The sequence below is a fragment of the Pithys albifrons genome, chromosome 11 (assembly GCF_047495875.1).
Source record: "Pithys albifrons albifrons isolate INPA30051 chromosome 11, PitAlb_v1, whole genome shotgun sequence".
NCBI lineage: Eukaryota > Metazoa > Chordata > Aves > Passeriformes > Thamnophilidae > Pithys > Pithys albifrons.
The window spans coordinates 9,424,112-9,546,007 of record NC_092468.1 but is presented as its reverse complement, the minus strand read 5'-3'; the positions used below and the strand labels follow the sequence as shown (position 1 = coordinate 9,546,007).

Genomic DNA, 121,896 nt, shown 5'->3' with positions numbered 1-121,896 from the left:
GTTTTTTTTTCCTGAAAATTTGCCTTGAGTGTTTTGAATCAGCTGGCTTTTTGAGGCTCTGTCTTCTGACACAATATGTACACACGTGTTCATCTCTAAGAGCAGATTGTTGTGATGTGACAGGAAAAGTTTCTGAAACTTAGCTGTTTGTCTAACAGCATTGCTGCAGCTTTCACTGTTGGTTGCAACTGCTGCAGCATGATTTTTTTTCTAACATTAGCCCTGATCATAAAATTTGTTCCAACCAAATCTCCTGTCCCACTACTGAAAGCCTGTTTAAACTCTCCACTTGACCATGAAGCAGTGGTTTCACAGCTAGAAAATCGGACTGTAATCTAAAAGTCTGCCTGTTCTTGATGTGAGAGCCTCCCCTGTTGTAGCAGTCCCAGTGGAGGACAAAGGTATTCATGTTGCTGGAGGGTACTGCCCCAGTCAGTGCTCGACATGACCAAGTCAGGGTGTGAAAGAAGTCAGTGGTACAGTTCTTACAGCCACTGCTGCCATAAGAGAAGCTGCAGTGCTGGTGAATTACAGGCCATCAGTTTGCTCATGTCCTTTGCAGTTACGTTATGCAAGATCACTGTTAAAGACGCCTTAGACATGTGAGTTTGCACTTGAACTGAGACTTGACTTAGTCTGTTAAGAACTTCAGTATTATTCCAACAATCTTGAAGTGGGTCAGGTACTAAAAGGGAAGCCAGTGCTGGTTGGACAGCATTAATTTTGGTTATTATGTGCATTGTCTGGTTAGACCTGTTTTTGAAATGTGCCACTACATGATGTGCTTATTACAGCAACCTCATCATCTCTCCTGCCAGTCCTCAGCACGCTGCCTGTAAACAGTTCACTCTGACTCTGTCGGTGCTAGAGGCAGATCTTGTGCAACCAGTGGTGGTGGAGCCTGTTGTTGGGTTGGCTGATGGGATGAAAAGAGATACAAGGCTGTAAGAAAGAGCCTGGGTTAAGCTGTGCCCACCAGCAAGGGGTTTGTGTGTCAGTCAGGTCAGTAATAGAAAAAATAGTGTTGAGATAACACCTGAACACCTCTTTTTCTTCCTGCTTGAAAAATATTTGAAAGTAATTTAATCTGATTTAATTTTGAAGCTGTTTAAACTGTTTAGACTGTCATCTTTTAACATTTACTCTGTTTGTGGTGGCATTTAAATGCAACAGAAATTAAATTTAAACAGCCCAGCCACATGTTCCAAGCAACAATTTTCCATGAAGGAGCAAGCAAATAACATTTTGCTGTTTGTTTTCCTTCTTGTATTGCTGCCCCACACCCTTTCACTGCACCCCCAGGCCTCTCAGCCACCCCTAATGTCTCCAACATGCCAAAAAAGACCCCAAACCTAAAAAAAAAACCAAACAAAACAAAAAAAAAAAAAAAAAAACAAAAAAAACCCCAACCATGTTATTTCCATAGAAGGAAGAAATGAGTTTAAAAAAAACCAAAACCAATAAAAAACTCCAAATTTACAAATGCACCTGAAATGCAGATAGCTTTATTATGGTGAATTATACCTCTGCCTAATCCTCTGAAGCAGTAACAGAGGAGAATAAAAACAAGCTTTTTCTTCATTCAGGACTTATAGGAAATAAAGGAAGAAGTTTCTGAAGGGATAGAAATTATGTGAAACACTATGCCTTGAAATTATTAAAAATATGTACACACATTCTTCTTTGGGTTGCAGGAATTGTGATTAAAGGAATGATTTGTTTACTATATCTTCCAAAACAGTAACATGAGGAAGTGAGGGAACTGTCTTATACATGTGGTTACTGTGTCATATATCAGCCACACAAATCTGAAAGCAACCATCATATGCAAAGTGATGCAGGCACTTACAGAAAAAAAAAGCAAAAAAAACAGAGTGGGTACCCCTTCCTTCTCTCCCCCCCGGATTCTGGGCTTTACAGACGGGGATCTGACTGTTTTCCCTACCATATAAGCAAAGCTATTCTGTTTCTTTTCTTTTGACCTGAGAGTGAGTTCAAGGCCTGCAATGCTTACTTTGTGTCTGCAGTTTTAGGTGCTCTGCAGACCAGGATGTGGTCATTTTATTTCCTGCTGTGATAGAAATACTTTTTTTTGATGCTTTTGTATTTCAGTAGGCAAATATTACTTATGGTTGCAGGGGCGAGGAACTAGGTAAGGAAGACATGAGAATATGTATGTATGATTCCTTGGAAAGGATGGTTACCTTAAAAAAAAGTCCTGGTTCTTGGCTTTTGATGAAGGACAATTAAGACCTATCAAGCAAAAAGTCACCATTTGAAATAAAGAAATCATATTTTCTTAGGTATATTGAGCACATTTTCTGGAAATTAAAAAAGAACTATGTTCTTTTAAAGATTTTTAAAGCTTTTAAGGGTCTAATTATAAAAATGTGAATTTAGATTTATTCTAATGTAATGTGCACTTAACATTCTAAAATTTCTGATGTCCTTCACAGAATTAAGATTATACATTTTTACAAGATTAAGATTTTAAATTAAGGTGTAAATCAGATTATAAAACCAGTGTTTAAATAATTAAAGATTTGCTGTAATCTTCAAGATACACATGTCAATGCTTCTTGTGCTGACAGAAAGACAGTGACATGTCATTCTGGTGGAGATATTCTGTGTGTCCTTTTATTTAGGGATATCATCAGTATCTAAAGTAGAAGACTGATAGGACCTCAGAAAAAAATTAAAAACACTAAGATGGGTTGAAGGCTGCTGCAGTGCACTGATACAAACTTTCCAACAAGGGCGACCACTCCTGTGCACAAGAACCGTTACCTGATGGCTGGACTACCAGGAGAACATGAGATTTATGGGAGATAGCTGGGATGACCCAGTTAAGCCTCTTCCTATGCTAATCTGTCCTCCACTTGCCCATCTTCCTTCTGGCTTTAACATTATAAGCACTTAACAAACATCTAAATTAGTTCTCTGAGTAAGCTCAAAGGCTAATTTTCAGTGAAACCTTATTTTGTACATTATGTATGGAAAGAGAAAATTTACACTTAAAAATAATAGTCTCCACCTTGGACAGTCACAGAACAGACCTCAGACATGAAGGGAGGAGCCACGGAGGAGTTTGTGGATAGCAGATATGACCCATGGGATCATAAATATGCACAAAAAGAAAGCTCAGACTGCAAATTCAGAAATGAAGTTAGAACTATCATTGTACTTGTGCTAGTGTGTGGTAGCTATAAGCCCACACATAAAATAAAGCTATTTGACATGACAATTGAGATGACTTGGTAGGAGCATAATTTTATTTTTTTATTGAGTGTTTGTGCTGAACTGAACAGTGGCTGAGGATGAGTCAGCATTCTTTCACTTTCAGGTAAAAAAATGTGCATTAATAGCAACTTAGATGAAGAGAAGGCAATAGGCTGGTGGTCCAGGGCTGTTTTAAGCATAAGGCCTGTATCAGGAAGTATAGAAGCAGTAATTAGAGAAGTTAATCTAGAGCAATCTGCAGTAATGGGTAAGGTAAAAGTTGTTCTTTTTCTTCTTTATTGAAAGAAGAAATGCCAGTTCCTCAAACATGGTTTGTGGGGAAGGTTTGGGGTTTTGAAAACAGCACTAATTTGTTGAAAAGTACTCTTGTAACATTTTCAAAATGGAAACTCTGTGTTTCAGTACAGATTGGCTTTTACTTTAGTTTTGCAAACTCTTTTTAGAAGAGTCAAAGTTAAACCTTTTCAAATTACTTGATATTAACTGTCATGGAATTGGAAAACCCCTCCATATTAGCATAAGAGGTTGTCCTCACTTGGCAAAGGAAGTACTTCGAAGGAGAAATGAGATTGAATTTCTATTTAAACAATGTGTAAGCCATATTCTTCATAGTAACAACTGGCAATCTTTCTCATCTCATCTTTGTTTCATCTGCATTTGGACTATACTGTAATTTTGAAAAGGACTAGTTCCTATTGCACAGTCATGTTGCAATTGTTGTTTATTGTGTTGCTGTTATATAAACCTACTCTAGGCGTATGTACTTAATTCCGATCAGAAGATTAAAAAATGTTGTTTGTGAACACACATCATCCCAATGGGAATTGTTTGTAAAAAAAGAGACTAAACTGATGACATTACTGTTACAGAAGGCAAACCAGCTCAGAGAACGTATTTTGCTTCTGTGTCCTGAGGGCATGTGCAGAGTGCAGGCACCTGTAGGAAAACGGCAATGATGGAGGTACATGGAGCTGGATGCAAAATGTACATCACAAGATGCCCTGGTATTCAGAGTCTGGTTTAAGAGTCACCGGAAAGAAATTCTCTTCCTGACTAAGCCACACACTTCCTCTGGGGAATCTTTAGCAAGACATGTTTTGACCCAGATTTCAATTTCAAAATCCACTAACTTTTCAGTCAGTTCCCTGGTGTCTGGGACCTGTATATTTTTCTGTCTGACCAGCCTTACTTTCAGAGATGCCACACCGCAAACTTACAGAATGTAACCTTTTCTAAACATTCTTCCCTTCCACAGCAACTGCCCTTTGCTGAACGTCCTATATTTAGGTCTGGGCACATGTAAGTGTTGCCTCAGGTGGCACCGTCATTTCTCAGGCATGCACTGTGACAGACACAGGGCATCAATACACGCTCCTGCCCTGCATCCCGGCCCCTGTGAGCAGGAGCATCAACACCTACGCCTGCATCACCTGCGACCCAACTGAGCTGACACGCTTCACAGGGGCAGCACTGGCAGCCGGGGGACTTCCAAGGGCAGGGAAGAGGAAGGCATTGCCGTTCCGTCTCCAGCAGTGCCCAGCCCGGTGCCTGCCCAGCCGGGGCCGTGCCCCGTGCCCAAACCTGCACTTTAAACCTGATGAAACATCCGCCACAAAGCCCAACAAGCAGGGATTGGTCGGGCATTGGAATAGGTTGCCCAGGGAGGCGGTGGAGTGGCCATCCATGGAGGTGTTTTAAGAGGCGTCTGGACCTGGCCCTGGGTCATCTGGTTTAATGGCTTTAGCCGTGGTGCAGAGTGGTGGGTCGGGCTGGATGCTCCGAAGGTCTCTCCCAGTCCCGATGATCCTGTGCCCCGGCCAGGCAGGGACCCGCTGCCTTAGTGTGTCCCCGCCCCGTGTCCGTGTGCTATGGACCCGCTGTCCGGGTCTGTCCCAGCCCCGTGTCCCCGTGCTATGGACCCGCTATCCGGGTCTGTCCCAGCCCCGTGTCCCCGTGCTATGGACCCGCTATCCGGGTCTGTCCCAGCCCCGTGTCCCCGTGCTATGGACCCGCTGTCCGGGTCTGTCCCAGCCCCGTGTCCCCGTGCTATGGACCCACTATCCGGGTCTGTCCCAGCCCCGTGTCCCCGTGCTATGGACCCGCTATCCGGGTCTGTCCCAGCCCCGTGTCCCCGTGCTATGGACCCGCTATCCGGGTCTGTCCCAGCCCCGTGTCCCCGTGCTATGGACCCGCTATCCGGGTCTGTCCCAGCCCCGTGTCCCCGTGCTATGGACCCACTGTCCGGGTCTGTCCCAGCCCCGTGTCCCCGTGCTATGGACCCGCTGTCCGGGTCTGTCCCAGCCCCGTGTCCCCGTGCTATGGACCCGCTGTCCGGGTCTGTCCCAGCCCCGTGTCCCCGTGCTATGGACCCTCTGTCCGGGTCTGTCCCAGCCCCGTGTCCCCGTGCTATGGACCCGCTGTCCGGGTCTGTCCCAGCCCCGTGTCCCCGTGCTATGGACCCTCTGTCCGGGTCTGCCCCCCGCCGGCCTCGGACTCGCCGTCCCGGGTCACCCCTCCTGGCCCCGCTCCCCGGACCCGCCCCCGCCGCGCGCCGCCGCTCCCCGCCAATCAGCGGCGCCCTCCCCTCGCGCGCGCCTTCCCCGCGCTCCCCGCCCCGCCCACAGCCCGCCGGAGCGGGGGGGCGGACACGTCTCGCGAGAGCTGAGGAAGCGTCGCGAGAGCGGCGAGGAGGCCTCCCCCCGCCCCCGCCCCGCCGCGGCCGGATCCGATCCGAGAGCGCCGGGCGGTGGGAGGGAGGGACGCACGGGAAGGGAAGGAGAGGAAGGGAAGGAAGAGAAGGGAAGGAAGGGAAGCGGGGGGGCGCCCGACCCTGCGCAGTGAGCGATGTTTGTCCGCCATCGCGGCGGAGGCTGAAGGAAGCGCCGCCACCGGAGCGAGCGGCCCGCGCCGCCGCCTCCGCTGCCGCCCCCGCCCGGCCCGGCCCGGCCCCCGCGCCCGCCGCGCACCCCCGGGGGCCGCACCCGCAGCGAAGGTCGCCGGCGGCCTCCCCCCCCTCCCCGGGCCCGCCGCCCCCCGCGCTTCCCCAGGGCCCGAAGATGTCGAACCTGAGCAAGGGGACGGGCAGCCGGAAGGACACCAAGATGCGGATCCGAGCCTTCCCCGTGAGTACCGGGCCCGGGCGGCCTCCGCAGGCCCCGCCGCCCCGCCGTGCGCTGTCAGCGCCCCGGGCACCCCGGCAGAGCCGCGGGACTGCCCCTCGGGGAGCTGCTCGGGGGGCAGGCGGGGGAGCTGCGCCCCGCGGGTGTCGTCCCGCTCCCTCATCAGCCAAACAAATCAATTACGAAAATGCACGCACGGCTTTGGGGAGGGGGCGGTGGGTGCTGGTTTCTTTGTTTTCAAGGAAAAGGCCTCAAAGAAGGAGCCGAAGGTTATACCGCCTACATCAACAAAATTAGTTAGCCCCGGAAGGGGGAGGGAGGCGGGGAGGGGGAGTATTTATTTGTGTCTTCTGCAGAGTTTCCTTTTGGAGAATTTATTTCGCTCTCCACTCCGTAAAAGAGGCCATAAGTCTTATGATTATACGATTTAGGTGGCACAGTGCCAGCTGGTTCGGAAGGTGTTACTATAAACATGTAGGCATAGGTAACTTCGGTGCAGGTTCGGCAGAGCCGTGAGCGTCCCTTCCCTTTGAGTTCCAGAGGGGAAGGAGCCAGATTATTAATTCAAAGTGCCGTAATGCTGGCTGTGTTTTGACAGTTGGGTCAATTAAAGCTTACAACAGAGTAACAACTACAGCACGAGTAATGGCGTTGCAGAACAAGAGAAACAGAAAAGCCTCAGTCTGCCAGAGGATGGCCAGGAAGTGTGTCTGTGTTCAGTAGAGTGGATGTTAAAAAGAAGATACTTAGTGGCGTCTCTGGCCTTTAAGGTTTAGTGTTAACTTCTCAATGCTACGTCTGATCCCAGTAGGCGGTGGGGTAGAACTAATGTGCCTTGCCTTTATAAAGAAACTGGACATACCTGTTTATCTCATTTCACTGGCAAGGAATATATCAATATATTTGCTTCATCAAAACTCTTGCTGATGAAATTAGAGATTTCTTTATATTCTCAGGAGTCAACTTCGTCATAGCAATCTCAGTGACACTGTTCTACTCTTTACTTTTAATCACTGACAGCTGCATTTAGTGGGAAAAGTAAAAAGAAAAAGGTGGGCTAAAATCAGGAATTTTAGCTGATAACAGGGGGTTTATCTCCAAATTTCATTTATTTCTTTAAACAGCGTTTTTCAAGAATGTCAGTTTTGTTAAGACATGTTGGAAAGAAAAAGACTTGCTGCAGTGTGGCCAGGGTTTTACTAAGAAGTAGCAGGAAAACCTGTACAGAAGTAAACCATGGCAAAGCCAATGTGCATGTATTGTAACAAACTGCACCAAAAGACAGGAGTCTTTTAATTTGATAAATAGATCCAGGTATTGTAGCTGCGAGTCAGCCAACAAAGGCAGACTTAACAACGGGATAAATTTAGGTTTGTGTTTTTCACCACTTTTATATATAATCATATGAAATGGTTGGGGGGGTGGTTAAGAGTGCTCTAATGCAGCCCTGTTCTTGCATAAAGTTAAACATTGCTGTCAGGTTTTTTCTTCTGAAACTTTTTACTGGCATTGTCTTTCTTTTCAGTTGCTTAAATAATATTTAGGTTAAAACTTTCTTTTAACAAAGTGTTTTTTCCCTAAAATAATTCAGTAAGTAACTAGTCATCAAGACCTACAACTGTTGGGTGTTGCAGGTGTTCCTTCCAGTAGAATTTCTGTTCTAAGACGTTTTGTTGACAATTCTGTTGATCGAGTTTGTAGAAAAGAAGCATGTACTTTGCTGAGAGATTTGGAGGGGTTTACCTGTCATAATTGCAGAAATCAGTGGCCATATTTCATGTAAAGATCTTAATGCAGATTTTGTGTGGGCCAAAGTGGTTGTAAAGCTTTGGTCCTGCTAATTGTGCCAGTGACTGCAGGGGGGTTGTTTGTGTCAGCGAGGTGCATTTTTGTGGGGGGTAGAGTCTATATTTAGAAAATGTATTAATCATACAGCAGCTTCTTCACTCTTTTATCCCAAATTTGGTGGTTCTGCTCTTTGGTTCTGGGTTAAGAGTGCTTCAGAGGTGACTTTGTAGGCTGCCTCAATTTGTCTTCTTATTGATCATCTTTCCTCAGGAGATCTACCTGTTTCAGATTAGTTTGCTGCTTGCACAGAGGTAGCTGTTTGCTATTACATTGAGCCAGAAGAACCCAAATCAAAGAGGTGATGTTCTGGGGCATAGCAGGATTAGGGTAACTTCCTCCATGTAGGTTCTTTTTCTTTAGTGTTTTTTATTTTAATAGTGTCTATCATACTTCTGTATTGTTGTATTTTACATAGCTAAAGGAGAAATAGTAATCTGCAAAACATTGGAAAACCACTAGTGTTTTACCTAGAGATCCTAATACTTTGAAATTAGTTTTATTCTAGATTTCTTCTTTATTATTTCTTGTCAAAGTGTCCATTAATATTTGCTGGCTCCTGGTCTGTGCTGTGATGGTGCTTTTTCTTACCTCAAGGGCAGTGACTTGGTGTACACTGTTCTGCTGAAGTGGGTTGGACAGTAAGCAAAAGTAGTTGAGGAAGACAGTTTTCTGTACATTTAACCAATTTTTCTGTTCATAATCGAAAAATTACATTTCTTTTCCTAATTCATAAACTATCTTACTTAAAAGAACTTTCTTAAATTCCCTTTTTCATCGTGACTTAAAGACAGTGATAATTTTTGCATCAGAAGTCATCCAAATGAGGATGCATTCTATGAGACTTCAGGCTTGAGCATATTTCAGGCCTGGAGAGTAGAATAGAAATCCATTTTTATGAAAGTTTGCTGTGTATTCAGTGGAGTAAACTCACAAGATGAGGCATGTTAAGTGTCCTTATGTACCACCATAGGAGACTTTGGGTGTGCCACTTTCAATAAGCACTTCTGGTGCTTTTAACACCTTCATAAAATGTGCCTGTTCCATATTTAAGGTCTACCCAGAGAGCATTCAGGGTGGTGTTAAGGCAAGAGATGGAACAGTGTAAGACAACTTTTGACTGACTGTGGGTTCCTTTCTCTTCAGCAACCTTCAAAACTTGTTGTTCCAAATTTGTACACACTGAAACAGATATTAATACAGGTGCTAAAAATAACAAAATTTCTGAAATGTCGAGTAATTGTCTGAGATGTGAGTTGACTGTAGTTAGTAAGTTGGGGTTTTCTAATTATTTAGAAGAATGCAATAGTCTATTGAATACATGGTGTGTACATTATACAAAAATGCAGGTTTAATACTGTTACAAAACATGAGTTAATTGCACCTGTTTTGGAGAAGTATTGGGGGTTGTTTTCTTCCCTGGTTTAGTTTAAAGAACTCCCAGGGTCTCAAACTGGCTCTTGCTGCTTAACTTTCCATGAGCCCATTACTGCTGCCTAGAGGAATACTTTCAAAGCTCTCAGACAAACTTGCAGCAAATCTAATTTTAAGGTGACGTAGTTGTTCTGTGAAGAATGTTGAAAAGAATGCTGGATTGCAGTTAAAACTTCTGGAGAGATGTGATTTCTATAAGGCAGATCCAGCAGGTATAAATTATGTTTCCTTCAAGTGTATTTGAGCTGTTTTGCTGTGACTGGTTCGCTAGTGGAAAATTGTAGCCTTAAATGTGTTTTAATGGAAAAGTTGTAGAAAGTAAAAAATTGCACATTTCTTACAGAAATAAACAATATGTGAGGATTCAGAAAACATTTGGGGAATTAGTTTTCAAAATTGCAACAAGTAACCTTAAGCTGTGTTGAATGAACTTCTTTTCAACAGCTCGTCCTCTTAGTGCAGGTGTCACCATAAAATTGATTGGACAGATCTTCCTGAAAACCAGCACGACCCAGTGTAGGTTATTTGGTTTGATCCTTACAGTTGCAGGGGGTTTTCCTGCTGCTTTCAATAATTTTGTTCTCCTGCAGAGCTGTCTTTCTTCTCTAGGGCAGTGCTACAAAGTAGTGTTTTGCCAGTTCTCGGAACTATTTTGGTAGCTCAGTGTTACAGAGTTACATTTTGAATTCTGGACAGCATTTAAAGGGTTTCTTCACATAAACTTGAGATAGACCAAGTCTTTTAAAAAATACATATATAAGCATCACTGCCTAATTGTATTTGAAATACTTGTGCCCAAGAAAATTCTCATTTTGCCCAATCTTGTGTAGAAAGGCAGACAGCCCTTCCTTTCTGTCAGCCCCATTTATCAGTTTGCTTTGCTTCTTCTTCAAAGAAAGTTACGTGAACTTTGATGTAAATAACTCCAGCACTTTCATGAGGAAGGGTTACGACTCATATTTTCATTGCCAGTATTTCTTTCTCCTTGGATCCAACAGCCACTTGTTCTAGGCTTTGTGTAGGCAGAAGGCTTTTTTTTTTTCTCAGGGAGCACCGACTGCTTCTCTGGTTTGTTTTGAGTCTTGGGGAATTGATGATGCGAGTTGAGTTGTTAAATTTATGCTTCAACCTGTAACATGTAGATCCATCAGTTCCAGAAGTTGATGTAAATTTTGTCCATCTTGAGCATCTTAGAACAGATAGACCATAAAAAACCCCATTGTGGTTAAATTTTAAGTGTTGGAGTTATGTAAGCAGTTCTTGTATTTCTGCTTTGGCTTTTATCTCCCAGAGCCTGCACGTTGTGCTGGTGAGGGAATGCAGAGCCACAGAAGGTGGGACAGGGGTGGAACTGGGGGATGAGTTACTGCAAGATCACTTAGTTAACTCCATGTTTATATGGTTGGCTTGTCAGTCTTGATGGCTTTATATTCTCAAACATATTTCTAAGAGCATCTTAGCTATTAACTCATGTAGATAGCCATGTTAATATCCACAACTAAAATTTTAGTAGGCTTAAACCCTACAATTAACATAAACTGAAAACCAGAAACACTGTTTATCTTACTCAAAAGAAGAAAGTGTTGTTTTGGTGCAAATTAAGAAAAATGGACAGTTAATCTTATTAAGTCCTTCCAGTTTTCACAATTTTTTTTTATTTAATGAAATTTGGTGAGCAGCCTGAATGTCCTAATAAATTTACAGCTTTTAAGAGGTGATAACACTAATTCCAAGGTAGTCCCTGAGTAGGTGCATTTTTGTTTGGTTGGGTTTTTTGTAACACACTGTGCATATTATCTTCTAGTTTTTCTCTAACCTACTCTCATGAGCGTTCCTGAGTTCTGTAGATATTCAGGTTTCAGTTTCAATTTTTGTTGTTTGTCTTTGTCAGGTGGGTCTTAAGTTCTGAGCAATCCCCATTCCTGTGGGTCTGGAGTTTTGAGCAGGTGCCTCTGCGTGGCCCTGTACAGAGTCCTGCCTCTGGATCTTGCCTTTATTTGGAATTTCCTTGATTTTTGTGCAGGAGTATAAAGTCAGTGCCACCAACATTCTGTTAAGATTTTGATACTGGCCAGTTCAGTCTGAGCATTTTCAAGTGGCTTCGTTAGGCCTGTTCATCCCTTCACTCTTGTATTGTGTAGTAATGCATTATTAAAAGGGAATTACTGTTTTTGTCTGGTAATATTGGGTAAAATAACTTTGTGACAGCTGCTATAAAACTGATGAGTTTTTGAAATTCTACTTGAATAGTTATTATAAGAAGAAATAGTATGTAATATAAAAATAGTCTTTTTTCTCTACAAGTTCTTAAAATTTTTCTTTTAATCTGTTCTGGGCAGGTATATACAGCATAAGTGACCCATTTGTTACAATTTCAAACAGGTACTGCAAAACCTTTGCCTTTGATCTGGAGGGCAGGTGGTCCTGGTGCAGGTGCTTTTAAATTTTTATCCCCATGACTGACATGGAGTGTCAGAATGTCCCTCTGTATGTGGTGAAAACATTTTGTGATAGACTGGGACAGATTTTTCTTAAGATAGTTTGATTGAGTCCATTCATAAAACTCAGAGTGATTGTGTTACAGTCTAAAATAGGTTCTTGACCTTGTGCATGATCACTGGATCTTATCTTTGGTTTCTAATAGCTGTACAAGTGGAAAAACAGCTCTAGAGAAGTAAGTTCATATTTTTCATTCTGACTCAGGTTTTGTATAAACAGAGTAGGTAAGTGTTGTACTAGAAAACTACAGCATGGCCAAATGTGCTTTTAATCACAGGGTTGTTTTATTTTTCTGAAGGCCAGTTAAAGGCAGTAGAATTTTTAAATCACTTTTCTCTTTTGTGAAGATTCAGGTACTGGTATCTCAGCATAAATAAATACTGTTAGAGAACTTAATAGAAGAACCTCACTCATATTGACATTTTTAACATTTTAGGGAAGGAAAAAATGCATTTAATATCTGAGTACAGCAAAGAGGACAAAACTGTAATAAACACATTTGGATGGTATTTGCAGTGGAGTGGCCTAAATTCTTTAATTAGCTGTGCATAAAATTAGTGTTTGAGGGCTGAAACTGCCTTGCTTGTAGTTTAAATAAGGTATAATACTGTGCAGAATGTATGCAGACAACTTGCTTTATTTATTTATGATTACAGATGAGATGCATTTGTGGAAATGCCAATTTTTGTTTAATGCTAATGATAATAAACATGAATGAAGACAGTAATTTTAATTATACATGTGAAGGATATAAAATTGGACAAATTTATGTAACAAAAAATTCATAACCTTAATTTCTTAGACCACGTGTAGTCTGAGTATAGTTTGTGTGTGTGTGTTTCTTACATTTTGTATGTGAAGAATCTTTATTGAAATAAGTACTTTTTACTTTCACACTTCTCTTGTTTTTCAAGTGTTTGTAGCATCTGAATGGACCTATTTTGGGGGGGTTTATGTTGTATATGTGAATTTAATTTCCTGTGTGGATCTGAAATTTTTTTTTCTATTGCAATCATTTTGATGTTAGTGAGTCTTCCAGGCACTGCTGGTCTGTGCCTCCAGTCGTGGTGTTTGCACCACGTAGTGCAGAAATCCCCTAGAGAGAGGTTATTGTCAGAACACAGGGGTATTGATTATCTGTAAATCTGTAAGTGATTTATTAAGTGTATCTTCCTTCCTCTCCCTGAACTAAGCTGAAGGAGAAAAAATTATCCTCTGTTGGCCTCTGTCTACCATAAAATTTTATTTTTCTGTGCCTGTGCAAGTTCTTGAATTGTTACACTGTTGTTAGTACAGAGCAGGAGTTGTCAGGACCCACCCCCCGAGCCTCTGAGGGCCCTTCAGCCCCACCATCCCCCTTTCTTCCTTCATCCCCCCCAAGTCTTTCATTGTATTCCTTGTTTTGAAATGACTACAGGAAATATGTTTACAGTCTGTATAAGCTGGTGTGTATTTCACTGATTTCCTCTTTTAAATAGTGTTGATTTTTGAACAGTTGAAATATACTGAGCTACTTACAGGTTAATTGAAAAACCCAGAGGTAATTCTTGTGGGATTTACACCGAGTGTTGGGTAAGCAAGGAGTGGGCCATTTGTGGTTCAGGGAAGCTTTTGGAATTCGGGTCATCAAAGCTGGAAAGTTAATGAACTAATGGATTCTTTCATTGGAGAGATGATACCCCTGAGGAGAGTCAGTGCCTTCTGCAGGAGGTGGAGTGGATGTGCAGAGCAGCACTGCCCTTTGCTCTGGCAGTTTTAACTGGGATTAACACATGCAGCATCTCTGTTATTCTTTAAGATTATTATAATATTAATATTGTACAAATCATCAATGCAAACGATTTGCCGAAAAAAAAAAACTCATGAATTTTTCCTTTATTAAATTAAGAGTGTTTAATTTTCTTTGTAACGCTTATTGAGTGATGGTCTTAAAACTGACAGACATATGATCATGTACTGAATCAAAGTTTTAATCTATTTTGACCTGGCTAAAAAACACCCACCAAACCAAACCAAAATCCCCAAACCCCAAGAACAAAAAAGAAGTATATTCATTTGTTTAGAGCTAGGAATGATACGGATGGTAGTCTGGGGTGTAGTGATGCTGTTGCTGCCAGCAGTGACCTGTTGCCAGTTCCAGCAGTTTCAAGACAACCTGCTGCACCTCATCTGGAATGCTGCAATCCCACACTGTTGCAGAAGGAAATTAAGAGTCAGAGACCGAATCCCATTGAAATTTGAGATCTCCAGCAATTTTCAATCTTTGCTAGTAAATATTCTAAGTTTATAGATAAGCAAGCAACTTCCCTTTCAGCTTTCAGTCTTGAGTAAATTGTAAGTAGCTCCAGTGGAAGAGGAGTGAACCACTTCCCTGCTGCAGCGTAAGAGCCAGCACATGGTTTGTTATCCTGCTAAGCTGCTTTGAGGAAATTTGCAGTTGAACAGACTTTGTGGGACTTTGCTTGTAGTCACAGAGTTCGAAAAGCACGTCCTTGGCTGTTACAAGCCTTTATTACAGTGGAATACTAAATTACTTGAATGAATTTCTTAGGATTTGACAATCTTTGTAAAAGGGGAAAGGTATTCCCAGTAATTTATAAAATTTTGTGGCACCATTTCCACTGTCTGTCATTCACCTGTGATAAAAGCCTGTTTGACAAACAGCTGAGCTCTAGAAGTGCAGAACTACCTGTCACTCCCCACACCTTCGAGACCTCTGGGATCCTACAGACATATGAGAGGGGTAATTCACTCACAGAAATTAATGTTTTCTTTGTTCCATGTTCTGCTTTTCTAATTAGGTTCAAATATTTTCTCTTAATACCAACTTTGTTTAGGATAGAAACAAAGCAAATGTGTTACTTTCATGAACATGTTTCCTGCTGTTAAACCAGCCTTTTTTTTTCCCTCCACCACTTTAATTTGAGAAAAGTTATTTCAGGATTACTGCTTCTACAGTGAATCAAGAGGACTCTGAACTTCTTGTTAGTCTTAAAATATTGATAATAATTTTTATTCTTTTGGGCAGGGGAGATGGAGTTGGTAGATTTTTGGTGTCAAATCCCCATTATGTTCCACTGATTCAAAATGGGTTTTTCTTGAGTTAAGCAATCCTGACCTGATACTCTCTTTTTTCCCCCACATGTTATTTGTACCATAAGTGGTCAATACATCTACTGAAATAAACCACTTACTTCATGTCTGAAAATGCCTCTGTTAATTAGCAAAGCTAGACATGAAAAGATGAGACTTTATGAACTGTAAACTTAGACTTAGACCTCAGGTTCCAAATAAGTGAGGGAAGTTTCAGCAATATAGACAGTTCTTCTTTACTATTGTTAGGTTGAAGTGTTCTCAGGAGATAAGTAGTTTCATTATAGGTGCTTTATAATCCTCCTCCATTTTCAGGTGCTGTAGTAAGGAACACTGTAGAAATGTCATTGAATGCCTTTAAAAGAACCTTGGTTAATAATACAGGCAGTGTTGCTATTTTGGCTGTATAAGCACTTCTGTGGCACTGACAACTGTCTTTTGAACTAGAACTTCCTATATTGAGCCTCTTACCTGTTCAGTTCTTCTAGAAGCTTGAAAAAAACTAATTGTTGTCTTTTAAACATAACTTTTTTTAAAAAACAAATTTCAGGTGAGCTGGTGTCAGGTGAGCAGAAGTTTGAATCATGACGGGGGGAGGTCTGATCATTTACACCTGATCTCTTTTGATATTTGGAAAGGCATTTAGATTTGTCTGCAGGTGCTGGGGTAAAGAGGTAATTTAAAAAATTGTATTTCTATATTCTAATTGAATATTCTGCTATGCTCTTTGGGCAAAGCACGCAACTAGAATAAAGTCTCTAGTGTAATTAGTAGCAACATAAAGGTTTTTGAAAAGAAGTTAATTTTGGCGTGTTTTCTTTGCTTTTCCTCAGTATCCAACCCTGTTGGAGGACAACATCTGTCAGCCCTCGCTGGCTGAAGCATATGTGTATTTCAAGAGATTTGGGCTTTGTGGAAAATTAGTACTAAGAGAGATGAGTGTATAAGAGACAGTTAAGCTTTGTTTAAGTGATGGTCGATGCAGTATTTACAGGCTGAATATTCTATGTTGTTACTCAACCAGCTGATACCGTTTTTATACAGGACCTTAAAGACTGTCTGTGAATGCATATCTGTGAATAGTAGATTATAAATGAGACTGATGAGCTAGTACTCATTTTTCATTGACTCATTCAGACAAGTAATATTCTGCTTTTGTCTGTATTAATGAGAGTTCTTTTTCTCTGTATCAGTGGGAGTGACTGAAGGTGCATTTTGTAAGTTGAGCGTCGTAAATTGCAAATTTAATTTGTAAGTTGCATTTTGGGGAGTGTGACTTTGTAGTTGCTCTTTAGTAGTCACAAACACTTGGTATGACTTAGTGTTGCAGAAATTTGCAAAGAGGAAAGTTGTTTATGTTGTTTATATTCACAAAATCACCACTGCATAACTTTGTCTTTCAGTTTATATTTATTTGTTTGCCTTTTCTCAGTGTCTGTTTTATGATTCTAAAGACATGAAATAAAAACTGTAGATTTTTGCCTTGTGTTTATCTGTAAGTGATGGCTGCTGAAATTTACGTAGTTCATAGTTGTAGTTCAGATGAAGCAAGTGTTTGGGAGGAGTTGTTTTTCTCATTTTTTCCCCTTCAGCATATTGTATTGTACATATTTGCAAGACTGAAGTTGAGGAGGGGTATTTGGGAAAAGCAAAAAAACTGTATTAATAAACAGAAGGTGAAATCTAAAGCAAGAGAGGTACGTTGGCAGTTCAAGATTAGTTCAGGATCATTCTTCTGAATTGATTCCTAAAATAGGGAAGATAAATCAATATCTGATCCTTAAATTTGTTCACCTGCCTAAACATGTCCAAACTGTTGCTGCAGTATGACATTTTCTATCAAAGACTTGTCTTAAACTTTTTGTGTAGACTGTTAAATTGCTTTGTGTAGTGAAGCTCCTGTTAGGCCTACCTGTAATGCCGGCAAATGTTTCCTTCTGAGAGGAGGAACAAATCCTTTTTATCTGGGTTTTAGGTTTACTTGAAAAGGATGTTCTTGGAACATATTACAGTTTGCTATAAAGCAGAAAACTGACCAGCCAATCCCATTCCTCTTCAGGCTCCCACCCAAAGCAACACTTGTTTTGTGGTGAGACCCGAATACTCTGAGACAATGCCTTGGAAGTAGCCAAGTCTGTCAGTCCTTGTGCAGGAGGTACAACTCCTGCTTTTAAGGAACAATCACTTTTTAGTGTGCTTAACCATCTGCCCAGTGCTGGCCTAGTAGCTTTTCAGGGCTGCAGAGCCCATTCAAGCAAAGTGGAGAACAAAAATGTTTTACCTGGAATCTCGCAGCTTTTGGATGTTTCATTAGCAAAGATTCCTTTTTGATTAAGTTGCATGTTCTGCTTGCCTTTGCTGAGTAAAGCCTGGGAAGGAGAGATGGATGTTACAGTTCCTGCATTTCTGTTTGTTACTAGTAGAGCATTGTCATGGGGCCCTCCCTGTGGAGGCATCAACCTTTTTGGTGGTGAGAGTAGATTTGATTCTTCCCATGGCCTTTATGGGATTACTCCCTGCACTGGTTCCTCAGCTCATCTTCTGAGCCTGGAAGGGAACACAGTGCCGTGTGTATTCCTTGGCGGAGGAATGTGGAGAAGTTTAGTGTAAGGTTTGCCTACCCAAACAAGGGTGAGACTTGAATATCAAGGGATGAGTGAAGAAGAAAACACAGATATTAAAAATGGTGTCAATATTTAATCCTGCAAATGAAAGCTGGCAAATGTCATAAGCAAACTATAGGCATAGATCCCCCCACCACACACACCATCTAAGGGGGTCTAATAGTGTAAGAGGCATTTTGTGACACTCTTTTGGGAGATGTAGATATTGCTGTGTTGTCATCTTGGATTGTTGCTGAGGGTCACCTGGGAGCAAAAGCCTGCTTAGCAGGACCAGTTTTGGTAGCACATTTCTCTGACTTCCCTGTGGCTCTTTGGACAGATGTCCAAAGTGAAGTAACAGGACAGATTCAGGGGAACAGCAAGGAGACATTATGCCCCTTACTTTCTTCATGCTCTGTCTCTCAGCTTCCAGTCATGTTTTGGTGTGTGACAGCCAACCTGTTCAGATAACCCTATGGAGGAACTTAGTGTGTGGTGTTTTCAGTTGTTCAGAGGTGAGTTGTTTTTATTTGTGGGAGAGTGTGTGTAGCCAATTAGAGTGAAAGACTGTGAGCCAACATCTTCTACATATGCTCCTTGTTACACAGTGATGAAAACTCCAGAACTCAGAAAAGTGTGAATATTGAGCTCTTCTTTTGTCATTAATAGGAATACATTTTATCTGCACTGTGGTTGAAGAATAGGTAGTTCCACATCTTCTTATGCCATTTTTCAGAGATATTCTTGGAGCAAATGCTAGACAATATATCTCTGTCACTGTAAATTCTTGTCTTTTAAATTAACAATATTCAAAGGGTTTATAAAAATTCAAGTAGTGATTAGATTCTTAGGCAGGAAATGTGCTGCTCTTGCCCTTTTCTGGGTAACCTCAGCCAGATTTCATCCAGATGAAGGATACAGGCTAAGGATGCTGAGTTATTGTATAACAGACCATTTAATACAATTTTGATGAATGCCTGGTCTGCAATGGAATTGTCACCGTCGGTGTTCAGTGTCCTTTGCCTCTGGGACTGGACTGTGGGTCAGGACCCTTATGGTGGTGGCTTTAGGTGGGAGCAGTCAGACCCTGCTCATTTTGTCTGCTGAGGGATAGGAAACGGGATAGGCAGAGTGAGAATAGGCTGCAATGATGAGGTGCAAATGTTTACTCCCAGCACTGCTAACTATTAATTGTTGGTATCTACGCATTGCCGTCAAGGCAGAGACCATAAACACCTGCATTCTGTAATTTCTATTGGTTCTGTTCCAGTGCTCTGTGGTATTAGAACTGTCATGGAAAGGATTGAGGCAGATGGTTGTAGTTTTTGAAAACTTTGAGAAACATTGTTCTCTAAAGTAATCACTTTCAGATGGGCGCGTTTCACCTGGTAATGTGTCGAACTGTGATAAACAGTGCAGCTACTTTGTAGAAAAATTGAGTGGTAGTGTTTGTGACTTTTTGAAAGTAAAAAAAAGTCTGTTGACACTCTAAAACTTCTGAGAATTAACAATGGCCTGTCTGGTCTGATATCTTTGTGGGAACTCTGTGGAACCTGGCTAGAAATTTCTTCTGCAGGAAGAATAGGAAGTTCTGTGTGGTCACTGGTCTTGAGAGTACCTGGGTCCTGTGTCTTCTGTTTCTGTTCTGTGGATACATCTACTGAGATTCTGTGGGACATGTATTTACCTCTTCATCACTTCTTAACCACATCTTGCTCGGACTAAATAGCAACTCCAGTGAAAGTAAGTTGGTGTAAACCTTCTAGAATTCAGCAGGCTCTTAAGAGTTTACTCCTCTAACTTCTTGCAGTTCACAGCACTTCAGGCATAGTTGTGTAAGAGGAGCAAGTTCTGTAGTGTTAAGGGCAAAACGATCAACTGACAAAAATATGAAATCAAGTTTTGTCTAAAGGGAACTTTTGTAAAAGTTAAAATGTGTTGAATGGAAATTTCACCCCAAAGCATTTATTTCTATGCAAAGTAATACAGATGTCCAGCAGTAGATCTGTTGGATGTTCATGAATCTGTGAGTTTGTTATTCTTTGGCTGTATTTGGTGTAAGGAACAAATGCCTGGTTCCACTGGGGACCACAAATAGTTTGTGGCTCACCTTTGTTATCCTGCAATGCATTTCCTTTGGAAGGCTGGTACTGGCAGTTTCATAAGGTCACATTTACTCAGGGAGTTCTGGTTTTCCGGCTTCCTCAGCGTACACCTGTTATGCGTGTCATCACATCCCAGGTCAGTGAGGCTGAAAGGCACGTCAGGACGGAGTCTTGTCCAGCCCCACTGCTCAGATGGGGTCACCCAGAGGTGGTTGTATCCAAATGGCTTTTGCGTATCTCAAAGGATGGAGACTCTCTGTGCCACTGCTTGGTCACCCTCACAATATAAAAGTTTTCCCAGTGTTCAGGGGCAATCTCCTGTGTTTCAGTTTGTGCCTGTTGTAGCTGGTCCTGTCACAGGGCACCACTGCAAAGGGGCTGGTTCCCTCTTCAGTACACCCTCCTTTTGGGTTTTGTCTGCATTGATTTGACCCCTGCAGGGTTTCTCCAGGCTGACTTCCTCAGCTTTTCCTCATATAAGAGGATTGATAGTGGCTCTTCACTGGACTCTCTCCAGTATGTTCATGTCCCTCTTGTACTGTGGAGCCCAGAGCTGGACACTACCCTACATGTGGCTCTCCAGTGCTACACAGAGCCCTTAACTTGCTGGCAACACTCCTCCAAATGCAGCCCATGATGCCATTAATCTTCTTTGCCTCAGGGGCCAATTGGTTCATCTTCAGTTTGATGTCTGTCAAGAGCTCCATGTTCTTTTCTGCCAAATCTGCTTTCCAGACATTTGGCCCCAGCAGGTATTAATGCATGTGGTTGTTCCTCCTCCCTAGGGACAGGAGTTGCACTTCTTTTGAACTGTGTGACTAGAAGGAGGGTGATAATATTTTGTCTGAAGTTATATGTCAGTCAGAAAACTGCAGAAGTGAGCTGTTTGTCGCTTGTAATTGATGCCGGGAGGAGGTGCCTATGGTGTCACCTTCTGGTGGGGAGACACTGAGAGGTCTCCTCAGGACTGTCACCAGCTTTACCTGTTTTTCAGGTGATAATGGCAATAGATTGCTGACAGTGATTGTTATTTCGTCTTGGTGATTTTTAATGGGATAGTCAAACATTGTTAAAGGAAGGGGCTTGAGTGTTTCTGATCCTGCACTGTGGCCACAGTACTGTGGAATAAAGGACCTTTTGAGTCCTTTGCAGATTTTTTTTTTGTGTGTGAAATTATTGCACTTTCATGTACACTGACAATTTTAGTCTAATTTCCTCAAGATGTACTTGTGCTACCCTCTTGAGTTCAGATGTTTGTGTTCAAGTTGCATCTTTGAATCATTAGCATTTGGGCAGTGGTTTGTGGAAGTTTTCCAACCAGCGGCTTCTTATAAACAGCTCTCTCCTGCCAATAACAGACTTGGTCTCTCTCCCATTCCCCAAGAAAGGTAATGTTCAGATAAGCAGGAGTGCATTAACACATTTTCTCTATTTGGACACTGGCTTCTTACTATCTTGGTGAATCTGGATGTAGACACTACTGAAATTACTGGGATTTTGCTTCTAAAAGCCTTTCCAAACACATGTGGTTTGGGGTTTTTTTAAAGCACCAGCAGAAGCAGCACTCTGGGTTCTGCTTAGATCTACAGGCATGTAGGACACAAGCAAGACAACTATTAAAACTGTGGAGTTCACTTTTAAAATATAACCATTAAAAGAAATCTGGGAATGAACATGGAAGAACATCTGGGTTCTGATACTGTATTCATATTTGTGGAAGTCTGTCACTCACAGACTTTGGTAGGAATCTAGAGAGTTGCATAAATCTTCACTGTTGAGTCAGACTAGGGGATTAGGATCACAGTTCTCTAATAGTGTTTTCAGAGATGCTTTTTTACAGAATTTTGGAAAATGCCAGAATGTCCTGGTAGCATCACAAACTTATGTATTGGTTAGTTGTTCAGGGTTTAAACCTTCATACAAGCCTGACTTAAGGAAGGGGGAATGAAAAGAGATGAACGTCTGAATGAAATAATCCAAGGGTAGACTTAGTCATTGCAATTCTTACAGGCTGTTGAGAATACAGGAAAACCTCTTCTGTTCAAATGCTACATCACTTTTCAGCAGTGGAGAGGAAATAATAATACCTTTTTGCTCAAACTTTATTGCAGTGACTTACTGCCAAATAGAATGGAATTATTTAAGTATTGGGAGTCTTTGCTTTGTTAGGAAACACTGCTGCAAAGAAGTCAGCTGTGCTAGATTTTTTTGGAAGACAGTGCTCTTCTAACTTGGTACACTATAACTTGAGCAAACCTGGTCCCATAAAACCTCACAGATGTTAATCTAAGTCATTAGCAGGATAGGAAGCGTCACTGAAAAGCAGAGCCTTTCATGTGTAATCCTAAAGGTAATAAAAATATTTCTGTATATTTATTCCATGGAGGTGTGTACTCCTTAGAAGTCCATAATAGGTAATTTTATTGCTCTTTCAGAGCAGCTTGTGGTGTGTCAGTTGTTAAGTGGCAGAAAGCTCCATGTTCATGATTGTATTCAGTAAGTTTGGAGCAATAACAGTACAGTCACTCCTTCATTTTTATAGCATTTGAATTAAAAGTAGAAGAACTAAACGGTTCACTTTTAGCTTTTTTCCTGATCCAAGTGATCAGATGTCTGCTTTATCCATAGGGTACAGAGATGTTCACTGTGACCAGCCCAGAAGCAGAAGGGCTGTAACAGCTCTGCAAACAAGCACCCTCTGAGCTGCCTGGTTTATACAGATCACACCTTTTTTAAAAATACAGCATGCAATTAAACTGCAGTTGAAATAAAAAGGTCATGTTGGCGTGGAGATTTTTGATTAGCAAGAGGAGAAAAGGGCACTGGGAAGTGTTGGTTTGAGTCTATGCTTTGTTTGAAAACAAAACCTCATTTTATCTGAAAGGAAAACTGAAAAGCTTTTACTTGGATTGCTGTCTGCAAATCTAAGTAGTTGCCTTCATTATCAGTACTTGTAAAATTGCTGGTTCAGGAAGGCTTTAGAAAATAATTTCCCTGAAGAGGCACCACTGTAGCAAATGCAAATTAAAAACAAAATTACTGACCTTTCAATATTACACATAGCAGAATAAGCAAAAAGTGTGGAGGGACACGTGACGTTCCATCCGCCATTCCTCTGTGACTTTGAGCCTTTACTTATGGGACATGGGGAGCTCAGGATATTTCAATATGTAACACCATATCTCAAGTTTTTGGTACAGAGAGTTTAGTAGTCTAGTGGATCTGGTATCAGAGGAGTGGAAAAAGTAGCGATAGGATTATTTTTATCATAAAAATCTATTTATGCAACACTCCAAAATTCAAGCAGGATGGAAGATTGTCTGTGGTGTGTCTAATTTGGATTTTGTTCAGCAGCCCATTCCCTCCCAAGGCAGGGAGTGGCTTCTCTTTATTATGAGCTGTACTTTTATTTATAATGCCTAGAAAAGTTGATATGATATTTTGAAAATATATGTAAAACCATATTTATAATGAAAAAATTCTGCTAATATGTGTTTGGTTAAAAATGCAGTCAAATCTAGTTTTTCATATTTTTCCTCTATTCACTTAATGGTTTTTGAGTGGAAGGAGAAGGAGCAGTAGACTACAGCTGGTCATGATTTTCCCCCTGTAATGTCATACCATAATTCTTTACTCTTTTACTATTTTAGCTCTTAGTTTCAAGTCTATTTTGACATTATTGGTATGCTGGTATCTGGGATATTGGTAGATTGGTGTCTGGGGTATTTTCTTTTTCCAGAGTAATTCTAGGAATAGCAGCATTTTCCCCTTCACTCTTCAGCCTTTTTGTTTAGATGTAAAATGCTAACTCAGTTCCTGTTTAACTAAACCTAACTTAACTTTAAACTTTGCTTTTTGGTTCAGTTCAGAAGTGAGGTTTATTTTTCAGTTGCATGATTAAGTTTGGCTGAATCACAAACTTCAAGCAATATTGACATCTTGTATTTTTTTGCTACACTTCCTTGCAATCCCAGATAGTGCTTTACCTATTTGTCATTCTTTGAAGCACATTATTATCTTTTACTGTACAGGTTGTTTGGGGTCTGGTGAAGCAGATAAGTGTTGCAGTACAATTCAGGAGGTGCCAGGTAACATGTTAATATGGGATGGGAGTGAACCATCTATCCCTTAGCACTGTGGAGGAGAGTTAGGGAAGAGACTCATGTCCATGATTACATTCCTTTCCACCTACAAAGGCTCTGGAGTTGAGTTCTGTGGATTTGCAGCTCTGAAGGGCAAGAGCATCAGACTTTTACAAATTACAATTTTCATAACTATTTCTTGGAATCCAAGCTAGTTTCATAAATACTGTTTTAATAGAAGTTTGAGAAACCTTGTGATAATGGAAGCAACAAAATGTGGCACAGCAATTACTGTTTATTATCTCTACTCTTTTTTGATTCTAAATAACTTACTATTTTATTTTTACAGATGACTATGGATGAGAAATATGTGAACAGCATTTGGGATCTTCTGAAAAATGCAATCCAAGAGATCCAGCGTAAGAACAACAGCGGCCTCAGTTTTGAGGAGCTGTACAGGAATGCATATACAATGGTGTTACATAAACATGGTGAAAAACTCTACACTGGGCTAAGAGAAGTGGTCACTGAGCATCTAATAAACAAGGTTTGTCATTTTATGAATTAAAAGGACTGTCTAACAGGAGAGAATTCTGAACAGTTATTTAAATGACAAAAAAAATCTATTATGTTGCCTTATGTTGCAATTGTGTAGCTTCTCTCAAAAATAGTAGCACAAACACCCAGCGCAAATGACTTCATGTTCCAGGTACTGTTTGTTGGAATTTGCTGATAGAGGGCAGACCATAGAAAGTATTTGAAAATGTGTAACAGGAAACAACTTCTGTTGAAGAATAACTGTTGAGAGCTGGCAGGTTTTTTTAAAGTTTTGTGGCCTTTTTGGTGGCATTTTATGACTTTCTCAGGATAAATTTTGGGTTGTTTTTGAGTCATTTTTTTCCTCTGTAGAACAAAATAAATACCAGTGTAAGAACCTGTTTGTTATGGACTAATGAACTAATTCACAAGTTAATGAGACAGTTGTGCTTGGATTATGCTCTTTAAAAAGGCAGTGGGCACTGGCCAAACACGTCAGCTCAGCAACAACAGAAGTCCTGAGCAGTTTGCATTCTGTCATTTCAGCCTTTGCAAAACCATGTGATTCAGTCAAAATGACATGCAGAAGCTTCTTGTTGCTGAAGATGTGTCTTCTAAGAAAAGGACTCTTGGTCTCATGTTAAACTGTGGAATCACCTTTTAGGACTTGGAGAGAAAAGTAGAATTGATTATTAAATATGTAATTGAAAGAAGTGAAAACTCACTTTTTATGAGTTTGATTAATATTTAGTGGTAATAGGATTCCATGTCTGGAGAGGTGCCTGCCTTACATAGCTGCCCGTCTTTGAAGAGAGACACGAGTCCACTCTGATCCCATGTACTGGCTGTGGATCCTGATGGGGCATCAGAGTTTTGTCCTGTTTTTACCTCTGAAAAGGAAAGTCATACCCTGTCACATGTCTTGGATGATGATTACTTATGACTAAATTGCAGAGAATGGATAGGAGGTTTAGGTCTAAATAATGCAGAATTCTTGTGGAGATTTTTGTGCATCCCAACAGGAGTTACTTGTTGTGGGTGAGAAATGTGTTATTTTGTTTCTAAAATCTTAGTTTTCAAAGGTGTGGTCTGGACAAGTGTAGTCTAAAACTGCTTTGAATGTGAGGCTTTTTTGCTGTTTGCACAAGAGGACGCATCCTGTATGAAGTGGCTTGATAATTTATGGCTCTTTTCTATAATTGTAGCACATCTGTGACTCTCAAACTCTTCTGTTTTCATAATCTGTACTATTCATACAAAATGTGGCAAATAGTTGAGACTTTCTGTGCCCTGTATATGCCTGTGTTTACTTAATAATAATCATGGGCACTAAACTTACTCCTGAGCTTTAGTTTATGCTGGTTTAATTTGAGGGAAGCCTCTTTGTTTCTAGGTATTCTGCCACTCCTTATCTTGGTTCCTGGCTATTTTGCATATTAAAAATTACCTATTTGCAACATAAATTATTCTGAAGTGCTGATTGTGGCAAACTGGCAGAAGATCCTGAGTTTGTGCTTTCCCTGCACTGGCTGAGAGCACTGCACAGAGAGCAGTGCAGAGAATTGCCTTTCTGACACTTAATACTATGGAATCTGATGCTTTAAAAAAGTCTTTTCCAATGACCTAGTATTTTGATCTTTAATGTGATTAACCAAATTATGTCCATGTATGTGAGTAACATAAAAATAGATGACCAAAATTTTTTTAAATAAAAGTCTAACTTCTGAGCTTTAGTAGTAAATTGCTGTAAAGGTGAAAAGGCTAAATTATTCTGATGATGCTATCCTATAAATTAAATAATCCAAGAAAAATATTTGAAAAAGGAAAATGTGACTTCTGCCAAAAATTTCTGGGATGATTGGGATATCCTCATGTCCTGTAATATTTCCTGCTCTTAACATTTCTGGTGCTGCTGTGACAGAACACCTTGTGACATGATGTTCTTTGCTGATACAGCTGGTGGAGTCCAGTAGTGATGGTGCTTCCTATTTGGAATAGTAATACAGACAATCATGGAAGAAAACCTTTGGTAAGGAGGGCACAGAGCTGGTCACTGCTGGCACTGTTTGTGCAGAAGGAATTCCGTGGGGTGCCTGGTGCAGAAGGTGTGGGCTGAAGGAACCATGTCTGCTCTGGCACTCAGGAAGTTGTGTCTGGGATCCTTTACAAGCTTTAAAATTTGCTATTGTGGTGTTAAAGAGAGGAGAGAGAGAAGAGAGGCATCTCCTAGAGGGAATTTGAAATTATTTCCATAACATCAATGAAATAGGGAGGAATGACATGAGAAGTCACGTAGGAGGCAAATTACCCATTGAGCATTAGGGTGTACTGTAAGTCTGACTGACAATGTATGAAGCGTTACCTGCCTTTATATTTTCTTAAACATGGTTTCAGATGATCTTGTGCAAGTCTGCTATTATGTGGAGGGGAAAAGGATGTGAGGGAATTGCCAGAAAGTAAATAACTGTTCAGAATCATGAGTATTCTACAGTGTTATTTTTTTTTTCTTTCAGCAGTAGAATAGAGCTGCAGGGATGAACAGACATTTCTGGTAAAGTGATAGTTCATCTGTTAACTTACTTTGGACTCTTAAGATTTTAGAATACTTGGATTTTTGTAGAAGGTAAAGATCTCCATAATAGAAGTTCTGAGAGCTTGAGGCCTTAGTTCAGAAGGTGCTCTTCTTTACTGCTGCTCCCCACAGAAGGTTCTGGCTTCCTTATAGTAGTGGAAATTACATAATTGAACTATTTGTGCTGCTGCATCAGGCCATGCACTGTAAGAGAGAAAATACTAGGCCATAAGTCTGCTTTGTGTACTCTTAATAAAGAGTTATTTAAAGGTATGGAAAGCTTGTGCCAACTATTCTGAAAAGATTAGGGGGAGGGTTCTGTGTTTCCTGAAGAGCAGTATCCAGTATAAAATGCAGTTCAGCCTGAGGTTATACACCAGATTTCATCCTTGCAACTATAAGAACAATTTAATTAGATTATGAACCTGGTAATTTATTTTCAAGCAAGTCTTCATGTGGACAGTCCTATTTAAGCTGCCTTCTCTTGCCAACTTACTATATAACTGCAGATATTGTCCCAGAAATCATTACAAACTCAGCTAATTCAAAGTAACATTCTGCTGATAAAATCTTTGAGACTGAGATTTTGTAAGACTTTGGAAGAGTAGCAGCTGTTTCTCTGAAGGCCTTACTGCTCTTGAAGAAGAGTGTGGATATTCAGGAGTTTTTACTTCAAATCATTTATTCCACTAAAATGAATTGACTCTGCATCTTTGCATGGCTAAGACATTATGTGCATTATAGTAATTTCCTTGTAATATTGTTGTATTCATGACCTGTACAAGGAATGCATTGAACACTTATTAACCAGACAGCTGTTGTAAAAGCAATAATTTGGTTGGCTTTTGTAGCAACTAAAAGAACCACTTCCCAAACCTCTCTGCAGCTTAAAATAAACCTAGAAGAATATCATTGAGAAGAGAGACTCTTAAAGTAGTTTTGTTGTACAGCACCCATTCCTGAATTTAAAACACATTTCCAGAAAGCCACATGACATTCTGTATGGAGCAGTGGTGCCACTGTTGGGTGTGTATTTTGACTAAAAACTCCATAGATTGGATGTTAACAGAGCACACATTTGAGAGACCAAAGGGTAAATGATGATCATGATCAGAAAGAACGAGGCAGCTAAGCAGTTAAAATAAGCTTTTAACTGCTTGTTTTTTCTGAAAGTCAGGAGAGGCCTTGCTCAGGTCTGCAGAGAAGGTATCTAAAGATCTCAGAAAACTTTGAACAACCTACACATACCCATATTGCCTAAATGGAGCAACAAAGGGAATATTGTTGGGATAAGCTCCCAGATCTTGAGAAGAGGCCATTATGTTTGTATGATGTACCATGCTCTGTCTTTGGTTTGCTCATCTAAGTGTTTGGAGTATATATAGTATGGCAGACAGGATTCTTTGTTATGCTGGTTTGGCCTAATAACTTCATAAAACCTTAATAACAGAATCAAGTCTCTCAGGTGGTTGCATTTGTCATTGGCTCAGCTTGTGGCTGCTTGTTGTGTGCCTTTTATTTTCCTCCTTAAATTCTCTGTACTGGAATTTACACTCGCCCAAGTGTAAGTGCAGGTAAATGTGAGAATAATTCTGTTGGGTTCCAGCGAGGGTACAGTGTATTCTGCATGTTACCTCAAAAGTCAGTTCCCACATTTTGTTAACTCTGGAATAATGTTTTTACATTCCTACAGGTTTTCCCTTTACCTGAGTTTAAAGCTTGAGCACTGTAGTATGTATCTTCTGCATAAAATGAAAATATGGAAGTTGGTTTTTATTAGTAGCAGTGGTAGCAAAGAGGCAGAAATTCTGAAGTTGAGACAAAGGAATCAGCTGTCGAATAACTTTGTATAAACAAAGGTGACTTCCTTTTTTCTCATTATTGATGAGTATGGACTATCAGTGTATGAATCTGCTCTTTACAAAGCGAGCAGTTGTTTCCTTTCAGAACTGTTGTTTGCTGTAACTTTATGCTCTCTCAGCTTGTCTCTCTAAGTGTCGTCATGGCCAATTTTCCACCTGTACTTGTTCTTGTTTGTAACATTGACTGCTACTACCCAATATTCTGAAATTACTTGTGACAGTAAAGTTAAAATTAATTGAAATACTATCACATAGGAAATAAAACCTCTGAGGAGCTGTAAAAAAATACTTTTAACATCTGAGATTTCAAGAATTCCTTTGAAATTTAAAATCCATGTTTATTTTGTTGCTCTTGATTTCAGCCTGACTTTTCTTGCGTGGAGTCTTATTTTTCCCCGGAAGGGTGGAAGTACAAGGTAGGGATGGTCAGGACCCAGAAAAAGCAAGAACTTGTTCTCAGTACTCAAGTTCATAGAGGAGCAAGAAATTTTGTGCTGAAGCCAAGTATAGGATTAAATGCTGCAGGAGAAACTGACTTGAGTTTATGGCAATGTATTATTTTTTTGCTTCAGGTGCGAGAAGATGTGTTAAACTCCTTGAATAACAACTTTCTACAAACACTAAACCAAGCATGGAATGATCATCAAACGGCAATGGTGATGATTAGAGACATTCTGATGTATATGGTGGGTATTCTGCTATTTCACACATTTAGCTGTAAACTGTCTTTTGACACATCCAAACAAATAAACTGGAGGTAAAAAGCAGGGCGTGCTTACCAATCTTTTTCCTCAGTTCTCTTTCCCTTGTTTTGAATTTCCTGTGTGCATACAAGTGTATTTCAGGTGTTTGACAAACTGTAATTGGATTCTTCTTTGAGGTTATCTCATTATCACTTGAAAAATTAATCTGAAAAATGGTTGAACTTTGTGGTTCTTAAAAACTGAGCTAGTCAGACCCATTCTGGCAGTTTGTAGGTGTGACTTGCACGATGTGGGTCACGTGGAGGTCTTTTCTGATGGTGGGAAGCACAATGGGATAAAGTCTCCTCAAACTTCCAATGTAGTTGTTCTTTAAGCTTAAGGATTTGAAGAGGATAACTTTGCTTGGTACAGTGTGTGTCCTTGGATGTTAAATTCTAACTGAATCCTTTGCTGTTCATACAGAGCTTGGGTACAAAATGAAGTGGTGTACTCAGATGAGAATGTGATCTTCTGTTGCAAGCGTGCAATTTCTTACCTATAGCCAACAGAAAAGGCTTTATTTTGAAGAGATTGGAAATGATATTTTTGTCTCTGGATTGTGTGTTATGCTTTAGGTAGTTGGTATGTATGTAAATTCCCATAATGGTGGGCATACTCTAGGATGCAGGGGAGTATTTTTGCTGAGCTTCTACCCAAAAGCTTTGACTTGAGAAAGAAGAAAAAGATGTGTTGAGATGCTGTGGGTTTTTCTGTGTAAAATAATTTTTTGCCAAAATACCCTACGAAAGATAGTACGTCATGCAGCATTAGACCATGAAGGACAGACCATGATGTCATTTTTTTTGTTCAAAATTAACTAAAATTGTGCTCTATCTGCCAAACAACTGAAGTTAAGATCTTATCTTGTAGCTGTTAAAGATCTCACCCTGTGACATTGACCATGTTTGTATTAGCTGTCAAGTCCCCTTTGGTTAATAAGCTGCTAAAATTGAAAGAATTTGGAGTAATTAATAACTTGATTTTTTAATGGATTTACTGACCTTCATGTCATGGGGGGATTGGTTTTGTTTCATTTCAGTTGGGAAAAGACTGAAAAATAGAGGGCTGGATAAATGGATAGTGACACTTAATGATTTGTGTATCTTATCTTGCTGTGAAAGGAAGATTGAGAGATTATTTTTAAGATGTGCTGTCTTTACTATGAAAAATCCTGGAACCTCCAGTCTGTTTGTGAAGGACAAATACAAATCAACTGCTGCAAGCTGCAAATAGGCAAATTCAAGAATAGTTAGTGATGAGATTAATACCCAAAGCTAGTGGTGAATTTTCTGAAGTGTTAGAAGAGGGAATCTAGAGCTTTCTATGGGAGTAGCTGATGTGTTTTATCCAAATATTATATAAAATTTCAGTACAGGAGGTCCTGGATGCTCCAAGGCAATGGATAATGCAATGTTATCTCCTGCTCTTAAAATCAATAAATTTCTGATCCTTCAAATAGTGGCAGAGAAAATTCACTGATCAGCTTCTCCTGTTTCAGTGTGTTGACCAGTATGTTAAAGACAAAAAAGTTCCCTCTTTGAGGAGAGGATACATTCAACAGTTACCACTTCTGGGGGTGGAGGAGAGATGTTTCCTAAGTATTTTTTGCACTCAGGAGAGCAATGCCTTGCCTTTGGTTTGAAGCTTGTGAGTGCTGTTCAAACATCCAGCCAGCCTTCTCTTTTCCTCCAAAATTTCAGGGGATGGAAATTTGCTGCATTCCTACAGGTGCAAATTGAGCTTTGTGGGTTATCTTTTAGAGTCAGAACAGAATAATAAACAAGTAAACATGAATACCTCTGGACTATAAAGCCTTCCATGTTTGACATTCTTAATGATTTCAAGTGCTTATTCAGTTGGGCCTTCTGCTTGATTAATTATTTGCCTTCCATAGATTTTTTTCCATTGTACCAAAGTAAGACCCAAAGAAACAGAAAAAACACGTCTACAATAAAATATATTTATAGTATAATAAGAAAAATATAATTTTCTTTCAAAATGCTTATACAAACTTTAGCAGCACTGATGTCTGTTAAACCTCTGTAATGTAACATGAGGTTTATAATTATAAATTCAATTTTTATTAGATGAAACTATGTAATGGAAGAAGCTGATTCAATGGGTAGAGTCCATCCTTTTCTTTGACTTGGAGGGACATAAGACAAATTGTGAATAGAATATACATGCTTTGATTACAAATTACAGTATAAGCTATGGTTTAAAATAGAACTACTTTCAAAGATATGCAGTTCTGTCTTTGTCAGTGGGATGTCATCTTGAGTCAAATATAATTCTCTTCAGTTGAAAGAGACTTAAGAGCAGGAAACTTCCAGTCTTGAGAATGTGTTCATTCAAAAAATCTGAAAGTTTGGAAATTAGTTTTGTGGCTGCTGGTGCCACAAAATTGTAAAGTGATGGAACATCTCTGAAAGATGAAACCTGACTGCTCTTCAAAGAAACAATTTTCAAGAACTTCATAAAATAAGGAATGATTTTTTCTTTCATGATGTTGTGTCTGAACGACATGTAGGATTATAGTGATATGCTTTTGTCAGAAGTTGTTTATATGTTTTTTTCAAGCACAGCAGTATAACTGGCATGAAAAATACTTTAGATAAAGAAACCAACACTGTATAACCTCAGTCACCAGGCATTGTTAATTGATATGCTTGTGTCCTACAAGGAGGAGTGTATGCAATTACCATACATTTGTAAATAAAGCATAACCCAATCCTTCTCTTATTTTGTAGGCTACCTCAGTTACCCATCAGTTTCAGGAAATGTACTTATTGACCAACAGGCCACAGTGTGACATCAGTAAAAGTAAAACATTTAACATCCTCTTGAATTCTGGTCTTACTGTCTTAAATTCTTACTTCAGCCTAGTGACTGTACGTCTTTAACTAAACTATATCTGCTTTAATGGCATGTTTGTTTTCCATCTTTGTTTCACCCATTGACTCTCATGTGATTTAAGTCAAAACAAACATCTCTCCAACCCACTTTAATCTCCTTCCCCTAATTAATTGTGCTACTTTCAAAATAAAAATCAATTCAAATAGATCTTTTCCAGAAAGGCACGTGTCTTGTACAGTGAGGTTTCTGCATTATGATACCTGACTGGAATCGTTGCTGTTTGAGGTTTATGGCAGGATTTCATTGTACCTGCAGAACCTCTTCACAAGACACTCAATTATCTTGTCTCTTGTATTGTGATTACTCTCTGGAGAAAGTATGTTGGTTTCAGGTCTGTTGCAGGTGTTTTGTAACCTTTTACACAATAAAGATTTGTCTTGACTTTTTTGAAGCATTTCAGTTTCCATGACTGAATTTCAAGTTCCACAGTTTCACTGTATTTTGTAGGATATATCACTAGCTCTCTTCCTTTTGCTCTGCATGTTTAGGCTGCAGAAATCAGTGCCAGAGTGGATTTAATACCCTCCATAACTTCCTGGCACTGTCTGCAGTGAGCAGTGAGACACTGAAGCAGTGATGTCATATTCTAAGTAGCATCTTTGCTAAGTCAGGTTGTGTACTGAGACGTGTTGAAGTAGTGGAGTGATGCACTACACTTGGGCATGCCTGAAATTCAGCAGAGCACATAAACCTGTCTACAAGAAGTTTATTTAACTGCTGTGTGTAATGGTAGCAGTGGATGCGCAGTTGTTTGGTCTTCAAGCAATGCTGAGTGTGAGAATTCTTAGAATGTGTAATGGAAACTGAGTTAAACTGGATTCTGTGATGTCTCTTCTTTATTACTTGTACTTGCTAAATTTAAAGTGATTTCAGGTATGTGAGTGCAGCTGTCACAGCCCTGGCTGTGTTACAGTCATGGGTAGTGCCAGTTACACACTGTCAGAAGTGAACAATCACTGCTGCAGGTAGAGCTGTGCATTTTCCACAGGGCACATTTCTCATCTGTGCCGTGCACAAAGATGGTGTCTTTTTTCTTTAGGCCAGCACTAACAGATTGGATATGGGAGTTTTGACCTCAGTGCATGTGACTTGTTGTCCATGCCTTGCACACAAGGTGATAGGGAGAAGTGGTGTTTTTATTTCCAGACTAGGATTAAAAACACTTCATATATATAAATATAAATATATATAAATATATATATGCATACAGGAGGGTGTCTGAAGGCTGAATCATCTGTGAAGAGATGGGCAAGTTGAGGCTGGTGATGTTTTACAGTAACTTTCGTTAGATCAGAATTACTCTGGAGTGTAAGGTTTGTAGTTTATCAATAATTGCTGTCTGAAACTCCACCCTTGTCTTCTGGAAGTTCCTCGTAAGCACCTGCTCCTTCTCCCTATGGGAAGTGATTGCTGTTCAGTGGTGTGTAGGCTTGTCAATCAAACCTGTCCCCAACTGGGGCTTCCTGTGATTACTTCTTTTAGGTTGGTAGAACTTCCATTAACAGTAAATCTCATCTGTAACCAAAGGTGAGCAAATCAGCAGTATCAGAAACATTAATGCTGCCGCTCTGATTTGGATATTGTAGAGTGGTCTGGCTTAATACAGAGGCTGATACACTGCGAGGAGTTTCTAGTGCAGTTACTATTTTGCGATGGCACTGTTAGCACTGCCACAACAGAAACTATGCAGATGAGTCATGGCCATGGCTTTAATCCTTTTAGATACCCTGCTGCCTGTGCTTTGGAAGCCTGAATGTTTTTTGGAAATTATGAATGTATTCTCTTCTCCTCAAGTTACGTGGTATATTAGATGTTACTTTTTAATTTGCTCTTTCATCTCTTTAAAAATGTATTTTAAGCTTGTCTTACTTGAGAATCCCATTTACTTCTCTTCTTGATGCAAGTGTGTAAATAAATAAGGAAGTGAAATAAACAACCCTGTTTCTAAATAACAAAAAATGAAGTAACATATTCCAAAGGCCTAGACCACCATGTATCACTAAACTGACTTCATGAGACCACTTAGTAAACATTTTGCTTTGAGGTGGAATTGAACTTGCTTCACGAACCAGGGCGTAGCATATCTTGGTTTTTCATTTAAATGAAGTGCTGCCTGTCTGAAGGAACAGGGAGGGAAATCATTCCTTAATAGCACAACCCAGTGTTTTGCTTTCCTCTGGTCACCAAGTGGAAATCTGGCATATAATTAGTATATCAATATCTTTGCCACGTAAATTCAGCTGCTAAATTTTGTACTGTCTTTTCCTTCTGATTTTTTGTAATTGTGGAATTTATATAAACTTGCGATTTTGTCTCTTTTTTTTACATAGTCTGAAGCATAACATTTGTTATTTTAGTGGTTTTATTTTCTAGGTGTTTGAGTAGCTTTACTCTTCAATTCTGAATGTGATAAAGCACTTAAGATAGTTGACAGAACTTGTGGAGCTGCTGATCTTTATACTCGATTTCAAACATTGACCTTCATCCTTTATAGAATTGGATTTTTTTTATTATTATTCTTATTTTCTTATAGCTGTGTATATTCTTAGAAACCCTTATCCCAATCAGATTCAGGAGTGGGTACAAAATTCTTTTGCTTTTTCTAGTATCGTTGTCATGATGCTTAAATGGTAGCGAAGCAGGTTTTTTAGTAATTACCTGAGCTATGATTTTAGAAAAATGAATTATCCCCTGACACAAATGAAGAAAAATATCATCTCAGGAAAAGCTCACAGTTTTTCTAAATTTTGTTTTAAAGGTCCTCACCTAGTACAGCACTAGTGGCTATTAAGCAAATACATGCATTTTCTGTCTGCGAGTAACTTTATTAATAGCCTTCCTTTTCTAGAGAGTTGATATTTTGGGAGAGAGGAACAGGAAAGGGCATACAAATTTTTGGAGTGTTTCTATGGGTAGCAATAAGTAATCAGAGGGTCTGCTCAGTAGTGTCTCAGTCTGTATGATGGATTTTGGGCTAGGCAGTCTTGGAATGCTGATCTGAGGATCACCATCAGGTTTTGAAGGTAGGTGGATAACAAAGTGGGTAGTTGAGGAGCTTGATCCTTCCTATAGACTGAGATTATGTAGGCAGATAGAATTTAAACCCATATTGAAACATTAAAAATGTTCTTTGCCTGTTCTTTTCTTTTTTTGGTGTCTATGTATGTGTGCAATTATAATGACACAGAACACTTGCTCAAGTTGAATGAGAGGGAATTTTTTTTCAGAGGGTGAAGGGGGAGGAGTGTTAACAGAAGTACAAGTTTGCACTACCAATCCATAAAGATTTTGATTACAACTCTTCTCGTTTTGGCTTTGCTTTTTCTTCTGTTCATCTAATGGTGCTATTTCAGGAAGTGTCACTGAATATTGCATTTTTTCTGCCTAAAAGGAATGCTAGGAAGATACATGGGGAGGCGAGAAAGAATCTTAGGAAAATTAAATAAGATCAGAAAGGGGTAGATGGAATGGGTTTGGGTGGGTAAATAAAGCCTCTTTCAGACTGTGCCATGAATTTTGTCAGTAGTTGGAGGTTCCTTTGCACCCAGCCTAAAAAGTGGCAAGGCAGTGTGTTTGTTCTGTCACACTTTAGTCACAAGTGCTTTGCTTACCCTCCTGAGCAGCAGACTTCCAGTGTAGATGATGTTTTGGAAAATCGGTCTGATTTTGAATTTTGAGGGTATTCATAATCTTTTTCTATGAAGAAAAGTTCTGTGCAGAGATAATCAATCTTCTATTTTTGAATAGCACAGATGTGCTGAATGTACAATTCTCTTGCTGTGTATGCCTTCATTGTAGGACCGTGTGTATGTGCAACAAAATAACGTGGAGAATGTCTACAATTTGGGCTTGATTATTTTTCGAGATCAAGTTGTTCGCTACGGCTGTATTAGGGATCACCTGCGGCAAACTCTGCTGGATATGATTGCAAGAGAAAGGAAAGGAGAAGTTGTGGACAGGTAAGATGTTTGTAAGTGATTGTCTTTAGTTATAAATATTGAGTGACTAAAGAACATACACAAACAATTCATTACTGAGGCCACAAAGATAAAATTTCTCCATAATCTGAAATAATGTATTTCTTGCACATTAAGTTTTAACGTAGTGGTAAATGGAGAAGCTTGTTAATGTATTTTAATATTGTGATTTTTGTTAGAACTTTTGTGAAATGTCTCCAATACCACATTGTGTGAGAGCATTTGGTTATAAAGCAGTTTGGACAATTCTCTGCCTCTTGCTATCCTGTATTTTCTCTGTATTGAGAAGTTGTTTAATTTTTATGCCTGTTTCTTTATTTAGCTTCCTCTTTTCAATCCATTTCCTCGTGTTTTGATCCATTTCTTTCTTGGTAGTGGAGTTGCATCTCTAAGCTTTTAATTTTGTTTCATGCTTCCCTGGCCAGTTCAGATGTGGAGTTTTGTGTCACACGCTGCAGATACTGCAGGAACTGCAGATATGCAAGTTTTCTTGTGCTTCTCCAGTTTCAGAACAGCTGTTGGGTGTGGGGATATGTAAAATCTTTGCTACTTTGGCTGCAGTTCTGTGACTGAGATTGCCCAACATGCAATTTATGAAGGGAAAAATAAATACTCCCTGGCTACAGCTGTGTATTGTCCCCTACTGCCAGAAAGTGGATTTTTTTCCTGGATGCAGTTCTTTTGTTTTCGACAACTTGCTGATACATTTTTATTGTAGTGGGGTTTATTTTGTGTTTGGTTGGTGTTTGGGGTTTCTTCTTGTTATTTTGGGGATTTTTTGGTTGTTTTTTTTTAAAGCCAACCAACAAAAACACAAACTTTGCACAGCAAATTCCTTGTGCACAATTATTTTGAATTGCTCTATTCTGACCTACATGTGCAGTTTTCTTCGAAGTAGTATTTTGATGTATTTTCTTCTATATTGAAATATATTCTTCATAGTCTTGCAAGCTAGTAGAAATTGGGACCTGCTTCTCTATCACTGCATTTAAAGTGTTTAATAAACATTGTCAGTTCTTTAGTTTTGAGCAAAACCAAATGAGCTTATTCTTGAAAATGTAATGTATCAAACAGATTTAGAATGGACTTTCTAATACTGTATTTTATTTAAGTTTATACTGTGTTATGAGTTGTTACTCTGCTGTGTACTCTGTCTTACAAGCATGTAGATTTCTCAAGTTGTTAACAACTTACTTTTTGGCAGAGGCGCAATAAGAAATGCTTGCCAGATGTTAATGATTCTAGGTCTTGAAGGAAGGTCAGTCTATGAAGAAGACTTTGAGGCTCCATTTTTGGAGATGTCTGCAGAATTTTTTCAGGTACAGGAGTGTTTTAATATCGTATTTGAAATGTTATTGTAACTCCCTGGAATTGTGAGATTTGGGGGTACTTTAAGTATTTGTTGATTATTTGATGAGTATGTCCATATCCATCAAATGAAATAAGAAAAAGAATTGCTAACTTTTGAGGCAAAAAGTAACACAGATTTTACATAATTAGCATAATTTGAATGTAGTTTTGAGCTGTGGGTGCCAATAACATGTAAAGTAATCATCATGCTAGTCTTGTGCCTGCTGCTTTAGGCTATTCCATGTAACTGAGTCTACCCCTGCATGGCCCCCACAGTCTTTTAGAAATACCAGTGGCATGAGAGGTTCAAATTGTTTCAGGTTGGGAAACCTGTTAAACTGCATTTGAGAAACTTTTGTTTCCTTCATAGTCTACATTTGTGAGCTTTTTTGGTAATAAAATGAACTGAGTTAAGGAATTAAGCATAACCAAGTGACTATCCAGTTGTTGGTCAGCCACCAAATAACACATTTTAAATATTCTCTGAGAGTTTTTTGTGAGATATTTCAAGGAGGAAAGCCAGTTGAATGCTCATTGGGTGTAATCATGTTCATCTCTTGGTGGAAATTGATAGAAATTTTAAAAGTGTGTTAAAAGATAACTGGATAAGAATAATTTGTCAGTCTCCCAGTTGTCATGCAGGATCAATCCACTGTCATTTGCTCTCCTATCCAAACCTCTTTGATAAACTGAAGCATAAGTTGTTCAACCATTTAAATGTTATTGTGTACTTGTTTTCGTAGGTGCTACATAAGATTAAGAAAAATAATTACTGTATTTTAAATTCTGTTTCTTATTTAAAAAATAAAAAAATAAAACATCTTTTCTCCAAAAGACTGTGCTGACCAATATGGGTAAGAACAGTTTGTCATAAAATAATGTGCTCAGCACTGTCACTAACAAGAATAATGACAAATGACATGAACTGGTATTTGAAAGGATTTTTTGCCTCTTCTCTCTCCCCATCCTTCTGTTTTCTTTGGATCTGTGGCTAAAACTCTGGTTGGTAACTGGAAAGTAGGTTGACTTAGTATGAAAAATAGTTTGTTTTTATTGCATGTACCCCCTTATGTAACACATTTAGCATAATAGAACCTTAATTTTGTGTTAAGTGTGTATGTAAATCTTGGGTGTATAACGTGTTGGACATGCTGTGTTTGATTTGAACTTTCTTATAAATGCTGATCTGACATAATTAGTGCATTTTCTTTGTCCCCTTTAAAAAAGTCTAAAGTATTAATTTGTGTTAATCACAGATGGAAAGTCAAAAATTTTTAGCTGAAAACAGTGCTTCTGTGTATATAAAGAAAGTAGAAGCTAGAATTAATGAAGAAATAGAACGGGTGATGCATTGTCTGGATAAATCAACAGAAGAACCTATTGTGAAAGTTGTTGAGAGAGAGCTTATTTCCAAGCATATGAAAACTATAGTGGAAATGGAGAACTCTGGGCTAGTTCATATGCTGAAAAATGGGAAGACAGAAGGTAAGACTGTGCCACGTGTGAGACAGAAATGTTTGATTCTGCTTGTTGTTTTTAAATGAGATAAGTCAAGCTTAATGTTTGTGTTCCTGTTTAATTGTGAAAGCACTTTAGTAGCTCCATTCTGCAAACATCTGAGAATGTTACTTCAGTGTCTTTTAGAGAGCTCTTAAAACAGAGCCTAGACACTAATTTCTATTTAGTACCAGATAACAGGTACTTTTTTTGGTAAACCAAGTATCTCATAAGAAAAGTACAAATCTATTGTTTGTTACCAGTTTTTCATGGGCCATTTTATTAATTTCATTCCTCTAGTACATATCTGTCAAAATGCATCCAGGTTTTTGGCCCACAGGCAGTTATTTAAAAAGTACTTGTGTAAAAGACAAACAGAAGCATTGCAGGACCAATTCTTCAAGAGAGAACATTGTTGCAGAAAGGAGTTTGTTGTTTTTAAAGGATAAGAAGCAGCTTATTTAACTGGTTGAAAAAGAAGGGCTTGGCTTGATTTGGTTTTCCCTAATAGAGGTTAATGTGGGACAGAGTGACTGAATGAAAGCTACTATGGAAAGAAATAGAACCTAAGTTTCTAAAGCAGTATAATGAAGAGAGGGATTGTAGTATCTATATTTAGAAATTGGTGCTCACGCTAAAGCCATGAGTGTGGGGAACAGACTTGCTGCTTACATTAATGGCCTTTGTTCATTAAAGCACCTTCACAATTACTGGGTGATAGAGCAGCAAAGTGAGCACATCTCCTGGCTGTAAGAAAAGAGTTACTGTGTTAAAAAGAAAAGTGATGATTCTATACTTAACATTTTTCTTTTATATCCAGTTTACATGGCCTACAGGCTCAGGGAGCAACAATATTGAAGGGATTCATAAGATAAAGGAATTCATTGAACTTTTATAGGCCTTGGTTTGATTTAGTTAAATATGAGAGTGAAAATACTTGCTGCATTATGAAGATAAGATTATGCATAAATGTACAAGGATGGATTGCTCTTTTGGAAAGCCATGTTTAGCCTAAGGCACTTCTCATTATTGTAGGTGAAACCTTTATTGTTATCTTTTGCTCCGAGATGAATGAGTTACAGACACATAAAACACAGAGGTGTCCTGCATAATCTCTCATTTTTGATTCCAGACCTTGCTTGCATGTACAAGTTGTTCAGCCGAGTGCCAAATGGTCTGAAGACGATGTGTGAGTGCATGAGCTCATACCTGAGAGAGCAAGGCAAAGCACTAGTTTCTGAAGAGGGAGAAGGAAAGAATCCAGTTGACTATATTCAGGTAGTTAAAATATTTAACTTTCTTTTTTTTTTCATCTTTCCCACCTTCCCCACAGTAGCAGTTCACCACAAACACAATTTATAAGGTAAACCTTAGTATCAATTCAGAAGAGTATGTTATTAATGAGCTAAATCTACATTTTTTTAAAAAATGTACATTCTCTGAGTTTTCAGACATGTTTAGAACTCTTGCTGAAGTTGCTTGGAAAATACATGCTCAGTTTTTGTGCTTTTGGTTGCTGTTTATATTAACCAACAGGCTAATTATCTAACTGCGAGGATCTTCTTGGATTACCCTAAATGATGTGTCTCTGGAATGAATTGTGTATCTCCCGGAAAATAGCTTTATAGTGTCCATTTTGATTAATTTTAAGTAACATTAGCTCTCAGTGTTCACATGGCAATATTTCATGGCAAACTTAGCTGTGATTGAGAGGGGACTGTGTTAATCAGTCATAACAAATTACTTGCTTTATTCTCAGTCTCCCTGAGAAACAGAACACTTCTGCATGTTAAAAGATGTGAGTGTTCTTTCTTGTTTTCCATCTCTCACTAAGTGATGTGTACCATTAATTTATCAAGATCACAAAATATGCTTCTAGGAGTATTTGTCATCATTTCTCTTCCATTGTCTCCAAGAAGATGGTTTGAAATCTGCATGTAAAATCTTAAGAGTTCATTGAACTTTAAGGATATGTTTCTGTAGCTGAAGAAGTTTTATATTTAATTTTAAAGTGTATATTCATTAAACATTGTTTGAGGGCTTTTAAATGTCTAGTTGAAGTCCTTCTTTATGAGAAACATTTAATGTTGTATGTCTGTTAATCTCTACTGTTTTGTTTGAAAACAATAACTGTGCTAGAACTGGTTACTATTTGAAGAAGCCATTTGAGTATAAAAACATTTTTGATTGGATTAATAATTTTCTGAAAATCTTGAAGCAAACTTCTTACCAGGCTTGAACACAATCACCTCTTCAAGGACTGTTAAAAAGCAGAGAGAATGCACTTCAAAATTTTATTTGGATGAATGATTAAGGGCTCATGATTTAAAAAAGAGAGGAGGGTCAAATGGTGTAGAAATAAGTACTGGATTACTTTGAAGTAATTTTCACTCCTGATGGACCTAAAGAGGTACCATAAAAAATTTAACACAGAAAGATGTATAAACTTAATTATAAAGATGCTATCAAGGTTTCCTGCTATAAAGGCGAACAGCATAAGGAAGCTGAGAAGGACTTGCAGCCATGTCCCATGTGCTTTGGCAGGGCTCAGCCTTAGAATGTGCTCCAGCCATCTCAGGAAGGTGTCCTAGGGAAGGGTTTGATATTCGATTGCCAATAAACCCCCAAACAGGTTTATCCACCACTTCCACTGAGATTATAGAGGAAGAGAGAAATACCTGTGAATTGAGAAACCACCTTGCTCTTCTCATCTCAGCCACATTCATCTGAATCAAGGGCAATAGCAATAAGAAGACAGACATGGAAGCTGCATTATACCATCAAGAAAAAAAGTTCCTCATAGCTCAGCACTGTTTCTGCATCATGACATCACTAAACACGGAGCAAAATGGGCGAGATGATTGCAAAAGCATTGCCAGGGGATTAGATTTCAAACTTCATATAATAGTTTGAAGGGATGTTGAAATGCTGTTGTAATTTAAAGTACTAACAGTTTCTCCTGTTTAACACCAGGTTGTTCAGATGGTGTGCTCCTGGAGAGGAGACATAAGCCAACCTTGGTAAACAGAGAGATAGTGGGATTTACTTTGAATTTAAAATTTCTAATATGCATTAATTAGCCTCTCTAAAGACCATTCCTTTAAGTGAGATGGTGAGTTCCTAAGAAATGTTACTACTACTTTGACTAATTCTTGAATGGCTTCTTTAAGTAACCGCATATGAATAATTTCTTAAGAAACCAAGGACTTTAAGCATCGTTTAACCTGGACAGTTTTTGTGGGCAGTTGTTACCCATTGCAAATCTAAATCTCAGGTGAAGTTTTCTTCCCCTGCCAAATGCTCTTATGTCTAAACCCTGGCTGTGTCATATATACTTAGGAAGGTGCTCAGGTGATTATAAGATGTTTCTCCCTTCTACACTCCTTTGCTTTAACTGGGTGAAAATGGTGCAAATCCCAAAAATTATGTTGAGTATCCGATGATCTAGCACAGAGGAAGGTGTTCAGTTCATGCCCATGTACTTCACACTGCAATGACTGGAGATCTGTTGCTTATGTCAAACCTTCATATGCTCATGTGACTCTTAAAGGTCAGCAAGAAACATGTGACTAAATAATGCAGAATATGTTGCTGAATTAAATTACAGGAGGGAAAAAAACCCTGACAAGTTTAGGCCTGTTCTTGCAGTGTATTTTCTCCTCAGACTTGTTCAGTAGCTCTAGAGATGCAGTTGATGGGTGCTTACCCTTGACTTTCCCATATACTGTATTTGTGGTACTGACTTGTTGATGTTGTTTGAAAGTGACAAGGCTTAACCAGTGCAAAAAATACCTCCTTTAAGTTGTAAACTTAAAAATACGGTAAATCAACCTGTTTAACAAGGGTGTTTAAAAAACTTTCTTAATCTAAGAAGTGTATTATAAAAAACTGAACCAGTATTTGACATCAATATTTTAGTGAGTTTATCTGAAAATTGCTCCTGTAAGAGATTTATGGCAGCAACAGAAATTTAAAAATGGAAATGAAATTTCAGATCCTTTCTAACAGTGTCAGACACAGAGCATTGCAGAAGCTCGTGACTGTAGATCTGGTTTTCTCTATCTGTTTGGTACTGTTTTCCAGTTTACAACATCATAGCAGTGAAAATGGTTTTTCTTTTTTATTTGTTTTTTTTTAAGGGTTTACTGGACTTGAAGAGTAGGTTTGATCGCTTTCTTCAAGAATCTTTCAATAATGATCGACTCTTCAAACAGACTATTGCGGGTGACTTTGAGTACTTCCTCAACCTCAACTCCAGGTCTCCAGAGTACCTCTCATTATTTATTGATGATAAGCTGAAAAAGGGAGTCAAGGGAGTAAGTATAAATGAACTTACAATACCATGCCCTTTGCTGTGTAAACTTGAATGAAATTAAACTAAGCTACATTTCTGTGAATTATTTTTATATTAAGAGAAATGGCAATACTACCTTAAATAAAGGATATGTAACATAATCTGAGCTCATAACACTATAGATTTAAACTTACAGAAAAATCAGACACAAGGAGATCTGTGTGGCTTGTGACCTACCTCTGAAGCAGCATACATTAATTACTTCTGGCAGATGCTCCCTCAAAAACCAGTTTGGTTGTAGTAGATTCTGCAGCTCCCTTCTTTTGAAACCTTAAATATCACTTCCTTAAATATATTGATAGTTCAGCAGCTATTCTCATCTAGTAATTTCTTTTGAAAATTAACTCACTTGATATGGGGAAATGATTTGTCTTTGCTTCTTTTTACTGTTTATACATATAGAGGACTATTACCATACATGTCTTTTCTGTTTTAAGTACAACTGTGTCCTTCAATCTTAGCTTCTTTCCTGAAATTTTTCGAGTTACAGAAGCCAGAACTGGACAGGATCGTTCAACTGAGGCGTCAGTGCCTCTGAATAAAACTGAACATTCATGCAATTTATGCTTTGGGAATCAAGTAGTAAATTCTATTTATTTATAAAATAAATAATTGTTTTATTTGTTCTCATAGTAGATAGGCTTTACAAAACAAGTTTTAACAGTTAAAAGCTTTCATTCCAAACCAACTCCTAATACTTAATTTCCTCCAGTGCTTTTTAAAACTTACCCAGGAACTTCTACTATGTGTTTATTTAGGCATTTTATCTGTTTATTTTTTCCCTTCTTCCTTAACATTGCCGTTCCCTTTATTTTAAGTCTGTTTCTTACTCCACTTTAGTAGTTTGTGCTGTTGATTGCATGTTGGACCAGTTTTGTTGGCTTCTGTATAGGCTACTGTTAGACCATCTGCTGCTGTGAATTACTTTAAGTGTTCAGGTTGTGTAAGACACTTGTGCTGGAAAATTAAAACTAGCAAATGATTTGTTTTACAGCTAACAGAGCAAGAAGTAGAAACTATATTGGATAAGGCAATGGTTTTATTCAGGTTTATGCAAGAGAAAGATGTTTTTGAACGCTATTACAAGCAGCACTTGGCAAGAAGACTTCTCACAAACAAGAGTGTTTCAGATGACTCTGAGAAAAATATGATATCCAAATTAAAGGTAAGAGAGTCCCTGCATACTTTTAAGGAATGTGGTTTTGTTCTTTATTTATTTTTATATTTTTATTTATATTTTCTTTTTATATTTTTATTATGGTTTCATCTGTTTTTACATAAGAGATTTATAGATAATGTTAATCTTGATTGCAGTTAGATAAGAATTGATTTTTAAAGCCCCAACAGAAAATACAAAAGGCTGTTCTGAATAATTTTGTGGAAATAAAAGGAAGTAATGGAGAGGACCTGTGATGAGAGTGCAGTCTAGAAAACAAAGTAATTTTTTTTTCAAAATATAAGACTTTCCAAAGAAGAGAACAGCAGTGACTGAATTTGAAGATAAGACTGCGTTTTATCCTAGATTTTTTGTTATTCACAGCAGTATTTTGCTGCTGCTTGTGTTGTTGGTTTTTAGTTGCCTCCATCAACAGACTGTTGTTAATGCTCAATTCCTCTTTAATTAAGTAGTTTGAGATAAATTGAAAAAACAAATCTTCTTATCAGTGTCTGAAAACACATTTTCCTTAGTTGGTTAAATATGCTGATTAAATAGGCCAAGAGATGGAGAGGAAGGTAAAGCCTCAAGCTGAAAAGTCCTTGAGGCAAGTTCTAATGCGGCTTCTTCTTAAGTGGTATGTTAAATGGCTCGAGAACTTCTGAACCGGAGGGATTTGATCCTAAAATCAAGCTTATGGTCATTTCTGACCTTTGTATTCTATCAGTGAGCAAAGGCTGTTTGCATCAGACTTCTCCAAATTGTCAGTAATAACTCCTTCCCAATTACCTCTCCACCACTGTTCTCCTGGTGATTTAGAAGGCACAGGGCATACCTTTGCAAGATGAGGCAGTGGACTTGAACTGCCCTCTTCTGTTATGGAATTGCAGAGTGATCAGGATGCTTTAGTATATATATGTATATCACAGTATGTGTTAGAAATGGACTCCCACTGCTACATGTGAAACTGAAATGCATGTGCTGGTGCACATGTGTCTGTGTGCATGTCCCAGGTTCTCAAAAGGCCTGGTAATCTCACTGGATGATCTCCAACCACCCTTTAAAATGAAACACTCCTAGAACAACCAGAGTGTTCTTGAGATACAAATAAAGAAATAAAGTTCATTTGCCTTTACAGTATAATGCTTAAAAGCAAGTGAAAGTGTGTCTTGATTTGATAAACTTTCACAGGTATTTTTAATATGAGATAGCGAAAATGAAATAAAAAACACAATAACAGAGAAAAGAGAAGGAAAGCAAGTTTTGATCTGGGTAGGGTTAGATCCTTATATAAGATACGAAACTTTTCTAAAAGATCTGAATGTAATGCAAATGGAAATGTCAGTAACCAAATGTACAGAAATAATTTTTGAGATTTATAAATTAGCTCTTAGTCTTGCAGTTTATGTATTGGAAGCTTTGTTTTCACCGTGCTGATACAAGAAGTTATTTTGTGTATTTTCAGACTGAATGTGGGTGTCAGTTCACATCTAAACTGGAAGGAATGTTCAGGGACATGAGCATCTCAAATACAACGATGGATGAGTTCAGGCAACATCTTCAGGCGACAGGGGTAAGAGTGTGGGGGTCTGTGTGCTTGTCCTTTTCCTTCAGTGCAACCCTGAACCCTGGACTTCTCTTTAGGCTTGTGGTTTTTTGTTTTTTACTACATGCACGTGCAGAGGATTTTTGTCAGCTTGTGCAAATTATGTTTCTTTCACTGTGTTTTTTATCTTATAAATTGCGTTAGCATTTCCAGAAATGTTCAGGCTGGTTCAAAGCTTGATCCACAGGTCGAGTAGTTCTAATTTCATTCCATAAAAGCCCTTTCTAACACCTGCTGCATGTTTCGAAGGCACTTGGGCAGCGGGTGTGCTGCTCCGACGCGGTCGCCAGGGGGCGCATGGCAGCCGCCTCCATCCAGCTGGGCCTGCCCAGCTGTGCTCACCCTCTAGGGCCCAGCTGTGCCTACCTGTGCCCAGCTGTGCTCACCCTCCAGGGGCCAGCTGTGCCCAGCTGTGCTCACCCTCCAGGGCCCAGCTGTGCCTACCTGTGCCCAGCTGTGCTCACCCTCCAGGGGCCAACTGTGCCTACCTGTGCCCAGCTGTGCTCACCCTCCAGGGGCCAGCTGTGCCTACCTGTGCCCAGCTGTGCTCACCCTCCAGGGGCCAGCTGTGCCTACCTGTGCCCAGCTGTGCTCACCCTCCAGGGGCCAGCTGTGCCTACCTGTGCCCAGCTGTGCCTACCTTTGCCCAGCTGTGCTCACCTCCAGGGGCCAGCTGCCCACTCCCATGTGTGTTTCCCAACACCATACCACCAGCTAAGCCTTCCCATTCTCATTCCTCCAGGCTAATCGTCATTCTGACCTGTGTTTTTTTTCTAAAGCAAGAAAACTACTACATGGTGCAGGTGTTTGCAAAGCACACCATCTCATGTGTAAGTTTTCTGACACAGTGAATGCCTTTACTAAAAGCAAAACTACTATTTTATTCAAATGGCAAGTATGCACTTAGTTCTTCATTCAGAAAAAATTGTACCTTGTAAAAGTTGGCCTCTGGAAGATTTCAATGGAGAGATCACTTCCTTTGAGACACCAGTTTGCTTACTCTAAAATACTTTTTTTATATACTGATACCCAGTACAGCTTAGTAATATATTATAAACAGTAGTTCCCTGTCTTCAGGTAAGTAGGTCTGTACATCAGGCATGTTTGAATCAGTTTCACAAGTGAATGCCAAGAGTGTGTTTGTGGCTTTACTCTGTCCAATATCCCCAATTGTGCAAAGTGATAAAATTTCTGCCTTCTTGAAGCACTCAGTGGAAATCTTCCTCATCAGCACACTGTGAGTCATCATGAGTGAGGGAACAGCATGTTCTCAAAGTGGCTTCAGAAAAGGTTGTAGAGGATATGGATAGATATAAAAGTGTTTGTGGCCAGGCAGTCTTACTACTTTTTTTTTTCTTTCTTTTGAGGCTTTTCATGTTTTCCTTCTAGAACACTGGAAATAGAAATTTCAAGAAAAATTTGTTTAGAGCATTCACATTAGGCAGCATGCCAGACTTGGGCAGGGGCTGAGGGTTTTGTTACAGATTTCTGTACTTTACATGACAGTCTTGGATTAAGTGAGCTAATAAATGATATCTCTTATCTTCTTTTTAGTGATATACAGCCAATAAGATGAATTTAAAATGTTAACAGATGTCCTGCTAGTCCTTACTTGAAATTTCATCTTTTTCTTGGCAAGAGACCAGGAGTTCATGTGATGGTTGTTGCCTTTTGGTCAGCCTAATCATGGCCTTTTAATGAAATTTCCAGAATACTCATTTATGAAGAAGCATATATATTTCTTTTAATGTCAATAGTATTTGAGAGGAAATGCAAACAGGAAGATTTGTGGGAGGGTTATGTTGCTGTTAACTTGCTGGTGATACTGTGTTTTATATGCAATAGTCCATTCTACTCCTTTTCAAACAATCTGTGTACCTTGAATGTGTGTGGTGCCTCCTTGAGGAGTCAGGCAGCTGCTCTTCTCTAAATAATCTTACCTGCAGAGTTCCCTGCTGGATCCTATTTCCTGAGATACAGGCAATGCCAAGGTCTGCATAGATGGTTTGCTACGAGTAAGTGGAAAGCTCAGCATTAGGGAAGGTCCAAGCTAACAGATTATGAGGAATTTCTACAACTGTGATCCTGAAACATTTGTTGGAGTCCTGTAAAGATTAGATCAGTTCAAGGCACTTTCCACTAGTTAAAACCATTTTTATGCTGAAAACAAATCTTGTAAAATAAAGTGCTTCCTAAACTTTTTCAATGCTCTGTATAATGTATGATATGAGGCACTTAAATTAGTGCTATATTCTGGTCTGGCTAAAACTAAAAAAATTTGGGAAATAGTTGCCATTTCAGCCGAGATGTTTCAGTTCCAGATAAGTGTATTTTTTGTATCCTGTCTGCACTGACGGCCTTTCCCTATGCTTTGGCTGGAGGAAAACTGTTGAAGCTCCTTTCTTTTTTTTTTTTCCCTTTTTTACACAATTGGCAGACTAAATAGTTTTGTGGCTAAGTGGCTGTTTGAACTTCTCATGTGATCCTCATGACACTGATGATACGAAATCAGAAGCATGGCACTAATATCGGCTGGAGACAAATCTTAATCTGGATCTTTAAATAATTCTGCAAATTGCTCCTTTTAAACCTTAATGAAATTCAGTCCAAGGGATTTCTGTAACCGTAGCCTTTCATTGACTTGTCTGGGTTTTTCAGAAGTTTCCTGGGCACAAGGTGCTTGATGCACACAGGCCTTATACATGCACAATCCAAAAACTCTTCTGTAGTGTGCATGGAAATGTTATTCTGCTGTTGAATAGTTTCTGAGTTCAGGTTTTGACCTTCTAAAATATAATGTGCTTTTATTTCTGGATATTGTGTGCTATGGTTTTTCTTATCCTTAATGTCTGTGTTCTTTGAAGGTATTGGTTATACCTCCTAGAGCTGAAAACAGTCAGTTTAAAGTTTATAAATGCTCAGCTTAGTTGAGATACCTAGTGAGGATTATGCCTCACTGGTAGCAGGATCTTTATCACCTGCTAACACCTCTGCTTTATAGATCAGCACTTCAGTTGTGGAATGTTTGCTCACCAGTGCTGAATATTTACAGTAAGGGCTGTCAGTAGGGAAAGAGGATAAGGTGGTGTGTGTAAAAGGGAGTAACTGTTTTCATTGCAGTCCACAGGTGAGCTCCCTGTGATTTAACATCAGATACTCAGTACTTGATCTGTACTTCCACAGAGTAAATTTAGAAAGAGTTATTTGGAAACTGACATTTCATGCAACTTGGCTTTATTGCATGCCATCAAAAAAACATCCTTAGAAAGATTTGTTACACATATCATGAGTTCTGTTTATGATCAGATGTTTTGTTGTCACTTAAGGATTTATTTTGTTAAAATCTGTGCACTCTTAAGTTCCAGAAAGGAATAATGTGTAGGATTTTTGCTGTACCATCTCCTCTGATAGTGATGAATTAATTTATTTGTTGGGGTTTATAAAAATGTATGTCTTGTTCTTTTGTAGTCTGAAATTTCTGCACTGGTATAGAAAAAAATTGAGGAAACATGGTCCTGTTTTAAAATAGTGTATGTTTTCTTCCCATTATCCTTAGGTCTCATTAGGTGGTGTTGATCTTACAGTGCGTGTCCTCACAACAGGTTACTGGCCTACCCAGTCAGCCACACCAAAGTGCAACATCCCTCCAGCTCCCAGACATGCTTTTGAAATATTTAGAAGGTATGTGTTAAAACCTCTGCCTAAAAATCTGTTTTAAGAAGAAACCTTCCAAAGTTTACAGATATGTTGTTCTGCTCTTCTTCAGTTCATCTGAAAACTGGAGAATACAAGTCACATTATGATGCTTGAGTTTTTGGGAGATTTTAAGTAGAATTCTAACGAGACTAAATGTTTTGAAAAAACATAAAACCTCCTTAAGAGTGTCCTTAAAGGTTATGAAAAGTCTATGTAATTTTTCTAAGCTTTCAGTACAAAATGTGAACTACATACTGTTTTCTGTTCAATTCAATTGCATTGCAGATTTTATTTAGCCAAACATAGTGGGCGACAGCTGACACTCCAGCATCACATGGGTTCTGCAGATCTCAATGCCACTTTCTATGGGCCTGTTAAAAAGGTAAGGTATCCAAATTACGTAAATACTGTATCTTTTTTTACAAGTAAGCAAATGCACATTTTTAGTAACTTCAGAATTTTGTAAAATAAAAGCTTACCCACTGGCAATATAAGAAAAAGGTGCCTTCTGTCAGCCTTATATCTGATTCTTCCTTTGTAGCAGTTTTGGTTTGACTTTTTTGGCCCCGCTCTGAATCTAATTTGAATGCATCACTCAGCATCATCTTTTACCTGGTAGGAAAGTAGTAAATTTGATCTTGAAGGGACCTCAATAGTTTGAGTGTTTGAGGGTTTTTTGACTGTCAGTCAGCCAAAAGTGAAAGGAAACTTATTTCTCTTTAGAGTTATTTTTGTTAAGCCAAGTTTAGCCTGCTTTTCATATGTGGAGTGCTCGCAATGTAGGCAACATTTTTTCAAAAACAAGAACGTGGGCAGAGTATATGGAAGTACAATCCTTAGTGATGCTCAGTAGATGACTGAGGGCTCTAGATGGCCTGGCTTGGAGTGATGGCTGGACCACAGGATTTACGGAGGTGCCTCCAACCTCAATTCCCCTCATGTTCTAAAACAGCTGCTGGAGGAACATTCTATTTATGCCCCCAGGCATATGCTGCTCTATTTCTTGTGTAGCCTGATCTCCTAGATAAATTTTTCATCATGTAACTTTAATCTTACTAAGGTAAAATATTTTTCAGTGGAGAATAATAGTAGTTTTGGAATTTTAAAATAGGAAGATGGCTCAGAAGTTGGCGTGGGAGGTGCCCAAGTAACTGGCTCAAATACACGGAAGCACATATTACAAGTCTCCACTTTCCAGATGACGATATTAATGCTCTTTAACAACAGAGAAAAATACACATTTGAGGTAAGTGTTGTGGTTTTCTTACCTGATTTTAAATGACTGTTTTAGGCACTTTATTATCCTCTCAAATACACTGTTGAGGATCAGGTGCCTCTCACTCTGATCATGGATCAGGCCAATAAACACAGGAAGCAGCTCATTATCAGTGCACCTATTTGGGAGGAGAAGTTTTCAGAAATGTTTGAGGGTTGAAAGTGTGGTTATTTTTAGGCCATCGAGCTTTGGAAAAGCTGAAGTCAGAATGCAGCAGGTGGCTCCATTTCCTCATTTTATCTTTGAGAAACTGGATTTAGAGGCCAAAGGGTGGAGAAGGGTTTGTATCCTTCTTCTTGAATACTGAAGTGCTAAAACTGGCAGGGTGGAGTGAGCTGTAGGATGAATCAAAGAACTTGCAGCCGGTCTCTGAGCTGGTCAGCCAGAAAGGACAATGAAGAAGGTCTGGATGGATTCTTAACACAGAGACCAGAGGGGTGTTGCTGGGAAAGGCCAAAGTGTCACCTAATCAAGGATGGTGAAGGCGACTTTAGGAGTGGAGGAGGGTCCTGTGCTACAAGATTTGAGTGTTGTATTGGTAATGGCAATTAATAGTTTCACTTTAGATATTATCTTCCCTTTGAGAGAACACTGGCAGCCTTGAAAACCAGTATGGGTGAAGTTTGAAACAGTGGATTTCCAGATGCTTTTGACTGTGTAATGCATAGTAATCATTTGCCTTTTTTTCAGATTTTGGTCTCAGCTTATTTGGCATACTTACTTCTAGCCTCTTAATAAAGAAAGTTTCTTTGAAATGGTCTCGGGATTCAGGAAGGCAGAATTTGATAAGAGGCTCTTAATAAACTGCTCATAATTTAAAACTCTATTATTTTAGAGGACAAAGTCCTCTGTTCTTTTGTGAAATCTATTCCAGGAGCATTACAGCTTTGAGTACTTTCTCTGCAGAGTATTTGAAGGAGTGAAAACAAGGAGGGGAATTTTAACAGCTCATTTTTTTTTCCTTGAAGCTGGTTTTGAAATTGAGCTGGAGGTTGCCTTATTCTACCAAATTGTAGGCTTTAATGAGTAGTAGAGCCTCACCCATATGAATAATACTTGGTATGAGCAGTGAAAAATACAATTTTTAATACATGTTCTAAATTATAGTTTATTTTTCTAAGACCAGATGATAGAGGAATATGTCTACCTGCTTTTAAGGTGTGTATGTTTCGTTTATTGCTGGTTTGGGAGTTCTTACTTTGTCTCACTGTAACTAAAACATTAAGGAGGCACATTTGTTTTGCTTGGTTTCTTTGGTGAAGTGTGTGGGAGTTGTCTTGAACTCCAGCCAGGAAAGCTTATGAAAACTTAGGAGGAGAATGAATTTTATCTTTGTTCATTGATTATTGAATATCATGATTAACTGCTGAGTGCTGGGCAACCATTACTTCTCTGTTGTGTCAAATTAGTGCTCTTATTGTAATGTAGCTTGAGATCTGCCTTGTGGTGTGTGCTTGTGTAAGCCCAAAACTATCTGATATACAAGTGTGTCTGCAGATTCACAGATGAATATATTAATTTGAAGTTTCCTTCACAGTTGAACACACTTAGATGGTTTATTTTGCATTCACTGTGATTATTAATTGCAAACTTAATCCTAACAGCCATTAAGGCATGTGATTGAGAGAAAAACAGGAAAATGATGATGCAAAAATTATGCATAAAATGCTGTGGAAATTTAAAAGATTATTGCCTAGAAAACTTCCTTCACAAAAATTGTATGATTTTATTATATTCCTGTACAGCAACATTTTATTTGTATGTGCAAAATAGCTGGTGGGTCTAAGTTAATGCAACTGAGACAGAAAAAGAAGGATCTTCATGCAAGCCTTAAAAATGTTAATTTTTTCAAAGAATTCAATTTTTTCTAATCAAATCTCATATAATACTCAATATATTTTTCTATTAGTTTAAGTTACAGCTCAGTATTTTAAAAGGTGAAATGCATATAAAAAATAAGGTTGATAAAAAAATAAGCAAGATACACAAACATGGCTGTAGTAGAAGTTAAGTTCTTGAATAATTCCACAGAAATGAGAGATTGGAACTTGAAACTGGATTATCTGTTTCCTCTTTTGCTGGTGTCTGCTTTGGAAGATATACAAGTTGAAGTCTGTAAATATAGCTAAAAATGCATTATGTAATTTTGTTGAAATAATAAAAAGTTTTTCCTTCTGATTTCCTTCTGCACGTTTTCCTTCTAATAATCTTTTCTCTTGTGCAGAATTGGACAGAGACGGTTCCATATCCAGAGTGATCTCTTTTGTAACCTTCAGATAGAGCTCACTTTGTAATATTCTTAGCTGGTTGTGTAATCAGTGCTACTCTAGTGCACAAATCTAATATGGTCTTTAAAATAAGCCATTTTTGGAGATGGGGAAGAGGCATACATTTTTCACTGTTACATCACATGTCTATTTAAAAATATGTTTAGAAAAATGTTATGCTACAGACTGAAGGAAAGAGAGAGCACAGCAACATCTGTTATCCCCATTTACATTCATAGCTACATTTTTTTTTATCCAGCTTCAACTTTTTGGCTCCTTTTGAGGCAGCATATTACAGTGCAGTTCTTCATGGTTCTTACTTTAATGCTGGCTTATAAATTCCTAAACTCCAATGGTTTGCAGACATCAGTGGCTGAGTTGAAGTGCTGTAGCATGAAGTGCAACAGAAATACACTGTGATCAGTTAACATCGAAATCCCTCAAAGTCCCTATTGCCCTTTGTTTCACTTTCACCAAAAGCAGAGTATAAATATTCCCTTGAGGAAGTGATTTTAGTGTTGAAAGGATTAGTTTTAATTGTTGGTCAAAAATCAAAGTTTAGGAACCTGCATGTCACAGGCATTACATCATATATAAGCTGGGTTTGGTTTGTGGCCTTAAGACTTCACCTTTATCTAAGTCCTAATATTGGTTTGTTAAATTGTATGCTGATTCATCTATTTCAGTAAGACTTGTTGTTGTGACCATGTAAAGGATTATAGCTTTGGGGTCTTTTTAATACTACTTTGTGCTGAATCTGAAAAAAGAGGGTGAAGGTGACAACTGTGTTTTAAATAAAACTACAAAGGAAGAAATAGTAACTTTCTGTAAGCAGCTTGGGAAGAGGCATTTTTATACTAGCAAATAGTTAAAGTATATGGATATACATAACTTATTCTAGTGGTATAAATATTTCTGAATGTGTTATGCTAAGTGTACTCTTAAAAACATTTCATTATTTCTTAATCGTCCATAAAACAAAAATTCTGAATTTTTTTAATTTTGGACTTAGTCATTTTATTTTATTTACCTCATTCCAGTTAACTTGAGCTCACGTCAAAACCAGTTTCATGTAAAGTCAACACTGTACATGTAGTGTGGGGTTTAGTTGAAAAGTAATGCCTGTTGTGTCTGAGCCTGGGCATCACAGAGAGCTGGCAGTGGGATGTTGTCTATGAGGTGCACTGTAATTCATGACAGAGTCCTAGTCAAGGCCAGTACATCCAAATTACTTTTATTGCATGTTGTCCGTAGTGTATGACAACAGAAAAGTGGCTTTTTTTTCTAGGTTGATTTTAAAAACAACTTGAGTATGCTCCAGGAGTAACATTATTTGATAGAACTTGGCTTGACTTTTCTGGTCACTGTTTAGAGAACTTTTAACAAGTTCTTTATAGTTCTTTACCAATCTTTGCATTTTGATCACTTGGACTTGTTACTGCTGCTTCTAACCTGAGGTCATCACACTTGGACTTGTGTGCCATGAGAAGTGAGAGTTTTGGGGACAGTGTAAGAGCTTGATACTGCTCTTGAAACCAAAACTGGGGAAGCTGAGAAAGGGCCAATTCTTGTGGATGGGTACCTGTCTGGGAGGTTTGTTTTTCCTCTTTACTAGTTTAATCTTTAGCTGCTGGGAGTCCCTCAACAGTCTGAATGGAAATGTGAAATCAGAGGTGTCTGCAGGTTCCTCGGGCTAGAAAAAGAAAGAAAAGAGAGAGAATTTAAAATGAACTTCTGAATGGGAGCTCAGGTCTGAGGAAGCAGTGGAGTTGGCCTTCTCCCAGAACATGTTATGGCATCGTTCTGCATCCAGTGTGATTTATTTGCTGACTTTTGATCACCATGACTCACCTAGTACACAGCTCTTGGCTAACTCTTCAGAACACAGACAGAGGTGCACCACGTTATGTACATGTTTTTACAAACAGTCTTCCTCAAATTTCATGTTTGCTGCATTGTGATGGGGCATTTTTTGTGTAAGTCCTGGGCAAGGGCATCTGGGTTGTAACTAATCTGTTTGAGGCTGTTCAGAAGGGAGGTATAATGAATCCATAGTGTTTCCCTGCGATGGTGAAACTAGACATTGTTTGCTTCCATTTTGTTAAGATTTTATTTTCAACAGTGTGGCTGAATGCAAAAGCATTTATGCAGCTCTTGGTCAGGGATTCTCATGAACATCGTGGATGTTTTCCATCACTAGTTAGTTAGAAGGTTTGGTTTCACCCTGTTCAGCAAACCTTGGAAATAGTTAACAAATCCTTTCAGCCTTCTCAAAATTCATAGGGAAATGAGTCACTTGGTTATTCATTCTTCTTTTTTCAGCTCATGGCAACTCTTCATTTGACAGAATTGACTGTCTATGCATTGACACAGGTGGATCATTTTCCACAGTACACACTGAGACTTTGCTGCTGAATGAGTTCTAACCTTTTAAGCCTCACAGCTATCACAGTATTATTTTGCACGCTTGAAGGGGGACCTTTAAGCAATCCCTGGTGTTGTTTGCAAAACATGATACTTCTGTCATAGCCACAAGCTAACTAAGGTATTTTTCTTTAGGAAATTCAACAAGAAACTGATATCCCTGAAAGAGAACTGGTTAGAGCCCTACAGTCCCTTGCATGTGGCAAACCAACACAGCGTGTTCTCACAAAAGAGCCTAAATCAAAAGAAATAGAAAATGGTCATATATTTACAGTGAATGATCAGTTCACATCTAAACTACACAGAGTCAAGATTCAGACAGGTAAGTGAGCTTTATATTCTACTCCCCTGCAGTGCCAAAACTGCCTTAAAATTTCAAATTACCTTTTGCAGGAGTGGTGTCCATAGAAGGAAAAGGAACAGAGAAATACAGCGGGGTTTCTATTGATGATTAGTTACATCAAAATGAAAATTCAAATACCAATTAAAGTATGGAAGTCTGTTAAGCCTTTTACTTTATAGAATTTGTTATTATCTCTTAAAGAAAATTTTGAAAGAAAAACAAAAAATAACAAAAATATGCTACTGATTGATTCAGAAGTAGGAAAATTGCCTCATAAGTTGCTGTACTGCTGTGAAAGTGAGGGATGTTTTTTAGCCCATGATACAACAGCCATTTTCAAGTGCCAGGTAGCTATAATGGTTTTGGGCAGTGATTTGGGTTTAAAAAATGAGAGAAGCTGATTGGTATGATACCACTTCACTATCTTATGGAAGTGCTGGTTTGTCTTGATACCTTTAATCTAGGAAGATGCCTGGAAATAATGTCCAAGTCGCAATATTGCTTTGGATTCACTTCATAAAGCGTTCTTGAGGAACAGTTCCTAGTTCTGGTCCATGTGTGAATATTTTCTGACTTTGCAGGTCTCAGAACATAAAATATACAGCAGTATTGTTGGCGGTGTTTTAAGTGCAACATTGGCAACTCACATGGGGTTTGTTGCACATAATTGAACTTGTTGGGCTTCTGTAGCACGTAAACCCCAGTAGTGCCTACATACCTGACACTGCCCATGTCCCTCTGTGTGAGTGGTGTCCTGATGCCTTCACACACAGGCAGAACAGGGCACTGGCAACACATTTATCATCTCTGGAGGCTCTTCCTGGTGAGCAGGACTGCAGCAGCCAAATTAAAGTAAATTGTGTGACAACTCTTTGAGCTTCGGTGGAATTCTGCTTTTCAGTGGAATTCTGCTTTTCCATGTCCACTCCACAAATGTCTGTAGATGGGGAATATGATTTGGGGTTCAAGATGGTTTTAGAGCAAACTAAGTATTTGTAGGTTTATCCTTCTGACATTAGACAGAAAACTTCTTACATGTATCTCTTTAAAACTGATAAATACTTGGGGCTTTTGAGTAAAGGAGGGTAGGGGGGAAATGGTGTAGCAGTGCAGGAGGAGAGCTTGGTTGTAATGATGCTTGAGTGAAAGGGAAAAAAAAACTAGACTTAAGGGCAGAAATAAAACATAGAAGAGAACAGAATACAAATAACACAGTTGAGTTGGGGAGGGTAGACTGTTTCTTCTGACTGATGAACTTTTAAAGTGTTTAGTTTGTGAAGTAAAGTCTCAATCCTTTTTCTACTTGCAGTAATTGCTATATGAAATGCAGCATAGGGGTGTGGGGGGTTGGTGGTGCCTGTAAGCACATTTGAGTACTGTTCAAATTTTAACATAGTAGTAATTAAATAACAGATTGTTATCTTGTCAGTTGCTATCAAAATATGCCAGAAAGTGTTAATATGTTCTTGTGGCTGCTTTTCATAAAAAAAAATTCCACTTTGAGAATGTCAAAACTCAGGAAAATATAACTTGATGTCTAGATGAAATAAATAGTGAAGCTAACACACAAGGAAATAAATCTTAATTTTGCTAACATAATATACATTCTCTTTCTTTAAGTTGCTGCCAAACAAGGAGAATCTGATCCAGAAAGGAAAGAAACAAGGCAGAAAGTAGATGATGACAGAAAACATGAGATAGAAGCTGCTATAGTTCGGATAATGAAATCTAGAAAGAAGATGCAGCACAATGTGCTAGTAGCAGAGGTATGATTGTACATAGTCTGGATATGGACTCAGGAATTCTTTTTGCTTTTCCTGTTAACTCAGTAAAATTACTAACATGATTCTGAAAGGCTTTTGAGAGATGCTGTATTTAACCCATGCTTTTTTTTTTCATCCCTGTCTATATGAAGATGTCTAAATCCTTACTCTTCACTGTAGGATGTACTCCTGGGTGTAGCTAATTTTCCTTCCTCCTTTTAGTGCTATTATGAGTTTAAATCCCTTGAAAAGCAATTGACAACAAAAAACACTGTGCTTAACATGTGCTTAATATTATTATTTTCTCCTTTGATCTTGTTACTGCCTATTGGGTCCAGATTTGAGAGGTTTGAGCTCTTAGCAGGGAGAGAAATAATCCTTCTGCCCATAACTCCTAAGTTCAGGCAGCTGCAGGGCAGTACTAATTTTTACTACCTTCAGGATTTTCAGGTTGTGACCATGCCTCTGTAGAGCTTTGAATCCTGCCCAAAGATGAGCAAGCAACTTGGGGGACTGTCAGAAGTCTGCAGACTGCCTCTTATGCTTCATAGATGTAACCATCTCTGTCTTTATATATTTTTCTGATTATTATTGTGATCTGTTAGGATACTTAAAAATCTTACTTGCCCTGTGATCTCATATTATTGGGTTTTATTTTATGTTTTAGGTAACTCAGCAGCTGAAGGCCCGATTCTTACCAAGTCCAGTTGTTATTAAAAAACGTATTGAAGGACTTATTGAGAGAGAATATTTGGCACGAACGCCTGAGGATCGCAAAGTATACACTTACGTAGCATAAAATGCGTTCAGAAAATTTGATTTATTCTTGGACTATTCGCATGAACTGGGAAGTTCTTTTAAATCATTAATATTAAGACAACCATCTCTTCTATTAAATTACAATACATGTTCTAGACCATTCAGATCAAGCCTTTTACTCCTTTTGAGAGTTTTCAACATGAATTGATTGAGCTTCAGGCTTTTCAACGTTATCCCTGTAGAGATCATCCTTACAATTCTTCGGGAAAATGTGAATGTGCCGCGTTTGTTTTCAATACTGTATGAAAACAGAGAAATAAAAACAAATTTAGAAAATACAGCTCATTTAAAAAAATAAAATTGTTGGAATTTCATTTCCCCAGATCTTCAGTGTTGATGTAAATGTGTTTCTGTAGTGTTGCTTAGCACTTCGCGCATTGTATAAGTTGGGTTCAAAAGAAACCACAAGTGGTAAGGCAGAATTCCCACTTATATTGCTCTGCTTCAAATGTTTCTTTAACTAGACATGTTTAATTTAAATACTTGGTAATTTTTTGAAGACCCGAGAAGACAACTTGAGCATGTTTCACTCTTCCAGCTGCACTCACTGTTCCAACAACACGAACCAGGACCTTCTGGGGACTCAGAAAAGACCATAATAATTTTGGCTTTCCCTTCTGTAATTTGAGTTCTTCTAAATTAAACTCTATATTGATTAGGTTTGTTCTGGTTTCTTTATAGGAAAAAAGGAAAAGATTTTAGTGTGTATAAACTGTATAATAATTTTTGCTGTTGTACTCACTGCTGATGGTGGATTGTACAGGGCGATGTTTTTATTTCACTAAATGTAGACAAAATAAATTTAAAATAAATGGATTTAGTGTACACAAACAACTAATTGAAGTGTGTTAGAGTACAGGGTTGACAATCTTTTGGAACTAAATACTGTCCCCTGGGGAAATGTACTGGGATTATATTTTGTTAATAAACATCATAGATGGATCTTTAGCCCCAGGGCTTCCCATCATAAGTGCATATTTCAGGAGATTAAAGTGAAGCCAGCGTGCACTATTTGTTTTTAAAAACGCCATTTAAACATGCAATAAAAATTGTTACTGTAATGAAATTTTCAGTTCTTACCCTTGAACTTTTTTCTTCTTGACAGTATGCTGCAAAAACAGATTAAAAATAGCAGTTTATTGGCATCATTTTTCTCATAGTTAGAAATTTTCAAGTGTACATTGTACTGCAGTTTTTATTAAACCATATTTCTGACATTCCAATGCACATATTACATCGTTTTCCAGCTGTGGCTATTTTTCTGATTTAATTCAAAACAATATTTTTTGTCTTGGTTCACATTACTTTCATGCATAGATCCTGAAAAATATCGTTGGGATGGCTTTCTAATAAGTAGAGCTGGAATTGAAACAAAAAGAAAAACTTCATTGTAGAGCATTGTGGTTCTGCCAGAGCACTTCTTGATGAGCTCTATTAAACAAGTGTGTGGTGCTGGTGCAATGTACTGATGCGACTGGAGAGTTTCATGTGTCACAGTTTCACTTCTCTGCACCTGTGAAAACAGAAGCGTTGCACTAACTATGCTGAATGATTGAAGTATTTTTATTCACATGTATTGTAATCAAATTGTGTAGTACCTCACAGATGGCATTTATATATATATATGTATGTATATATATAGTAATAGAGCCTTTCATGATGAATAGTTTTGGGGATAAGCTTGCACAGAGATGGGGTTCCCATTTTTCCAAAAGTAGCAAAAACTGGAACTACTTGTGACCTCTGTCCAAAACTGGCCAGAACCTTTATAGCTCAAGTGAGTTCCTTAGTTCTGCTTTGTTCTTCATGGTGGTTGGAGGTGAGGTGGGTGCTGAACCTTAACAGCCCCTTCCCAGTGCCCTTGTGGTTTGGAGGGAGGGTTTGACAGCCTAGAACTGGACTGGCAATGGTATGTGCAGCTGGTAACAGGCACTGTCTTGTTTATGTGTCTGTTAACATTCATTTTGATTTCTTGGATAGTACATGAAGTGACCGTCGTGCTCAATCCGAAGTGTGAGTTACTTGATTCCTCTGTCTTCTGGAATGTGTTGTAAAAAGTTCATAAAATGCAGAACTTTATATCCATCCAACTGAAATCTGGATAAAAGGACAGGAGAATAATTCACCTAACTGTCCTTCATAGTGTAGGAAAGTGTCCATAAACCGTACCCACAAACCGTTGCATATTCCATATCTTTCAGCTGCCTTTATCTGTGTTTTAACGGCCTGGCATTGCAGAAATGAATGTAAGTGTAATAATGTAAAGATGCTGGTTTAAGTTAATGGTCTAACTTTAACCAGCAGCTGTGACAAACAGTGAACAGTGACACCCACATTATGTTCTGTAGGTGCGGGGGTCTCCCCAGGTGAGCTGTGGTTCATGTTCTGTGTACCAGGACACGACTGGACCTCTTGCCCCAGGACAGTTCTTTTAAGAATGTGTTTGGGAATAGCATGGATGGGGCAGGAAAAGCAGCTTCGTTTCCTATGTATTATGGCATGTTTAAGGGTGAGGTAAATGAGGACTGAAAGTTACATGCAAGGGGTCAGGTGAGGAACCAATACACTGTCAGAGCTGTAATTTAATCTGAAAATCATGACTTTTCAGTCTAGTTGTGGGGCACCTTCTTAAGTTATAATGTCAAATTTTATTTCTTTAATGGGTTCCTTACAAGCTGAAAAAAACTTTTGAGTCTTCCAAAGGCTACAGAAGGTATGTGGATTACTTGGCAGTGATAAATATATTTGTTACTTTTATTATTTATTACCTACTTACTTATTTCCCCTTCTATCTACTGTAACCACCTCTTTGGATAACTGTTGCAGAGTTGGGTACCTGAGCTTTAGCATGTAGTAGGAGTCTTGTGCATTCTGAACTTGGAGTGGATTTCAAGAAACAAACAGAAAAATGTCTATCAACATTGTCTAGGCTGAAATCCTGGGCCTTGAGCTCTGTTGTTCCAGCAGTTGGTCTGCAATTACATGATATGACAGGACTTGGGCTCACTAGTTACTGCCTTCATAAGAAAACATGTACTGTGGAAATTGGGGAGGGATTTAGCCCTCCCAAAATTAGAAAACAGGGTATCTCCTGTGCATGTTTCATGTTCTTTGAGTGATGCATTTTAATGATGAACTATGATTTTCCAGTTGATAGCGGCTCTTAATGTCAAGTGCTGCACTGGGCAGAATCACAGTGAAACTGCAGCTGGTTCCCCAGGTCTATCAGTAAACAGCAGCTGGTTGGTGCCCTTGTGATACTCACTGGGCAGGGGTGGCACCAATACACTAAAGAGTTACCCTCTGGATTCTTTAGCACTGAGCTTTTGTAAGATTCCCTCGTGTGTGGATTCACCACAGGTGCTTCTCTCCTGCTGCCTGCACAACACTCTTTCCTGAGAACAGTGCTATAACAACAGCATGTTGACCAATACCAGTGCTGTTGTTTGATTTGTGTTCCAGCCTTAACTGGGAAACAAGCCTTTTGAGAACTGCAGGAATTCATCCCAAGCCACAGGCTGCATGATTAGTGCTGGGTGCTCCACAGAGAGAGATCCCAGTTGCTTGTTCCCTTGGAGGAATTGCTACTCATTGTGCTCTTGGATGAAGCTGGGAATTGTATTCCTCCAGGGAAGCAGATTTCACAAAGCAAGTACAGATTCTGGTTCTAGGAAGCCTTGATTCAAATTAAGCTGTTAGTCTTTTCTGAGCTGAAACCCAAGTAAGGGTTTAATGTCTGAAACTGCACCACTCTGCACTTGTCTGGTAGTTGTGATAATATCAGTATGGAATGATATTTTGCACTCAATCTGCCCAGTTAATAATGGAATAAACTGAAGAGCAAAGGAAAAATGAGCTTTTAGCAGGGAATTGGTGAATAATAGATGGAAAAGAGTGAAAATGCTATTCCAAAGTTTGGAAGATAGGATCCAGGTTCTCAAACCACTCTGCTTCTGCACTTACAAGCATCTTTAGCTTCTTTGGCATCTTTTGCACTTCAGCAGTAGCAGGCATGCTCTGAAAATCCATGGATGTGGTCTCCTATCCCCAGGACAATTATGCTTTCTGTCCAGATAGGCTCCTAGGATCATGTTTAGTCTGGTGGGATTTTTACTGTCTTGTTTTTAATCTTAGTTATTTATTTATTCTCCTTAGGTTAGTATCTGGAGTCCCACTTGCGACCACGTTGTATTTATCCTGTGACCATACTGTGTTTATCCTGTATGTGGAAAGCCACAACGTTAGTCCTTGCTTTAAGGAACTTAGATGTAAGTATGATAATGTGAATGTCTGTGTTTTTACAACCTTTGAAATTGAGCCAAGTTTTTCAAGGACAGCCCAGCTTTTTTTAGGGAAGTACACTCACAAGCTGGTGCATGGCAGCATACTACTTCCTTATTCCCCAATAAGGCAGTGAGGTTCAGGCAGGTACTTCTGCTTCTTCAGACTTCTCAAACACAATCTGACCTGTTTCTCCCACAGGTTTTGCCTGCAAAGAAAATCTTCCCCAGGTGGTGTGACTGTAACTAACACAGCAGTATCTCCCTGGGTCTCCAGGCAGCCTGACAGTCTGCCTGCTTTCAGCACCTGTTTGTCCTAAAGCAAGAAGCATATTGCTGTTCAGGAGAGATGAGCCTGTTTCACTTCCTTGAGTCCTCGAACTGCTGACCTGGATTAGCTGTGGACAAGACAAGAAAGTTGTCTGGAGAGGTGATAGTATGGGAGCCACATGCTCCTGCTTGCCTGAGTAGAAGCTGCGAGGGAAGGAAGGGGGATTCACCAGTAGATGTAACTTCCACCCCCTGTTTATGAATAGCCTTTTAGCAGTCCTGTTCTTGGCAGGAAAAAAATCACAATGGGAAGTCCTGAAGACCTTAAAGTAATGCCACATTAGAGTCTAGTGGTACCTTCAGTTCTGTGCAGCTTTTCCTGTGCAGTTTGCTAGAACATGCCCCAAATCCCAGTAACACCTGAGTTTCTTAGATCTTAAGGGCCACTTCTGCTAGTACTTCTTCGATTTTTGGATCTTGCTTCTTTTGAAATTCTGTTAAAGATGAGGCTAATAATCTCCTGCAACTTGTCTGGCACAGCATTTGCTATCAACTTAATTATGCAAATCTGCAATTCCAACATAATGTGAGATCCAGGCCAAGACTGGGGGTTTTTTAACTAGAATTTGGGATATTTTATTCTGTATCTCAGGAAGGTTGTCTTCAGGAAAGGGAGTAATTAGGAGCCTTCACACTGTGTAAGTCAGACTTGTTTCTTAACCTGGAGCTTGGCCTCGCTGGTGAGTTCACCATCTCCTGGGGACTTGCTCTTATTAGCACTCGGCAGGGTGCAGTTTCACTCAGTGACTGCTGCTGGCCTTCCAAGAATTTTGCTTTGAGTTGTCTTCAACAATGCTAAGTGTAAGTTGATTAAACAAACACTTCACTGTGCCCTCCAAGTCTCTGTTTTGTTTAGATCTGCCTGTTTTCTTTTTTTTGAAAGTTTTTTAATTGAAGTATAACTTATATAAAAATTGCTAGGTTAAATCTTTCAGAAATGAGTCCCTGAAGCAAGGAACTTAAATTCACATATAGACAAGCTTTGTCCCACACTGACCTGGACCTCATCTATGCATATAAGTGTCTGAAGGGAGGGAGGGTGCCAAGAGGATGAACCAGGCTCTACTTGGTGATGATGCCAAGCACTCGGATAAGAGACAATGGGCAGAAACTGATGTGCAGGAAGTTCCACCTGAACATGAGGAAGAACTTCTTTACTGTGCAGTGACCATGCACTGAGACAGGTTGCCCAGAGAGGGTGTGGAGTCTCCCTCAGCGGAGATACTCAAGAAGCATATGGAGGTAATCCTGTGCTGTGTGCTCTGGGATGACCCTGCTTGAGCAGGGAGGCTGGACCAGGTGGCCCACTGTGGTCTCTTTCAAACTGAACCATGCGATGATCTTTGTTATTGAATGCTCAGTTCTGATACAAGCTCCAACTGGCTCATTATGTTTAGTGGATCTTTGGGTGCATGGAGTGCTTTGGGTTTTTTAAAAATATTTTAGACAAACTGAAAACAGAGGAAGAATGGATCTATGTGCAAGTGCCATGTATTTGGCTGAGAAATTGCCTGGATTTGGTGGGAGCTGAATACAAAAGCAGTCAAGGACATGCAGGGCCTTTTAATAACATACTCGTTACTAGTAGGAAGCTTATCTCTGTGTCTCAGTGCTCTCTCAGCCTTGCACTTGCCCCAGTCTGTGTTGCTTGAGGATAACTTCTTTCCTTTACTTTTGTTAATATAGTAACTGATGCAAGGAAAACATGATTCAAGCCTAGATGTCTCCCTGACAGTGTGTCCTGTCATGCAGTGACGACGCCTGTTCCCCTTGGCTGCTGTGGCTGAGTGTCAGGAGGCACCTCTCTCATTTTAGTTTACATTTTATCTCCTGCAAGTCTTGAAACTCTACCTTGTCCGTGCATCTCGGAGCACAGCGTTTCTCACGGCAGGAGCCAGGTCACGGTGTTGGTCGCTGGGAGGAGTTGCAGGCTGTGCCGATGTGCAGCCGCGCCCGGCGGGTCAACGCTCCCGCAGCTCGGCGAGGTAAGACGGGCTTCAGCCAGCAGCATGCTCCCCCGGTCCCCTCCTCTTTATAATTGTATTTTTGTTTCCTTTTTTGTGTGTGTATGTGCTTGGATCCCGACTCGCAGTGTGCTGTGGAGTGCTCTCTGTATTTTCTGTGGCTGCTGACAGACCCTTGCTGGATTCCTACTGTTTATTAGCTGGTTAAATGGAGGAGACAAGAATCATTTGTGAGAGAAGTCTACTGAAATAAATGCAGCAGGTTAGATGGGATTTTGCTCTTTCGGTCATTGGCTCTTTACTTTCCTCCAAAGTGATGAGCTGGAATTACAGGGTTTGGAGCCAGAGACAAACTCTTTGAAGTGATTTATTGCAGTCCAGTAAGGCCTTAGTCCTGATTTTTGTCTCAGTACTGTCTATGCTGTATATAATTGTCATCTAGCAGGTTAATTCAGTAGTTTTGTCCTTGTTATAGGCAGAGCTTGAGATTGGTGTAAAACAAAAAAAGTCTTTTAAAAGAAGTTAGGAAGCCAAGTCATGGCATGTATTTAATGAGGCCTTTTCCCCAGGTGCTTAGGTAATTCATACCCAGTCTCTCTCATGTTAATTACATTCTAATAATCTTAATAAAGTACCTTCCTTACAGATGTTACTATGAACTCACTAAATCCTGTGATGCATCATCAGTCTTGGTGGTGTGAGCTAGAGCAAACGGCTCTGAGCAGGACAGAGGACTAGGCACACCTTAAGAATTCATTATGAACAGGAATTCTTAATTATTTTGCTGTGCCTTTCCACTGCAGTATTTTAGACATACAGTATTCTCTGAGCCTTCACACAATCAAGTATTTGTTAGTTGTTTACATTTGGACTTCATTTTGTGCAGGGCTTACCAGTGTATGTATTAGTGCTACATACAAATACTCATATTTGCCTTGCTCTGACACCAAGCTGGAGTGCCTCAGTGCTTGCAGTGGGTTCTGCTGTGTTACCAGTCAGTGCCAGATGGGAATAGGGCTCCAAAATATTTTTTGAGTGCCATATGAGAGTTATCCCCCCCTCCTTCTCCTTTCACATAAGATTGCACTGCTGTTTTCTAATCTCTTGAAGAAATCTTTCCTGGCATGTTCAGTAGGTCACCATGAATAATGTGCTTTTCTGTTTGGCAGCTAAACTGGAGTGCTGGGGGAAGGGGAAGCAGAGAGGAAGTCAAGGACTCATTCCATTCAGGGATCAGAGTGAAATCAGCACTTCTGCTGTATCATGTAAGAAAAGTAAAGCCAGCACTTTGTTCTGATGGGAGTCAACCCTTTTCCACCCGAGACCTCCTTGGTGCCTCTGAGAAAAGCAGTGGCCAGAAGGTATAAATTCACCAGGCTGCAGCAGTGAGGAGATTGGAAATAAAATGAGGGTATGAGAATACCCTTGTCAGAGGCTGAGGAGAGTGGATTTGAGCCCTTCCCCATGGCCATTTACATGTCAAAGCAAGTGGAAGAAGAGCAGAGTGCTTAGGGTGGGTGGTGGGGCTGTCCTCCTCTGAGGCAAAGGCAAAGGATCAGGCAAAGGCTGAAGTTCGGTTCATCTCGTGGTAGGAGCAGTGTCTGCTTCTGACTTGGAGCTGCTGGAGAGCTGAGAACCAGGCCTCAAACTGTTCTTCCAGGCGGTTCCGTCTATAGTTAGAGTTCAGAGGTGAGATTGTTTCCCTGTCCCGCCCTAGGAAACAGATGGTGGTAGGGTTCGGGATTTAACCCTTTCTGTCAGTAGGCTCGGGGGTTTGGCTGTTGTTAAAATGTGGTGATTCTCGAAATGGTTGGCAGCTACAGGAGTCGTGCTGCTCGCCTGCACAGTCTCTGTGGGAGGCACGTGCCCATCTGGAAAACAATTTGGCTTCCCCTGGTTACAGTGGAAGCTGGAGAGACACGCGGTGTCTGCACCGTTCCCCAACCCCAACTCCTCTGGGCTCACTAGCCCTTACTCCTCACAGCTGCCGTGCCAGAGTTCACGTTATCAGTACTTTATCACCCTCACTACGCTGCTCCAACTGCTCCCACGGGACTTTATCCTGCAGATTCGAGCGGGGATGGGGCTGAGAGCTGCGCAAGCCGACACTGATGGATGGGACTGCAGAGCTTGCCCCCAACTCACTCCCCCTTCAGTGCCATGAGAGGGAGCAGCTGCAGGAGGAGTGTCGGGGTCCTCAGCTCCGTGGGAGAAGGGGGGAATGGAGGGCAGGCACAGGCACTGCGGTGTAGCCACAGCACAGGGGCGATCACCTGGGGAGGGAGGCAGTGACTGGGCAGGTAGGAGAAGCCTCATGGGAGCCTGTAGCTGCTTCCAGCTACAAACCAAGCCCTGGTGAACTTTCTTAGTTTGAGAGTTTTCTTGTGCAGGCAAAAATCCCCCTTCACATCCAGGAAGGCAGATGACTGCCTGCCCCTGCCCTGTAGCAAAGAGCTGATGAATCATTTCCTTTTCCATATTTTAGTGAAATTGTGTTGTTCAGACCTCATCTAGAAGCTTTAATGTTTTGAGCACTTGCACTCTTCACTCTTTTCCTGCAATTGTCTCAAGAGTGGATATTTTTTGTGTCCCTCCCAACAGTAGTTGTTACTTGCTGCAAGTGTTGTGGGTGGTTGCAAATTAATATTTGTCCTCATTTTCTAGACAGTCTTTTTAATTTTTATTGTACATGGGTATTAGTGCAGTTTTTAAAGCATGAATGTGAGTTCTACCAGTGAGAAGGATCTCCATAAAGGAAACTGAGGCACTGGTGCGTGTACCTTTAGACCTTGGAGATTTTGTTCAGTTGAATATAAAGTTAGGGTCATATTAGTTCAGAATTTTGAATAACAGACTTATTAATGCTGAGATTTCTGCATAGTGAAACCACTGCTCTGTGTATTTGGCTGTTTGAGAGGAAAGTTGGCATGTCAGCAGAGAGAGATGTGTTGCTCTTTATTAGGTGAAGCTGGATACATCATCAGAGGCCTCAATTTTGATTTAAATACTGGTTGCAGTGGGAGCAGTTGTGTATAGGAAATGGGGGTTGGCTTGCTCGTATGTGTTGTTCCTGGGTTGGCAAATAGGGAGATGGACAGTGTGATTTATTGTCCAGATACTAGAAGAGGCTGGAAAGAGGTCTATTTTCAGCATTCCTATTGTAACTTAGTAAGCTAAATTAAGTACAAATAAGTAAACCCAAAGAGCAAGGAAAAAACCCTTGGACTTTGCTTAAGGCTCCTGATTACATGGGCATCTCAGCATAAAAAAAAATGAGGAAAAAGAAGCAAACAGTGCACTGAAAGGGGAAAACCTGGTACCCATCTTCTATGGGCTATCTACAATAACCAGGACCTGGTTTTCAATTATTCAGCAGGCTGCCTGTGTTGTGAAGGGCGTAACTAGGAATCAAGGTTTTTCCCCAAAGCTCCTCTTTCCTGAGTCTGATTCATATCTGCCCCTATTGTTATCTGTTGTATTCACATGGTTGGGCTTTTTTCTTTTGTTAGTCTGTTTTCCTTCCTTGTTTTTAAAGAATAGCTTATCTGTATGCCCCAGAAGGGTGTGACTCGCAGAGATCACAAGGTTTTTACAATGAGCCAAAGCCAACCTGCTGACTACAAGAGAATATGCTGTGGGGTTTGAGACATGAGTGCCACATCGCCTTTGCAAAACACGGTGATTGTACCGGGATGCACATTGGTGGGACTCGTCCAGATCCAGTGTCTACTTCCACTGCCAACAGGCAAGTCCACCTACAGCACCACCTTACCTTGGAAAAGCACAGCTCTTGTGTTTCACTGGTGTTGTGTCCACTGCCCTGTGCTTTGTGAGGGACAGGGGCAGTGGGACACAGAGCTGTGCCTGGATACTTCAGTTGTATATGCACAGTGACCAGAGCTCCAGTCTTGGGAGTAAGAAATGAGCCTTCAGCCGAGCTCTGCTGTGATGTGAGCCGGGATTGCTCATTGAAAGCCTTGTCACTCTTCACCTGCCACCTCCTGCACATTCACTGTGCTTACCTGCATATTTCATCAGGGTATTGCAAAGCCTGTAGAAGTCTGAATTCACTCTGTTCAAATCTTAGAGTGTACTCTTGTTACAATAGTAGAAGGAGAGGGAAGGCACCGATTTGTCTGGTTTTAATTTTTTTGTCAGGAGCCTTTGAAATGGATGACAGAGCAGAGTCTCTGATGACTGTACATCTTTTCGCCCACTTGGGACACTCATTTGTTCTGCAGCAAACTCTGGATCGGCTTTTGGAGTGGATCTGCCTGGACATTCGTCTTTTCCTGGTGTCTGAGAGAATTACTCCATTGAAATACTATGAGAGATATCACAAGAGAAGCTATGGCTTTCCCGGAATATCTGTTCTCCTTTTTCTACATGAGGACTTGGGAGAAGAACGGATTTTCCAGGTCCATGAGCAATTCCAGCGTCCACCCTGGAGGTACCAGTGTGCCCAGATTGCTAATGGGCAAAGCCACCTCTATGCCCCAGCTCACCAGGACTTCTATGCCCTGGATGACCAGCTGCCTGTGTGGGGCATCAGGCGGGTGCACTGTGGCCCCGAAATCCTGCGTGTCACCCTCCACTGCAGTTTTGATAACTATGAAGATGCAGTGAGGCTCTACGAGATGATCCTACAGAAAGAAGCAACTGTGCAGAAGAGTAACTTCTCTGTCTTTGTGCTGCACAAGACCCAACACGTGGCTGTGCAGCTCTGCCTGAAGCAGCTGCCCATCGGGGTGGCTGCTGAGCCCAGGGAGTCGTCAGCCTTGCAGTTCAAGGTGCAAGAAATCGGGCAGCTGGTGGCCCTCCTGCCTAACCAGTGTATTCCTATCAGCAGCACCAGATGGCAAACACAGGACTATGAAGGAAACATAATTCTGCTTCAGGTATGTGTCTGTGGTGCTCTGGCAGGAGAGTTTGTTTGTTGTTTTGTGGGGGATTTTTTGGTTTTTGTTTTTTGTTTGTTTTTTTTTTCCCAAGGAAAGCAGGACTGGTTCACAATAGAAATTATAGTTTTGCTTGTTCATGTTTTTGTTTTGACCTTGTGAATGCAGTAATGGTGTCTGCCAGTGCTGTGATTCTGTTGGTAAATACAAGCACTGAGCCTTGAAATGTTTTCATACTGCTAAATTAACATCATTACTGCCTGCCTGAAATGGAGAGTATTAATGTTTTTAGAGCAGGGTAGTTTAACATCTTCCCTTCTTTGCCTCAAACAAATGATTGTAGCAGCTTACTCTTTTTCTGGTAAGTCATTGCAATATAAATGTTTTTGAAAGCAGATTTTTGGCATCCAAACCCAGAAATTTTGTAAGTGTAGTGTTGATACAACATCGCCTGCAATAGATATTGTGAGCTCATGACTGAGTTGCATTTGGGCAAAAGTGCTAATGAGTTGTATCATAGGAAATCTCTCCCTTTTCTGCTCATGTGTGTGGCCCAGCAATTTTATGAATACAAATAAATAAAAAAAGGCAAAGTGTGTGCTGAGATGATGTGTAGTGAGAATTATACATGTGAACAGGAGGGCAGTTTAGTTCCGATTGTTTTATTTCAATTGTAACAACACCACCACAACCACCTCTGGTTATTTTTTCTTGCAATTTGGATTTTAAATTATTTGCCCATGCTGTGCTTTTGATTTTTCCTTCCAGGACTCATCTATTACAGATAAAGTTAATTTCTCTGTAGAGCCTATTTTTATGCTACTCTGAATACTAATCCTCAGGGCAGTCCTTGCTGCCTCATTCAGTATCATTTTATATACTGGTTTGACTCCCTCTTGGACTGGACTAGGCCCTGGGAATCTTCATATAGCTTTGAAGTTGGTACTCCCTGGAGCAGATGACTGGGCCAGGTGACCTCCAAAGGTCCCTTCCTAAAGTACTGTGGTTCATCCTTCTATAGATATAAGGTATTTAAGCTGACAGATGTACATGAATTCATTGGCAAGAAATTTGGAAGCTTTTTTGGGGATGTAGCCATACTGCACTGTGCTCCTTGAAAAGGAAGGTGTAATCCACCTGCACTTTGAGGATGTGTCTCATGTCCATGCTCTACCAAGCAGGCTGACAGCCTAGCATGTAACACTTTATTCTGCAGCCCTTCAGTTCATACTGTAAATCTTTATTCTCAGTATCTGCAATTTACCTCCCCTACCCCAAATTTCTCTCGCATTTCAAACCAAATCACGGGTCTGCTCATGAACTCCACCAAGGAGTTGTCAGTCCCCCATGAAATCAGTTGTGGTAACTGGGAGTGACTCTCTTTTCAAGTGCTTATCTAGCTTCCCCATGAAAAAAATGTGAACTTTTTGTATCCACAATGTACTGTGGCAAGGACCTCCCTAGCTCTGCTACCACTTTCCTTTACTTGCCACTGGGTCCAGCTGGCTTCAGCTGATGGCCTCTTCTTCCTTCATTATACAAGACCTATCGGTTTCTCCAGGTCACTAATGGTGTTTTAAGTATTTTATCCTCTCCCTCCCAAACTTACATTTGTCTAACGCTTAAAATTCCCAGCGTATGTGATTGTTTCTTTACTGTGCTTGCAATTACTCTTTTCTGATCATTTCCAGCTCTGTAATGGTCTGTTCTGTGCTGCAGATGGTCCTGCTCTGGGACCAGAGCTTCTCCATGCATAACAATGTTCTCTACTCTGCTAGGAATAATTCTAAACAGTTCATTTGCCTTCCAGACTGCTGTCAGTGACTGAACTGATTCTAACACAGTGCTATCTGTCACAGAGATGGGACCTGCTGCAGTCAGCTTATGACCCAGAATTATGTATGTGAAGCTGGGGTTGGTTTTTTTCCATGTGCATCACATTACCTACTTTGTTTCATCTGCCATTACTCAGGCTTGCAAGACTCCTGTGCTGTTCTAGTGGAGTTCTAACTGACTCACACTGCAGGTGACCTCAGCACAGCAAGGATGGCTAAGAACATCATCATTTGTTCAAGCTGCAACTCTATGTTAACAGGGTTCTCTCTAAATTTTCTTCAACAGGTTCAAAACAGCTCCAAGCCCCTTGAAACAAACGTTGGGCTTTCCCAGCATAATAATAATACAGGCACTGGAAAAATCCTAGAGGACTTTGCCCCAGTCTCTCTCCCAGTAAAGCAGGGAAGTCCTTGGCAGAGAAGCCGGGAGCTCAGAGCTGTGAAGGGTAAACCAAAATCTGACCGAAGTGAAGTCCTTGCTCCTGAGCAAGCCGGCAGTGACCTCCACAGGCACTTCTGCTCTTCTCACAGTGTTCCAGCAGCCCGGTCGCGGTGGGAAGCCCCGTCCCTCTGCAGGCAGGGAAGCAGCAAAATGCAGGTTCCTCCCCAGGAGAGCCGCCCTCGCCGGCGGGCGACAGAGACCAACGTGGACACCGGGCTCGCCGTGTCGGGTCCCGGGAGTGGCCGCTGCCCACTGAACCACTTCTCCAGGGCCCTGCGGAGCAGCCTCCTGCAGCTGCAGGACCCCACGGATGGGGCCAGCAGTGCCCTGCCCTCCCAGGACAGGCCCCAGCTGCTGTTTGCTGCAGTCAAAAGAAGTAAAGGAGAAGGGCAAAGAACTTTGAGCTTCCACTCACAAACACCACAAGCCAGTCCTGCAAACAGAGCAGAGGATGAGGAGGAGGAATTCTTTATATGACTGAAAACAAGCATGCCAGATGGACTCATCCTTCCCAAATGACAGCAGAGCACGTTTGGGTGTGCTGTGCCTCCTCGTGCTGTGATTGCTGCTGCTCTGTGTCCCTATGCAGCTGTGACATCTCAGTGGTGGGTTCACCAGGCTAGACACTAACTGTCCATGAAGAGATGTTAAGGAGGCTGCAGGCAAAGCAGGAAAAATAACATTGTGTTTACAGAAAATTGGTGTGGGTTTTTTAATGCAGATTAGGGAAGGTATTATTGTGCAATGAATAGGAATAAGCCACGTGACTTGTAGAGCCGTTCTAAGATGCCAAAAACTAGCCAGTGACATCTTCAGATGGCACTTGAAGGTGCAGTTTCCCTAAACTGCCCAAGTGGCTGGATGCCCCCAGCCATAGGGACTCACCCTGCCTTGCCAGGACATAGTGGGACAAGGCAGTGACATGGTCACAGTGGTTATGCTGATTTTCCTCTGTGTTCCTTCTTGCTTTCCCTGTTGCTGGTATTTAAAATCTAAAAGTGTTGTCAATTTTATGCAAGGTGTGAAACATAAGAATGTTAAGTATTTTTGAAGAAAAAACATTTGTAGTGAGATCTTTTCCCCAAATGAGCACAATACCCACTAAAAACAAACACTTGCAGAGAAGTGCCTGTAAGACCTGCTGTTGCCTATTCATATGACACTTAACAAAATAAACCCAGGCTTTTAGACCAGTGTGCAGTTATCAGCAGGCAATCCCAATTGGGTTTTAATTAACAGAAGACAAGAGAAATTAAGAATCTTGGAGGAAATTGCTGAGTGCTGGAGAGTAAAAAGAACAGAAGAAATGAAGTAATGTTTCAGCAACAGATGTTGAAGTTACTCCCATCTTGATCAATAGCTTTCTTTTCTCAAGCAGGCTTAAGTAAATCTCAAAGGGAAAGGGATAGGAAGAATATTATGGAGAAGTGAAATTATTCTAAGAAAAGCCACATCTGATCATACCTTCCAAACAATACAATAAGGAGGTATTTTCTCCTTTAAATATATCTGAATTCTGCTTTACACAAAAATGTGGATTTGTTTGAAGGACGCTTTCTCATCACCTCTTCTTAGCTCAGAACTCAAGTTGACAGGTGGTGGCTTCTTCTGGCCTGAGGAGAAGCAGAGGGTGATGGGCACCCTTCCTGCAAAGGGGGTCTCACACAATTTTATGGGTATTTACATGTACATGTGCCAGCTGAGGACAGCCCAGGTTGCTTCCTTACCTGCCTCTGTTGCTGGTGGGCTGTGCAGCCCTGTGGGGCTGGAGAGCGATGCCATTGCTGGGTGTTAGCTCAGAGTTTAGAAGTTTGAAGGCACAGCTGCGTTGGTCTGAAGAGCTGTGGGGGATATAGGGGAGTCCCTGCTCGAGGCCTCCATGCCCTCCCAACTGGTCCTGCCCTTCGATTCGGGGACCAAAACCAGAACAGGACCCTTAGTTCACTGGACATTTACAAACACCCCCTCCATGTTTTCATGAGGGGGTAATTATTTAATCTTATCTAGGATGCTAGAAACATAGCCAGGGCTTTTCAGAGCTGGAGAAAATGCCTGGTCAACCAGGGAAGTGGCCAAGAAGGGATCTTGCAGGTGGGCTGGCTCTCTGAACACGCTGTGGTGTGTGTGAGGGAGGGCTGGGAGGGAGATCAGAGCAGGACTAAACATGGGGTTACAGCCCTGGCAGTCGGCACGAACAGGGTATTCATGAACTCAGAAATAAAGCCAGAAATGTGATTACTGGAAGATAGGGCTTTCAAGAGGTATTTCATGGCCTTCTCTCTACTCCATCATGCTAAAAGTAATTCAAGGTGACTGTTTTAGCATAATTTTACTTTACCCAAGAGAAAGAGGGTGTTTAACCATGCAAGGAGCTTCCAGGTAAGCAGCCAGAGTGGGAGGATGCATGAGATATGTGGGGCTGACAAGGCTGGCAATGAGATCAGACGTGGCTTCCCATCCTGTGTGCTGATCCCAGCAAAGCACACTGGGGAAAACAACCTTAGTGGGAAACTGAAAAGGGAGTTTGAAAGTTATGCTTAGAGGTATGATGGCATCACAACCCTGAATGGAGGGAAATGCAGTGTACATGTCATGCTTGATATAAATGATTCAGTCTGGTGGAAATGACTCAGACCTGGTTGTGACCATTGGGGTAATGGTGCTGTGGATACTGAGCTGCTGATTCCTCTGATGATTCCTCAACTGACGGCAGCCAAGGTGGTCAGGTTGTTTGACACTCTCTAACCAAGATTTCGGTTTTGAGCTGTGCACTTTTTGAGAGCAGTGGACACCCTGTGTTGTGTGAGGCAGTGCTACACGTGGGAGTGGGGCATGACCCTGGGACTCCTGTGAGCGCTGCTGTTGGGTGACCCCCCTGCTAGGAGGGAGCAGAGATGCTGCCATGGCTGTGCTCACAAGGAATGATGGTGAATAGTCCCAGTCTGAAAGGAAAGGCTTTTCTCCAGTGACAATTGCACAATCTGGGCCATGGAGGGAGGAAATCTCTTCTTGCAGGAGTAGGGTGTGTGCTGAGAGAGGGAGCCATGTGTAGTGGGGGTCAGGGGGAGCAGGAGAGTTCACTCTGGGGTCACCTTAACACAACCTGCAAAGGCGAGTACTGTTGCTTTTTTTGTTTTAGCCTCTGGCTGCAGAAATTGTGCTTTTGTCTCTTCTGAAGCAAGCACAGTGGTATTTCTGAGGGATGAGTTGCTGGGAAGGAGTGGGAACACTCCCTGATGCCTGGATACAAGCACAAAGGCGAGGGGTGCTCCCTTGCTCCCCACTCCTGGCGTGGTGCCATGGTGCAGGCAGGCACCCAGGAAACCACTGGAGTCAGCAGTTAGACCACAGGCTCAGCCTCTCATGTTAAAAAGAAGCTGGCAAGCTTAATTCTTTGGGGGAAAAAAATGCTGAATGCACTTTTCTTTCCTGAGTTCTGGACCATTCATCTTTCATTAATGCCTTTGTAAATCCTGAGGTATTCCTGTGAGCATAGCCAAGCTTCCCAGATTTACACTGGTGGGTCTGGGCTGCGAGTTTTCCTTCTTTCAGCTCAGGCAGGATATTTTCATCTGTGTTGGTGCTGTGTTCTGTACGCAGGACAAACAAGTCTCACAGCCGCTTGGTGGAGGAAAACCCACCACTTGTATCAGAAATCCTGCATTTGTGGTGGGGACACAAACCAGAAATTCTCATTAGCTGGAGGCGAGTGTGGCAGCTCCAGCCCCTGCACGGGCGGTGCCGTTGTGTGCTCCGGGCACCCACCAGAGTGCACCCACTGCCCGGGCAGGGGGGCTGTGCTGCCGTAACCTGCACGGGAAGGGTCCAGGTGTGACTGGTGGGTGCCACTGCTCACCTGCGCAGGGCTGCAGCTGTGGTGGTCATTTTCCTCTATTGTCCCCTCACCTCTTGGTCTTTGCAGTTTGCCATATCACTACTATTACTATTACTATTACTATTACTATTACTATTACTATTACTATTACTATTACCATGTTTGTCTGTTTTCTGTTGTGTCCATGTGGCTGTCGCGCCCGAGCCGCCCATCGGGGCGTGAGCTGGTGGGTTCCCGGAGTGCGGGGGCTGCCGGCGGGGCTGCCGGCCCGTCCCTGTCGCACCAGCTCCGCCTGGTGCCCGCCAGCGGCATCTTTGCTCCTATGGCTCCATAGCCTCAATAGGGAGGTAGGACCTGCCTGCAGCCCACCCTGGTCACGTGTCCCTCCGCTCCTCCGCCTCCTCAGGCTTTGCCTTTCTGCAGCACCGGGACTGGTTCAACGTGGTTGAGCTCCTTATGGAGCTTCTTGTAAGGCTTTTCAGTCCCAGTCCCACCCTTGCAGTAATTGAAGCTTTTAATCCTCACTTTCATTAACATTGAATTACACGATACATAAGAAAGCAATAGAGATACTAATAACAAAGAAACTCAATTTATGTCTCGTTCATTAATTTTTTCTGACAGCAAACTAGTTAATTAAGGAGATCTGTCACATAAGTGACAGGGGGAAATGGAGATCTTCTTTATCATGTGTTATTGTTTTGTTGGCAGCTTCAGTCATTGATGCTCTGCAATGTCATGTGTGGTTGTTACTGTGCATCTGCTGCGTGTACAGAGAGGTTAGAAATGCTACTGTCATGCTTACAAAGATGTTTTGCTAAAAAATGCTGTGACTTCTCCCTTTTCACCAAAGGATCACTCTTGTATTGTCATGAATTAACCCTGTTCCCATTTATGGAGGACACAATCCATTGTGTGGTAGAGCAGAGCGGGAAGTGGGACTTTTGCTTCATTGGGAAAGAGTGGGAGGACATATAGAATGCTCCAGGTCATGGCTGCACTCTGTGCTTTCCTTGCAAAGTGGATTATGAAGCTCAAAGCATTGAGGCTTTGCTTTTCTCTACTACTGAGGAATAGGGAACTTCCACTGAAGCCAAAGTAAAGTCAAGGAGAGGTCTGGGCTCTCAGAGGGAGACAGAGGGCCTGGGGGCTCCCTGTAGTAGCACCCTCTATGTGTGGCACACATCCTTCTCTCCTCCACTGTGAAGCCCCACATCATACCCTGTGGGTTGGCAATCAGGAGGATTCTCTACAGCCCCTTTAGACTGAAGTGCTGCAGACACTGCTCAAGGAAGGGCCACTGCCCTCCTGTGGTCTGGAACTCCCTGCCCATGCCTCCTGACACCTCCTGCAGACAGATCTGGCTTTGCAGCAGCTGTTTGGGCCTGCATGGCAAAGATGTAAGGTCCTGCTGCTGAATTTTGCTGAGTAAATCTCCAAATATTAGTCATGTCAGTCTGACAGATCAGCTGGTGTGGGACATGCAGGAGCATAGTGGGAGCACACACATGCCAGGCTGGGGACTCAGCTGGTACAGAGCCACCCAACTTGTCCATGTTCCTGATGTCATTCTGCTTTTGTCCCCTTCTCCAGTAAGCATTGTTATGCAAGCCTTGCCAGGACCTTTCTTTTGTCCTCAGGGAAGTGAAAACTCATTTTTCCTTCAGTCTTCTGGCCGTTCTCTCCCAGCACGGGGCTGGCTTACCCCTGTGGTGGCTCAGTGTAGTGGAGGTGCACTGCTGTTTGTAACCCCGGTGCCAAACATGCCATGGATAGAAATGTAACGTGAGAGAACAAAATGCCATTTGCAAGACCTGCCTGACACCTGCAGTATATTCCTCAGAGTGATTACTCCTTAAGGCCCCTCTTCTGCCAAAGGCAGGTGTGCCTGCAGCCTGGGCTTCAGCAGCAAGCACTGTAGGGGATCTGTCCCATTCTCAGTGTTAGCAGTTCCAAATACGCTTTATTTTCAGGAATTGCTCCTCATTTTCGCTGTGATATCCCAAGCTGAACATCCCAAATACTTAGTATGTCTATGGAAAGAAGTATCAGAAATATTCCCCTACATGGAAAGTATAACAGCAGAAATACAGAATAACAAAACATAACAGCCATTACAATAAAATATTTATTTCCTGTTACCATGTATTGGTCGTCTTTAGGCATAGAGAATGCACCCAATCCACTTAACCTATTTTTTATGAGGGAAATAGGGATCACACCCAAGTTTGTGAGGGCATCTGGAAGAAAAAAACCAGTATGTCAGGAAACAGTCGGTATGGGTCTGTTGTCCTGGGCACTACCAGGAGGCAGTCACATCTTCCACAGAATTTCTCAACCTCCCCTTTCAGCAGACTCCTCCCGACACCACAACTGCATTGCAGTTTGCTGTGCTGTGCTTCTAATGTTTAATTCTCATCATTTGAGAGAGGTTTTGAGAGGTTTCCATCTCCCATGGAGCACTTGCATTAATATTCCAGTTCAGGATCTCAGTTCTGCTGCTGGTTACCGGGAAGGACACAACTGCTCCCTGTTAGGGTGAATTTATATTCTTTAAGAGTTCCAAAAGCTTTCTTCTCCCCTATCACCCTCCTTCAGGCACTGGCAGCCTGGCTATGCTGGGAGGTGATTAGGTTTGTAAATTTGTTCCTGCAGACACTTGGTGACACCATTAGTTTTCTCATCTCACTCGTGCAGCTGAAATTGTGACAGCATCACTTCTTTAATTGGGATCATCTCAAGTAGCATCTCAGCATCAGAAGAAGCCTCATAAGGTGCAGGCCTGGGTAGGCACAGAGCAGGCAGGAGCCACTGGGGCTGTTAGCTGTCACGGGTGGTAGAGATTGATTCTCTCTTTCCAAACCTGGAAGATAGGATGTGAGATCCCTTGACAGCTGAATGGAGGTGGAAGATGTACCTTGCTTTGAAGTAACCCCCTGCGCCCCATTGGCATAACTGGGTTTTGGCACCTTGGCATGCAGAAACAGGAGAAAGTTCTTCCTCTTTCTTCTCTGGTCTTAGTTTTGGCTCACTGCTGCTCCCTTGAGAGTGGCACAAGTGATGGAGGAAGGATGAGGTATCCAAGGTATCCCAGCACTTCTTCCACTGTGTCTTTTGTGCCCTTGCATCACTGGTTGTGATGTGCTCGTAATTGGGATTGTCCCTGGTGGGTGTGATGATGGGGAAAATGTGTTCTCTCTCTGTACTTGGCATCTGGGATGGGAAGGGGTGTAGTTAAAGCTGTGATCCCTCAGTGCCTGGGCCACCTTTGTCTCTTTCTTCACACCATGGCAGTGAGTGCTTGTGCTGGGCTGGGGGGACCAAATGTCTCTGCAGAGCTCCATACAGCCCCAAGTCATCCTTAGTCACTGCAGGGAGGGGAACACCCAGCCAGGGCTGCAGGCAGTGCTCTGGGAAGGGGGCTCGTGCCACGCTAGGCTGCCCTCATGCTGCCCAAGAGAGAGCATGTCAGAGCACCTCATCTTGGCCCAAGATTTGTATCCCAGCATCCCCACTTCTCCTTCCCTGTTTCCTCCCCACTGTCCTGCAGGTGATGCTCATCGGGTCTCACAGCTGGTGTGCAGCAGAAGGGGTTGACAGGGGCTATGGTGTGGGGCAGGAGCAGGTAGGTGGCTTTGTGACTCTGCTGTGGGCAAAGGACAGTGCCCTGCAACCGCTGTGCTGTTCTCAGGAGGAAGGAATGAGATTGACCTATTTGGGGGGAACTCACCCTGAAATCCCAATGTTTGTTTGAGCCACAAGTAAGGAAGAACCTTGGGGTGAACAGCAGCCTCTGCAGTGTCCTTTTTGATCTATGGAAGAATTGTTCTAGAGCCTGAGAATTACTGGCTGGTGGGATGTGTCACTGCAGCCTAAAGTGATGTTATATTGATATGAAACAAAATATTAACCTGCAGCCTCATCTCCCCTTGGATCTCCTAGTTTGTCCACTCCCATCTGCTGCCATGCATATGGCCTTCATAGGTGTGACTGGATTGGGTGCCTGGGCCATAAATTCTTGTCCATGATCCATTCTCTGAGGTGGCTGAATCCCATCCTGCTGCTGGCCTCCCTGAGGGCTGTCCCTGGAAGCCCCTGCCTGGAGCTACCCTGCTGCAGCTGGAGCCTCCCCATGCTGTCTGTCCCCTGAGTCCATCACCTGAAGGGAAGTCAAGGCTGCTCTTGCGGGAAAAGAAGGGTGGTTTTGAAGGCTGGGAAGGGGGGAGGCTGCAGAGGACATACTCATGCTGCTGGAGAGGGGTTCCTCTGGGGATATGGCTGCTGGTGAACTGGGCCAAGCAGGCTGGGTCTCATGAGTGCAGCATGTGCCCACCAGCTGATGGATCCTGTGAACAGTGTGGGTCAGTCCTGGGTACACAGCTGCTGTCGATAAACACTGGCTTGTTCCCATGCCAGTCTTGCACTTCACCTTGGAGGGCAGGCTTTCCTGCTCTTCCCTTATTGTTGCTGGGAAGTAGAGCTGGGAGACCATGTGTCAGGGTCAGAGTGCCCAGGACATGGTAGCAATTGTCACCTGCCCTGGGTTTTGGTCATGACCCTCTCTGGCTCTTGGACCCCCCTCCTCAGCTGGGTACCATGGCTGAGTGAATGCTGCTTCCTGTTTTTCTCTGCATGCCAGGCTCTCCTCTCCAGCAGCACTCCTAGCCAGAAGCACAAACACCACAGGCCCCACGAAGGGAGCATGGCAATGCTCTGTCTCCTGAGCGAACAGCTGCCCTCTCCTGCCTGGCGGAGCATCAATGACTATGTGATTAATTCACTCACAGATGTTGGAGAGACACCTGAGCCATCATGTTCACATGTTGCTTTTTGAACCTGAATCTTCGCAGTGGATGGTTGGAGTGGAAGTGTGGTTTATGTTTTTGCTTTTGCTTTACCAGAATGAGCTTAGAATTCCCCAGGGATTCTCAATTAAAACAAAGAAAGGACATTACATTAAAGGAAACTCCCAGAACAACACAAGAGATGTAATTCTGAGTGTGCAGTGAGTACAAAGGGAACGTTTTGGCCATCCCAGCAGCTGGAAGTTTTATTTCCATTCTGGCAGTGGATCCATGCAAGCAGATCATGTTCCTGTCCTGCCCATGTTTGTTGGCCATGTTAGACAGAAGTATCCTCACAGGATGACCACATGTGTTGGAACAGCACCAAGAGCAGCTTCCTTTGAATGCAACCCTGTGGAAACTGGTAATGGTCACTGGGATGGATTCAAGTAACTGGAATGAAGTAAATGAGTGTTTGGAAATCGCATGCTTAGATGAAATACAAAATTTCATGGCATTGATATTCCACTTCCTAGGGGCTTCCTTCCCCAAGGGGCACAGTGATTGTTGTATGGCCTGTGTGGCTTCCTGCCAGTCCAGCCAGTTCTTAGAACTGTTGCCATACTCTTCAAAGTGAGTTGAGTTGTTGAAAGGTGACTGATCAGATTGGTTCTGGCACCACCGGAAGTGTCTCAGTGGATCAGATGTAGAATGGCACTGCCTGGGCCATGCCAAGGGTCATACTGGGTTCCCACTGGCCTTGGTGGGGTGGTTTAGTAACCAGCTGGTTTCACTCATAAATTCAGTGGCTTCATATTGAGGAGTGCACTGGGCTCCCAGTGTGTCAGCCAGCTCCCCAAAATCTACAACCCCAACCTAGGACAGACTGTGAGCGTTTCCAGGCTGTTTGTGTGAGCTGGGAGATCAGAGGAAAGGGGTAGAATGAGAATAGAGGTTCCCTGGCAGTTTCACTGTGGTTTTTCATTTTGTTTTAATTCAGAGCTACTGGACTTTGTGGAGGGAACACCTGACTACAGAAATGCCTTATGCTGATGTTTACCAGATATTCTTTTTCAATTGGAAATTCATTCTGTGTCATGAGAAATTTCCCAAATGTTAACTTTATTTGCAAGCTGGAGTGAAACCAGATTTCAGGAGGTTTAGACTTCTCACAAATTTGGATGTTTGGCCACCCTGAGGTGCAGGTCTTTGACACCTGCTCAGGCTGCTCAGCCACCTTGTTCTGCAGCACGTGGCACAAGGTGTTAAAACAGCTGAGAACACACATGTGCTATAGGAAGCCAAGCATTTTCTGGTAGAGAAGAGCAAACCTTTCACTTCTTGTAGCTGTTTTTGATTCAGCAATTGTCTCAGTGGAGACTTCTACTTTCCAGTTTCATTGTTCAACTCTCATAATAACCACTGTTGTGTTTGCAAGTTCTAAGTGATAACAGGCCAAAAGCCTCCCCAGCATTTAATTTCTTCCTTTGTCAGTGTGCTGGCTTTGCCTGTCTTCACGTGCACCAAGGGCTTTCTCTGCCTTGCTCTATTTGCCATGTAACTGAGCTGTGGACAAGCCCTACCTTGTACTGTGCTGGTTATGGATATGGATATGTTGTCCCTGTGCTCCCCTCTCACAGGGGATCCCTCAGTCCCTGTTTTGAGCCACCTGTTGTTCTGAGATTGCATTTGGTTTGCAATTTGCTGGCATCAGTAAGGTGGATGCTCAGTGTAGGCATCCTGAACAGCCTTCATGCTCCTGTGTCGTGTTTGGTTCCTTGGTTTAATTTGGAAAAAAAGAATTTCTGCCAAGGCATAAGTGGGAGCAGGAGGTGTGTGGGTGTCAGAGGTGCAATAACTTGGTGGGCAGGCTCAGGTGGAGGGGTTGTGAGGAACAGGGATGGTGGTGGGAGGACATGGAAGGGGCTGAAGTTGATCCCTCTCCATACACTGGGGCAGGCTGGCCACAAGGAACAGCTCCTGCCCCTCCTTGTTTCCTGCAGGTGCTGCTGGCACAGCCTGCCTCTGTTGAATCTGCCTGGAGGAGTGCAGCACACACAAACCCAGCAGCAGGCAGTGTGACCCAAGAGGCAGCACACAGAGTAGCTGGGAGCAGAGAGTTCCTGGGATTCAGGTTTCAGAGCAGGAGCTGCCAAGTCAGGGTCTGATGTCAGACCGGCAGCCCCCCGCAATACCAGACAGTGCCCGGCAACTTGCACAAGCTGGGCTTACTTCAGCCCACGAAGGATGTGGAAAGCTCTGTCCCAAAGAAAACCTTGAATGTTTAGCCTAAAAACTAAAAGGGAGGAAAGAAAGGAAAGACGGACCGAAAAACACTTTCCTCCATCTTGCAGATTCACAGCCCTCGCCCCCCTTATCTGGCTGCTGGGTTTTATTTTCAGCTGTTTGATTCATGAGAGTGAGTGTCGGGGCCTTTGGAAGTGTGTGGACCACTTCCATGCCTCCAGTGACTAACACCATCCATGGTGAGCCAGCCAGGTAGTGCTTCCATGGCTGTGCTCCCCAGGGAGGGTGGGGACTGCCTGCACCCCAGGGCTGCTGCTGCAGCACTGCCTGAAGAGGTGCCCCTGAGATTTGCTGCAGCTGGATCACACACAACTTAGCCAAAACAAAGCAGGATAGGACTTTTTCCAGGCTGAGTTTTTCTTGATTCCAGTGTAACTGTAAGGTTTGATGGACTCCTGTTTTTTTCATGTTCTGCTGTGCTTTTATGGCAGGAGCAGTGATAGGCCTCAGAGCAGACTTGTCATCAAAACCTGGGTTTGAGCGGCTTGTGAAGGAAGCTGTAGTGACAGTGAAAATACTTGGGAAATATTGAAAGGCCAAGGTTGAATGGAGATATTCTCCCTCCACACCCACCATGAGAATCCTGGACCTCCAAGAGGTGGGTGAAGAAAGCAGCAGTGGCTGCCCATGCCCAGCCAGCCCAGCGTGCAGGGAGTGGGTGGCCTCCTGGAGACTTGTCTGATTTCTTGGTTGTTCTTCTGGGTAGGATTTGTCTGCAAGAGAATTTATCATGGTTTTGATTCAATACACAGTTACCGACTGTTTGAAGGGTGATTATTTGAGAGCATTTGTTCTATATGTTTCTCTTTTGTGTCCTGTCTTGCTTGACCTACACCCAGCAATGCACATTGGCAGCCTCAGCCTATCCATCCATGATCATTAATGCTCCAGCATGTGGTTTTACTTTACAGAGGACTAAACAGTGTTGCTGATGGTAATGGGAAAGGAGATGTTATGGGCATGCAACAGCCCCTTTTAACGTCAACATGTTGGACTGTTTTTAAAAGCCGATGCAGTCACCCATTGTATGTTCTAAAAGCTATTTGCCTGTAATCTTAAATTGTAATAATAATAACAATAACCTTGCTGATGCAGAGCTTGTGTGGGAGAAACACTGAAAATTTACCAGAAAGCTTTGCCAAGCTTGACGTGATTTTTTTTTCTTTTTCCTTTTTCAAGATTGAAAGTCATTTCTCACAGCAGTTGGTAGCAGTTCCAGCTGTGACATGTCAGTGGAGCACAGGATCAGGTTCTGGAGGCAGCGCAGCTCTATGCAATATCCTTTTGCAAAGCATGTAGGAGGCAGCACAGTCATTTCCCCAGAAATGTGGGAAATGAAGCCCTGGATGTGATTGTCCTTTAGTCCAGCAAAGCGTCAGAAGAGTGGTCCCATCCCCTCCCAGTCCAGGTGTGCCCATCTCTTGCATGCCTGAAGAGCACAGAGCTCGTCCTTGAGCTCAGCCTTTCCTCAGAAACCGCTAGTTCATCCAGCACGGAGATCGCACAGCTGTTCATCTGGCTGGGCAGCATGCAATGCACCAGCCTGCTCCGAAAAGGCAGGTTAAAAATCGGTGACCTTTGTGGGAGCGTGGAGGTCTCGTCTGCATAAATGCAATTTAATGCCTTGGAGCCGAGCAGGCGCGTGGGTGTGAGGGCAGGAGCGTGAGAGCCGGCGGGGCTGCGGAGCAGAGCCCGGGCTCAGCCGCCCCTGGGACGCGGTGCCGCCACACAAAATTAATGAGATTGTCATAGGCGCAGCCGCCCGGTCACGGTTGAGGAGCTGCTCCCGTCCCCAGCCCCTCTCCTGGGGCTTCCAGCCTCTCCGGAAAATTACCCTGTGGAGTGTCATTTCACATGCTTATTCTTAGCCTAATGGTGTGTAGTTGGTTTGGGTTTTGGAAGTTGGATGAAAGTCAATTCATTTGAGTTTAAAAATTCAGTCAATCAGATGTGGTTGGCTGAGTTGTTTTTTCTTTCACCTCATGCTTCATAGACATTTTGGTTGTCGGCATTGTGAGCACAAGGGCTGAAGATCTAAACCTCTCCACTGGGTAGGAAAATAGTATTATTCACATTTTATTCAGAGGGAAATGAAAATAAAGGGATTTTGTGCAGCTTGCCTAACATCACAGGGAGAGTCCCTTTAATAAGAAACAGATCTCTCATCTCTTAATCTTACAGATTAACTGCAACAACATCCTTCTTTCTTAATCCTCCTTTCATACACTTCAAAACTTTTCACTAACAGTTTGTTTTTGTTGGGCATGGCCTTGATAAGTGATTTCTTTGAACAATAGCCAATTCACTGGCTATTGTTCAGCGGTAATGAGCTGGCTTAACGTAAATTCAACAGCATGCCAAGACTTTACACCTGAACAGACATCCAGAGTTTCGAACTCTGTCTGATATTTGAAAAAAAAACAAAAACATTATTGTTTAGAAAAAGAATGAGAACAATTAGGAAGAGGATGAATACAGATGTATGGCATACATACAAACTGCTGGAGACTGAGAATGCCCCTGAGAAGGCTGGTCAGTGATGGGCTGAAGGGAAGGAAATCTCAGCATCTGTAGGAGCAGAAGGGGCTTTTGGGTGGCAGTGTCTTCTTGGTTGGGCAATGATGAGCTGTTTAGTTCCATCAAAAGTAGGAGTTGGGAGGCCAGCTAAACTACAGTTAAGGGAATTCTTGAATCTTGGCATTCACAGACAACAGGGTATCTCAGAGGGAAGTGGATAGCAGGATCAGAAATTATTAATGAATGTTTTTATCTCCATGTTACTTATGTGTTTACATGTGTTAACAGAACTATTACTGTCCTTTTTTTCCCCTTGTCTTGGAGGCACTTATTACTACAGCCTGCTGAAAGATCCTGCGGAGAGGATGGTACTATTTTGTCAGGAGCACTGATTGTGCTTGGAAATTAAGTTCTAGCAGCACTCAGTTTCTGCATTTACCCTAGGCAAGAAGTGTCTGTTCCAGTTGTGTACTGTACAGTGTCTTGGATTATAGGGAGGTAGATCCTAAAGTATCTATGCAGTGCTCATCTTCTGGTCAGCCAATGTATTGTTTATGTTGCTTTTTAGAAGTCGCACAACTGCAGTAGCCTTGCCTGATCCTTCAGGTGCTCTGGTGCTGAGAAAGCCCCACATCCACCCATGGATGTGCAGGTGGGGAGTGCTCAATCCCAAGGTCCTACCTGTTGGGAGCAGAAAACAGATGTTTGTCCAGCAGCACTGGGTATTCAGAATATTGAGGCTGACCCTGCTCACAAGTTGCCCTGCAAAGCTGTGTATGTTGGTCCTGCAAAGCATGACTGTAACTGATTTTGTTTGTTGCTCACCATAACTTTCTCCTGGGGTCATAGATTAGGTAGTTTTGATTTGCTCTTTTCCCAGTTTGGTTTTAATTAGCATTTGACCTCCTCAGTGCTGGTTCTGTTCTGCACTTGCTGCATTGTAGTCATTTTGCTCTAGGCTGTTTTCTGAGAAAAACTAGGACATACTCAGTGCTTTTAGTAGATGTTATGCCTGGAAGGTGGCCCAGTGCTGTAAGAAATGCTCCTGAGTGAGTAATGGAAGCCAAGAACTAAAAAGTTATTCTAGTGTTCCAGTTAAAACATGTGAGTACCTAATGCCATTTCGAAGTGGCTTAGCCCATGTCATTGCAGTACCAAAAGAAAGGTGGATCTGGAGTATTGCTGTTCTCAGGAGATTGCTGGTTGTGTAAATACTCACTCACATCTGGACTTTTCAGTGATAGCCTTAAGTCACCCCTTCTCTTGCCTATGCCTTTTGCTAGTCTAGCTGGCTGGCAAGCCGTCCCTCTTCTACAGGACTTGGGTGCAAAGGACATGAGTGCAGGCACATTTATGGAGAGACAAGGCTTTGCTGGGCTTTTTCTAATGGATGTAGTTTTAGCTGTAATATTCTGCTCTGCTTCTTGTGTCCATGCTTGTTTAAAACTCTTCCACGTGTGTTTACCAGAGTGATAAGATCTTAGTGGCACAATCTCAGCTACAACAACAGCTGAGTTTGGCCCATCACCCTTCAGAAGCCTCTGCTGTCAGCAGCAGCCAGTAGTTCCTCCTGTTCCCAGTGGAGGAGCTCCCCATCAGGAGCACCCTGGGAGAGCTGGCTGCAGTGGAGTGCCCTGCAGGGGTCACACTCAAGCAGGGAAGCTGGAAGAGGCCCTCTGTGCAGGCAGACAATGAGTGATGGGAATGTTAAATGACGTATCATTGCACCTTTTAAATCCTCTGGGTTATGTAGAAAGTCAAATGGTTTGTAGAATACTTAACCCACAGTAAGAGCATGATGGCCATTACCTCCAAATCAGAGTTATGGGATACACAGCAACTTAGGGCAAGGACAATGGCAAGAGAACCTTGGGTGGGGATATCTGGTTTAATTGGGACTTGCTATAGGTGACATTTTTGACTAAATCAGCCAAGCTTCAGTGTTCTTCTCTTCTCAGTGTGACCTGTCTTGGCAAGAACTGGGTCTTCTGCTCTATGTTTGTGAAGTTCTTCATTTAATGGGGCTGTGACTTGCTGGTGATGTTGCTCTGTAATGGGTGAACACTGAGATTTTAGTGTCTAATGCTGAACAGGTATAAACTTGGTGTTTTGTCATTCCTCCTGAACTATTCTTAGAACATTGCTGAATAAAATACGAAGTTGTCAGCATGATTTAATTTTTCCATTATTTGTGCATTGAATCTAACCTAAGACAGTGGTGAGCCTTGCACTGTGCTGTGGAAATGTTCCTTTTCTCTGTCTTATGCTCTTTGAAACAAAGCAACCTACAAAGTGTTTACCTAGAGGCATAAAAGCCCCTCTATAATTTATGTATATCCCAACTTTATAACATTTGTCTGTTAGTTCGTTTATTATCCATCTGAAGAAAGGATCTAGGGAACCCACAAACATGAATCATCTTGATCCAATTTACTATATAGTTTAGCTAGACTATGCAGATGTTTTCTGTGTGTTCAGCAAAAGAGGGGTCAAACCCTGTACATGGGCCTACTATTTCTGGCAAAAACCCTGATGTTTTTAGTCCTTTTTATTCTGAGAGCTTATTTTGATTTATTAGCCTGATTGTTTGAACACAGAGAAACAATATGGAGGTGCAACCTTCATTCAGAAAAGTGCATGCTCAAGTATTTCTGTTCTGAATCCCTTCAACCTCAGTGCAAAGCGTGCAGAGGACCTTAGTGTGCACAGCAAGGCTCTTCAGAGACACAGGTGAGCCTCTGCCTCTCCTCTGTGATGTTTGAGTGTGGTTGGTTTTTCTAGTCTGTGTAGGATATTGAGACCTGCACCATGCAGTTCCCCAAACAAGGTCTGATGGAAGGCTCTGCTGGTATTTACAGTCCTCTTCACAGCTGAGGAATCCATGGCCAGTGTCGTTTAGGGCTCTCAGCTCTGGAGAAATGTTGACATGGGCTGAGCTCACCTGGAGACCATGACAGGGCAGGTACACAGCAGCCACTAGTGGGGTTGCTGTCTTATAGAGAACAACTGGGTTTTGGAGGTGTCATCCCATGCAGCTACATCAAATAATCTCCTCTTTGTCTCCAAGGAAGAGAAATCTCTTCTTCATACATGCTTTGGGAATGTATGGTGACATAGCATCAGTGTAACTCCCATTTCCTGTTTCTCCCATGGCAGTATTTGAGGGGTTCCCAGCATGGGGACTGCACAGACAGCACAGGAATGGACACTGTACCCCCGAGCCTTCAGGGAAAGTGTCCATCTCTGTGAGTGGCAGGATGAATAATGCTCTTAATATTTTCTTCAGAACCCCGCAGCGCGTGTGACGAGGCAGCAGTCATCTGGGTTGTGAGACCTCCCTTCCTGTTACTCACATAGTTAATGACTAATTCACACATTTCTGGACAATGTTTTTCCAGCTTGGCTGCCTCAAAGAAGGCATCTCTGACGAAAGCAGCTGAGTTTCAGGGGGTGTTAGGGAGTCCCTGCTGCCAGAGTCAAATACACGATTGCTGGCCTACGTTTTATAATTGCAAACTCCGTAAGCATTATCATTGTGATGGAACTGGGTATTGTTTTTGATCCCATGGAGCTGATCTGAGAGTGGTACAAACAGCCTAGACTGACCAGGATCAGCAGTAGGAGGGTTCCCAGCCCTCTGTGGGGTGTATCAGAGTACCACTGCTGCTGACAGAGTCAAGGACACGGTAGGTGTCCGGGGAAGCGTCTGCTGGATGCAATTAATGCTTCTTCTGCAAGATGGGTATTGGGAAAGAAAACGGATGGAAACAGTAACAGAATCCAATAAACAGCCTTGTATACAACAAGCTTGTACATTGTCCATTTTGTAAGACATGGCAGTTGTTCAGGGCCAGTATCATAAACGCCCACCTCGGAGTGCTCCTCTCCATGCTGACGATGACCAGATGTTTAGTCAAATCTGACTAACCTCTGTTTCACCAGTTCAGGCTTTTCCTGTGCTCCGAGCCAAACTCAAAACTCACGCCTATGATGGAGGGCCTCTGTGGGACATGGGGGCTTTGAGATATTTTCAAAGCCCTGAGGTTGTTTGTATAAATATCGGAAAGCTGTTTTCAAGCAGCTCTCACTGTATTTTGAATGCTGCTCACTTCTGGGCTTTGAAAGTGTGTCAGATGTAGGCTTTGGAAAAACCCAGCACGGTGAGTGACACTGGAGTGAGACCTGGGGATGGGGAAGGAGAGAATTAAAACAACTTAGCTCACACTGCCTGTGTTATGTCTTGAATACATTTCTCTCTCTCTCTTCTCCAGAGAAATCTCAGTGGGCACCACTGTGTTTCAGACATTAGCCAATGATATTGTCTACTGACTTAAGGAAAACTAAATTTTGGCCATTTGTGCTCTTTCCAAGGCGTGTATTTTAACTATATTTTTACTTGATTTGTGGTTGGCCATAGTTTTTAACTATCAGTCTTGGCTGATCCTAATGTGGTTTTGTTAGCTCAGAAAAGGTCTTTTGTTCATGAAAGCTGTCTCCAAGACAAGATCCATGGGCCTGTGGGTGAGGTCCAGAGAGGCAGCAGAGAGTCTTGTGGACTGTCTTTCTCATTTCAAACCAAGAAGAGTCGATCTGGCTGGCCAGAGGCACAGGGATGATCATTATGTTTGGGTCTCAGTGAAAATAAGTTATCATACAGGTAAGTGTTTCCAAAAATTCTTTTTCACCCAGCAATGCTCTGGTTGGTGAAGAGGCTATGAAGGAGGATCCATATACAGACTTGGATTCTTCTCTGTTACAGTCTGGTCTGTCAAATGGCCAGGACTGAGAGATCCTCAGCTGGACTCAGACTTAAAAGGTCTGGATGGACATTGCCTTTCATGTCTCGGTTGCCCTTCAGTCAGCAGTATAGCACAATTGGCTCGATCATAGAGCTTGTCAGGGAAATTTCTCTTTTAACCCATAAATGGAGGGCATGTGTCAGATTTATTCTGTTTTCATGTATCCCATGGTGGCCCCTGGGGCCTCTTTGATGTGATAGTATTGCTTGGTGTCCCTTTGACAATTGTTCAATGTGTAGGTGCCTCCTGGACATCCACACTGAAAACCCAGGATGTTTTAGTACACAATTTCAATGCTTAAAATTTCCCTAAATCCCCTAATTCACATACTCATCTAGAAACTCTGCAAATATTTCCACTTTATTCTGTTTCTTCACCTGGCCACCCCATTCTCATCTTTTACCCCTTATCATAACAAGGCTCAGCAGAGTCAGGGAAGGCTTGTCTGTAAGTGTGCCTCAATTATTCTTCACCCCTCTAGGGAGTCCTTAAACTCTTGAATATTGCATGTGCACACCAAACAGTACCATAAATGACTTCCTTTTCTATTAAGCTCTAATAGAGACAATTTTGGGGGTAGGATGTGTGTACTTTTTTTGAACTTCCATCTGGTTTCTAGAATTGCAACCTTCATAGCTACAGCACATTTTCAACACAAGACAACCACATACAGGAGCTTGAATTGGTATGAGCAGAACCTTCAGCTGCTCCATGTGTTTCTCCTTGTAGATGAAGATCAGAACAATGAAGCTGGCTAGTGTCTCTAGGTAAGCTAAGGAGAAGGTTTAGCAGGTCAATCAATAGCTCTCTGTTAGAAAAACTTGGGGTGGAGATCTTCATGGTGAAGAAAGATTCACAAACTTGTGGACCACCTAGTGTTCTTGTCTAAGAAAACAATTTGTTGCCAATCTGGACAAACAGTGAAGTTTTTGATCAGGCCTTGCTTTAAGCCAATGATGACAGCATGTCTCATCCCAGGTTGTTATAAGAAATCCTGCATTCACTTGAACTCTCTTAACAGTCTGCCTGCTCATCTGCTAGGAACAGAAATGATAGTAAATACTTTGTAACTTCCCTCCCTGCCCTATTTCATATAACAGTGCCTGCGCTGATGGCTTGCACCAGTGTGTCCCAAGTCCAAACCATAGAAGCAATGTGCTGCTGTTGACAGACATGCCAGCAGGATTTAAAAGGCTGGCTGTTGCTCTCCTGGCAAGCTCTTTTTGGTTCCTTGGTCTCTCTGTACATCCCCATCCATGAAAGCCAAGTGATGCCTCTTGGACACGGAGAGCTGTACCAGGCAGAAGGAACCCAAGAAGACCAGAACTGTGGCCTCAGTAGCATTGGGGGCCACTTCTGTTCTCAGACAGTGATTCCATGTGGACCAAAACACCCACATTGTGCATTTTCAAAGTTTGAAGACAGCTCAAGGAAAATTAGTTTCCATATACTTGAGCTGTGGATTGATCAGTGCTCCTCTGGGATGGATAAAGCTGTCTTGTGGGTCTGGCCCAGCCTTGCACTGCTCCTAGCAGAGAAGAATGGAGGCATCAGTATCTGTTTGGTTTCCACTGACTTCTGAATTTACCTGTGTCCTATAGAGGAGGAGCCCTTTGTGCATCTCCGATGTTAGCCATGGTAGAATGAGGCATTAGTGTTGCTCTTCTCTACTTCCAGGCAAAGTTTCTGTGTGTGGGCAGAAGGAAAGCAGATTTTGGTAGTGCTCATCCTTCCTCAGGCCCATATGTTGGGATGCACACTGCGCCCTCACCCCTGTTGTAGGCTGGTGTGCAAGCTGCTGTCACACACAGCTCTTCATTTCTGTCTATGTGTCCATCCTAAGAAGAAGGTTCCCTATCTTAGTACTGGCTGTGAAAAATCAGGAAATGTTGGTGTGTTATAGCTTGGCAAGCATGGAAGCTGGGGCTTGACTGCTGTGCCATGAGGGGACAGCATGTCCTCCCTTTCGCTGTTTAAAATAGGTGGCATTGAACACTCTAACAGATTAAGGCACTGTGGGTGTTTAAACTTTCAGGATGATTGATCACCTCTCCGGGAGAGGCAGATGGTATGGTGATAAGTTCCAGATCCTTTCAATTGAGCATCTTCAGGGGAAGTGTTGTGGACCAGGCTGGGGGGATGGCACTCTTAATTTATTTAAAAAAAAAACAACAAAACAATGTAGGATTTAAAATTAAATCCTTTTGGCTCATAAACAATAACTAAAAATTGACTCAATTTAAAATAAACCACCTGAGCCACTCTAGGATGTGAGCCAGGTGAAAGGGCTTTGGTTCGCAGCCCCACAAAGGCTTTGTGAAGGCTTGGAGTGGGTTGGACTTTGTGCTGTGGTCCCACCTCAGTGCTACTGCATAGACCCTGAAGGCAGCCCAGGTCTCCTCCTAGCCATGTGGCCTTAGATACTGACCACTGCCAGCTCCTGGGCTCTGTCAAAAGCACTTGCATTAATGCCTATGGATCATCCTACTTCGAGATTTTGATCCCTGACGTAGGAATGTGCTTTCTGACCCAACTAAATTATTCCAGTGGCTGTACTGGACCCATTAGTCCAGTAACCCCATAACAGGGCTGATGCTCAGTGAGCTACCATTGATCTTCATCAGTGAAAAGCAATGAGCAACTAATGAGCAGAGCTCAGCAGCTTCCCCAACACATCCCAGCTCTCTGCTAGCCTTGGCTCTCTGAGGAGGGGGAGGATTGATTAGAAAGAATGATTTGCCTTCTTGCTTCCTGGCATAGCTTTTAACACTTCTCAGCATGTGTGCTGTGTGGCCGGCAGGCTTCCCTTCATCTGAAGCAGTCCCCAGTCATCCCCTGGGGCTCAATGCAGAAGCATTTGTCTCCGTGTCAGGAGCAGCATCAACACGTTCCTGTTCCTTTTGGTCTCCACCAATTGCTGGAGAGGCTGGGAAATCACTCATTGCTTTCAATTCACAAACTGTTATCTGTATGGGCATTTGAGGAGCCAGTTAGTTTTTTGAAAGCAGTTTCTGGGCTTTAGGGTGATGGGAAGTTTCCCTGTAAGCCAGCTGGCAGCAGTGTCTGTGTAAAAGCCTATGCTGTGTCACTCTTCCTTGAAGTGCTCTCCCAGCTCTGTGCCTGTTTGGGCTGTCTGGCTTGACTTCTGCAATTAGTGAAAGGTTATTGTAGGTTTAAAATGTTGCCTGCTTTGGCAGTATCTGCAGTCCCTTAAGGCAAGGATGCCTGTTTATTGTTATAGCGCTGCCTAAGCACAACACAGAAAAGTCCCTGTAGAAAAGCCCATTTCAGTGGAGCTTTTGGGCTTTTTTAATGAAGTCTTGGCTGGCCTCTGAAACTTAAATGCCATTGGAAACTAGTACTAATTTACTTTTTTTCTCCATAAATCACGTCTCAGAGCTTTTGTTATTCTGCTCTCATCCTGTCCTATCTTCCCAGCACTGATAAAGAGCACTTAGCTGCTGTCCCTGATCCCAAGGGGTGAGCAGAGCTCCGGGGGCTGCTGGCAGGTTTCCCAGAGGCCGAGTGAGCCCCTGCTTTGGCTGCAGGCATCCCATGAGACTGGCACTGCTGCTGGGTAAGCCCACGGCCAGCCTGGTTTGCCAATGCTGGCAGCTCCACCTCTGTGAACGCTTTCTCTAGTTGTGCCACACAGACCTGCTTGCAGACCAAGTTCTCCCAGCACCATGTTGGGCTGGGAAAAAGGATGATAAGCATCAAAATGACTTTCGAGTATCTCCTGTGGCCTGACACCCAGCCTGCTCACAGCACCTGGGGTGCCTGCCTCTGCTGGGTGATCTGCTGGGAGCCAATGCATCCCAGACCTTCGGGAAGAGCTCCTCTGGGACTCAGTCATTTTCACATTAAACACCCAGCCACCACCTCCAAAAGGAAGAATTTCCATTGTGGGATGGGCTTGCATATGAATTAAAATAAGCAAATGCCCTGAAATCTATTTTGGGCAGATCTTCAGAGGAACTAGAATATCCAGTTCAGTATGAAAATCCCTGCATCCCTCAGCATGAAGCTAGGGATGGGTGGGAAGCAAAAGCCTGTCTCTCAGGATACTTCAAGGGTTTGAATACTTGTGCATTTTTATATGTCAGTGCAACACCATATATATGTATAAAATATATGATTTGTTTGGTTTTTTTCCCTCCAGCACACATCTTTGAAGCTTTCCCAACACTCTACTATGGCTGTGCAGAGGAGGAGCCGGCCTAACCTTCCTGTGTGCCTTTGCTTCTCCCACTTTGATGTGAAGATGCAAAATGACAGGAGATTTCAGTCCTCCTCCCCCTTGCTCCCGGCTGGGTGCAGTCAGCAGTCCTGCTGCTGGGAGGGAGGAATCGTGCTTTGCTGGGCCCCAAAGTGTTTGCTCAGTTCTGATTAATCCTGGATCATTGTGATAATGTGGAAGAGGACACTGATGCTTCATTCTCATCCTTCCCTACTATCAACCAGCAGGGCAGTCACAGGTGAAATGGAAATATCTGTGTAGAGGTAAAGCCTGTCTGCACAGTCTGTGTGCTGCCTGCCTGCCAGCAGGAGCTACTGAAGGTTTTTCAGTGATTTGGCACATGATGAACTGGAATGATTTCTGATTTCAATCCTGACCTCCCTCCCCCCTACATCATGCATGCATAATTTAGCAAGAATAATGAGCCAGCTCATCATGGCTGCTATGATACACCAGCTGATGAAGTGGCCTATCATCTCTACAGCTAACAGCGCATCCTGTGTGAGCCGTGGTTTGAATGACTTGGCTTTTACTGGAGCTCTGGAACTTCTGAGTGGATTTATTTCGCTTTTCTCCTTGCATTTGATGTGAATTTCATGCAAATGCATTTCAACTTTCTTGATGTTCTTGTCATTATTCCAACTTTCACATCTTTGTCAGTAAGGAGCAAATTAGGTCCCCAAAACTTCACAGGAGTTATGGTTTCAGAGCGATTGTTTGTAAACACATTACTCAAGGAAGACTATTAGAAGAATATTCATGGTGTAGGTTTATCTTCTAGAACAAAAAAATCAGGCCTAAATATCTGTGTGCTTTATCTGCCATACTTTCCTTTTTGGAGCTTTGTAACTACTAGATAAGGTTTTAATATTATATAAAATTCATTTTTTCAGAGGGAAGAGATGAAATATATGCCTAAATTCTGAATTGTTCTCATTTTTTTCCTGTCCTGTTAAATGGCAACTGGGAGAATGATCTTTTTTGAAGGTGAGGTTTTAATAGCAGTGCACATTATACCGATGTTTTTCTAAATCCATGAAGCGGAAGTTATACTTAAATTATCATTTGATTAGAAGTCGAATTATGTGAGCTTGCAGCAATGATTTTTCTGGGAGGATAATTTCTCTCTCATCTTCCTGAAGGAAAGTTGGGAGGAGCCCTCCTACAATAGTCAGGGTCACAGTGTTATCATAAACCTCCTATCATTTTGAAAATAACTTGGGACAATATATATTGGAAATACAGTGCTGATACACGCCTGTAGACTTACATTGCCTCCATTGCCTTTCCTTATGATGCGCTGCAAAAATCTCTTTACACCTTTTTTTTTTGTAAAGGTGATTTTAAAAGATTTTCGTAGGAGTTTAAAGATTTTTAAATCTCTCTACCAGCACTCCACTAGGCAGGAGTTCCCTGCAGCCCTCTTCTTGACAAAGTCCCATCACTCCACTGCTTTCTCTGTTCAATTTTAGGAGCTTGCCTACCTTTGGCTGCAGCCTGGAACTGGACAGGAGGCTGTGGAGCCTCTCAAGTCACTTGAACAAGAAGCAGCTGCTCTGCCATCTTTGGTCTCTCTGGTCTCAGAGATAAGCTTTTTGTCTCACAGTTCTGTTCAGGTGCCATCTTCAGAGCTTCTTCCCTCCCTGAGAAGATCCTGTAGATAAACACCTCTGGCTTTTCCCCACTCACTAATACATGGATGTCTTGCATGCCCCAGGTTACTGAAGCAGAGCTTCAGTGCTTTGTGCTGGGAATTATGGGTTCCTTTGCCACTGTGCATGCTGTGGCTGAAACACCACCAAGTATCTGTGTCCTGCACATGCTTAATTGTCCACAGGACCAGTTGATATTTCAGAGGCAGCTGGGACTGTGTACCATTGCAGCTTTTCATCCACAGCTTGCTGGTTTGTGCTAGGGGTGTAGCTGGTTGCAAACACAGCAGCTTCTCTGGAAATAGTTTGGCAGGTTATGTCCTTTGAGAATTATGGTTGTGCCATGGGGTTTGTAATAAGTTAATTTTGATACAAATATTATTTGATTGGAGAAGTAAACAAAATTTGGGGTAGTTATGTCACTGTTAAACTGCTTTCCCATGTTAATACGCCATAAATAAAAATCTGACCACATATTCTTTGTTTAGAACTATACAGACTGTTGCACAACATCCTTGCTTTATTTCCTATGATTTTTGATTTGCCACAGTTGAAGCGTGAGCATCCAGGAACTCCCTGCCTTCCAGGGAGTCAGCAGCTCCTCCCAGTTTTGTATCATCTGCAAACTTGCTTAATATCCCCTCCAGTCCTGCATCCAAGTCATTTATAAAGATGTTGAAGAGCACAGGGCCCAAGATGGAACTCCACTAGTGGCGAGTGGCCAGTCTGACAGCACCTCACTGTCACCCTTTGTGCTCGACTCGTGAGCCAATTGCTCACCGACTGCATGATGTATTTATCCAGCTGTGTGTTGGATTTTTTGTCCAGAAGGATCCTGTGAGAGACAGTATCAAAAGCTTTACTGAAATCCAAAAGATTACATCAACTGGCTTCCCTTGATCAAGAGAAGGTTACCTTGGGTTACTTTGTCATAAAAGGAAATCAGGTTGGGTAAGCAGGACTTTCTCCTCTTGAAGCCGTGCTGGCTGTGACCAATGACAGCGTTGTCTTTCAGGTGTTTTTCAATACCTCCCAGAATAATCTTCATAATTTACCAGGCACTGAAGTCAGACTCACAGGCCTGTAAGCTGGGACCTCTACAGATTCCCAAGACCACTCAAAAATCATCAAGAGAGGGTTTGCGATGACATCAGCAGCTTTTTGAGGATTCTGGAATGAATCCCATCAGGCCCCATAGATTTGTAGGGATCCAGCTGGAGCAGCAGATCCCACACAAGTTCAGGGTCAGCTGAGAGTTGATGCTTCTCACAGTCATCATCCTCCAGCTCAGGACACTGAAACTCCCTTGATCCATCCTCTGTGTTGAAGACAGAGGCATTAAATGCATAAACATCTCTGCCTTGTCTCTATCCCTGTTTGTGAGGTGACTATCCTCATCCTGTTACAGGCCAATGATATTTCTATACAGCCTATTGCCATTAATGTATTTGGAAAAACTCTTTTTATTGTCCCCCACATTCCTGTTTATATTCAATGCACAAGAGATCTCTGGTCTTCATGAGTCCAGGGCAGCAGCACTCAGCAAAGTGGGACACTGGAAATGTGCCACCCATCAGGGCTGTGACATTGACATGAACGTAATTGCCCTGATGATTCAAGGCCAATGCTTTCCAGATTTGCACTGGGGTATCCCCTGGATTAAATCATGTGCGTGGAGCTGCTTTTGCAGGCAGGCAGCAGGCTCTGCTCAGAATAAGTCTGGGTGTATAGAGCTCCCAGAGACTGTTAGTGAAATTATTTCCATACTCAGCATAAAAGCACTGAAGTGCTGTGAGGACACTTGGGCTTCAGAAGCAGCCCTAGGACCTCATATAGGCTGCAACGTTGGATGCCCCTGGCAGTTTTAGCTCATTTTTTGTACTTCAAGTAAATGCCAGAAAAACTGAGGGACACGGATAAAGTGCATGAGGATACCAAAATGACCTGCCATCACCTTCATGGTGAAGCCTGACACAAGCAGCAGGGCTTGCTGTGCTTGCAGGAGAACAGAGACTTGAGGAAGGGCCAGGTTCCTCCCTTTGCTCGCTGCTGGGCTGCTTGCCTGCAGATTTTGAACATCCTTCAAGTAAGAGTTGCACAAAGCTCCGTCCCTTCTCAAAAGCTCCCAATTTGTCTCTGCTGGCAGCACGGGGCTGCTAACAGGAGCCGGTGGTGCCAAGTACCGGCAGAGCTCTCTGTGCAGATGGAAAGTCCGACGGGGGAGTGAGCACGTGCTCTGTGCTGCACTTTCCAGTCCTGAGCCAATGCGGTTCAGCTGCCAGCACCAGGCAGAAGCCAGAGAGAGCCTGTGGCTCAGGAGGTGCTGAGCCGAGTTTCCACGGGAGTGTCCAACAGGCTCTCTTCCAGCTCCAGGCTCCACAGAGGCTCCTCAGCGCTTACTTCCCTTCCCAGGGTGTTGCTCAGGCACAAACAGTCTGAAATGCAGTTTATATGTTCTGTATATTTTGTTTCTTCCCACTGTCCTCTAGAGGACTGGGATAAGTAGGAGCAGAAAGCTCCCAGTGTTTCTCCTGTAGGAATGGGGTGCGTCCCTCAGATGCCACGGGCAGCTGCCAAGACAGTCAGTTTCAGAAACGAGCTCTGTCTTTGGGGAGATTTGCAGTGGGGATGCCTCCTGTCAACCCTGCTCATCTCAGCTGATATTGCTGTGCTGCTTTCCTTCTTAACCTACTCCACAGCCCTATCTTCTCCTCCTAGCTCCCTGTCTCTCCCCATTTCATCCCCAATCCCACAGTGGTGTGGCTGGGTGTCTCTCTGCAGTGGCACAGGACATGCTCCAAAACTGGCAGATACTCACAGAGACACCGAAGGCTGCTGAGACCACCCCTCCATGATGTCAAAGCACTGCTCCACATCTGGATAAATTTTTGCTAGATTTTCACTGAGTCAAAATGAGGATTCTTCTTTTTCCTACCCATTTCTGATGTGAACATTTCCACTAAAATTTTAGGAAAATCTCAGCCTCAGAGAAACACCTGGCTTGGAAAAAAGAAAAAAATCTCAAGGTGATTGATTTCAGTTGTGAAGCTTTACAAGCACCTGGAAGAGAAGGTTTGGATGCAGAAAGCACGAGGCAGCTGTGGTGGCTGCAGCTACCTGGGAGGCCTGAGAGCGGGAATGGAGCTGGCTCGGTGCAGGGTGTTGGATGCACCACCACACAGGGCCACCAGCCAGAGCATACTGCCTGCATGGCAGCTTGGCTCCAGCTTCCTCAGGACTTAGATTAAAGTAAGATACTATCAAGTTTCCCTTTCTAATTCTTGCTTTTCGGGAGGCATACACAAATAAGCATTTAGCACATAGCACGGAACTTGTAGTGCCTTTTCAACAATTTCTTTAATACCAAGCCTGAGTGGAAGTAGGTCAACTGAAAAACAAGTAAATTACAATTCCAAAAATGCATTAGGAACTGCGGTGTGTATAAATCTAACTGCCATTTAGCAGAGGTCATAACAAATTAGAAATTAAAGTTTTAGATAGGAAAGTTTTCCAGGCTGTGGTCGGTGATGCAGCCTCTGCCTCTGGGCTCTTTGCCCACCCCAATTTGCTCTTTCACCACATTTGGGCAGCTACAAGAGCAGCTCACAATAAGTCTTCGTGTGTCAGACCTCCTGCCCTTTCTGCTCTTAAGGTGAGATTATTCCATAAAACCTTGTTTCTTGGTGCACTCTTTACAAAAAAGACTGATGTTGCTACCACTAGCAAAGGGACAGGGAGTGCAGGCACCCTTCTGAAAGCCAAAACCTGCAGCTTAGGTCAATATGGTATTTGTGCATCACCCTTTTTTGGTTTTATATGGAAGCCTATTGAAGTCCTTCCAGCCTTGACATTGAAAAGCCAAACTCTCAAACTTGCAAATCTTGCTCTTTTGCTTTATAATGGGGAGGTGGGGCATGGGAAGGTGTTCAGAGGAAATACAGTTTCACCAATGAAAGTGTAAGCAATTTTCTATTTTCTTTTTAGAGTAAAAAAGACAAAACACCCCACAAACCCAAACTTTCAAAGCTATAATCTGAGTATACCCAGCCAGAAACAGTAGCAACCCTTTTTTTTTAGGGTATTCTTTAGTCCATAATTAACATTTTAAATACCAAGTTTCCAACAAAAAAGGCACATTTTAATATAAATATGTTGGGTGAATTGTGATGACAAATACTTTGAAATGAGCATTTTAAAAAGTAATTAGTGTTTTCTTGTTCTCAGGCTTATAGTTTCTGGGCCAAGCACCTTCAAACTGCAGAAAATCTGGATTTTTTTCCTCCTCTTTATCTCCTCCCACCTAAACTGAATGTTGTTCTCTTTCCCCAGTGTGGTTCCTGTTCTGCTGTCTGCCAGGCATGCCTCCTCCTCCAAACACTGGCAAAACTTGCAATGTATTTAAAAATAAATGCTTGTTATGCCCTGGCACTCACACTCCTCCGGCTCTCAGATTCCTCCAAAGGGTAAGAAGCACTTGAGGTTTTTTTGAAGGTAGCAAAATGCTAGTAGTCAAGAAAATAGCTTTAAAATGTGCTTCCCTCTAAACACCTTTCCAGGTGCTTATTTGCCTGATGGTATTTGCTCTCAGATGCCCAGGCAGGGAAAGTCCCTTAGCACCTGCTGCTGACATCAGTGACATAAGCACGTTTAGAGCACAGCATGTCAGTGCTTGTCTGTGTTGTGGATAAGCCCTTAAGCACAGTCACTGGGAAGTCCCAAGTATGGCTAAGGGCAGTTGGGAAGGTTCTTAATTGCTACTTAAGTTCATGGTATATTTCTTTCACCAATGGTAAAGGTATGTAAGCCTGGAAAACTTCTGTTTAACTCTGTGCTGCTGCTAGAGCTTCTTCATGCTTTCATGGTGAGAGAATTCACTCTGCTACCCCAGCAGGCACTATGAAGTACCCACATTGCTGCACTATGTACTCTTGTATAGCAGAATCTCACTTTGAAATGGTAAGAGGCTTCTTGTCAGTCTGCATCTCCCCTTCCCTTTCCCCAACTGCTGTGCCTGAGTTTGCCATCCTCCTCATTGCATCAATTTCAAACAGAGGGCTATGAGGTGATGCCACCACCAAATTCCTCTTTCTGATTGAGGAGGAAGTATTTAGCAGAGTTCTGCTCATAATATCCTAGAAGAGGAGGAAGTATGAAAACTGAAAAGGTGTTTACAAATGCAGCTGGGCTCCTGGACATAGCATCCTTATGGCCCTGAAGAGCAGGAGCCACTTGCTTTGCCAGAGTGATGGTTTGTGTGCTCTGAAGCTCTGGAGTCCTGAGTGACAAGTGTATGATAGTCATCACTGGAGTGAGGAAACTGTTCAGTTGCAGAGATGAATATCCCATCAGCTCCTGGAATTGCTGTCCTGTGTAACTGTGGCAACAGTGCCTTGTAGTAAAGTTCACCTGCTTACCAACAAACACCATCTGGCACCTATTTTCTTACGCCAGCTGTATTTTTGGCAGTGCTCTCTGCTGTTCCTGTCCTGGCACCTTGGTCAGATCTTCCAAAACACCTTCTTGCTCCTGAACCTAGGGTTTGTATTTGTTTATTTTATAGCTTTAGGGAAAACACCCTCGGAGAGGGAGTCTCTTGCATGGTTGCATTATAGTGACTGTCAAGCCTATTTCATTCTCCACAAAATCCTTAAAAAGAAAGCCAAAATACCTCTGCTTCAGGTTAAATTTTAAATGCAAGAAGGGATACAGTTGTAGACAGCTAGCAGTTTCACTTTAAATCTTTTATTAAATAGTATGCAGATATTTAGATATCTGCTCTTGTTCTCGTACCAAAACATGTATTTTAGGGCACAATTGTATATACTACTGAGGCAAAGAAGGAAGAGTAAAACTCTGTCATGATGCAGAAGTACCTCTGCATCCTCGACAACACCAGTAGAAGCCAAGGCCTGACTGACAAACTGTTCATGAGCAAACTCAACAAATTTGCAGTGGGACTGGAACAGAGGTACAGAGAGATGAGCATGAGACTGAGGCTGCAGACAAAATCATGTGCTGCCAATGGGTTTTTGTCCTTGCTCACCACTGGGGTTTCAACCTCCGTAGTGGAAAGAGCACTGAGCATTACGAGTGTGTAGAATCTCACAAAGAAATAACCCCACTGCCCAGGAGCTCTGCTGAGACCTGAGCTGCAGGAGGTGGCTTTGGCCAATTTATGGAGAGAGGAAGATGAATAGAAATATTCTCTGACTTGCCAAGGCTTTGACACAGGAATCCTTCACAGGTCTGGAGCTCTTTGGCAGAGTGCAGAGAATGTTCAGTCCATATACATATCACAGCAGATGGCTGTGTCTGTGCATTCAAGGCATCTTTCAAAATCATTGCTATGATGTGACTTTAAACTGATGCTTTTCATGCTCCCATGTCTTGGCATGGTGAGTCCTGCCTGTATAACACAATAGGATCGGCCTGGGAAGGATTGAGATAATGCAGAATGACAAAGCATCTTTACCTGAATACAGCAGAATACCTGTCTGGAAAGATAAGAGATTCTGCTGACCAACAGGATCAGGCCTATGTACCACTAATTTTAGCTTTTAAAACTATGACTCTCCATCTCATTGTCAGCTGTAGAGCAGCACAGCTCCACTGACTGCCACAGAGCTCTCTGAAGTTGGAGCATTTACGTGTTGTTTCACTGCAGAAGGTAAGGGTGAGCACTGTGGAGTGGATGATGCCCAGTGAGGATGACAGTCCTGTCCCCTGCCTCACTTCCCAGCTCTACTCTGAGCAGTGTGGGCTGGCCTGGACAGCTTCCTTGGGAAACTTATAAATCTTTCTTCTAAACAGAGGTCAAGACAGGGTGGTGCAGTGCTAATCACAGTTTGGTTAAGTATTGGTCTCTGTTTGCCTCACTTTTCTCAGCAATCACCACTCACAGCCCATTCACTTCAAAGAGGAAGCAGAGACAGGCATGAAACCCATGGGAGCACCTTTCTTTTTTGCTGTAAGCAAGTTGATAATTACTGTTACACATTTTGTCACTTGGATTGTACATAATCAGAAATCAGAGCCAAGCAAAATGAGGGTAATGAATACATTACTACAAGCAAAATACATGGAGTATTTGGGTTTTTGTTCTTTTTTTGCACAGGTATTTCAACATCAATTTATCATCTTTGGTTACTTAGTATAACTGTATTAGCAGAGAATAAAGTAGTGATTGTTAATGTTGGGTAAATTACTGTCCAGGCTGGTGATCCCACATGTTTTTTTACCAATTAAAATTTATCTGTTGAATATTCCTCCACAGGGAACTGAGAGAGAGCAAGCCCTTCAGATCCAGGTTACCAACCACCTTGTGCCTATTATCAGCAGAAAGTCAGCTCTACTTAAAATCTAACTTCCTCATATGTCACTCCCAGATAATCTGCAGAGAAGTGCTTACAGATGCCTGAGTTGAGGAGAACAGCAAAGGAAAGGGGATTACATGTGTCCATCTCATCAGGAAGTTTTGTGACACTGCCAAAACCCCAAAATATTTGAGTTTCCAAACCCCATTTCTCTTGGTCTCTAAATCAGCTCAGTGTGCCATGCAGAAAAAGAGTCTGAGGGACAGTATCCTTGATGGAGCTATTATAGCTTGCTTATTTTTAATTGAAAATAATGAACTGGATGTTCTGAATATAAGAGGAAACTCAAAACTCTGCTGCTGTGGGGCCAGACCTGCGATTGGTGGAGTGGGACCCCATGTTGCTTGGGTCACTTTTCTCCCCTAGAGCTGCTTGCTGTCCCCCTTTCCTCCCTGCACGCTGGGCTGCAGTAAGGCTTGGCATTTGTGTTGCAAACCTTTCCCTACCCCATTCTGTGCTGCATTACAGCTAACCCTAATCCCAGCACCAGGTGACTCAGGCCTTCTGTGGGGCTCCTTCCCCCTTCCCTCTCCCTGCCTGACCTCCTATGCACTCAGATGTGTTTCACTGTTGAATTTTGGCTTATATCCTTATTTGGACTCAGAAGAAGCATAAGCAGAAAAATATCTGCTGTAAGAAGTTACCTGACTTGTCCTTTTCTGTGTGGCTTGGCTGCTGCCCCAGCTCGCCCCAACAGCGCTCAGCAGTGCCCAAGCCTCCCAAGCTCTGGCATCTGGTCTGAGAGAGTTTTGCGTGTGGTAATGAGCTCAATGGCTCTCAGTTTAAGTACTGAAAAATGAAAAACACCCTGGAAAAACTGCTGGCCTTTGGTACTTAACTCTTTCATAATCATGTAACCAGCAGCTAATAGCTGTAAAAACTTTGTTTCCTCTTTTACCACTGACTTAAAAGAGAGGTTAATCTAACTTCCTAGCCTTGTTTAGACCGTGTCTGTAGACAACTTTTCTTGTCTGCATAAGATACTGCTATTTACTTCACTCTTTTTACTCTATTTCAGATTTAATATCCTAGAATTTATTAATTTATGATTTGAGACATTAGAAAGTTACCAATTCTTAGGTCCTTGCAAAAATGAATCTATTAAGACACTGTCACACAGACACTTTCAGAGAGACTTGCAGCTTTAACCTGTTCAGTGCCGTGTTGTACATAAATCTCACTGCAAATAATGCATTTCTCAGGTGACAGTATCTCCTGTCTACTGTATGAAAGAGGTCCACAGATTTGCGTCACCAAGTGAAGGTAACAGGAGAGCTCACAAGTGACTCTAACCTCTCTACTGCTAACCTCTGACAACAAGCCAGGCGCTGGCTGGGGTGTTCATGTTGTGGTTGGAGAGAACAGGCTGCCCAGGCTTGGGGCAACGTGACTTACCTGTGGATCGCTGGGCAGTGGCAGTGGGGGCACCTGGAGCATTGAGGCTGTGCCAGAACTAAAACACTTGTGGGAATTTCAAGGCCCAAACAGCAATATGAATTTTGGTGCATAGTTTTAATGCATGAATTATGATAGAAAAACACATTATAAATTCCAGCATAGGGTGTGCATTTTAGTAACACCTTATATCTACTGTGTGAAAATGAACAAGCTCCTCTGTGAACTTTAGTTGATCTTTGTTCCTTCCTCTAGCAATCAAGTATATTGTTTAATTTTTTTGGACAGTCCCACGTCACTGACAGGCCCTTCATAAATACAGCTAAATCCATCCTGGCAGGCTTCATCTCCAATTTTACGATGTGGTTTTCTGTGGCAGATGACTACATTTTCTCCTAACTGTTTTAACAACAGCATCCAGCATGATTCAGGTTTATTCTCCTATCAATTGGACATATTGTGCATTCAGAATAGCCAACTCTGATGTCTGGAGGGCTGTATAGTGCTCCTGAAGCAGCAGGAGAGGTGCTTTAATCTGAGATTCCTATTACAAAGATGATGCAATCAATCCATCTGACTTCTTAATACCTGGGGGATGGGGGGTGTTTTGCCCTCTGTGACTAGGAGTGATTCATTGCAACTTCCCTGAATTTCTCTGGAGAGCATTCTGCTTATCTGTGATGCTTGTCTTGCTTCTGTTCCCATCGCAGAGTGAGTGATGGGCATGTACCTGCCCAGTTTATCCTTGGACTGGCTTGAGGGACAGGCAACAGTGCAGAGCTGCTGTGACGTCCCAGGGGATTATTCTGTGCCAGCATCAGCACTGAAGAGCTGTTGGAAGAGGTGCTTCATTTGTGGTCCGTGTCTTGGTACTCACAGAGCCAAAAGTTTGACTGTTTGGTTTTTTTTACTATGTTCTACTTTCCTCTCTGTATATGCTCTCCTTTCACAAGCAGAAATGTTCAGAAAAAGCTGGAGCTGCTGGGTGAGAAGAAAACTATATCAGCAATTGATTTGAATGGGAATAACAGACAGTTGTTGATGGGAGGTCAAGGCTATGGTACGTCATGTCTAACTAGCTGTTTATCTACTATAGTTCTTTCAGAATGTTTCCTCACTTTTTTTTTTTCATTTCTTTTCAATGAAAATGGAAAATCTGGGGGTGGTTCTTTCCTTTCTGCTTGTAATCTCTCAGTTTAGTTAAACCCACAAAAATGCTGAGAGAAATTGCTTAATCCCACAGAAGTCTGTCATCATCTTTCAGCTCGATAAAAAATTTTGTTTGATTTTTGAGGAAACTGTTGTTTCGTGTCTTCAGGCTGTGACAGAAGATGGTATCTGTATGTGTTATGAAAAGTTGTTTAATAAGTACAACTAACATTGCAAAACCAATGTTCTGCACGTTCAGATTTCAGGCGTAGGTCAAGGAAATGTCCCAGAGAGTTGGGCTCAGCAGGCTCCATGTGCCATGCTTGTGCTGGCATAGGGTTCACCACACTTGATGACCAAGAATATGTGTCTGTGAGGGTCTCGCTTTGTGTTCTGTTATGCTTTTATATATCAAGGCTCCTTGTCTTAGTGCAAAAATTAGCTTCCAGGTTTCATGGCATTGGTGCAGCCTCCTCCAAAGGAGATATTTACTATGTTCTCCCTTGTTACTTCTTATAAAATCATGCTTCTCTGAAAATACACATTGTGTTCTGGGTGATTATGGGTTTGGCAACTACCTGTCTATTTGCTTTGCAGGACAATATTTGTAGCAGAACAAAATAGGTTTACAGATGTATATAGGTCCTGACTTCCCTGAAGAGTTGTTAGTAAGAACTTTTTTGGCTAAAATGTCTGTGATTGAGTTTACTAAACTGCTTTTATGTATGCAACCTTCTAATCAGGTCTTTCTTACGAGTCTATTAATTTATTAAAAGAACAGTCTGTACTAACTGAATAAGCACCATATCCCATTGCCTTCCATCCTTCCAAAGACCTGCTTTTAACTGTAGCAGGTATTAGATGACTAGATGACCTTGTCCATAGCACTTATGTCCTTATGCCTGTGCTTTAGACTCACAGCTGACATTGAACTGAACTTGCTGTTGAACTCTCTGTGTAGCAGCCTGAAAAACATCTGGTGTCTTGTAACCAAACTGAATAAGCAGCAAAATTCAGGAGCTTTTTTTTTTTTTTGATTGGGTGGGTTGGGGGTTTTTCTTGTTTACAGATTTTAGCATGAATTCTGAGAAATTTCAGTACTTTTCATGTTCTGAATATGGTCATAGACCTTCTTTGGTATAGCAAAATACCTGTGTGCTTGTATGCAGGTTTTCTGTGCTCTTTCTCAGTTGAAACTCTGACAACAATAAGTCAGCATGACATAGTGTATCAGGCTGGGACATCATCTCCTGACTGGAAAGCCTGTGTCTCTTGGTGGCAGAGGCTGTACAGAAGATTGCTGGTTGGGAGGTTGCCCTCACTATTTCCTGAGATAAATATGTGGTTTCAGTAAAACAGAGTGTTTCTTTTTTATTTAGAAAGAAAAATCCCACACTTGATTTGAAGGAGCAAGGGAATTCAATTCTCCATCAAGGAAACCAGGAGGAGACATTTCCTCTGGGAAATGCTGATGAAATGTTGATACATGTCTGCTTTTACAACAGTGGCTCTGAGCCAGCATTGTGGCTAAACCTCAGTAGCTGAACACTGTCCTGTGCCTGACGCACTGTGGGGCAGGTGCTGCAGTGAAGAGCACAGGGCCTGTGAGCCCAGTTTCACTGGCACTCATCTGAGCAGGTACATGTGGCTGATTCCCCACAAGGAATTTTTGAGCCAAGAATGTTCTGAGTTCCCATGCTTCAAGGGAGTTGCAAAATATGACCTGTTGTGTTCCACTTTAGGACAAAGCCAAATGGAGTTTCAAATAGGAAGAACCAGCGATTCTTGAACCATCACCTGTGACCCACCTTAAGGTCTGGTAAGTCAGGATTATTAGTGTAGATATACAATGGCCCTAGAGACAGCTGAAGGCTGAGCCAAAATAGTTGCCAAGGATTGCAATAGAATTGGTCAGAGCAGATTGTTCTTCTTCTGTCATCAGTTCTGCCTTAAAGAAAGCAGTGCTGTTTTAAATTAAGAGTGAACAAATGCATTTGAAAGACAGAGCAGTTCAGTAATTTGGCTAAGGACAGCAGCAGAGCTCTAACTTCTGCTCATGCAGAGTGTTCCCACCTTGCAGAGCATTACAGCAACAAACTGTATTTAGTCACCACTTCTGTACATAGTCTTGCCTGGGACTCTCAGCTGGTGGCAGTCCCCAGATGAGAAGGAAAGTACCTCCCTGCACCATGGAGCTGCATGATTGGGCAATAGGGGCATGGGAGAAGTGAGAAGCAAGTGTTAAACTTCGGGTGGAAGAGTGTAGGAACTGGAATATTGCTTGGAATTGCTTGGAAAAAGGCGGGATCAGGTGCTGGAATCCCACCTTGTTCTCGTGTGACTGGGCTGCTGTTGTGCAGGTAAAGATTGAGCTTTTCTGCCAGTGCTGAAAGCATGAAATGACTTCCTTGTTTCCCTGTAGTTCTTGTGGGCTGTTCTTCTGTTGGCTGTGAGTGTTGTGAGGTTTCAGTGGGGGTTTTGCAGCACTGAGGTATTCCTAAACAACTGCAGAGGGTGTTCCCTACAGCTTGGAAGAGCTGCTTTACAGCATACAGTTGGATTCTTTTGCCTTAGTAGGAATCCTACACCTGGGTCATAAAAGATAACAGAATTGTTCCAGTGGGCAAAAAGAAGGCTCCCAGTATCAGCCCACTCATGCTTCACTTGGAGGTATGAATAGAAATGAAGTTTTGCACAGCAAATGAAGCAAGTTCCCATAAGGAGGGTTAATGTAAAGCTGAAGCCATACTGTTTTCTCTCAATAATTCCTTAGGAAGACCAGTTGCAGTCAGCTCTTAAAACTAACTTCACTTCCAGCATCTTATAAAATCACGTGATAGAGGAGGAACATGTGTCCCTTTTGCCTGTATTATTCTGCTCTATTTCACCTCCTTTCCCTCACAAAGTCTGTCTTTTGCAGTATATCTTAGGTTTATCTGAGAGCTCCTCCCCAAATCTACATTGTTTCCACCCTAGTTAAGTGTAGAGAAAGTTCAACAGAGCCAAAAAAGTGAGCATAAGAAAAGATTGTTCTGGATAATTTCTGATCAGTTGGGGTTTGGTTTGTTTTTATAATTGATTTAAAGTAGTCCCACCTTGTGCAAACTCTTTTGAAAAAAATGCAGCCAGCATTAAATGTCATAGTCAGGAAACACCCACTACAAGGCTGATGGTGGTGATGGTAAAAGCCTGGCAGAAAGCAACACCAGTTTACTATTGGTGTTTGTACAGGGAGTGCTATTCCCTGCCCTGGGCAGGAAGAGTTCGCTCCTCTGTGCCTTCCCAGCGGTGTCTGTCTCACACCACGTGTAAAGCTGAGATGCTGTGGGGCAAAAGGTGAGGCAAATGTTCTTCTGAGGGCTCTGGTGTCTGAAGGAGAGACACTGAGAATGAAACACAAGATGAATTCACTGAGTCATCTGCCCTGGGAACAGTGTGCGCTGTCACTGGCTTCTTGGAAATTGTTATAGCTGTTAATTTCCCAGGACAATCCCTCTGAGAAGTTCCAGTGCCATGCCAGGATTTGTTGTAAATTTAGGCAGGAGATGAATTGCCTGTGTTTCTAATCTGCAGGGCCAGACGGATGACTTGGATGACCAGCCCATGGACACCAGGGTCTGGTGCAGGGGTAGTGTAGCAGAGAAGGAGATGATCTCCTGTCTGGGGCAGGTGCTGCAGCTCGACCAGGCCATTGGTACACTGTCCCTGTGGCATCGTCCCAGCTTCCGGGCAGGCTGTGTTTACCTGGGGATGAGAAAGGAGCCATTCTAGCATCCCACACCCCTTCTGACAACCAGATAAAGAACTGAAACATGAAGCTGCTGGCATCAGTTTTTGGTGGGCTCCAGCTACACCTCCATGGCAGAGTGTCTGTCTTCAGGGACAAACAATGAACTTCAGACTGGACTCACCCAAAGCTATGCTCCTGTTAAGAAAGCATGGATAAACTCCAAGGCTTTGTGCACCAAGGAGGTCTTCAGCAGGAAGGAAATGAAGGAAAAACTAAGCTCAAGTCAAAAATCCCACTGTGATCCCAGATCCACTGTTAGCTGTATCCTAACACTGAGTAGGAGGAAGGAGGAATAATTTCCTCAGGTCTCTTTTTGTGTCTGTTAAATAATTAATGTGTCTCTAGTTTAAGCTTGAGCACCTGGAAAGACCTGGATTGCATATAGGCCAAAGAAAACATATTTTTGCTATTAGAAATGCTCTCATTTTATCTTGTCAGCCTATGAATTTCTTGCAGACCATATTAACATTTGCAAAAGAGAATTTCTCCCTTCTCTCTTCTTGCATGCAAATATTTAGTTGGCCAAAGATAAGGGAAAGTCTCTGGAGAACACCTAACCTCATTGGAGAGTAATGTCCTATTCTGGGTATGGAGGGTAAAAACCTCTTTTAGCTGATTGCAGAGTTTCTGAGATGAAAATAGACAAGAGAGATGCCACTGTGGGGAGGGGAGAACTTCTCTGTTATGAGGGAACAGGAAGAAAATCTCAAGCTACTGCCAGTAACACGGGGGCAGAAATATTGAAAGAACTTGGGGAATCAACTCTTTCAAACTGAGGTGTTCAGATTTAGACATATAGTGCAGCAACTGGATTTCCAAATGCTTTGGAATGAATGACACTCCTGTTTTTCATTAGCCTTTCTATGTGTGACTAGCCCTTGACATCCAAGTCTGAAAGCTGTAGCTGGAGACTAGCCAGAGCAGTGGGGTGAGGCAGGTAGAGGCATCTGAGCCAGACCAGCAACCAGGCAGGAGGGCTTGCAGGGTACAGCATCATCAGTGCTGGAAGGGAAAAAACCTTCAGCCCCTCCAGGAGGAGTAGCACCTTGGACAGCCTGTGCACAGGAGTGATGCTGTCTCTCCACAGTGACCTTTGGAGCTGGATGTAGTGGTGAGGGAAGGAAGGAGTTGGACCAAGAACTGCTAATGTATTATAAAGGGGCTGTAGAAACAAACTGCTAAGACTAGATGTTACTTGGTTTGAAGAAAATATTCCCGTTCCACCTATGTTTCTGGTAACAGCTGGGCCATCTGCAGGCTCTGTGGCAGGTTGTTTACCAGCATCCACCCCATCACCTGTCTACTCCCACCTGTGTTTATGGCAGAATAAGAGAATGATGTTGAAGGAGAGTTCCAATATTTAAAAGCATCCAACCATGTGTCTCCAGGTCTCTTACTCCCAGGCCTCTGATGGGAATATTTTCTAGGTTTTTCAGGTGTACAGCTGTTTCAGATAGCCCTTGCTACCCTAGTGGTTAATTTAGCAAGCGAAATAGAGCTACTCACTCCCTTCATCCCCTGGAAAGTTGGCACAGAGGGTTCTCCATGTGGCTCTGGGGCTGGGAAGAAGCTACACTTCTTTTGATTGTTGTTTTCTCCTGCAGTATTTCAGCTGGGAACAGCTTTGACCTGCTATCCTAAACAGAGAGAAACTATGGTTTTCCTGCCTGATTGATGAAAAGCAAAATCTGCAAGGCATGCCTGGGGTGGGTGGGTGGGCTCTGGCAGCAGTCAGAAGAGGGAAACCCAGATTTTCTCACTTACACGGAAAACAGAGCTAGTTACAGGAAGGGGCAAGGAGGGGTGGGAAGCATGCTGCGCTGCTGAACACCAGTGAGACCTGACATGTCAGAGAGGGACAAGGCTTTCCAGGCAGGAGTCCAGTGCCACCCTGAGGTCTGCTCCCCACTGCAGCCCTCACAGCCTGCTGGTGACCAGCTGAGAGAGGTTCAGGGCCCTCCTGCCCATGCTGCTCCCTTGGACTGTGGGCAGAACCCATGGCTCAGGCACGGCTGCAGCACAGTTATTGCAGGGATTAGAAGCACTCCCCATGGCTCAGACTGCCTGCTGTGCCTACTGCTGTCAAGGAGGAATAAAGAGAGATGGTTCTTGCCTCCAAAACAGTGAACCTTTATAATTTTACAGGTTTTTACATGATTAATAGAGCTGTTCCTAACTTTATTCCTACAAGGTCAAACCATTTGTTTTCATGAGGTATGCTAATGTAATCTATTTTTTCTTCTTTCTCAGCCATCTCTTAAAAAAAGAGTTCTTAGAGGTTTGTTTGGAATGTGTTGCAGATGTATTTCTATGTGACATATTTATGCACACTGCCACTGATCTGAATTCAGATCAGTGATACTGCACTACAGTAATAACTGATAGGTTGTAATGTTTGTAAACATTGCTCTGAAATTTAAATTTAAGAGACAAGCATAGGAAATAGATCTTATCATAATACACTGTAGCCAAAGAGAGTCCCAGTAAAGAGGAATAAAGAAAACAAATTTTGTGTATGGGCATTTACATTCTCCCAGATGTTAGGTACCATCTGCCAGGATTTTTTAGCTTTAAACTAAGCTGCATTTATAACACCTATAAAACCAGTGATTTCTTCCCCTCTTCTCTCCTGCCTATGCTTTTGCAAGGGAAGGATGCACGTTAACTTGGGGTGATAATTTTCTGTCGGTGCATGTGGAGAGCAGCACGGCACATTCCAAGGAACTTGGCTCCGTAAGTAGGACTGCAAGGACTGAGAAGCTGGATTGTCTCTAGCAGTGAGCAGGACAGCCGTGGTTCCAGCTTCCCACCACAGGTGCTATGGGAAGCTGAAGGTGTGTCTCCCTTGGCATTCTCCTGCTGGGCTACTCAGAGCACCAACACTCCTGGGAATCACTTCGGTAGGGAAGGAGGCTTCTATCTTCCAGAGCATTCATATTGTGGATACTCCCAGTTTACTCTGGCAACAAAGCCTTGTTAATGTTTTGAAGAGGTTCATACAGCTGTTACATGTGTCCATGTGCAGTTCACATGTACTAGTTAGTCGATGTTTCAACTCTGGCCTTATTGCTCCATGCTTGTTACACCATGAGGATTTTTAGACTCCCTAGAACTCAAGTTTTTATTGGAAAAAAAAGACGGCATTTACTGAAATATTGAAGATTTTTATCTAGTTTTGTTTTTGTTCTGAATCCCAAGGATTCTGCACAAAGATGAGATTTATTAGAGGCTTGAATGCTCAGTTGTGTGTGTTACTTCATTGGATTGGGAGCAGCTTCAAAACTAGAGCACTAGACATTCCCATGGTCCAAGAACTGAAAGGTACAACTAGCACTGGGTTATTTTTTTCCCCTCTGAGTTATGCTGACAGCAGCCACAACATTAAGGCTGAAAAGTTTATTTACTATATAAAAGCCATATTTTCCCTTCTTATCCCAGCTTTTCTTGGCTTTCATTGTTTGGCAGTATCCCCTTAACCACTAACACCCAGAGGCGTGGTATTAAACTGGGATGAAAAATGAACATGCAGAAGAATATTGGAGATTTAATTGGGTATGGTTCTAAGAAAACTAGTGGAAAATATGTTTACTCCAAGCATCTGTAGCACCTAATTGAAGCGGTGATATTTTCTGTAAGAACATAGGGAATGTTTTCCTGCTTTTAGTTTAGCTTTGAATTTCACTTTGAATTGATGTGACATAATTCATGAAATTATTTTCTCACAGCTGCAGTTGAAACTTTCTTCCAATAGGCAAGGATGTGTTAATGGGAATGTAAAAGCTTACATTCAGTTCTGCTTTGGAATTTTTGTTAGGAACTGTTGCTGTGTACCAATTTATTAAAATCTAATACACAGTAAACACTATTACTTTTGAACTATTAATGTTGCTATAAATTTGAATGGCTAGAAAAGGGTGGCAGACTGTGATCAAAAGGGAGCTGATCTACAGCTGTATGTGAAATCATTGCAGATACAAAATGTGACAGAGAATGAAACATATTAATGTGCCCACAAAGGATGATGAAGTGCTCCTGGTTCAGTAGTATTGGCACTGCTAAATGACATCCTGTGAATCTGATTTAGAAGAATATAAAAGAACCCGTATCACCTTTAGGGCATCTCCAAGCACTGCTGGTTGGTGCTTAGTTGTTTATTCATAATACTTTTCTCAGACACTCTAATTGGAAGGCTGAGTTTCCCTCAGTGGGTTTTGCCAGGACTGGTGAGAGTGGGCAGCGCTGCCAGGATGGGTGACCAGCCACTGACACTGGCAGCAGCTCCTGGCTGAGGGAAGGCTCCTGGCATGTCCCCCTGGGAGAGGTGGTGGGTGTGGGAAGGGCCTCCACACCTTGCTAGCACAGCTCACTAGCACTGTGCATGTACTGGAGCTGTAATTAAACGCAGCTAAGCCCCAGTTCAGCAGTTTTAGCTCATTGTGGTCTATCATTCCAGTGCCATTTCAAAGCAAATAAAGAAAAGACACTGCGAATGTTTAATAGAATACATGGGCAGGGATGGCCTTTTCTTTCCTGCATTTCAGTCCCCTTTTTTGAGGCAGTGGGGTTCTGTGACAGATTTAAGCAGGCAAATCTTTTTTGACTGTATCAATCTGTATTTTTACAGGTCATTAATCTTCCCATGCACACATCACAAAATGCGTGTAGTTACTAAGCCCCTGCTGCACTGGTGCTGCCCAGGGAGCCACAGCAGTCTCAAACAGGGAGGAGACTCCTCCAGTCTCTGCCTTGGTGGCAGCTGCATGGCCAGGAGGGCTCACTCACTGCTCAGGCATCCCTCAGCATCACCTCATCACCTTTCTGCTCCATTCTCTGACTCCCCAAGGAAACACCACTCCTGCCAGAGCTGCCCAGGCCCCTGCTGACAGCCTGGTGCTTCACCTGGACATGCCCACAGTCACTGGGAAGGGCCAAGCCTGGATACCTGTCTGCTGAGCCCCTGATCACTGCCCTAGCCACTTGCCAAGGGGGAAAAAAGTGGGTTCCCCCACCTCCCTCATCAGTCCAGCCCTCTGTTCCCTTGCCTTTTATCACATATGTTTAAAGAGGAGCTGTTTCAAAAATGTACTTTTTTTTTTTTCCAAAATACAGATTTACATTTTTCAGAGACCTTTGAAGATGTAAATTGAGTAAGATAAATTTTAAAGCTCTTTTTAATCAGCATCACCACTCTGGTTTGTGCCATATGGAGGAGCAGAGGATCAGACTGGAGCTGAGAGTGTGATGGGATGGGTGACACACCAAACAGCCTCACCAGCAAGTTTAACCAGCGGACATAAGCCGAAACAGGGAGACTTACTGGGCACTGTAGTGTACATGGTCATGGCCAGCACAACAGAGCACGACAGTGTCATCAGAGTGGCTGGAAAAAAATAGATTTTCTCATTTAACCATCCATATCATTTTGCAGTCATGTTTTGGAGATTAACAATGAACAGAAGAGGCTACTGGTGCAAGGGCTTCAGAGGCAGGGACTTCATCCCGCAAAAGGGGTATTGACAGCCCCAGATGAAAACAGGAGGACACTGTTCAGGCTGCACAAGCAGGGCCAGCTATGAGCTTTGAGTAGAGGTAGTTTCATGAATGTATCTGTGGGGAAAGTGTTCAAAGTAGAAATAGCCCCAGTTGCTGCTGGAACGGGTGCTGCAGGCAGTGCTGTGCCAGGAGGTGCCTGACTCACAAGCCTCTGCAGAACAGCAGAAATGTAACACCCACCTCATTATGGGGACCAGCATCCAAACATTACCTCAGTGAACAGTTGAAAGGAAAACTAATGGGCCTTCGTGGACAAAGCTTTGCTACTCTTCTTTTAGCCAGCTGTCAGCCTGAGTGGTGGACATGGTCTTAGGTATGGGGTTCCATGCCCAGGAGAAGGTAGTTCCACTGCAGGGTCACAGCACTTCACATGGCAGGAAGGGCTTTAGGGGTTTGCTCAAACTGGCAGAGCTGTTGTGACAGGAGTGGGTGGGCTGGCTCTCCTCACTCCCCATCCCTGCCAGTGTCACTCCAAAGATTTTTTTGTGGGATAGCTTTCAGCCTGACTTGCTGAGTGACCGTGTGGTTGCCAGATCTCTAGCATGAGGGTGGTTGTGAGAGTGCAGCCACAGCAAGGGTGGGAGCAGAACCTCCTGCTCACCCATTCTCTCTTCCCATAAGGCAGAGCAGGGCTTTATTCCAGGATTAGTCCCTGGGCACAGACACGGCTTCTTAAGACAATGGGGCAGAATACAGCTCTGTGGGGTCTCTGTTGCTCTGCTCTAAGAGCAGGCAAGGGGGAAGAGCTGTGGTACCTGGCACAAAGCAAAACCAGAGGTGAAAAGGAAGTTCAGACTTCACATCCGGCCTCCCACTCATTCAAAACAGAGCTGGATTCCCTTCCCCATCTTAAAAGCTCTTCCAGCCCTGCCTGACTTCAAGCACAGAAAGAACCTTGAACTCTTTTCCACCTCTCGGCTCTGTTAGTTTTTGGGTTTTTTCCCTCAGCAAGAGTATTCTGAATGCAAACTGACGGGCTGAGAAGGACAGAGCTCTTCCCCAGCTCCCACCTACGCTAGCAGAGGAGACCTGTTTCTCCCACCTGTGTCGCCTTGAGACTGGCTGCTGGGAAGCTGCCTTTGGGTGACAGCTCTTCTGGGGGCAGCTGGCCTTTCACAGCTCTGCAAATATCCAGACACTGACAGGGTTTTCTAAAAATGGTGTGGAAAATGTATTTTTACCATTGCAAGTACTGTCAACCTTCACTGAGACCTCTGGGCTGGGCTGCAAAGGAAGTGCTCAATCCTGGGCACTAAAGTAGAAAATATTTATTTAAAGAATTAAAATGTTCTCATGTCTTCTCTCTTCTGTTAAGTGTAAATTAATGGCAGTTCAGAGCTGTGTTGAAATAAGTGGGGTGAGATTGTGGGAGAGCTCTTTTTAGTCAAAAATACACAACATTTTGTCACCCACTTGTTTGCTTTCTAATGTGAACAAGGCTTCATCACCTGCTACCCCCACCCACATCTGCTCTGGAGTGGCCCCAGCCAAGGACTTTTGGCTTGCCTACAGGCAGGTTTTTAAACAACTACAAAATCATTGCTCAAGGAGAAGAGTAGCCCCTCCTGTGTCTATGATTGTAGCCTAGAAAAAGGACTCCATGTTTACAAAAGTGGAAAGCTAGCAAAGGAAATGTGGGAGCTCCCTGCTTTACTTGTTTCCCATGAGACATTACCAGGTTATAATACCCTCCCCAGCTCCTGTGGCAAGGACATGCATGCACAGCAACATCCACCACATGCTGTAATGGAAGGAGTCAAGCTTTAGGCTCTTCCTTCCCCAAATCCACGGTTGTTTTTTGAAGGGGAAGGGCCGCCCTGTATTTCAGGGTTTTCCAGAATCCTCTGGAATTGCCTAATCCTACTGCCACTGATATCTGCTGAGAAAACATCTAATGGATGCTGATGATTTCTGGAAGTTAGGTCCAAATATCCAAGTGATGCTCTGAGTGGGAGAGGGGTTGGACACCCCAGCGATGTTACTGATGGGACCTCCAGAGCCATTAGACCACAGAGCACCTGAGAGCCACCTCTGGTTCTCTGTGATACATTGTATTGATATGTACGTTTACCTTGTTTTTTTGCAACTTACTGCCAGAGAAATGTAATAATATTCCTTTACTTCGGTTTTCTGTTGGAGTTTAATCAGCATCCTTAGTCATGCACAGAGACCTACATCCTGAAGCTGTAATTGCACCTGGGACACACCATAATGCAGAATAATAACTCGATGCTAATGAGCTCTGTGTGTTCAGTCAGGATCAGACCTGCCCTCCTCCTTCCCAATGAAATTACTGCTGGTCTGCTCATGCTGCTTTTCCCAGTGTATGCTAAGATCTGCAATCAATTTGAGCAATTCTTAGTTTTGATTCAGGAAAGGCAAAGCCAGGACAACTAAGCAGAAGTGAATGTGCTTAAACCAAAAAAAAAAAAAAAAGACCTAGGGCTCTCTTTAATTTGCAGTTTATCTGCAATTTAAGGGAGTAAACACAGCCATGCTGAAGATGCCTAAACACAGCTTGGAGAGCCACCGAAATCTAGGTCAGGGTTTTAGTTCTGCATGGGGACCTCATTACATGAATCAGGGAGACATTGTGCTGCTCCAGGAGCCAGGTGGAGGACACTTCTGAACTGGTATAATGAAACCAGGTAGACTTCTGCACAATTGATATCAGCATTGCTGCAGACTGGTAAACAGTCACATAGGCCATTGCTGTGCTGAAATTGCTAAACTATTTCGGAATCCCACCAGCCAGTCATGGTGAAGGCCTTTGACTCTTCAGTGGGTTAGGTTTGCAATTGTGCTCCAACAAGCCCCTCAAGCATTTGCCAGCAGTAACCAACTTGTCTTCCAGGTGCTTGGAGAAAAGTATAGAGCTGTAAATCTGACAGTTGTTAATAAAACATATAATTTGGGGGAAAAGAAAAAACCCACTTGCGTTGATCCACATCCATTGGCCTAGCAGTCCAAGTATATGACTGCTGCAGAGCATGAAGCTATTCTGCTTTTGAGACCCAGTCTGTGTTTGTGTGTTAAGCTAGTCTTCCAAGCAAAACATATGAAAAGAGAACATTTAAACAGGAAGGGTTTGATAATTTTTTCCCTCATAAATTTCCTTAGGTCTTGTTGCTGCTAATTACTAGAGATCTCAGCACAAGAGTTTTTCTTTCTAGCAAACCAGCTTCTCATGTTTCCTGCCCTTCAGTTAATCAGTTATAATCTCTTGCTCTGTTTGTTTATTCAACTTTTTAAAAAGCTAATTGAATGTCTGTGACATGAGTCTTCCTGAGACTATGAAAGCAGAGTTTGTTTGTGTGTACCTGCAGTGCAGACAGTGGGTGGGCTCTGGCAGTGACCACCACTTGCCACAGTGGCCTCTGGATGTTCCTCCTCTGGATATTCCTCTCCTGATGACCAGTGCTCACCAGTGCTCTCAGTGGGTGGGTTCAGCCCAGAATCCTGGTTCAGTCCCTCTGTGCCTGCCCCTGTGCCTTCCAGGGAGGCTGTTTTCCCTGCAGACAAGCAGTGGCTGGCAGGGCTGGCAGGTAGGGCACAGGCAGCTACCAGGGCTGATGACTTGCAGCCTTGCCCAACCGAGGCAGAATCCCAACTGGAGAGGGTGGTTAGCATCAATTAAGGTAGGGACATGGATGGAAGCCATTGCAAGCCTGATCCTCCGATTCCTCCAGTGGGGCTAGAAAAGCAGATTAGAAAATAAAAATTGATGAGCTTTATAGCTCTGTATTCTCTGTTAATTAAAAAAAGATGTTTGTGGTGAGAGCAGTGGGCTTGTGTCCTCTCTTGCTCCACTGTCCCGGCATCCCCTTCCTGGTACAGACATGCCCTTTGGAAGGCCAGGCACCTATTGCTCACTGTGAACACATAGCACAGGACAGTAGCTGCACCCACAGCACCTTGTTCCCCCACTCTCTGAACAGACTTCACAAGAGGCAAATCAGCACGTCTGGGTATCAGGGCTCCTCTGCAGTCAGTATTGTTCCTACCCACTGGGTGCTTGTGCCTTCCACCTCTGTACCAAAGAAGCCTCTCCCTTGTGTGTGTTCCCAACAGCTGCTGCCTCCCCATGCAGCATGAGCTTGTGGGCTGGTGTGTTACCAGCAGTCTGTTGGACCTTCTGAGCAAGATTAGGAGACAGCTTTTCTCAAAATCGGTATTTAGGTGATTGTAAGGGAGTGGGGTTTTTGACCCTGTGTTTTTTTGCCTTCACAATTCAAGAATAACTAAGCAACACTGATTTTGATTTTTTTTTCAGCCTTTAAAATGAGTTCCTAGATCAAATCAGGCTTTGGCCCCCTTGTAGTTTCTTGTGGTGTCACATGGATAAAAGTCAAAGGCTATGGCCAGTGGAGAGACCCTCCTGCCTAAGGGGAATTTCTGAAAGGATGGATCTGGTACAAAGTATCTTAGTCATGCTCATGCATGCATATTATCCCCATAAAAGAGACTTGGTTTTTTGGCAACTGTGTGCTCCTGGGGTTATGTTTCAGCCTTGGAGAAACAGGTTGTAGTGCGAAGACCCTTCAAAAGGTCCCACTTGAGTTTGTGGTATGACAAAACTACCCTTTAAACTCAGGCTATGAGGTATGAGGCACTCTGTTACTAAAGTAACTTGAGACACTGTGCACAGTTCTATAAAAATACAAAATGGGGCTGCTCTATTATACCCCCTGTTCAGGAGGTTTTGAAGGAATTGGTTCACCATTTGTTACCAGAAAAGCTTTCCCCTAAACCCATGGCTGCTGTGTCTTCTTTTGCAGCAGGCTCTTTATTTTTGTGCTTATAACGTTGCAGTTTATTTCTGTGGCAACAACTATAATGGGATAATTTGCATCCATAATCACTTAATTGTTACTAGAAAAGGTAAAACCGTTCTGATCTTTTTGAAAAAAATTACCTGAGTCAAACTGAAATTGCAAACGATAAAAACATATTAAAAATTATGTTAATTTCTAGGGCATTAAATCGTGACATATTGAGCTGAGCATATGACTTTTATCCTCTTACTGCTGTAATGAGGGGCAAGTCTGCATAAACCAGCTGGAGAGCTGAGTCTGGGGGTAAGGGAACACACAAGAGCTCTCGTTTGTATTTTACTTAAACTTTGCCAATGTTGTTATCTGTTTTCCCTTCCTTGAGGACTGCAATTACTCATGTGCTGTTTTTCTTCACTCTACTAAGTGATGCACAAATTATTTCTACATTCCAGGTTAGTTTCTGACGTCCCTCTCTCTTCTTTGCATGAGCATAATGAAGATGCTGCCCTGCTCATCAGGAAATGAGTAGGCTGCCTGACTCCAGCCCGAGCTGAAGGAGAGAAGTCACATCTAGGTCAGTGGAATTGCTATGGCTTACCACCAGCCCTGAATCAGGGTTTGCCCCAGCACTGCCAGTTTTTCAGTGGTTTTGCACAAGTTTTATTTTTCACCTGTGTCCTAAATCTCAATGCTGTCCTTCACTGACAAGCTTAGGATATAATATGGACTCTGCTGGGATGAACACTGCGTACAGTCCTTCAGAAACTAAGGTCAAAATGCATTTTTCTTGGTTCAAATTC

The 121,896-nt window shown here is 42.2% G+C and overlaps 2 protein-coding genes and 1 long non-coding RNA gene across 3 annotated transcripts; all 3 read left to right on the top strand.

Moving 5' to 3' along the window:
- The first annotated feature begins 5,934 nt into the window (after nucleotides 1-5,934).
- CUL3 (cullin 3) lies at nucleotides 5,935-59,994 on the top strand. The gene is made up of 16 exons (XM_071566114.1): nucleotides 5,935-6,362; nucleotides 24,370-24,567; nucleotides 29,564-29,677; nucleotides 36,449-36,609; nucleotides 37,832-37,946; nucleotides 39,234-39,462; nucleotides 40,607-40,752; nucleotides 43,614-43,790; nucleotides 44,823-44,993; nucleotides 46,450-46,557; nucleotides 50,147-50,271; nucleotides 50,572-50,668; nucleotides 51,398-51,532; nucleotides 56,389-56,575; nucleotides 58,217-58,362; nucleotides 59,027-59,994. The coding sequence occupies exons 1-16, from the start codon at nucleotides 6,297-6,299 to the stop codon at nucleotides 59,156-59,158; spliced, it is 2,307 nt and encodes a 768-aa protein (XP_071422215.1). The 5' UTR covers nucleotides 5,935-6,296; the 3' UTR covers nucleotides 59,159-59,994.
- A 5,931-nt stretch (nucleotides 59,995-65,925) lies between these two features.
- On the top strand, nucleotides 65,926-75,035 carry FAM124B (family with sequence similarity 124 member B). The gene is made up of 5 exons (XM_071566364.1): nucleotides 65,926-66,014; nucleotides 66,922-67,017; nucleotides 69,288-69,497; nucleotides 69,911-70,650; nucleotides 72,772-75,035. Exons 3-5 carry the CDS (start codon nucleotides 69,401-69,403, stop codon nucleotides 73,402-73,404), a joined length of 1,470 nt encoding a protein of 489 aa, XP_071422465.1. The 5' UTR covers nucleotides 65,926-66,014; nucleotides 66,922-67,017; nucleotides 69,288-69,400; the 3' UTR covers nucleotides 73,405-75,035.
- A 33,422-nt stretch (nucleotides 75,036-108,457) lies between these two features.
- On the top strand, nucleotides 108,458-121,646 carry LOC139677219 (uncharacterized). Its single transcript, XR_011698794.1, has 3 exons — nucleotides 108,458-108,616; nucleotides 108,721-108,797; nucleotides 121,549-121,646. It is a non-coding gene; the product is annotated as an uncharacterized lncRNA (long non-coding RNA).
- The last annotated feature ends 250 nt before the right edge of the window (nucleotides 121,647-121,896 follow it).

What these genes read in the sequence shown, in the direction of transcription:
- CUL3 (XM_071566114.1), top strand. Translation starts at nt 6,297, where the DNA reads ATGTCGAACCTGAGCAAGGGGACGGGCAGCCGGAAGGACACCAAGATG. An exon ending in TGTCTGCAGAATTTTTTCAG is followed by an intron (nt 37,947 to 39,233) that starts GTACAGGAGTGT and finishes TGTTAATCACAG; the next exon opens with ATGGAAAGTCAAAAATTTTT. An exon ending in ACAATGTGCTAGTAGCAGAG is followed by an intron (nt 58,363 to 59,026) that starts GTATGATTGTAC and finishes TTTATGTTTTAG; the next exon opens with GTAACTCAGCAGCTGAAGGC.
- FAM124B (XM_071566364.1), top strand. Translation starts at nt 69,401, where the DNA reads ATGAGTGCCACATCGCCTTTGCAAAACACGGTGATTGTACCGGGATGC. An exon ending in TCTACTTCCACTGCCAACAG is followed by an intron (nt 69,498 to 69,910) that starts GCAAGTCCACCT and finishes TTTTTTTGTCAG; the next exon opens with GAGCCTTTGAAATGGATGAC. An exon ending in GAAACATAATTCTGCTTCAG is followed by an intron (nt 70,651 to 72,771) that starts GTATGTGTCTGT and finishes TTTCTTCAACAG; the next exon opens with GTTCAAAACAGCTCCAAGCC.